We start from the raw sequence: 135,182 nt of genomic DNA on the forward strand, positions 1-135,182 counted from the left end.
CATCCTGGCACTAATTATGTGTTTATCAAAACAGGCACCCTTTTGACATGTCACAACATGTTTGCGGGGAAACGGTCTCTCATCCCCCCCCCCACAGCTCCCCACCTCCACCACCCACCCCTTTCCCCAAATCTTGCTTGGATTATGTTGTCTTGGCTATGAAGAGGGACGGCGGAGGACAGGCGTGATCTGAGTACTGTTCTTTCTGCCTTTGCAGGTAGCGGGGGGGGGGGGGGCGAGCAGAGAAAGGTATGTTTTGTGTGTCTGTAAGTGTACCCCGCGCGATCTCTTACCAAGGTGCACGGACTCTCAGCTGCTCCACAAAACGGGAGGGCAAGTTGTCTCGTCTATAGGGCGATTTATTTCAGTCTTTAAAATACCATTCAGAACTCACCTCTTTCCTTCGTCCCTCGCAATCCTTGCCCCAAATCTGGTCCATTTACAAGTTGCAGAAGGAATACTATACTTTCCCCCCTTTTAAATGAATATTCTCTCTCTCTCTCTCTCTCTCTCTGTCTCTCCTATCTTCAGAGTTGAAAGAGGGAGATTTGGCTACGCCTGGTATCGTTTATTAAACTCGCTTTAATTTAACCCAGATGCGCTGGTTCCTTGATAACCTCACACAACAAACACATTGAATTATACTTTCAGTGTGTGAACACACTGGGATATATTTAGCTACAAATTACAACTCTGCATTTAACAGGGCTTTAAGTAAAGGTTTGGGGGTCGGGAAGGGAGTTCTAAGGACCTCTTTTTTCTATTCTTTTTTCTTTCTTTTTAATCCCTCCCTTTGTGAAGATCTGGAGAACACTGTGGCAGGGGTCCACACTAGGTCCACCGATTCTATCACATACCCCAAACATTTCTTTAAAAAAACACACACACTACGCTATGTTTACGTCCATACATTTGCGCATTTCATCGCGACTGGCGAGGGAACACGGTTGAAGCTAGACTCAGTGTATATAAATATCACGTGTGTGTAATATAGGTGCACTAAAATTCTCGCTGGGTTATAAATGCTCATTACCCCTGAGCAAAGATCGACCCCTTATTTGTTAGAAATCACTCCTTGCAGTGTGCAACACACACGCAATCTGCATTGGAAGCAGCAGAGCTGTCTCTTCTGAAATTAAAAATGTGTTGTAAGCTCCTTGCAATATCAGTCTGTCTATCACTATAAACTTTATCTATGTAAATTTATTTGATTAACCATTTTGTCAGTTTCCCCTTGTATATGCATAAAGAATCGGGTCTAGGATCCCTTCCCGGTGCAGAAAATATCTCGGTTTTGCCTGAGAGAAATAAATAAAACTGCTCCTTTTTTCTTTGAGGGTGTGTGGGTGGTAAGAGAGGAATTGGACCAATTAGATATCTTGACCTGGTTTGATCCGAAGAAAAAACAAAGTTATCTACTTGGTTCCCAGTTTTCTCTCTCTCTCTGTTCTTCTCTTCGGCTGCCCAAGTCATGGGTCCTTCTACTCACCCCTGCAGAATTTGCTTCAGTGGCAACAAGCCTTCTCTTAACCCCCATAGTGAATGCAACCTCCTGAATTCTCCAAAATACAACCACCTACACCCCCCCCCCCCAATAATGCGTCTATGGTTCCTGGGAAGGAGAGCTTCGAAAAATGCTTTGACTTTTCCACTACCTCAACGCTGGACTCGGAAAACCTGGAGGACAAGGATTCGGAGAAGAGTTGTCTTTCATTTCTCTTTGCTCCTGGCCCGTGTCGTTTTACTTTTTGACGGGACCGTTCATTACTATAATGGGGTGAGAACTGTGGGGGCGAGATCAAATAAGATGAGCCAGCATAAAACCTCCAGCCTCTTGGTATCCCGCACTGAGCAGAGGGTTCAATGGGGCCGGGGGGATGGCCTTGTTCGGCCAATGGGGCTCTGGATATCTGGCCCTCAATTGCAGCTCTCCTTTGCACGCAAGGCTTTGTAGCAAAGTGGGACTTTAGGAGGATCGGCGTGGATGCTAAGGACGATTTAAGCCCAGCGAGGGAGTACACCTTTCTTATGACTCAGGATCCCACTGCTAAGAGGTTGTGGCAAGTGTAATTCTGAATGGACGAGTAGCAAAGCTGCTATTAGTCCGCGTGAAAACCACGCGTCTTTCCTAGCGCTGCCACCTCAAAATAATAGTATGGGAGGGGGAGATAAAAGCATTAAAAATCCGTAATTCTCTTATGTATTCTGTGGAATTGACTGGAGTTTTCTGAGCGGGGGGGGGGGAGGGAGGAGAGGTACAAGACGTCTCTATGATACTCCAAGGAAGTATGCTATTTTGTAATGAGGAGAGACCTTTCCAAAAAGGGGGCAGGCACCTAGCAACTCCACCCGCTTCCCAGGAGCTTTCAAACGCATAGCCAAGAGGGTATATCTTCCCTACGAGCCGCGTGTCCAAATACACACACACACACACACACACACACATAGAGGAACAAAACTGTCCTTTTTTGCCCGCGGGTCATATTCTTTCCTGGAAGATGCGCTAGGCCTAGGCTTAACCAAGGGCGGGCGGGCGGAGCGGAGGGACTTCCCTGAACTGGGTCAGTAAGAGATTCGTGTGCAAGGCTAAAGGGTTTGTTTATTTATTTTTTAACTGCCCACCCCCATCCCATCCTAAAGGCGTGGTTCAATAAAAAGGAGCATGAAAGCTCATACACACATACAGGCACGAGCATATCCAGAGCAAATAGAATGCCAGACTACATTGGAATTCTCCCGTCTCCCCTTTGTCCTTGTTAGATAAGGAAAGAGGACAGTTTAAATAATAATAATAATAATAATAATAATAATAATATAAACGCAACAATAACAATAATAATATGTTCCGTGGGACAAGGGATTCGAGTATAAAGCTTGGGGGGAAAGGATCCGGTTGAGATCAAGCCCTGGTCCAGGGAAGGGCAGTCTTAAGCCCCAATCCTAGGCACACCTCCTTGTGCGTAGGCTCCGCTGACCACAACTGGGCTTCCAGAACAAACACGCAGAGCTTCGCCAGGCTCAAATACTAGTTTACACTTTACGCCTAACTTCTCCCACTAAAACGCGTTTTCATTTAACTGATTCGGGAAGCGCATGGTAGGATCCCAGAAGGCGGGTCACTTTTCGTGGGTTTGAATGCAGCTCTATATAGACGTGAACCACACGGGGAACGCGCAGATTATTTTTTCTTCTCCTAGCCCCCCTCCAGAGAAGGCAAAGAACTACAAAACCCAGGGCCTATCTGTCCCAAAAGGGCCTGGAGGTTTTGTGTGTGGGTTCCCTTCTTTCTTTCTTTCTTTCTTTCTTTCTTTCTTTCTTTCTTTCCTCCTTCCTTCCTTCCTTCCTTCCCTTCTCCTTCATTTTCTTTAATCCTCCAGTAGTCTGTTTTTTAACAAGTAATATAAAACAAGGCATGTTCGCGCGGGGCGATCGGCAGCCAAGGCTCAGCACGTGCTCGTCCCCTCCCCCCACCCGGACAAGGTTGGGAAAGGGTGGGGGGCGGTGAGGGATCGCGAGGTGGCTCATGGCTTTAACGAGATCTGTGTTGCCTGTTTGAACAAATATAGCTGGACAGATTTGGAGCCCACACCGGGCTGATACTTTTCAGTTGGACCCGGAGACCAGCGGCCATGCTTGGCTCTGCTTTATGGTTGGCTGGTTTGTAGGTAGACATCAATCATGCTTACTCACGTGTAAGTTTAGGATCGTCGCCATTCATTCTTCCTTCTCTCTTTCTCCAATCCTCCCATCGCCCCGTGATCCAGAAAACTGAAGCCCTTTGGAGAGTTTGCTCAGACGTACTGAATGCGCAGAATCCTCGCTCCGCACGCCACTTCCTCCCGATTTCCCAATGAGCGTTTTGCGTTAGGAAATTAAGAGTAATTCTCCTAGCCAAGAAATTGTTACTAATTTTCTCGTTGACCAAGTAGCACATGGAACAATGCACCAGGCCCAAACAATTGCATTAAGCGAGGCACCCAACATACAATTACACAAATGCAAAGATTTGCGTCTCCCAGCCCTTATTAGGCAATTATTTAGCGTGCTGCGTTAATCCATAATTTTATTTAACATATGGGGTAGTGTCCCCCGCCCTTCCTCCTTCTCTCTCTCTTTTCCAGATGGAAAGATATTAAATTGCGATATTTTAACACATTTCCCCAGAGTGTGAAGGTTAGCTGAGGTCTGAGAATTTAAAATGATCGCATATTCATTTGGACATGAAAAGGAGATGTTTTCATGTTGGCTACTTTGAGCAAAAGAAGGGCGGGGGAGCGAAATCTGCCATTTCCTCCAATGCCAGCATGCTGAGATGCTGAACATGAGGTGAACATTGTTTCGCGCTCTCAGCCTTTCGTAAAAGGGGGGAGATAGAAACTGACCTCACGATAAACATCTACAAAAATGGGAAAGGAGATTGTGAGCTTAGCTGTAAATGAGTTATGTGGAAATCATGATGATGATACATACAGGGTGTTTTGAAGAGTAAAATAAGCAAAACAAGTCAGACAGATATCTGCCCCGAAGAACTTACACAGTGTACAGTTCTAAAGTGAGTAGATTACTGGGGTGGGGAGAGAGAGAGAGAAGGTATCAGGAGATAAATGAGATCTAATGACGTTACACATACTTACAGTGCAATCCTACTACTAAGAAGTAAGTCTCATTGAATTCAGAGCCAATTACTCCCAGGTAAATATGTTTAGGATTGCAGCCTAAGGCTTAATCATTTCGGTTGGGGACAAGGACCAAATGCTGAAAGTCTTCAGGGAAGTGGTGGGTTCTGAAGCATTTAAAGCGGGAAACGGGCTTCTGTTCTTCCAAGCAGCTCGTTCAGGATCAGAATCCTGAATGTATGGATTGCCTGGAAAGTCAGTCTCATTGATGTAAACGGAACTAAAACGAAAGTTGGGCTGCCTGCCTAACCCTGGAGCCTCCCTCCTCATCCTAAACACGTCATGGGGGGGGGGGAGAACTCTACCGATTCAGCTTACTTTCAAGGAAGTGCGCTTCACACTCATCCCACTCCAGATCAGCTTAACTTTTTCCAAATACTTCAGTTTTACTGAATAGCAAACCAAGCCGTGTATTACGCTTAAGAGCAGAACATATTTAGATACACAATGCTTTTTCTCTTGTTTTGCTTTAAACTCGATTCCTCGAGAGGATTCCCCCTCCCCCTTTTTTTCTTTTTTAAACTTACCAGGATTTTGCTGACCAAACATTAGTTCCAGGAACTGCCTTCAAAAGGTGGCGGGGGGGGGGGGGAGTTTGGCTTTTAAACCTGGCCGTGCGAGATGAACCAAATCTCCTTAATGTGTCCCGAGATAAACGAGCTTAATTCTCTGCAAGACACTGGCTATACTAGCTGAGTCCCAAATATGGCTTAATTGCAGCTCCAGCCTACACGAGGCTTCCTTTCGAGTAAGTGCCCTTTGACTGAGCCCAGTCCCACTTGCTCAGGAGGAAGGAGGCGCAAGGCTGATTTCCAGGATGCTGGATGGATCCTTCGATTCTTCCGTGTTTGCCTAGATCTAGTCTCCCTCCACCCACTCCCTCATTAACTACCCTCAGTTCTCCATCCTGAACTTTGATGCTTCTAAACATCCACTCCCTCCCGCAAAACAACAACAACACCCTAAAGATGAGGAAAGGGGGCCTTTGGTCTAATTTACAAATATATAGAGGGGTCGATCTTTCCGAACCTGACTCTAAATATTTATTTCTACGTGCATTACCCTCCATCTGTTATAGAGGAAGTCTGAGAGATACTGATGCTCTGCTCCTGTTAAATTAAAAACATTTGTTAACTCTGGACAGATTTAAAAAAAAAAAAAATGAATGGAGGGGTAAAGAGAAGCTGTAACTTCTGCTGACAATGTACTGCGGCCCATCTAAAAGCTAGATGGAGTCTCCTCCCCCCCCCCACTCTACCCCCGTCTCCCGGTAGCACCATTCTGTTCATGTAGAATACAAAATGATCTCTTAAAAAAATACTCCCTCCCCACCCCCCATATCGTGTAAGTGAGCAGGCAGAATACGAGTGCACTGGTAATTTGCCAACAGACCTCTGGTTTATACACCAGTCCTGTCTAAAGTTATTTGCTGTAACAACTGTTTTGAAACAATAAAAGAACAACAACCCCCCCCCAATCCAACCCCTATTTAAGAAGTGAAGAGAAGGAAGGGGACGTGGGGTGGGCGGGGGGGGGGACGTGGGCTTTGCAGATGTACAAATCGAAAGAGGAACCTTTAACATCCTCTTAAAATTATTATTTTAAAAAAGACTATGGATGGGGCAGGTGGGAGGGACGACTGTTTTTTTCCTATGCGTTTTTAAATGCGATTTTATTTATGGCAAATCCTAAGCTTGTTCTGATCAGAATCCTAGAATGGTTAAAATTACAAGAAATAAATTCAGAAGCCTGGTAATGGGTGATGTATTTATTTATATCAATCCAAGATGAGTTTTGCCAGTTTCATTTCTGATCAATTTCGCTTCATCTTTCCTATGGGCCATTTCTCTGTTTCTCCACTCAGCTTTCCCTCAATTTGGGTTTTTTGTTTTTATTGTCAAACAAGTTTGTTTGTTTGTTTGTTTGTTTAAAGCCTTGCGTTCTATTGGCTGATGAACCATATTCACCTGAAAAATAAAAACAAAAACAAAGCAAACTCCTTGCTAACAGTCTGAGGTTTTGCAACCCTCGGCATAGGCCGGTGAAAAAACACAGCGGTCGGGTCCTTTGCCTTCGGCTCGGAGATGGAAAGGAAAGTGTCAGTCAAGCGACGCTTCAATGACCAAGGACAATCCCCTTTGCTGGACTGGCCTTCTTCAAGAGCAATCAGTCACTTTGCATTAATTACCCTTCCATCCATTCCCTACTGCAGGGCAACTGCTGCTTTCTCGGAGACCTGGCGCATTCATGACAAAACACCACCTGAAAGAATGGGCAGCAACCCTCCCCTAAACACCCCCGCCCCCAAGCCTCAACCCACAACAAAGAGTTACGAAAGGAAAAGAGACTTTAGGACTACTTCACATGGCTTACTTCGAAGTTTTGCAATCTTCCCTTTCTGAATAACAATTATATATATATATATATATATTTAAACCCAAAGGCCCAGAATCGTGGAAACAGCCCACTCCCTTTTCGTTTCCACTGACACTCAACTTCATTAAGGCTTCCCGCCAAAAGTTCCTTCGCGAAGGGCACAATCCCATTTAATTCCCATTTACATCCTATACAACTCAGTGGGACCTGCTTTCGAGTAAACATGCCTAGGAGAGCACTCTAAAAGTTTAAAGAGTTGCGCGATTAACAACTCACCCCGGCAAGCTATCCACATCTACTTGGAAGTACCTTATATGGATTTCAATGGGGCTTTGTTCCGTGTTTCTTAAGATCGCTCCCAGTGTTCCTAAGGGCGCAATCCTATCCATGTTCAGACAGAAAAAAAGGCTACGACTCCCGATATGACCCAGCCAGCCATCCTGGTAGGGAAGAACACTTCCTGGTCTTCAGGATCGGGCTGCCCGGCTGTGATTCTAGATTCAGTTAGATGATGATGATAATTCCAGGCCAACCGGTGACCCTAACTCCCTACTAAGTGTGTTTAGGATCAAGGGGTAAAGTCTTGTTCAGACGTTGGCATTTCGGACAAGCGTCTTAGTGGTACTATTGTACCGTTTGAACCGAGTCATTTCCCTTCATTTATCCGCTGATAATCTGGAGAGGCTATACCAGTAGACGGAGAGCAAACCTTGCGATTGCATTTCCCGTCTCGCCTGCTTTATGGACGGGGAGTTAAAAGCTTTTCTTTGGACCTTAAGACAAAGGCTTAAACCTTCGAAAACAGCCAAGATTTCTTGCACAATGTCCCCAACACTTGGGGTAGGGACGACGCGACGAAGTGTTTCTATCCCTCAAGTGCTGTTGAACTCCTGATCCACGAAAACGGAGGTGGAGGCGGGTGGACGTGGGGTTTATTTCGCTGGGGAGCCACGATTAAACTGAGCCAGAAATTTCTGGTGAGATGAAATGTGAGGGCGGACAGTACGGAAATCCCAGTGAGGGGGATGCAAGGAAGGAAAGAGGGACTGCTAAATGGGAAGGACTCGATTCTTTACAAAAATCCGAGTTCCTCTTTCCTTCTGGTCCTTTCCTTATTTCAGAAGATGTCGTCTGTTAGGCAGACAGACACGCATGTACGCTGGCTCTGGCCCGCAGTAGAAACCGCAGGATTGAAAACTTTCCCCCACAGTTTCTTCCATCCCGAACTCGGTGAGTAAACTCGGAATTATCCTTAGATGGGTGAATATATATCTACACATAACACCGTTAGATTAATTTGGAATAGTGAATCTGTATGTATATAAATACAAACAGGCGGGCATACCATATGTGAGCCCCCCCCCCCCCCCGAATCCTCAGACTTCGGCTTTTTGTTAAGACCCAGTACATATATTGGAGAAGAAGTACAATTGCACTTCTTGTGACACAGATTGCTCCCCCCCCCCAGCACCCCCGCCCACCCGCCGATGTCCTGGCCAAGGGCCTGGGTTGATGGACGAGCAGAACGATTGGTGGATTGAAGCGATCGCGGGCAGCACGCGCGCGCACACACACAACCATCTCGGTATGTTGCGCGTGAATATGTATGTGAGTTTACCCGTATAATTTTAGCATGAAGAATCTGGTGCTAGCATTGCCTCTGCTATTTCCATTCCTCCACTTTAAATCTCTGTGTCCCCTGATAGCGTCTTGTATTCTCCTGGTTTCCAAGTGAAGGGACTAGTTGAAGGTGTATTTGCTTTCAGTTCTTCCTTCTCTCCCCTGTCACTTTTTATAAGAGCAATTCAAGAGCCTCGACTTGAGGAACCGCTCCCTCCCTCTCGCCCCAATAGGTTCCCTTTCATAATCCCATTCCCTCTCCTTAAAAAACAAAACAAAACAAAAACTTGTGTGTCTACGTTTGTAATTTCTGCTTGACATTCATTTTGTATTTGCAGTAGATCTACCTTTCCCATCCTCCCTTATCTATATATTTCGCCCGTAAAGTAACTAGGGCCTCGTGGGCTAAAACCTTCCTCCTTCTTGGGGATTCTCTCTTACTCTGTTTGTGTGCACGCGCGTGCCTACTTGGGTGTCTGTATTGTGTCTACCTGCAACATTTGACCCTTTTACAGGTTAATATTATAAATAACACAGTGTTACTAACCGAAATAATAATGATTTAAAAAAAAAACTTGGAACGGGTATGGTGTTTTACCAGCGCCTCATGGACTGGCAAGTTTGTTTCAAATTGTACAGTTCCTTGGGTTTTATACGCGAGGGCGAGTTCGATATACTCCATTATCATCACCAGGGTGAGAAATGCAGATACACACAAACACACACACACACTCCGCGTGTACACGCACGCTGCTTCTCGGTTCTCTTAATTCAATTTGCCCCTCCGGTTAATGAATAGCTCCATTGTAATCTAATATCTCTTACGGGTTATTTTGATTTATTCTGCATTTTCAAATCAATTACGCTCCTTTTATTTTTTTTTTTTTAAATCGTCTTAATCGCCAGTAAGGGTAAGGGGAGAAAAACTGAGCCTCCCCGCCGCCGCCGCCGCCGCCACCGCACCAGACACACACACGCACACACGTCCTTCAACCTCACTCGATCACTAGCGCTGACATGTCTCCCGGTTAGTTTCGACGCCTATTCCGCTTTCGCAAAAGCAGGACCTTTTCCCCGGAAATATCCCGAGGCGCGCCGTTTTGCGCACTCGGGAGGGACATACATGATGCCTGTTTCCGCGTACTGGGAAGCTCCTGGAACGGGCTGCAAACGCAATGGGTGCAGGATCCAGCCCGTGTCTGCAGATCCGTTGGTTCGGATCTTACACCCGGGACATCACGCCCAGCCCAGCAATACGAGGAACTCCATTCGCCTCGCCTCTCCCCACCCGGTCTCTCGCCTCGTCGTACTGAACCACCCCCCGTTCTGCTCTGCCTCCCCCGCTCCCTTAAAGGCTGTCCATTTCCCGGCTGTTTTGCCCGTCCTACGCAGCGGCACGGTCCCTGCTCCCCAACTCTGCAAAGGGAGGAGAGGCTGGTCTTCACCCCCAGCCCGATCCCCCGGTGCCCGATGCACCAAACCTGCCTTGAATGAATGGCTTTGCTTTCAGAATCGCTAATAGCGACTCAGTCCGTTTCCCCTTTTCTTTGCTCCTTTTGATCCTCTCCACTCTTTGACCTTCTTTTGGCTCAAGGGACAGTAGGCTCTGCCTCGGGGGTGGGGGGTATATTGGGGGGGTGCTGCTGGAAACAGTCCCCAGCTTATCTCCTTTCATCAAACCAGCCCCGGGCCCCCTGCAAACCGCGGGGCCAGTAATTGCTTTTTTCAGGCAGCCCAGTGCGGACTGGCGAGCAGCCAATCAGCGCCTTGTTTACACTGGGTGATGGACAGCGGGCTGGGGGACTGCCAACCAATCAAGGCGTCTCCTGGAAGTGGGGAAGGGAGGGTTGGAAGAAGGCGGGCGGGCGGAGGGGGGGAAGAAACCGAAGGCTATGTGGTTAACCTTTCCATGGCCGGTGCAAAATCGGCTGAGGCTGCGTTTGGTGTGGCTTGTGCGTGCGCATGCAGCATTTACTGATTAAAAATAGATTTTTAGAAGAAGTGTCAGTACAGGTAGGAGAAATGAAAATGAAGTATCCTATTTAGAAATTGAATAGCAACCAATTGAGAGAAGTATATATTGGTGTAAAGGACCATCTAGAGAAGTGTGATCAAAATATGGAGCGGGGGATGCGTTGGAAGGAGCTTTACTTTTACGTTGGCTGGAGGATGGGTTCAATGTGATGTGTAGTGTTGGGGGGAGAGAGGGGAGGCTAAAGAATCACTGTATAAATAGATCTCGATTTATAGCACCCTACCTAGGAGTTTACATGTGCCTTAGTGCAGAAGTCCTAGTGAGAACACAGAAAAGGGACTTTCCTGAATATGCAAGACGGTTAGGGAGTTGGCAAGGCGATTCCCACCCACATCCCAGGGAAATCATGTCCTGGAGTTCTTTAAAGACATACACTCAAGCACTGAGGACTCGATGAAATATAGGACCTATTCGACCGTCAATCTCGTCGTTTTTTAATCTGTATTGGCGAGACCTGTTTGCTAAAAGGTGGGAGAGAGCAGGCAGGCACCGTCGTAAGCAAGGCACTTTCCACATACTGATTTGTACAAGGACTACTCGGTGCTGCGGTTGCAGCGCACCGTCCAGTCTAGCAAAGCGAAAGAAACAACAAGAAACAGCCCCCACACCACCCAGCTGGCGGGTGTGTGTGTGTGGCCCGGAGCAGCGCTCTGGCAGACTCCCTGCCTCCCCATTCCGCAAAGCTTTTTCTTTCTTTCTCCCTCCCTCCTCACATTGCTACGCATCCCCATTCAGCTAAGCAAAGGGAAGCTGCGCGAGGGGCGCTGCGCAACTGTAGGGACTTGAATTAGGCGCCATTGGATTGAGTAGTAGCCCTGCTGCTCTCTGATTGGCAGGTCCCTGGTCCCACGCCAGCCTATTGGGAAGCCTGTTTACGCAGGGAGAGTGGCACGAGCTTATTACCGTAGAGGACCAGGCGTCCAATCAGCGAGCGTGCTCAGCCTGAGTGAGTGGCACGAGCTTATTAGTATGCAGGGAGAGTTGCTTGCAGGACTGAGCTGTGAGGTTGGGGAAGCTGGAGCCCGCGACAGGGTCTTTTTTCCTTTCTGCAAGGAGCAGCAGCCAGTGCATTTACAGTGCAACAGTCAGCACAGTGCAAATACCAATAGGAATACAGCAAAGTCCCACTCACTGATTTAATTGTATTGCGTTCCCTCTGTGCAAAGGAACACCCCTCCCTCCAGTAAGTAAATGAAATTTATTTAGTATTTTTTGAAACGTGCATTATTTGTTTTTAATTATTATTATTATTATTACTATTATTAAAATCAAATACACCCTCCCGGTGGTCAGTTCTGAAATATATATATATATATCAAAAACTATTGCTGGCAGAAATGGTTTTGATCTTATTTTTATTTTTTAAACCAATTCAAGCACCTAGTTATTGAAATATGTAACAAGTGTATCCATTCCTCAACTAAATTAAAAAATACTTTAAAAAACATCCTTGTGGAAAGGAGATGTATTTTGCTTCTAACCAGAAAAACCTGCAAGATATGTGCATGTTTTTTGTTTTGTTTTGATGATTACTATTTCATGGAAATATTGTACCCAGCTCTGGGTAGTACTAACAAAACCCACGATTGTTACCATATTTCTTACTGAAATTCTAGTTGTTGGGTTTGTTTTTTTTAATAGAGCCGTGAATGGCTGCTTTTGCAAAGAAAACAAACAAAGGCATTGTAGCATTTTTTTAAAAAAAGAATGCATGCAAATGTATATGCTCCCCTTTTAAAAATTAAATCACAATAGGTGGTTGAAGGCAAGGTTTCTGTTAAATGCTTGACTTACTACATTTGAAAATGCTCGGTACATTATGGGGTTCTGAATTACAAAAAGAATTAAAAGACTTGGGAAAAGATGTATTTTCATTTATTTATGTACCTCTGTGTGTACATGTGTATGTATACTGATTTTTCGTGGGAGAAAGCCTTTCAGTTTTGCCATCGTGAGAGAGATGCTGCATCTTCCTCATATTGTAAGGAAATGTTTCATTAAGATTCGAGGTAAAATCCGCCTTGGCTTGTTTTGGTTCGGCTTACAAGGCTGAACCACGGAACGGGAACCATTCTTGAAATAGGGCGGCTGGGAGACATGCTTTGTCTCTCGCGGTCTCCCGATTTCTTTCGACGTCTGCGCCTTCGCCCGTTTCGGATCTTTTAAATAACGGCATTTCTAAAGGAACCGAAGGTTTTTGGTGGTGAGGTTGGTGGAACTTCGGCCTGGTTTCTTTAAGTCCCCCTTCTTTTTTTTACTAAAATATCGATTTGCCAAAAAAAACCAAAAAGATGTAAAAAAATAAAATAGTCGGAGGGGTGGCGGTTGGGAGAAAAACAAAGGAATCGAACAACCTCTTAGGGCAGCTGTCTTCGCTTTCTTCCTACGCCGACATTGCCTGGCAGAAGCTTTCTAGGTCTCAACGGCGGGAGATCTTTCCGATCGCTGCCGCTCGAGCGGCCTCTTCGGTGCCTTGGCAGAAAGACCTACCACCGCCGAGGCTTCCTGTCCGCTTCTTCCGGCAAGGCCTGAAAGCCAATGCGCCGAAGCGTTTGAAAACCCGCCGGATCTTCCATTCTTTCTGCCTCGAACTGTCCGAGAGGAGGATATATTTCTAGTAGACGCAAAACCCCGGAGACGTAGCAGAATTGACAAGACCATAAAACTGGATTATTCCATTTTCGCCCAGATCTCTCTCCCTCCCCCAATTAAAAAAGGGGGGAGGGGGCGTAACTCACTGGAACCGAACCGTGCAAATTTGCAACATCCTTTTGTTCCTTTGCAACCTCTGAATTCTCCAATTGATTCTAAACCTTCTCGCTCTCATCAGCGGTTTGTTCTTCTAAAGAATCGCCTTCATTTTGGCTGCGCTGGAGACAAACCGGAGAAGGTCGAAGGCTACTTCAACCCCCCCCCCGCCCTTTTTGTTGTTGTTGTCGATGATGAATGGATCCGGAGGTCCCCGCGTTGCAGATAAGCCGCTGTTTACCGGGCTGGAGGAAACCTGATTTCATCCTTTCCCTTCGGCATTTGCGCTTGCCAAAATGGACACGATCTTGAAACAAACCCTCTCTGCGGTACGTGGTGGCGAGAGCTCCTTCCTGGAACACGAATACTGAAACTTTGCATCGGCCTACAATCGTGATTTCCAATCAGCTGGTTTATTTCAGTCGGCCACAGCAGATATTTTAAAATTCTCTATTTTTCTCCTAGAGAGAAAAGGGTGGTGGTGGGGGAGAGAGAGAAATCCTGCACACGACGTTTCCGTTCACGTTGATGTATGGAACTCCAAACTTGCTGAAGCTGCTAATTCAGCTTTTGTCTTCCAAGCTTCAACTCTCCCCCGCACCCTGCAGCCCATTTATTTTCCTCCTTACTCTTTGAGATGATTTTTGTATATCCTGGAGGGGGGAGATGCCCCCATTGTAAAGACAAATGCCCTTTGTAATAATTCCCTATAACTGCAAAATAAAAAATATTAGTTGTGTTCAGAGATGAAATATAATCTCCAGAGAGGAGAATAAAGACAGAAAACCTGCCCTTTTGTATTTAAGTATTCCATGTATTTACAATGCAAAAGCTGCCCATACATTTATGTATCTCTTTCTCTCTTATACACACACACACACACACACACACACGATTATATATATATATATATATATATATAATCTTATCAGCTGTGTAAATATGTAGTCACTTAATACATTATGTTTTCAGTTATAGATTAAATCAAACACCAAATAGTCCAGGACTATTAAGAGTTGGAAGTACTGAATCTAGCCATTTAAAATGGTATTTAGTAAATTAAAAAATGTTAATTACTCTGTTATGATCAGGGCCCATTAATGTGTGTGTGTGTATGTGTGTGAGAGAGAGAGAGAAATTCTCTTTCCTGTAAGGTTAACAATTAAGTATTTTCAGGATAGTCTTGCCACTTCTTTGGTTTGGAGGTGATATGGATCCTTCAGACAATATAAGAGTTCCAGGAAAGATCAGATGGTAGAATTAACTGTCTAAATGTAGAGGGAGGCTGGGGTATCGAGAATTTGGGTGTTCCCCCATCCCCTCTCTCTATGGCAGAAGCATTAGGTTTTCCCCATTAATAGCTCAATTACTTTGTTTATATGGGGAATGCACATTTTTGTAGTCAGAAGCCAGTGAAAGTCTTCCAGTACAACACATTCCTGCTTGGTAAATCTGAAGGGGGGGGGGGGAGGTCTTTTATCCCATCTTCTCTTCCTCTTGGCTTAATGTTACACACATTGGGCCTAAGCCAAAAAACCCTTACGTGTAAACGGAATGAATGCACAGGAAGGACCTTACATAACTGTTTTGTCTAGGAATACAGTTGTAGGATTTAAACCCCTGTCCTTGGAGGAGGAATGCAGGACTTTGCCACTAAGGTGTCTGCAGTGAAATATTTATTTCTGGGCTTGAGTAATTGAAGTGCAACAAGCCCCTTTCCTTTGGCTGGGGTCCACTGAAGGCTCCTTTTGGATCCCATCAAGAGAATGCGTTCATAATCAAAGTCCATATTCTGGGAGGGGAGCCCGGTTGGAGAAACCTACTCTTCTCTGAAAATCCCCTTACCCACTCCAACCCAATTCAAAGGCAAGGGATCGAACCTTAATAAATCAGAGGGCTTGGAAAAGGCGTTGTCCCCACCTACCCCCCTCTCCGCACCATGAAAATAAAGAGGCATCCGGGCAGAGGTTTAGTTTGCCCATACACTAGAGCAGGAAGGATTGACCACCCCTGGAGAAAATCTCTTAGCGAGTCATCAGATCAAATGCTAAACCCGTTCGACTTCCACAGGCAAATAAAAAGTTAGCAATTCGAAAACAAGGCATAATTTTCTCTCCCTTCCCAGCCCACCCCCGCCCCGCCCCGCCCCCCAGTTATTGGACGCGTTGGTATTTTTTCGCATTCATCCGTGCGGATCTCACGCCTCGATCCATCTCTCTGCCAGGGACCCTCCCGCGGCCGCGCAAGTCGCAAGGGGCCCGGCCGCGCCGAGGGCGCTCGGCCCCTCGAAATCCGCCCGGAGAGGGCTCGCTGTGGCGCTTTGTTCTGAGCCCGCCTCTGGCCTGCCGAGCCACCCGGAGGGCTCGCTCGACTGTGTCAGGGGCGCGGCAGAGGGGGCTGCTTTCGATGGGTCTCGCCTCACGGAGACGCCTCGGCGGGGCTTGCGCTGGTACGGCGCGGCGGCCCCCGCGCCTCGGATCGGCCCCCGGTTTGCTTTTCTCCACCCGCCCCTCGGCCCCGACCGCTTTCTCACACTGTCCCCCTCTCCCTCCTTCCTTCCCCCTTGTCTTGCAGAGAATGAGGCTGGATCCCAGGTGCCAGGAGGAGCGGAGGAGCCTCGGAGGAACATTGTTCGCCTCGTGCTGAGCGCGGCCCTTCCTCCCCCCGCGCCGGGCGCCCGCTGATTTCCCTCCCCGGAGGGGGATCTTCGCCGCCCGCCAGCCCGTCCCGCGCTCGGCCCCCTTCCCTGCCGGGGCTCCGGGTGCAGGAGCGCAGCCCCGGCATGGATGGCCGCGAGTTCGCGCCCCCGCCTCACCTCCTGGCCGAGAGGGGCCACCGCAACAGCTCCAGCCGCCTCGCTTCTGCCGGGCACAACTCGGCGGTGCAGCACGGAGGACACTTCCAGCCGGGGAAATACTTCCCGTCGCCCATCTCCATGGCTACGCACACAGGTCAGTGCGGGGCGCTGGGGTGAGGCGCGAGGCCGGCGAGGATCGGGCCGCAGAGGGCGGGGGGAGGGCCCGGCCGCCTCTCCTCCGGGCTGCGAAGGGAGGGGGTCGCGGTCAGCAGACCAGGGGCCCGCGGGGGTACGGAAGCTTAAGGAAAAAATCCGGCAACGCGATCTTGGAGCTGATCGATCCTTGCTCTGGTTACATCGGTGTGCAGAATTATTCAACGGCTGGAAGGAAGGAAGGAAGGAAGGAAGGAAGGAAGTGCATTGCAATGAACAGAGCCACCAGCAAGAAAGGTGGCTGGCTGCTCTCTGCAACTGCCCTTTCCGCTACGTTATTTTTGAAATTATTATTTTTCCGCCTCTTTCTCTCCCTCTTGCAATGCATTAACATCGCAACAATAACAAAAGCCTTGGAAGGAGGAGAAGAAAACGAACAAGGCCTGAGGAGGCCTTCGGTTACATGGAGGCCACGGCGTCGATTCCGTCGCCTCTGTAAGCAAAGGCAGGCACGTTAGCGAGGGGGAGACAGACAATCGTCCTCATAATTCAGTAGGGTCGGAAGGGGGCGGGGGAGGGAGGCAGGCAGGCACTTTTTTTCTTTTCTCTTTTGGCCGTATCTTTTATATGGGCTCTGCGGAATGGGGTTCTCCAAAGTGAGGGGGAGATGGCCCTCTTGCCCCGGGCTAATAATTCAAAATGATGGGTGCACACGTGCAGTTTGGTTTAGTGTGCGTGTGAGAGGAAGAGGCTGTATATTTTCCAGCAAATCTGGATGTACCGGCCTGATAAGGAGCAAAATATGCCGGCCCCTGTAGCCAATACTCCTCGTGGTGGGGGTCTTTGTTTTGATTTTATTCGGTTTTTTAGTGACAGGGGAGAGGTGGTTAAAGTCAGGGCCGTTCCACCCCACCCCACCCCGTTGCTGGAACTGAAGGAAAATAAATCCCACAGAAGAAAGGGGGGGGGGTAGGGGACCTTTTTTCTGCATTAACATCCTTAAGAAATTCTATTGCATGAACAAGAAGGCACTTTCCGTCTGAACAAAAAAGCTGTTATTTGCCAGGGAAGGGTGACCCAGGAGCCGGCTATGCTCTTTCAGATTAGGGGTAGTTGTATGTGCAGGGTTAGCGTTAATAGCGCGGGTGGTGTAAGACTAGAAAATCCTGTTTCTATATAAAGCCCTGAAGTGTCAGGGTGAGAATGGGTTTGCAGTGCATGTGTTAGCTTTAACAAGTGCTTGTGGTATCCTGCTAAAGACACAAAGTTTGGCAAGAAAAATCGGGGAGGTTGTACATGCCAGATTCTTTTGGAGATTGTCTATGGCATCCTTTTTAATCAATTAATTCGGGGGGGGGGGGCTAAAATAGCAGGTATCAACTAGTCAGATTGCTGGATGTTAGATCAAATGCAAAACTAAGCATCCACGATATGGTCAAGCAACTCAAGATTTCTAGTAACCAGACTTCAAAATGTAGGATTTCATTGGAGGCGAGATCTGTATTGGCGGTCTTCATTAACATCTTTGTATATTGATAGGGAGAGAACAAAACCAAACCCCAAAGAGATTGGAACGCAAAAACTTCCCTTGATGAGAATTTTCCTGAGGCAAGGAATAAGGAAATGCTGAGTAAGGGGATATTGCTTTTAATATTTTGTTTCTGTTTCTGAGTGTTATAGATGTTTTATGTTTTCAGGGATTGGATCTTGCTTAGCTGCATTTATTTTTGGAAATAGGACCAATTAAAAAAATCTGGAATAGATGGTTCAGAGTTAGAAACATTTTATTTCCACTGTGAATGCTTGAATTTGTTTTCAGTGTAACCCAACCAGCCTCTATATTTAACCCAAAGTCGATATATGTATTTTTGTCCTCAAGGATTTTGTCATATGGTTGATTTTCAAATGCCGTGGCAGTCCCTGAATATGTAGTGTGCACCTTCATTTTTTGTGTATGTGATAGATATTTATGGAGGTATGGATTTAATCTTAGATTTACAAAACCACACACAGCCACTTAAGTTTTGTTTATAAGTTACTTTAAACATCAGAGCAAAAAAATGTGTTGTAGTTCTTATTTTTCTCTAAACTCAGCACTAACAGCCATTATTGCTAGCTTGATGAACTGTGAATGCTAATAAAATTATATCTGCTTTAATGGGATTACAATTAGTACATGGATTAAAAAGGATGGCATGAGGTAGACCAGAATGGGTAAAAATTATCAACTGGGAGCGCAAACATTTCTTAAAGAAAAAAAACATAGCAAAATGCAAAATTACTCATAGGCTTTTAGCATTATGAGATGTTAAAAGTGCTAACAAATGCAACAAGCTAGACACACTTGTGCTTTATTTGAAATAACTGATTCATAGATTTGCAGGGGTTTCCCCAGTTATTTTTTTAACCAACCTTCCTTCCTTCCTTTTAAACAAAATAGAAGATGCTCACTGGTGTTAAGTTTACAAAATTATTCGTTTCCAGCAACACCAGGAAGGAATTTTAAAATGCAAATCCAAGCAAATTGGATGAGGAGTATGATTTGTGTCAATCTTTGTGCTTTTCTTCCATAGTCTGGATTCAATACCTCTTTTCCTGCTTCCAAGCCATATGAAATCCTTCTGTTGATCGCTTTTATTTTTCTCTTCTATTGTGTTGTGTATGTGTCTGTGTTTATGAGAACTTTGATTAAGTTCATAATTAGAAATATCATTGGGGGGGAATTCTGTTGATACAGTCTTTTCTTTAGAATGTGTTTTAACATTTTTGGTTGGGTGCATGTTTTTTCCCCCCTCTTTTACGTTCAAGAAGCTGACAATTTCTGCAGAATAAATTATTGATAGAATCTTGACACTGATGTGCAATTATAATACAGGGAAAGGCCTCTCCAAAACCAGAGGTCACAACAGTGAAAATACAGACTAGGCTGTAGTGGATCTTAGCCAGCTTTATTATTATTATTTATTGTTATGTAAAGGACAGTTATGTCTGCCTAACATCTTCTCTTAGTGTTACATTTTGAACAAGCAAGACACAGTGTTACACAGTCCCTGTGTAACGTCCATTCATTTCATGGAGACATGTAGGAGAACTTCCCAGTATATCACATCCATGGCTTATTAAAAGAGTTGAGGCCTACCTGTTAAAAGCAAAAGGTTGGGAGGGGGCACGCTCTGTTTCTAACCTGCATCTTGGACACCTACGACCCTTTTAGGCAGCTATGGCATAAACAAAAAATTAAACGCAGAATTCCAAGAGGCCGGATGCAAAGCAAATCCACCAGGAATTGTCTGGAACATGAAGTGCTCTACAAGAGAGTGCTTAATTTTTACGTCTACTCGGACAAAATTCCACAAGGCATACATTCATTGATCTAGCATGTATTTTAACACTCTCTCCACCCTGGAATTCTTCCCCCATGGAGATATGTTGTACCCTCCTTATTCCTCCCCTCAAACAGTTTCTTTTTTTAAAGCTGGCCACAGAGACCTTGGATTTTTGAAGTTAGCTTTTAACGTTTAGCAAATTGTTTTTCTTAAAGCAGAGTGCTGATAGTTTTATAATCCCGCTGTAGAAATTTTATGGTAAAGCACTGTTATAGTAACCTTGTCACAAAAGGTGCAATTAAAATGTTTTGTCTCATTTTTTGCACAGCATTAGATTTGTGTGTGTGCGTGCGTGCACGTCTCTAATACAGATGGTCCAAAGTCAAAGCTGTGAAAATGTTTTTAAAAAAGGAAGGAAGGAAGAAAAAGGAAAAACAGAGAGAGAGAGAGAGAGAGAGAGAGAGAGAGAGGGAGAAGGATATTAGCAGCATTATTCATCATTACTCCTGCCTGGAGCTGTTTGGATTTTCACATTGCTGTTGACTCTTACTTAGTATGCGAGAGACAGTCTTACCAAGAAGGGTGGGTGGGAGGGAGGCCTAAATGTTATCCCTCCCCACACACCCAAGCAAGGTAGTTGCATCTTGTTCAATTTTTTCTTAAAGGTTGGCTAGAAATAGAAATTTGAAAGAACTTGTGCATATACGTAAATTAAAACATATATGCTTAGCATAAGTAATTAAAAAGGAAAAGAAAAGAATGACAGTCAGCAGGAATGGACATAGCCTTCCAGTAGGAATGGGAAAGGATCTCTAAACAGACACATCTTTTGAAGAGAAACAGTTGCAGGAGTTCTAGGCTTGAATTTTATTTTATTTTTTTGAGTAATAGAGTTTTATGTAGATTTAGTTTGGGGTAATATAGTTTCATGTAGATTTAGTTATTAAATGCAATGAGAGGGAGAGACAACAAATTCCTGGGGAGACAGACCCTGTACAAGGTCCCCACCCCCACCTCTGGTGCCCCCCCTTTAAAGAAAATGCATTTTAGTAAATACCTCATTAACTATATGACACCAGTAGATGTTTCTGCAACACAGTTACTACATTAAATAGGTGCTAAAGGAGTTACTGTTCAAAGGCATGTTCTAAAGACTCTAACCATCTTTACTTATAAATGACAAGTAGCATGAGACATCAAAAGCAATGCAGAGATAACAGCTAGGAACTGCCAACGCTGATCTTTTGCACAAGAACTGCAAGGCGCACATGGTTACACAAGGCAGTTCTGGTTGTACGTGAGCGTGTGTGCGCATGCGTGCACACACACACACATATCTATACGCACACAAATTAAAGTTCAAATTTGAAGTGTACATTATCCCACTGGGAATTCCTCCACTGTCATGTCTAATTATTCATAGAAGGAGCAGACTTTTTTTCCATGGGAGCAACTAGGGTGTGTGTGTGTGTGTGTGCGCACGCACATATGACTATGATGCTAATTTAGAGCCAAGGCAGTATTTCCATGTGCAGGACAAGCGTTCCAATGCAAAATTTACACCATGGTTTCTTCATAACAGGCCTAGCCCTGGAGTAGAGGCTGTTCAACATATGGGAATCCAAATGCAAAGAAGGTTGTTTAAAATAACAGACAGAAGCCTAAAAATATCCCTTCAGAAACTCACACTTTCTTTTATATATATAAAAAAAGGAAGAAAAATGCCAAACTCTAAAAGAGAAAGATCTAAAAATACTCAAGGCTTTGGCAAGGCTCGTGAAGTTAAATAAATTATACAAGAACCATTCATGGGAGAGACTCCACTTTTTCTTACAGGAACATTGTTCAAGCTAATAAAAATTATAATTTACTAGCCACCAAGCTTTTCATGAGTCTAAATTTAATTGGTCAGGCTTCTGGAGTCCATCATTTCCTGCTGGATTAGTAGATTCGTATTGGAGTTTGTGACACAACAGAGAACAAAAAAAGACAGAATCATGAAATAGCAGATATCTGGGCAAACACGGAACAGGGTGGAGTGGGGGGGGGGAGACTGCTTTGCTCCCTCCCCCAGTTCCCCTCTTTTTTTTTTCTTCCCTATAGCCCCCCCTTTTGTATCTGGAGTGCTTGGAAAGGTGGGAGGAGACTAGGAGATGTTGAAATGCAGGGGGTATTAGGAATGCTAGAACACAATTTAGATATTCAGAGCCCTTTGAAACACAGCACAGTTATTTTAATTTGATAAATGATCGGGCACCTTTAAGAGTGTGTTTGAACAATCAAGATACACTTCAGCAAGTTGATAGGATGTATGCTGTCAACTTGCATATGCCATTAGTGCAGACTGCACGCATAAATAATGTGAAAGCACAGCTTCTCTCTCTACCCTTCAATTCTCCATGCGATACCCACTCACAAAAGAGCCCTTTACCCATTAAACCAGAGGTCTTCAGAGCCAAAATTCCCAATATTTCTGGCTTCCTTCTCTTCCTCCTCTTTAAGGACAGACTTTTCTAGCTGAGTGCTTTTAAAACAGGAACATATTAAGAATAATGAATGCACCAAGCACTCCAACTAGTTGCCACTCTGCACGCGCATGTGTGTGTGTGTGTGAGAGAGAGAGACAGAGACGGAGAGAGACCCTGTTAGCTATGAAAACTGCTTCCCTATCATTTCAGTTTTACATTGTAACACAATTGCATTCCCTTCACTGTTTTGCCTCTGGTGTGTAAAATTAGGGAGGAGTGTGGTGTGTGTAGTAATGTGTAGGGGGAACTGACATTTAAAATACGGCATGTAATTAATTAGCCCAAACTAATTAACACCAATCATTCCCAATAAATAATAAAATAAAACTACCAGTTGGTTTTTTACTTACAGGCAAGCATCAGAAAGAGCTTTTATGGTAATTCTCCGTGTGTGTGTGTGTGTGTGTGTGTGAGAGAGAGAGAGAGAGAGAGAGAGAGAGAGAGATAAATTTATAGGAGGTGATACAGAAACTCGTCTGTCTTGGCCAGTTCCTTCTACATTATAATTCATCTCCATTTCTCTAACTTCAGGGTTGAAACTACTGGTCAACTGATGTCTTTACATCAGGATTATGCAAAATAAGCCTTGCCAACCAATGTAAAAAGTAACTATTATTATTATTATTATTATTATTATTATTATTATTGATATCCCGCCTTTTTCCCAATACTGGGACTCAAGGAGGCCTTACAACGTTAAAACTTCTACAATTAAAACCTATTAATAGAAATATAAATACAACTGTACAAAAGTTAAAAATATAATTAAATCATCAATATTAAAATTGTTAAAATATTAAAAGACAACCACAACAACAAAAATAATATCCATATGTCACATTTTCACAGGTCTAGACTAATTATCCCCAGAGGCCTGCTGGAAAAAAAAAGTTTTTGCATGCCTACGAAAACATATCAGGGAGGGTGCCACTCTCGCCTCCTGGGAAGGGAGTTCCAGAGCCTTGGGGCAGCCACCAAGAAGGCCCTCCCCCGCGTTCCCACCAGGCGTGCCTGTGATGATGGCAGGATGGAGAGGAGGGCTTCCCCTGAAGATCTCAGGGCACGTGTAGGCTCATAGGGGAGAATACGGACAAAACTCTTTAAGACTTTTGTCTTTTAAAAAGTCTTCCATATTCCTCTCCTTCTTGCTACTGTATATCTCTCTTGCAAGTATCACCTACAATGGGTTGCATCCAGTGCTGGCCATCTGCCAGCAGAATGGAAATTGTTGGTGGGACCACCCTCCCCTCCCCCCCGCCCTGCCTGAACACACCATGCATGCCCTAAATCTGCTCCCGTACAAAGGGGAGGAGAACAAGGGGACATCCTATCGCACAAGCAGAAGTCTGCTCACATACCACTGGATATAACCCAATATCTCTTATTATAAACAGAAAGTTCTAAGCAACTCTAACCACTTGGACAATGCAGAAAATCCATGTTGCTTTTGGCCTTGTTCATTGCATGTAGCTCAGTGGTTGTCACAAACTCTATAGGTTTTTGCTCCCAAAGTCATAAACAGAAATGCATAAAGTATCATCAGGATCAGAAGTGTATGTGGACATCTAGATTGTAACTCTGGAGTTTTTTGTGTGTAAATCTCCCTATGCCTCAGTTTCCATATCAATGAAATGATAAATAACTGGTTTCTGTCCAGTGATCTGAATATCGAATCAAAGCAGAGGCAGATTTAGCAAGTCAAAATCACACATAAAACATGTTTGTGCTTTTGTAGACAATTATTCACATGCATCTTTTTATACTTTGAGAATATAAGAAAAAAAATGTGGGCATGTCTGAATGGTTCAAAGTATTCTTAATTCCCTAATTTACAACTACTACAACAAAAACAAAACCTCTTGTAATATATTGCTTTAATTTGTGGCTTATTGATTTATGTTATTTCTAAGAAATATCCATTAATTTTGATGTGCTCAGACCACATTACCAGAGACTACATTTCAGTTGATCCAAAAGGTATATAGGGTTGTATCCAAAAGATATACATAGGGTTGATACAAAAGGTATAAAGGGTTGTTTTGAGCTATCCCCCCTCTTCTCTGCTGACCCCCATGCCTGTGGGAGGTGGCGTGGGGGCAGGGGGAAGGGGAATTGTCCCAAATCAGCTCCCTCCCCATTCAGCTGTTGGAAGCTCCTGCTTAATCAATGAACCTTCCATCAGCCAAGGGATACCAAATGGAAACAATCCATAAAGTTCAACATTAAAGAATCCTCCCAGTAAAGTTGTATTTGTAAGGAATAGAAAACAATGACACAAGACCTCTGTTTTGCACATTATAATTACAGAGTTTGTGGGCTGGGTGTGAAATGCAAGATTTGCTTCAACTGTGTGTGCTCCAGCCTTAAACATGCTCAAAATGTTGTGCTTCCTGCATATACCACCTGTACTCCTGAGGACTTTATTACCAGTATATACTTTTTCCTTTTTTTTACACACCACAAATCTGCAAAAATAGCAAACAAGGTACTTTTGTGCTTTCAGACCTACAGGGCCAAGTCTTGGTCATCCTTCTAAAACAGTTGAAATAGCTGAAAAGTCTAATTAGGGTGTCATAATTAATAACATATAGTAGTAAAGCCTTTGAGCAATTAAAATTCTCTCAGGTGACCAGAAAGGCTATTACAACAGGCTGACAATCACCTTGTAGCTGTAAGAATATCATAAAGGGAGAAGCCTTGAGGGTGCTGAATTTTAGACGGGGTAGATTAGTAAAATTTACCCTGGGTTCCCTCTGGTACACTTACCAGTGGAGGTTGTCCCTTTTGTATTTACTCTAGAATGTCATTTCGATGCTCTGGATGAATACATAAAGTGGGAAAGATCAGGATAGGAGTGGAGCACTTAGGACATTTGTGTCCTGCAAACTTAATATTGTGCAATGGGCCTGAATTGCTTTTCTCCCTCTTGGATATTTTTAATAGTGCAATACAGTAGAAACTCCATTTCCCCGAAGCCTCGGTTAGCTAGAGCTCATAATTGTCAAAACTCACGGTGGGTCTTCCGTGTAGCTACATGTTAACACAACTCTGAATGTAAATAGCACACCCATTTATCCAAGCCTCTGATTATCCATACAATTTGGATGTCCTCCAGACCAGGCAGATAAATGAGAACCTACTGTATATAATACAGTGTACGCTTATTCTATGTATGCAGCAATGTTTTCTGTTCAGCATAATACACTAAATAATACTTTTGGATAGTGCAGCAAATTGCTTTGCTGGGAAGGGGTTTGCATAAGAAACAGTGGGAGTTCTGTGCAGGCAATCTCTTGGGTGTAAGCAAATGGCTGGATGTGAAGGAGATGGTGTCAGCTCTCTTTGGGCTAAGTCTTCCTAGTAAATTGTTTGTTTCTTTTGCCTATCAGATGGTTGCATTCAGTGCCAAAGTTGCAATTGTCTCTCCTTCCTTCCCTACAGCTGTCTCAATGGATTAAATTCCAAAGTGGGATCAGAAGCTGTTTTAAAAGATGGGGGGCAGCATGGGGAGGGAGAGCATGGCGTTACTGGGAAAGCGATGGGTCCTAAACAGGTGGGATTGTATACTGCTTTAACATTTTGAGAGAGAGAGGAGGAGAGAGTTGTTGCTTTTAATTTTCCAAGACCTTGAAAAGCAGCCGAGAGCCCACGTCACCCGAGGCTGGTGGCTCAGAGAGGCAGGATCCCTTGATCTCTCTCGCACACTCTTATGCAGCTGTGTCTCCAAGGCGAGTCCATTGAGCATGGCAAAAAGGAACAAAAGCGGCCCTGGGTGGGAGTGAATAGATCTTGAGGCAAGCTGCCTTGAAAATTTTTTAAAAAAAATTACTTTAAGATTTCATCTCCGTCATTAAAGAAGCACAGGTCGAGAACACCCCCCCCCCCCGCCCCAGCTACAGCCAGCCAGTTGCAGTGTGAGATGATAACCCATCATCTTTTATGGAGCAAGCTTGAAGATTTCCCCAAGTTTCATTTACCTATTTATCATCCTGGCAGGAGAACCCCCTACCCTTCACAAGTGCTTCCTCTTGCTCCTATCTACCACCACCCCAGCACCGGCAGACTCCCTAGAACATGAATTGTGTATTTTTTTCCCCTTTAAAAAAAGAGGAAAAATAAAAGTGTGTGTCAAAGTTAAAACAGATTTTGAGATTAACTTGTCTACTCCTTATTAGTGGCACTCCTTCTGAAGATTACAGAGAGGATGGGGAAGGGGAGGTAACGACACATGTGTCAGGCAGAAAGAAAGCAGAATCTTGAGAAACCAAAATCTTGCAGAATTACAGTTGAGCAGTTTCATCTGTTCATTAATTTTATTATGTGGATCTTCCCAGAGATGCCATTTGCATGCTTGCAACTGCAAGAGATGGAGGGGCTTGCATGCTAAGGGGCTCTGGATGTGCCATTACTTCCTTTCAAAATTTGGTAGGAAATAGAGCCAGAGACTTGTGGCACTGGGGCTCTGCTTCAGAAAGGGGGCCTCTGGTTTTGCAACCGATGTCTCTTTGATGTATTGAGGTTTTATTGTACAATTGTGAGTCACCTCAGTGAAAGTCAGAGGTGTAAATTCAAGCAATTGTGTGTGATCTAAAGCTGTGTGTGTGTGTGTGTGTGTGTGTGTGTGTGTTTGGGAGAGAGAGACTGAAGCAGAACAGATAACATGTGATTTGGATTGGGATTTTATGGTAAGCAGTTGTTAATGTAATAATAAGTATTTGCATATTTGTGTATACCTGTTTTCTCAAACACAGTTATCTGCCCAGGTTAAAAAAAAAAAAAGGTGTTGATCAATGTAGGAAGATAGCTTGGTAGCCCAGGTGGGTTTCCTTGAAGTCTTTGTGTTGGTGGGTGGGGGAAAGGAAAGCCATTCACCTTACTCATGGATAATGTCCATGCATTGCTCCAGCTGTGTACACCCCATTCATTTAAGTGGGACAGGTATGGGGTTCTGTGCAGTTGGCTGAAGAAATGTGTAGAAGTTCTGCAGTGGGACTGGAAAATTTGAACATGCAAATTATCGCTCGATCCTAAGCATGGAGGTTAGGATCATATGAATCAACTGCTGTGTTGTGTATGTGCAAAGTCATGACTTGCAGTGCTGGCACTGCAGTTCTTCAGGGATATGCTCTAAGGTAGTCTTCCCCAACCTGTGACCTCTGGATGTTCTGGTCTACAACTCCCATCATCCCTGACCATTTTCCATGCTGGCTGGGGCTAATGGGAGTTGTAGGCCAAAGTATCTGCAGAGACCCAAGTTGGGGAAGGCTGCTCTAGGGATTTATGATAGCCAAATAGAACCTCCATGCTCAGAGGCACTGTACCTTTGACTAACAGATGCAGGGGACAAATAGGGAATGGCTGTCTCCCATGTTGCTCTGTGTGTGAACTTCCCGAGGGCATCTGACTAGCCCCTGTTGGAAACAGAATGCTGGCCCAAATGGATAATTGGTCCAATCCAGCAAGACAGCTCTTATGTTCTTATGACCCAGGTCTGCCCAGCTGCAGTAGATAAGCCACTTACCCTGCAGCAGGCCCAAGATTGCGCTGGAGTCCGTTGGATGTCAAATAGCATTAAAAGGGATGCACTTATTTTTCCCCCTTGTTTTTGAAATCTCATTAATTTTAAGCAAATCTTGTGATTTGGAGGCTGGTTCCTTCATAACGTTTGGGTCCTGAGAAGTTTGCGGACCATGCCGTGTGAATGCCTTGAGACAAGCAAAAGGAAGAATATTTCCCAGAAGTCGTTTATCACTGCTGCTTGCACCATAACAAAGCTTTCCATGAAAATGATCCCTTCGTCCTGACAAACGCCACATCCCTGGGGTGTGCTTGGACATGGAGAAAAGAGGGTAGGGGATTGGAGACTTACTCCTACAGGGCTGTTTCAGGACTCCAGAATGGCGTGGGATGGATGACTGCGCTGGCAGAGAAACATCTGTTTTGCACACTTGCTGGGAATGTCCGCATACCGTCTCGCATGGGCTTCAGGAGTGTCCAGTTTGATATTGTGCATTTTTGTCTGTGTGTTCTGAGAGGGAGAGGGAGAGAAAGAGAAAGAGCCATGTGCAGTGTGATGATAGCCTAATTAAATATTAAAACACCCTGGTATTACAGCATTTTTTAAACGTATTTTTCAGGAGCAGATTTATGATAGCTCATCTCTGTCAGGGCTGACTCAGCTGTCTCCCGGAAAGGGGTGAATTCATCTTTGGCAAGCAGATCTCCCTCGATCCTTTCCTCTGTGTGCGAGACAGTAGTGGGAGAGAGAGAGTTCCTAACATATACTGCCAGTGTCTCTGCTGGATGTCTGGACGGGCTTGCTGCACTAAGGGAGAATGAGAGATTCACGTGCAAAACATGCCGCTTGGGAAGGGCTTGGAATGGACAATGGGAATGGGCTGTTAGCTTCACCCGAGTTTGCAAATCTTTGCCTTGTGCACTGCTGGGAGCCAACGAAGAGGGTGCTCCATTAGTGTCCACAAAAAGGAATGTGTACAAGTGGATCCCATTCTCTTCCTTATGCTCCTATAGCTGCCTTTGGTGGGTAATGCAGTTGAGAACAGGGGATATTCCCATAGCTAGGATGGAGGTAGGTAAACTGAGATCCAGCTCCTGAAATGTTCCCAAACTAATTATAGAGCTGGGAGTATAGGTTGCCTGTTGACCCAGTGTTTTGATACCCATACTGGGGCCTCCATTTTCAACATGCAGCACTTAAAACTGTATTTTTTTTTAGCTGCTCCAGGCATTTGGTGTAGAAAAGCAGGGGTCCAAATATATTGAAATAAATAAATCTTGGCATACAGGAGCTGTGGCAAATTACAGTAGATCCTGTAATTATGGCAGGGGAAGACATTTAGTGGCTGCAGGTATCTTCTCTCTTTTTGTTTAATTGCCAGGATTTAGGGTTCAGTCCTGCACACGCTTACTGGAGAGTAATTTCCACTGAACGTAGTGATGCTTGCTTCAAAGGATCAGGCTGGTAGAGTGGCTCTAAACCAGGGGTAGGCAACCTTTTTGGGCTGAGGGCACATCTGGCAAATTGAGAAACTGTCCCAGCCACCCCCACAAAATGGCTGCCATGGGAGGTATAGCAGCGGACAAGTAACTTGCCCAAAGGACTGATTACAAGGCAGAGGTGGGGTCTGAGCCCCACAAGTCCTTTGAACCCACAGTTTTCAGCACCAACAGAAAGCTATTTCACAGCAATCCCAGGTTCCAGTAAGGGACTGGGTGGTTGTTGTTGTTGTTGTTGTTGTTATTATTATTATTTTTAAGCGGGAGGGGCATGGCACCTTGGTGGGCACCAAGAAAGGTCTCTGGGGGCACATTGGTGCCCATGGACACCATGTTGCCTATCCCTGCTCTAAACAGACAACCGTCTTTTCATTAAATAAATACAAACCGAATCCCACTGCTAATACTACTGAGAAGAACTTTAATGCAGACGTGTAAATAAGCACTCGCTGGTGGTGAGCTAAGGATTATCTGCAAGTGAGTAGAAAGGGGAAGGATTTTGTTAGTTTTTTTTGTAAATTGAGACAGGACATGCAAGTAACAGAGTGGAATTGCAAGTCTGTGGTTTGTTGCCCACGTTCTGCATCCTAGACCCCAACTTTATTTCCTCTTCTCTTTTGTCTAGAAGTAACATGCTGTTTTCTTTTACTCCACCCCACTCCATTCTGCAATATCTGCAGGCATCTACTCTGGTAGCTCAAAGTTTGTGGTCTTCCAAAGGCAGTTATGAATCTTTTAAATAAAGAAAATATCCTATCTGCTTTATGAGGTTCAAGCGAGCTTCCATCTAGCAAAGCATCACAAGTTGCAATGATAGCCAAAGCAATTTAGGCATGTCACAGCATGATGAAACATAATATAATAGCCTGAAAGCTTTTATTGCCTGTGATGCAGTTAACTTGTGGAACTCACTGCAGTAAGAGTGGGTTGAACTTAAGAACGTGCCCTGAAAGGCTAGTTAACACTGGCAAAATTAACCAGGCTAGAAATAGTTGTTTCTCCCAAAAGTGGAGGATATCTAAAAAAGATGAGGGATATCTTAGGAGGGGCAGGAGGTTTTTTTCTTTCTATTTTTACATGGTTATATACCTTTCCTGAAGCATTCAGTGCTTCAGGAAAAAAGAAATGGGATCTTTTCCTGCTGACATGGACGTAGAGATGAGAGTTCCTGGTTTCCTATTCATCTGGTCTGTTTTCTATGTAAGCGATGTTCTCTCCTGAGACATTGTTGCCTCTGTATCCTTTCCCAATTAAACCTCACAATTCGAAATTTGGTTACATTTTATTCACTTATTTTGCTTTTCACTCCTCTACCTGCATGTAATCAAATAAGAGAGCAACGAAGAAGCCCTCCTCTTGAAGCTGAAGTGGGATTCACAGAATAAAACCAATATTTATCTTACTGGTGGTTGGACGGCACACACCTATAAATTTTTCTTTATTGCATACAGCCTGTTTTGGTAATTTCTTTTCCCCCTCCCCTTTTTTCTCCTCATGTGAGGCATCGATTAAAAAAAAAAAAGCCAACATCCCACTAGACTTAAGTAGCTCTTTTCAGTTGTCTTATTTCTTTGAAACCCTTCCACAGAAGTTAAATTTTAGTCATTAGAAGTGTCTCAGTTCCTGCCTTCAGAGAGACCCTTATTTATTTGTGGGTGGGGGGCAGGGGGCAAAGGCCAGTCGCAAACCTTGGACAAAGTGTTTCTTTTGCCTTAAAAAAAGTATTTGGTAGCTTGTTTAAATACAGGATGCCGTGTGACTGCACCACTTTCAGTCCTTTCTCCTATGCTTCCCAGAGAGTTGATTGGGATCCCAATTTAGGTCACCGAGTGAGAAGCTTGCATTAGAATTCTGAGGGAATTGGCTTTCATTTAAAAAGTGAGTTCCTGGGCTTTATGGTGGGTGAGCAAATCACAAAAATCCAATTAACAACAACAACAACAACAATGTATTAAAAAGAGTTTCATTTTGCTGTGTGTGTGTGTGTGTGTGATATGCACACACACATGCTTATTTTGCATAAGTTATTCTGATTCTGCTCCACCCTATACTCAGACCCACATCTGGTTCTTCAAGTTTTATGGGGCTCTTTCTCAGATACTTTCAAGCTTCACATAAGGGCTGGAAATTTGGGGCCCAATCCAAAAGAGTCTTTACAGCCTTCAGCCCATTAGTATTTAATAGGATTAAGCATGCCTACCCGTCTTGTGTTGTATGGTTGCCCTTGCTTTTCTAGAAGCAAAAAAGCTTGTATCTAATGTAAGTTTTACTTGTCCCATTCATTTCAGTGTTCCTACTCCAAGTAAAGCTAACATTGCGTACCACCTGAGGCAAGCAACATTTCTCAGAATACTGAATTCTGCAGCCCAAGTATAGCATCGGTACAGTGAATTCCACTTTGCTTATGAACAAACATCTCCCTCTCTGCGCTTCTCTTCAGATAACTTTCTTTCCTCTTGGTTCTTAATTCTTCCAGATCTGTCCTTTTGGTCGACATCTATAGAGGAGTCTTCTTGCCATCTTGCTTTGCTTTGAGCTCTAAAGGGGAGGGTGTGGGGATTTTTATCCCTCTAGGACAGTCCTGCTCAACTTCTGACCCACCAAGCTGAACACATCTGCTCAGCCAAGTATGATGCTGCCTGCCAAGATACCCTTGCCCCTATTTTTGCTGACTCTGAAATGCAGCAAAAGCAGTAGTTTTATGAAGTCCTTGGTGAGCTGCCATAAATGGCTGGTGGGCTGAGTTGGGCCTGATGAGTTGTCCCTTGATCAGACCTGATCTAGGAGCAGGCATGATGTGGTACTGTGTTTTACTATGTTTTTATAGTGTTCTTCACCCAATGAGCTCAAAGTGCTGCATGTAACATGTCTCCCCATTCCCTGTGAAGTCGGGGAGGCAGCAGCTCCATGAGGTAGGATGAGAGAAAATGACTGGTCCAAGGTCAGCTAGTTGGGCTTCAACGCTAACAAGGATCTGATCTGAACCCAGGTCTCCCCAGTCCAGCACTGTATCCGCACTTGCTAGAACTTTGGGCAAATATGGCTCCTGTCCCTTCTCAGACTATACCAGGTGAAGTTGTCCAGGACAGATGGGTCCAGCTCCAACATGGGCTGTGAGACATTTCAGCACAGACAGCAATAGTCAAATGTGCATCCAGCCAGCTACGTTCACCATTCCACTTGGTGAACATAGTGAACATGTTCCACATGGTGAACCTATGTAGGCATACCTCTTGTGGAAATGTACCTCTCTTGGCACTTGCACCTGCCTGTTTTTCCTTTTATTCAGGGGATAGTATGTGTATGTTTAAAGAGAGGTATTGTGGGATTTAAACTTGAGGCATCTGATTCACTTCTTTTGTATCAGAGACCTGGGCATGTGCTTTAGGGTCAGGGGCTCAGTGGCAGACTGTATTTATTTGCTTGTTTTGTTTTTATTTCTGCCGACTGCTTTTATTGTGATGTTTTGCAGGGCAATCCTATCCACTAATTATGTGGGTGAGGAGGAGAGAGGCAGTGCTGTTACATGCTGCTGCACCATCCATATATATACTGTGTGCCTCACTACATTTATATTCTGCCTTTTTTCTTCTTGCAAGCAACCCAAAGCAGCATACATGCTCTGTCTCCTCTCACATTTTATCCCCATAACAACCCTGTGAAGTAGGCTGAGAGTCAATGACTGGCCCAAAGTCACCCAGTGAGCTTCATGGCCGAGTGGGGACTAGAACCCGGGTCTCCCGGGTCCTACTCCAACACTCTAACCACTGCACCACGTTGGCTGTCATCATGGAGATGTGTCTTTGCCCTGCCCCCAGCATAGATACCGGAATCACAGGGGCTGCAGGAGGATCCCTAGCTTTGTGGATCTGTTTATGTGCAGGGGTTCCAGGTGTGCAAACAGGGTAAGGGAGGAGGGCCGTGCTCATTCTGACACAACTAAGCCAGTCAGGAGGACTGCTGAGAGCCCGACTCCTGCATGGGCCAACCAAACGTTTTGTCCTCCCCTCCCTTGGTAAAGCTACTGGTTTTGCTGCACTTCAGGGTCAGCAAAAATACGGGTGAGGGTATCACGGCAGGCAGCATCATACTCGGCTGAGGGGATGTGTTCAGCGTGGTGGGTCATAAGTTGTGCAGGGCTGTCCTAGAGGGACAAAAAAGGGGTTGGATCTTGTTCTTTTATGTGCACCTTCACACTGCTGCTAAGGAGGTGTGAAACTTACCAGCATCACAGTAACGGTGATTTTCTGGAGCGTGAATTACACCACCCAGGGTGAAGAAGGAACAATCACAAGCTGAAGCTGGAATGAGAAAGTACATAGCTGTAGTAGGAACATGCTCAGTTTTCTGATTTCATTGGGTATGAAGATCCCACTGCAAGGCAAAGTTAAGGACGATTGGTCTGCGTTATTGTTTATAATATTCTGCAATATAAAAGGCTAATGTTAGCCTTAACTAAGAAAACAGACCACCCCATGTCTGTTGGAGGGCAGGCTCTGTTCATGGCATATATAGAACTGTTCCTGGAATCCTGCACTCTGTTCTGGTATCTACATTTGAAAATAAAATGTTGGGGGGGGGGTGTACAAAGAAGGGTTGTAAGAATGATCCAGAGTCTGGAAGGATGGGCCTGACTGAAAACATCTCTAAGGGTGCAATCGTAGCATGGCTGGCTGGGGGATGCTGGGAGTTGTAGGACTTACTTCTGTCTAAACACACATAGGATTGTACTCTAAGGAGCATAAGGATTACCTTTCAGTGAAAGGAAGTTGATGGTCATGGAGCTTTCATTATTTATTTTTCATTTCATTTCTATTCCGCCCAATAGCCAAAACTCTCTGACAAGCAAATTTTGATCTCCTTGATCTAGTTCAGTAGTTCTCAAACTAGTCTTTAGCTGTGGTTGCCATTGAGCACACAGAACATGCATGGAAGCCACAGCTGGGGTTCAGCACAGTCATATCCTAAATAAGTCAAAAGATCACTCTAGTACGTCAGTGGCTGCATCAAAATTCTCTGGTGGCCACGTGTGAGAAACCATGTAGATTGATGCAGAACACCAGTAACGAGCCAAACATAAAAGTCAACATAATGGTGACTAACCAGGGTTGGATTCCCCGTTACTTCATATGAAATGTAGGGACTCTTTGAAAACCTTGGCCTAAAACAAGAGGGCTTAGAGGAGGTTATTTCGTCGGCTTCTGCAAGTCTCAGGAGTATCATCCTCACTGTGACATCTTGGACCTTTTGAGCTAGTTCACCTTTTTTTTTTTTAAGAGTACATAGGCAGCCTTCTCCAACCTGGTACCCTCCAGATTGGGGGGGGGGGGGCTACAACTCCCAGCATTTCTGACCATTGGCCATGTTGGCTCGGACTGATGGGAGTTGAAGTCCAAAACATCTAAAGGTCACCAGCTGGGGAAGGCTGAGTCTTGCGAGGTCCTTATCTGCATAAATTAACTCTCCCATTTCCTGACTTTCAACAGTAGTGGTTCCCAAACTTTCTGTAAGTGAAGATCTTCTATTCAAAATGCACTGGTGGGTCTCAGCCCTCGATCCATGAATCACCAGCCTTCTTTCCATGTAACACATTTCAGAGCACCAATTGCTGGGAGCTCTGAAATCTAGCCTCGGACCTTCCAAAACCCATTGGCAGGTGACATTTTGCATTTTACTCTTCTAAAGTGTAACATTTAGCAATTTGCATAGTTGCAATATCTCTCTTGAATGTTTTCTTTGCCCAACAACTGCCTTCACCCTTCAATAGATTTTCTAAAAATCTTTTTTATTACAGAAAAAAAGAAAGATGCATCCATACAATTGAAATGCAAAGTATATATTCAAAATATATCAATAATATAAGCACATGCGACACCAACTAATGAATTTGGTAGGAGGAATATATATATATATATATATATATATATATATATATATATATATAGCGAGAGAGAGAGAGTTGTGTATTGTCTTGAGAATTCATATTCCAATAATCAATAAATGTGTCTGTTAATCTATTTGGTGTGTGTCCTTCTTTACCACCACCAGCCACTCACACAACAGAAAGTGAGCAGATCAAACAGCCACCCCAGAAACGAGTGGAAACGCTTGTTTCCAGACTGGGACAGGTCAGCGGAGCTTCCTTCTGCAAGCTCCGCTGACCTGCCCCGTTCCAGAAACAAGTGTTTCCGCTCTTTTCGGGATGCTTTTAGAACTTCTAGCTCCCCATTGCGCTAGTGGTAGGTCCTGTTGGCATGCAGGCAGGTTTAGATACTGCTCCAAACCAGCTCTCACTAACTCAAAATAGAGGGAGGATGAGGGGACTTCCAACCAAAAGCGATCTCTTGTCTCGTCACTGTGAATGAACGTGTTGATCATTCTAAATCTTCCAAATTGACTGTATCTTTAATATAACCTAAAAGTGCGACCTTTGGAGATGAAACTATTTCATACCCTGTTATATCACCCCTTAAATACATTTTAATGTAATTAGTGTGACTTCTCAGATGGAGGTGTAGTTTAAAGGCAGCTCCTGTTTCCTGTTTATTCTGAGAAGTCTTTAGGACAGTAAGGCATCATGCCACCAACATAAGGATTACCATATATTGTCTACAGCAGTGCTATAGTGAGACTACTTTCCCTGCTCATGGCATAGGTTGCAAATAGGGCCAGCCCTACCATGAGGAAGAGTGAGGTGGCTGCCTCAGGAAGCAGATGCTGAGAGACATGGAATGAATAGAACTGTATGTGCCATACTGAGCGCTCTGCATCCCCTAAGCTACTCTGCTGCCCTTCGGTGTGGTGGAAGATGCTATCTTGTCACCAGCATTGAAATAATATTCAACTGCCAGTCTGGGTCAGCTTTTGTACATGGAATGGTTGGCAGGGAAGTACTACCATCTTGCCTTTTGTCTCAGGCAGAAAAATGTTTTGAGCCAACTCTGGTTGCAAAATTTCCACTGTGTATTCATTGTCTTTTATGTTTTGCAAGGCCAGTATGAATCAGAAGCTATCCATCCTCCCATCTAATCAGACCAGGTGGAGATAAATGGAAGGAAATAAAGCTCCTGGGTTCTTGGTATCCTATCATAACTAATAGTATTGGTGGTAAAGGTGTAGGAAAAGCACTGCTGGTCTTACCACTCATTGCCCTCTGAAAACAGCCCTCAGTAATCTTCAGTAACACAAACTCTGGGCGTGCAAGTTAGCATGACAGGAGGACTTTCTTCTTGTGGTTTTTGCAATGTCTCGTGATTGCAGTAACCGTTAAATGCCAGTGCTGTAAACTAGGCTTTATCTCTGTGCTTTTGTAAGGATGCCACATAAGTGTCGTAAGGAATCTGTGTGTATCGGGAGAATAGTCTTGTTTTGTGCCCAGGCAGGTGGTGAGTGGATCTGGTCGGAGGTGCCAGTGCTTGGGTTTCTTCTGCTTCCTTTCAAGCTGCTTATTTTCTACTGGAGAAGTGAAAGTTGTTTTGGGATATCTATATTATGGATCCCTATTGTCCTGAAAGAACTCTTCATTATATACATTAGCAATGAATAATATCCATGCATGAGAAATTATGGTCAAGTTGCTTAAGGTACTGGACTACACTACTAAAGACTATGGCTTCTCCTCTCACCATGCAGCTGCCACTAGTCCATTCAGCTGTAAATGGGTCCATGATCCATCAAGATGGGGTCATTTTGGTATGACATCACTCCCACGTATACCGTAAACTAGCATACCTTAGTCATGCTTCGGACGTTCTTGGAGGAAACTGATTGTCTGGACCCATTTCAGTCTGGTTTCAGGCCAGGGTATGGCACTGAAATGGCCTTGGCTGCTCTGACTGACGACCTACTCCAGGTGAAAGACAGGGGGAGCGCTACCCTGTTGATCTTCCTGGATCTCTCAGTGGCTTTTGACACCATTGATCATGGTGTGTTACTGGATCCGCTCTGCGAGATGGGAGTTGCGGGCACTGTGCTACAGTGGTTCCGCTCCTACCTGCAGGGCCGATTCCAGAGGGTGGTATTGGGGGATTCCTGTTCTACCCCATGGCTATTAAGCTGTGGGGTGCCACAGGGTTCTATTCTATCCCCCATTCTGTTCACCATCTATATGAAGCCGTTGGGAGAGGTCATTAGGAGTTTTCGGGTGGGGTGTCACCAGTACGCTGATGATGCTCAGCTCTGTTTCTCCTTGTCATTGGAGTCGGCTGAGGTGGTGAAGGTGCTGGACCAGTGCCTGGAGGCTATAATGGGCTGGATGAGGGCCAATAAACTGGTGCTAAATCCTGACAAGATGGAAGATCTGTGGTTTGGTGGTTCCCGAGTCTGGGAATTGGGTAAGCGACCTGTCCTGGATGGGTTGCACTCCCCCTGAAGGAGCAGGTGCACCGCTTGGGAGTATTCCTAGATCCATCCCTGTCACTGCAGCCCCAGGTGGACTCTGTGGCCCAGAGTACTTGGGGCTAGCTTCGGCTGATCCGCCAACTATGGCCTTTCCTGGACAGGGATAACCTAGCCACAGTAATAGATGCCCTGGTAACTTCCCGATTAGACTACTGCAATTCTCTTTGTGTGCAGCTGCCCTTGAAGACAACTCAGAAGTTGCAGCTAGTGCAAAATGCAGCAGCTAAAATGCTGACCGGGACAGCTCATATAAATCATATAACACCAGTTTTAAAGGAATTGTACTGGCTGCCAATATGCTTCCAGTCGGAATTCAAGGTTTTGGTGATGACATTTAAAGCCCTAAATGGCTTGGGACCTTGATATTTGAGGGTGTGCCCCTCCCTATATATGCCTGCCCGAGGACTGAGATCTGTAGGAGGGGCCGTCCTCTGTGTCCCACCAGTGCGAGACATACACTATGGCATGACGTGGGAGAGGGCCTTCTCTGCTGTGGCACCCCAGTTGTGGAATGCCTTAGAGATCCAATTGGCGCAGACATTGATTTCATTTCAGTGCCAAGTAAAAGCATGGCTTTTTACAAAAGCCTTTGAGGGCTAAATGTATTCCCTAAAGTAGCACACTGTTCTAACTGTTTTATTGTTTTAGATTTTAGTTGATATTAGCGTGTTTAATGGTTTAATATGTTTTTAGATGTTACATTATTTATTGTTTTATATTGTTTAAACTACTTTTATCTGTATGCTGCCCTGAGATGATATAGGGTGGGATACAAATGTTTTAAATAAATAAATAAAGCCTGTTGAAGTGTTTGGGATGAACTTCTCACTTTGAATATAGCTGAACATGTTCTCATCCACCTGTAAATTTCCAGTTGATCTCCTGGGATATATTTTGCTTTCCTGGTGGGCTACAGGATGAAATGGGAAGTCTCTCCACAAAGTTCGCCATTTCTGTCCACTTCTTGCTGGTCACTTGGAGGACTGAAAATGGAAAATGCCATTTAAAAATGCTCTCAGGCACACTTGGTGGCAAGCTAGCCTGGTGTAACAAGACACATGACCACAATCAGATATTTTCTCATTATATAAGTAGGTGCAATAGGTTGATGATTCTGTGCAAGATATTGGCAATGAAGACCAATTGATTCTCCACTCCTGTTGCACATTCTCACGCTCTGTACGTCAATGTGAAATAAGTTGGGAGATTCTCAGTCTAATTCCTACCAAGTAGACCAGGCCTCTTGGGCTGGGATATAGGTAAAGATAGATAGAGTATTTAATCTTATATCTACATATCTGTCTGTCTGTCTATCTACACACACACACACACACGTACGTGTGTGTGTGTGTGTGTGTGTGTAATTTTCTTTTTAAACAGGTTTTTGAAACCACACAGAAGTGTGCATGAAGCAATAGAGGGATGCATCTCTTTCGTTCCACCTTCAGCACATGGAAGAAACCTATTGTCTGATTCTAGCACTAGTGGGTAGCTTGTCAGAATCCAAATTCAGTACATCCTGCTTTTAATATCCCTCCCCCCAGACTCCTAAGAAGATGTTATAGTTTGGTTGCCAAAGGAGTCCAGGATCTACTTTGGGCTTTTAACCATTGGCATTGATCAGGATATCTATTCTGCATTCTGTGACTCTCTCTTTCTCCCACTCTGTCAAAAGGCGACAGATTGCGAGTGGCACTTATAACGTACAGACTAGGTTGTGATTACCCATTGGATAACATTTTAATTGTGCTTCTGGCACTCTGTCAAGCTAATTTGAACTGCATTTCAATATTACAGCATTTATTTAGGGCCATAACAATATGGATTAATCTTAAATTATAATACAGGGAGAATTCTGGTACACTTATTTCCTATTTGCAAAATATTTAAAAAAGAGGTCCTGACAGGAAACAAAAACAAAACCCCTTTCCAACTGCTCTGTAAAGCATGGATGAGACTGAAAAGAACATGAGCAGAGGAACTTGCATCTATTAAAGATGCAGGCAGACTTCTGATTACAAAACAAAAAGGAAGTAAAGGGAAGCTTTCTTGATGCCATTTCACTTTCTTGGTCTGCCTTTTGAATTTGCAGTGGAGGGCAAGGCAGTACCCAGGCTGTACGGTGGCCAGTTTCACTTTGCAGTGAAATTAACTGCTGGTTCACACAGTGAATTGTATGTCTAAGCCAGCAGTTTGGAACATCTGTTGGTAAACAAACACAAACACTCACATAAACATAAACATAATGTTCCAGGTAGCCATGGATATAGGCCTGCAGCAATCCCTGTGATTGTCCCAGCTATAGAACATGCTGTCACAGTCAAAGAATTGCTGTGGACCTATGGCCACGATCCCCTGCTTTACACATTGCACTACTGCAGCATCCCAACTGTAGTCACCCCTGAGCAGATAGAAAATGTAGTGTGTGTGATGTAGCTCTGAGAAATGTATTTTTGCCCATACAGCTCAGTCTCTTAGTCAATGAACTTCACTTGTTTTCTGGTTTCATTGTGCTCCTTCGGGTGGCCAGATGCAAAAGAGAACAAGGTTCCTGCACATTTAATAGTTGAGCAGCTGAGGGTATGACGCGCTACACTTGCTGTTCTTCTTCAGCTATAAACGGTGCAGGAGCTCTGTCCTCTTTTGCAGTGCTCACCCCCACCAACATATATCAGCTAAAAAAAATGTGACATTTATTGAAGCATTGTAGATAATCTGAATCCTTTGTGACTTTATTTTGGATGAAACTAAGGCTATTCATTTATTTGTTACTTCATTTATTAATATTTTAATAACACATTTTGGCCAGTAAGCTTGTGAGATGCTTACCACTGAACCATGCTGGATTTTGACCAATGGTTCATACATAACCCAGTATCGACTTCTCAACAGTGGCCAGTGCTGGGAACTTCAGAGAATCACAGACATTAATTCTATTCCCTTTGTTCACTCTCATCATTCAACAGAGATTAACAGCATGTCTACTCAGAAATTTGTCTGCTGAAGGTGGGTCTGGCCATCATGATATTGAATTGGTGTTGAAGAAGATGCCTTTCTAGGAATTCATGGCTGCATTTGGATATCATGCTAAACTATGGTTTCATGTGATGAGAAAAAGCTGTAGCAAACCTCAGGATCGTGTGCTCCTTCCTCCCCTCTCCTCCTCTGGTGTGGCTGCTTAGTAGTTTAGAAGCTTTAACTTCCAGTTTCAACTGATTAGCACAGCCTTCCCCAACTGGTAGCCTTTAGCTGCTTTGGGCTTCAAGTCCCATCAGCCCCAGCCAGCAGGCAAATGGTCAGAATGCTGGGAGTTCTTGTACAAAATATGTAGAGGGCCCCAGGTTGGGGAAGGCTGGTTTAACAAGTTTTCCAAACCCAACATTCTGGCTAATGTTAACTGGTTTGTTTGTTTTTAAACCAGCTTCATAACCTATGATTTGAAGTTGGCTTGTTTTAAACAAACCTGAGTTAAGATAAACCATAGCGTGTTGGGTTCAGATGACACAATAATGCAGTTAATCCAAACGAGAAGCGAGAGCTTCCAAACTCCTCCTTGTGGCTGTGCTGGAGATGGGAGTGGGATGTGTGCCCTACAATTCATTCTTGGTACACTAAACCAGTCTTCCCCAACTTAGTGCCGTCTGGATGTTTTGGACTTCAACTCCCCTCAGCCCCTGCCAGTGTGGCAAATGGTCAGGAATGCTGGGAGTCATAGTCCAAAACATCTGGAGGGCACCAGGTTTGGAGGAGGCTGCGCTAAATTATTGTTTATTGTGCCCTCCAAACAGCCTGGTTAACTATGTTGTTTAAACCATGCGTAGTTGTGACTGCATGGGAGCGAGTGAGCATGCCAGCTCGCAGCTGCTTAACTACTTCTACTCTGTTTCTGCTTTGCTAAACAACCCAGAAATGCCCCATTCCTGGGCTGTGCTCTATGACATCCAAACCTGGCACTCTGGATTGCTGAGAGAAAAACAACCCAGAGTTTTAACCAAACAACAAACCATGGGTTAAAACTCTGGGTTGTTTCTCCTTCAACAGTCCAGTTTGGGTTTGGACATCACAGTGAATAACCCAGGAACAGGGCATTCCTGGGTTATTTAGCAAAGCAGAAACAGTGGACATGGTCAAGTGGTTGGGAGGCAGCATGTTGCTCCTGCGCGTGCATGACTACCCATGGTTTAAACCACCCATGGGTAGTCCTGATATGTGAACTGGGTCTTGATGTTTTAATGAAAGAAGTTTCTGTTCTCTCCTTACAGAGGTTTGGGACCCTGCCATTAGCCATGCTGGCTGGGAATTATGGGAGTTGCAGTCCCACATATCTGGAGGGCAGCAGATTGGGGAAGGCTGTTATAGGCAGCAGATGATTGAGATGTCTCTGGTATAATTAATTGGTTGATTCCTCATGTCCTTAAAAATCCCACTTTATTTTCCCTGGTCCCGGCAACATTGAGAGGATGACAAAGCTTTGGAAACATGCAGTGATAACAGGGGGTATTCTGGATCTCGGATAGTATCTGGCATGAGTGCATATTTTAAGGGAACTCTCCTGGCCAGTGATACAAGCTGGTGTTTCCTCTGTCACTTTCTTCCCCTGGGTTCCAAAGGAGTAGCAACATGGCACCAGAGGAGACCAGGACTGCAGGGACTACGGCTGCATTTCCACATCTCCCAAATCCTCTCTGGGAGTTTATTTTAGGAAGAGAGGCATTGGCTGAGGGCACTGTGCTCCCTTTTTGGCCAGCAGCCAAGGCAGACCCCATGTAATTATAGTGAAAATCAGAACAACTCTCTGCGGCCAAAATCTTTAAATCTATATAGAGAGTGCAATCTCTGGTAAGAAGAGGGTCACAAGCAATTCCCTCCTGAAGTGGCTAGCGCCAACTTCGGAGTCAGGGGTGGCAGAAACTGGCCTTTGAGGAGGCGGCAGCAGTCCCATGTGCCGTCTCATTGTCTGAATGAGTCCGGTGATTGTCACCGGAAGGGACCAGAAACCGATTGGGAGAGCAGGGAGCAGGAGCTGCCCATGTATCTTGCCAATGGGTCACTGGGATGATAGCAATCCCAACTCGCTCCTACTTGTAACAGCCCATTCGTTAAAGGAGCTGGTATGGTAAGCTTGCTCCTCGCTGAGCGGGGTGCATGTGTTCGGGACAAGAACCCCTGTTGTCAAGATGTTCTTGGGGGCTGCACTAAATTGGTCCCTGCACTGCAAATGAAGTGCTAGGTCAAGTGACTGGTCAGGTACCTCCCTTCTTTGCTCTGTGATGCATGGGGATTTCTGTGTCCTGTCACTGCCTTGACGTGGCAATGTGTCTGTATGCTCAAGAGTAGCTGTATTCAGGCCCTGTAGCCTGCGCGCTGCATTATGTTTAGTGCGAGAGTTACCAAACTGTCGCACAAGCTTTCTTTGTGTGTGAGGTTGCTGAGCTTTCCTTTAGAGAAGGGGTAGGCCACCCTTGGCCCATGTCCCCAAGCCTCCCAAACTGCCACACAATGAGAAAGTGGTGGTGGCAACAAATAGCAGCAATTTTGGAGCAAAACAGGGTGCATGGGGAGCACATGCCTTGTTTCCAAGCAGATTTGTTCTCTCGGAAGCCTCGCGGAGGTTCAGACACCTAGGCCCACAGCAGGGCCTATGCTGGGCTGGGATTCAGTTCCAGGGCTCAGTGGAACAAGCAAAGAAATAAGAGAGTGCCTTTGAGCATGTGCAATATGTTTTCTCCTTAGCCCTGGAGAAGCACAACCAGCAGCCACGGTTTGGGGATTAGGGACAAGGGTTTCCATGGTGGAGGAGGCCATGCCTTCAAGACAGGCTTGAGCCCCACCACACTTCAGTTTAAAATTTGAAGCATGGGATGCGAAGCATCCATCCAGTTGCTGCCTGGGAGGTATGGAACCCCACCACTATATATACTGCAGTGTACTCTGTCCATCAAGCCAGTCTTTGTTCAAGGCTCCTGCCTTTGATCTCCACTATTTTCTCAGGTTTTTGTTTGGGTGCCTTCAGTGTCGGCTCCAGGTTTTTGTGGGCCCTTGGGGAAGACACCCACAATGGGCCTCCTCTCTCAGCGAGCCTTCTCACTGCCGTTGTCACCTGCTGCTCTGGCTCCTCATTCTCTTTCTCATCATGTCTTCCACTTGCTTGCTTGATAGGCAGAGAGCCGGGGAGCAAATAGGCAGGGGCATCTACTGCTCCTCCTTCTCACCACCACCATTGTCTGGGCCAGACAGGGAGGAAGGTGAACAAGCAGGTTGGAATGTTGAAGAGGAGGAGCAATTCCAGGGGGCTTTTGTCAATGGGTCCCAATCATGCCTACCCTTGACGCTGGCCTGGGTGCCTGTGTCTGCAGTTTCCTCCAATCTGTCCTTGCCTTCCCCTTCCTGTTCCTCTCCCAGGCTTTCTCCTTCCCAAGGATTCCGTGAGGAAGGCGATGAGCTGCCAAAAACTGGAGAGGTTGCTGTGGATGAGCCAGAGCTAGAAGGACTAAACCAGCCTTCCCCAGCTGGGGGTTCTCCAGATCTTTTGAGCTACAACTCCCATCATCCATAACCATTGGTCATGGTGGCTGGGGCTAGTAGGAGTTGTAGGCCAAAATGTCTAGAGGGCCCCCTGTTGGAGAAGGCTGGACTAAACTGTGCAGAAGGCTGAAGAGCAGACCAGTTTCCCTTCGGAAAAGAGAGAAACAGACAAAGAGAGCCATGGCCCACCAACGCTGGAAGGCAGCCATGGTCTGAATCATCAAGAGACAGGCTTGGCCCTCCCCCTCAGCCTCTTTTGGAGCTCTGCCACAGAATTCGGTCCAAGCCTCAACTTTTAATGAGATCCAAAAATGGATTTAACAAGAATGTTCTAAGCTGGGAGGGCTAAATCCTCTTTGCAATGGTAGATCCTCTCTAGGGGATGCATACTCTATATTTAACAAGTGGATTAATATTTTTATTTTGGCTATTTGTTTATTATATCTTTTGGGCTGCTTTGAGCATCTCCATTGGAGGGGGAATGTGGGATAGAAATGTTAGCATAAACAAATAAATTGCTTCCCCATCATGAGGTGTGTCTGCAACCTTTCCTTGTGGCATGGAGTATTGCCACAGCTGGAAATGGGGTGCTGGCTTAGAAGGGTTGAAGGACTGCTGATTTCATCCAACAAAGCATCTGCAGTGACTTCATTCGCTATGATAGTCACTCCTTTGAAAGAAGCCTCCAGCTATTGCCATCAAGATTTCAGAACTTGTGCCCCAAGTTCAGTTCGTGAGACTAGAGGGAATGCCCATCTTTCCATGCTAGGAAAGACACCGTGCAAAGCTTGTCTTCCCATGGCTGTCCATTTTTCTGACACAGGCAGTGATATCCAGGTTTGGAATAAGCCAAGGCTCCTAGTGACTCAGGCTCCGAGAAAGATGATCTTAAGCCATGTTCAGGGTGAATGCTTGGCAGTTGCTTCCCACATTTTAGGGATGGCACTCGAAATATTTTCCCACCCTTGACTATGCCAACTTGGGGAGGGACCATAGCTCAGTGGCCCACATGCTTTGTACACAGATTTGGTCCCTGGCATCGCCACTTCAAAGGATCCAGTAGCAGGTGCCAGGAAAGACGTCCGGCTTGAGACCCTGGGGAGCCGTTGCCAGTCAGAGTAGACAATCCTGGTCTAGAGGATGGATAAGTCATCTGACCTGATAGAAGCCAGTTCCCTAAGTTCCTAACTGTGGGTCCTTGCCACACAAATTTCCATCGTACTGATCCTCTCCAGTATTCATGTAACTCTTTGACCCGCCACATGGGATCACTAGGGAATTCTAATGAGGCATTGCCACACAATGTGATAGGTAGGTGAGCTAGAGTTCCAGTGGTATCTCTCATCACCTTGACATGGTATTCTCTGAGGTTATGGTAAGATATGTGCCTTCCAGTCCACTGTGAGACACAGGAAGTTGCTGAGGCAAGATGGAGATACCATCCAAACTGGGCTTTGACACAACTCCACAATGTTCCCTGGTGACATTCTGAACAGGTTAGAATCTTGGAGGGTGCTACAGTTTGGGTCGACTTGGAGAGTTTCCTTCTTTTCATGAGCACAGTTTTCTCTGCTCTGTTTCTCTAGGAATACACTCCAGCAGTCCCTGGGAACAGTGCTATAACCCAGATAGAGGTGCCCAGATGGAGGGCTAACCAAGAGCATAACATATCTTCTTTTTTAAAGAGAGAGAATAGATAGCATGGCCAATGGTCAAGGATTATGGGAATTGTAGTCCAAACCATTTGGACGGCACCAGGTTGTCTACTCCTTGTCTAGGTTCTACATATTTGAACCCATTTACTCCAGAGCTTTTCCCAAATAGATCTCTCACTATTTGGGGAACTAGATTCATCTACCTTTCATGGTGGGTAAATCTAAAATATAGAGATAGAGAGGGAGGGAAATACCTTGAATAGTAGATGCCCTAAGAATACAGCACAAGAGACCCAGCTTCCATCTCCTCCCCTTCTGTACTTGCCTAAACTTCACTTCCTTCCCAGAGTCTGGAACTGTGCCTGGGCATCCTGGTCCTCAGTCTTCAACCCTAATATTCTCTCTCTCTCTCTCTCTCTCTGAGGGATCTGAGGGATGGGTGTCTTGCTGATGAACATGTGTTGTGATGAACATTGACTAGCACAAGTCCTGACTCTTCACAGACTAAGTTTTAGGTGTATACCAGCCTCCACGAAGGCTGGTGTACACCTAAAACTGCCCTCCAGAAACTGTCCTCCAGAAGTTTGGGACTCCAACTCCTGGTATTCCTGACCATTAGCCATACTGGCTGGGGCTGATGGGACTTGCAGCCCAAAACATCTGGAGGGCAGCAGGTTAGGGGAGGCTGGTGTATGCTTAAGACTTTAACAAAGTGGTACCTGAAAATATAGTTAATTTGACAATGTGCTGCAAACACATGTATCATACATATAGGCACACGCATCTGTAAACATTTCCTCTCCTTGCACCCCTTCCCTACATTTATTTGTTTATTTATTGATTTGATTTATATCCCACCTTTCCACCAAAAAATGGCACTCAAGGCAGGATATAAACTTACATGAATTTACAATGTACCTTGTGACAGATTTTCATAGTACCCTCTTTGGGGAGTCTATGTTGGCTGAAAAGCAAGGGATATGCATCATAAACACATTATCAGTCGGTCAGGGAGTTGTGATTGGCTGTAGCCCCCTGTCCAGTGTAGCTTTGGTGGCAAACTTGGGTTTGCTGCTGTGCAGTATGTGAAACAGTCTTTAATCGTGGTGGCCAGCCAGAAGGACCAACCAAGAGAAGAGGCTTCCTCTTCCAAGGGGGAGTCTTTATCTTGCCAGGTTGGGTGGGTGGAATAAAGATCTCTCTGTAAGACAGAGTCAATATCTCTGTAAGACAGAGAGAGATCTTCCCCAACCGGGTGCCCGCCAGATGTGTTGGACTACAACCCTCAGCATTCCCTGTAACTCCCTGTTCAATGTATCTCTGGCGGCGATCTTGGGTTTGTTGCTGTGCAGTATTTGAGACAGCCTTCTGTCATGGTGGGGGATGCTGGGAGTTGTAGTCCAACACATCTGGAGAGCACCAGTAGGGGAAGACTGCTGTAAAAGATTCCAGCTTCCCCTCCCTCCTTCGATCCTTCTGTGTCTCTAGCTTGTCATCCCTCATTTACCACAAAACATTCACCACATTTTCCATGTTGGTTGCAATTTATTTTTCAGTCACCACCAGCTGCTTTCCCAATCTCATTCTCTCCCTCATACACACAGAGACACCCTCACTCCTTGTTCCTCCCATGCCACCCACGCCACTCCCAACTTTTATTTTTTATTATTATTGTAATCATCAGCATCATTATTATTTTGCTATAAATTAGGAAGCATAATCAATATTTGGAGAAGCCTGGTGAGCTTTGTTCTATTTGCATAAACTGATGAAGTGGATGTTTCTCTGATATTTCAGTGTGTCAGAGGGCTTTATGGGGCAGATTGATTGATGAGCAAAGCAGGCTAAGATTATGTCGGGTGAAGGCAATTCTTATAGGGGAATACTTGAAAAGACTCAACTAAGTGAAGTGTGTGGGGGGGTAGTTCTTAGCCTGTCTTGCAATGCTACTTGGGTGCTAATTTGTAACCGTTGGCTTTTCCATCCCTATTATTGCACCTGCTAAACTGTTCGCAAAGGGAGCTGCCAGATTGCTGGTTTCGCCGCAGGCCATTTCACACTTTTAGGGCCAAAACTTTAAAGATATTGACTCAATAAAATACAACATTATCATCTCCGAATGCTGTGGAAATGAGCCACTTTCCCTAACACCGGGGCCGTGATCTCCCACCCCCAGACAAAGAGCAGTTAAGTGTGTGTGTATGTGTATAATTTCCAGTGTAACCTACCCTCCATTTTATTTGCAGAGATATATCTCTAGATTAGATCACTTTTCTTAACAGGAAACTGAGCCAGTGGCATTTTCATTTAGTTCATTCTCTCTCTCTCTCTACACACACACACACACACACACACACTTACTTTTGACCATAAAGCAACATACAGGACTTGTGTGAGACAGGGAAACAGGACTTTTAAGCATCCATTGGAAATGGATTCAAGTTCACTGTTAATGAGTCAGCATAATCTGGCATTAGACTTTAGCCCTGTTCAGGTGTTCAACCCCCACCCCCACCCCCATGCAGTGGTGTAGTGGTACATTTTGAGGTGCAGGCACTCATCATGACAGTCCTCATGGCCACGCCCCCAAGGAGAGTCCAAAATTGCAGGCAGCTGTGTTGATCTACATCAACAAACCAATTCTAGGATGTTTTCAACTGCTAGAAGTTAATGAGTCTTAATTGCCCATTCTAGACGCAGCCATCCCAAAACACTTTACATTACAACAAGGAACGATGTATTGTTGCTGGTAAAATTCATTTTTCCGCAGCTAATGTGAGGATTGCAGCTAAGCTCAGAGGGAACAGGGAATTCTGGGAAGGGGGCAGATGATGTCAGTGCCCTGCTAATAAAAAAGTGTCGGTGCAGTGCTGTGTCCCTGGAAGCCCTGGCTCCATTATGCCACTGCCGCCATGTGCATATTGGCTCCACACACACCCCCGTCGCATTCCTGTCACTCCATTCCCAATCATCCATGCATTGGAGAGGTGACTTCTGCGGTGGGGAGCCTGCTCTGCTTGTGGATGTTCCCCATGCCCTTCATTATCATGCAGGGGGCGGGGGGGGGAGGGGGATGAATGCCGGAACAGGACTTTTGACTTGGGAAGATCTGGGTTCAAATGGAATGGGCTGGGGAGTCACTGGGTCAGCTCGAAGCAGGCCTCAGTTTCTCTGTCTGTAAAACTGGAATATGGGGATCTACATTTTTATAAAGCTGCTGTAAGGATGACTGAAATTAGGCAATGTCACTGCCTATGTATTCCTTTAAACAATAACACTTGAGTGCAACACACTACTGAGTGTAGATCTAAGCTTGCCCTTCCTTGAGCTTGTGCTTGAGAAATGAAATTGCTTTTTCAGCTAAGCACCTCCCCAAGGCACATTTAATGTGATTTTACAGATGGGAAATTGAGGCATGGAGACTAGGGGTCGCTTCTCACATTACAGTTTTTAAAAAGAAGAAGTCTCCTGTGACTTTGAAAAGACAGGCAAATGTCTGGACACAACAGGCACCGTACATGTGATTCTGGGAAGGGTTTGTAGCAGTTCACAGGTCTAGGGACCTAGGTAGGTTTATCCATTTTGACAAGATGTTTGCTTGCCTTTTCCCCAGACATGGGAAGCTTCTGGAGACTTTAAATTGTCACAGTGAGAATGTAGCCTTGAATGATTTGCCTCAAACCCTATAGGGCAGCCTTCCCAAACTGGTGCCCTCCAGCTGTGTTGAACTGCAACCCCCAGTCAGCTATGCTGGCTGGGGATGCTGGGAGTTGTAGCCCAACACATCTGGAAGGCACCACGTCGGGGAAGGCTGACACAGTGAATCTGTGGCAGAAGAGGAACTTGAAAACTGTCTGAAATCCCAGGCTAGCATCCTAAGTCTTAAACCATCCTGATCTAGCAATGCAGGTTGTTATCAGGAGCAGGAACTCCTAAATTCTGAAATGAAAATTTAAATATCTAGTTCATGCAATCAGAATTAAATATGCAATTGTGGCTTTTCACTTGTTTGTTGCAAAAACTGGGCTTATGCAGGGCATCATTTGCCAGTGACTAGAATGGAGGAAAAGAAAAGATGCATGAGCCATTGTAGGGGGATATACATGCTTTGGGGTCAGAGGTGGTATAGGGTACATATATTCTTTCCGTCCTTGGAAGCTTTCTGAGTGTTGAATAGCCCTTTATATCACATTCTCAGTCCCCCGCCACCACCTTGAGAATGATAAGCTTTCACTTAAAAGTTTCACTCACTGATGGATCCTGCATACACCACCTGGGTTCCGTAGCAGACAAACATTTGCTGTGTTGCAAAGCATAGCTATTTACGATGCAGATTTTGATCAAGCTGGCTATCACTACATGGAAGATAAGTGAGCTAAGACACATCTGTAGTTTGCTATTTTGTACTCGTGAGTTACAGTCTGTGTTCATTATTTCCTACTACAATAGACTTGGCGGCAGTTACACCCAAGGCTGTGTACCCCAGGGGTGCGGGAAGCTGCAGCCCTCCAGATTTTGTTGGACTACAATTCTCATATCCCTAATGGTTGGCCATGCTTGCTGGGGATGATGGGAGTTTGAGGCCAGCAACATCAGGGGGGCCACAGGTCCCGTCACCCCCCCTTCCCACTCGTATTATGGCTAAAAACTGAGGGGAAGGAAGTGGAGAGAAATCCTACGGCTTTTGATTCTTGCTTGAGGCCAAATTCCTTGCTTCCACAGAATCACAGAATACACTGCCCTGGTTATTGCAAAATGGTACCAGCAAAGTCAATTCCACAGGAGGGTTTTGTGAAAATGCTGTAATTGGGACCTTGGGAAGAATATGATGTAGTCAGATGGAGAGAAAGGAGATGGAAAGATTAAGAGTCTGATGAGGTCTACCTCTTCTTTCTTTGCTATAGAAACAACTAACTGTCTCCCAACTAACTTGGCAACCTGTTCCTTTTATTGCTATAAAGATTGAAGATGGTTGATGTCAGATCAAGAGTGGTTTGGTGGAATACTACACTGAGGCCTAGTTCTCACTGAGGTGGTGAACCTGGGTCTGGGATGGATTATCACCTCAACCTGCAGGTGGAAAGATTCTAGCCCACCCTGTTCTCTCTAACTTGCTAATTTTCTAAGTGCAGGGATTGATTGATTGATTGATTGATTGATTTAGTACAGAAGTGTATTCCATCATGTGAGCCCCCCACCTAGAGTCTGAAGTGGTACAGCCCAGATGCAGGTTCACTATCTCAATGACAAGTAGGGCAGCGTTGCATATTTTCAGGGTGGGAGTTATGCAGCGTCTTGCGTTTCCTACAGGATTAAGTGCAGCAACAATGCCCCATATATTATCTCCCAAAGGCAGGAAGGTGCAAGCGTTCAGGTTCTCTGGCTGGTGCTTGACGCATCCCTGGAGGACATTTAATTATACTTGCATAAAATGAACTTTTCCCAGTCCTTTCTAGGAAGGGGTGAGGCACTATGGTGTGGACAAAGGCAGGAGAACTCCTCCATATAAATAGTGAAAAATTAAAATTGAGAATATTTCCCCTTTTTCACAACCTGAAAAAGAAATGTTAAAAATAATTATACTTCTCTCTGATGGCATGTCTCTTAAATATTACTGCATGTCCTCTAGCTAAAAAAGCCAGGAATCCAAGGAAAGAGCTAAAATACAAATGCTCAGGTTTCTCTAGGGGCAATGAAGATCTTGCCAATAGTAAGCATCTTGAGTCTATGGAGAACCTAAAATATTGGTTTAGTTCAGCTTTCCCCAACCTGGTTTCCTCCAGATGTATTGGACTACATCTCCCAGAATTCCAAGCCAGCACACTATTCACATGACCGTGTGTATGCTGCAGTTCTGTGGACAGTGGGCACAGAATTCTGCTTCTTTAGGATCTTGGCTTTCAGTTTTTAAAAAAGCAAGTTTCTAGTCCTTATGATTGCAAACATGATTGAATATATGTGGACAGTGCCTGCTGAATGAAATCTCAAGTCTGAGAGGTGGCTCAATCAGATTTTCAGTGGCTGGGAGTAGAGTTTCAATTGTCCTTGCCCCTCACATGACTAGTAAAATAAATTATGCAAAAATTAGAGAGGAAATGAGAACAAAGTATGAAGAAAGTGAAAGTATGCAATTTTGCTCTATTTGCATATTGTATACAGATTGAAGAATTCAGCTTGTCTTGGCACAGAGTTTGGACAGTGCAGAATACAGATGACTCAGACTATACATTTCCTTATTATTTTTGAAAAACAGGGCTTTGCTGATACAATTTCCCCACAAAGCTACATATGCTCCTATACATTGATGAGAGAGACAGGTGGTGCAGGAGGCTCCTCTGTCACAGTTTATTTCTGTGCAAGTCCCATTGAAATGAATGTAAGCTATGCAAGTACACGACTAGGTTCTTGCACAGCCCCCATTTAGCTCAGTGGGATGTGCATAGGAGAACATCCAAGCTTATATCTATAACTTCCACAGTACTTATCGCTTTTTAAAATGCTCTGCAATTCCTGTCTCGCTTTGAGCTACTATTTCAAATGCTGTGATTGTAACAGGTACATGTTACAGCCTCACATTGTGTACTTGCTAAAACCATGATGTTTGGAGCACATACACATATTCTTTTTTTTGGTTGAAAAAAATAAAAACAACCTGCAAGAAACCTTCATGTACACCACAAAGCAAGAGCCGGAGCCATCCAGACATTACTGTTTTCTGCCAGCATACAAAGGAGTGCTTTCCTGTTAAAAAATAATTTGTGTGAAATGGCCCCTAACCACAAAGTAACCAAGAGAGAAAGCTACCTGCCCAGGACTACAGAGAAAGCTTTATGACCAAACCGGGATTTGAACCTGGATCTCTCCCATGCGCACACTTTATCCACTGCCCCGTGCTGGCCCTCTGTGAAATGCCTCACATTCCGGCAAACGTGGTTTATTTTCCAGCAAGCTACTCAAGGCCTTGGCCTCTGCCACCACCGCCGCCAAGTATAACGGTGAGGAGTCTGTCACACCTCAGCCCATTCCGGGCAAAGCCAAGAGACGTCAGATTTTTTTTGGTCAGTAACATAGAACATCTGTATTGGATGCACATCCAACCTTTACCCAGATAGCAAGGTCCCATGTGAGCCTGCTAAGAATCTTGCTGCTGGCTTCAATCTTGCATCCATGATGAAATCTGGGAAAAGCAAGAATGACCCCAGCCAAAGAAAGTCTCGATGTTCTGCTGTTGCTCCCCTGCCCCACCCTTGTGCATACATTTGCACAATGTTCTTTCTGCCTTTTCTCCTCATAGTTTGTCACCTCTCCCCCACTGTTTGTTACCCATCCGTTTCCCCCATAACAGAATTACTCATCCAGGGAACATGATGTTTGTGAGGGAGGAACCTGCTCTAGGGATCACTGGACTGGCGAGGAGTAGAGCCTTTTCTGGCTGTGTGAACATGGGAGCCAATGACAATGTGGGGAAATGCCAGGATGGCGATAGGGTGGAGGCTCTCATAGAGGTGTATTTTTGCATTAGTGCCTAGTGCCAGTCTTTGCAGTGCACTGAGGACAGATGGTAGAATTCATACCTACTGATTAAAGAAATGGGAAGTTGCTGAGGAAAGGAGGAAGTGGAAGAAGAACTGAGATGTTTGTGTCATGTGAGGGAGGCAGATCTTTGGTGTATCTGTGATTGTAGGGTGAGGCAGAGAAGGGGGAAGGGGAAAAGGTCTGGTTTATTTCTATGGCTGTGGTGTAGAACCGAGGGCCCAGGGGCCAAATCCAGCCCTCTGGGGATCCTACTCTGGCCCTCTGGCCACACACCCTTCCACTGCACCTCACCCCTTTTGTCCAACCACTGACCATTTGGTGGTTTCCCAGCTTTTGTGCAGTTTTTCCCTGCATTCTAAAAGCTTGAAATGCCTCTCCTAAGGCTTAGTTACTGGCAGTGAGAGCTTTAAGCTTAAATATGCTCATATTTTTGTGTTGTAGTCCCACCCACCACTGGAATGTGGCCTGCAAAAGCTTCTCAGAAATGGAATTCAGCCCTCAGGCTGAAAGAGGTTCTGCATCCCTGTTCTTAGACCTGTGGAAGAGGCTGATTTGGTGCTAGACTTGCCAAGTCACCCCCCCACCCCCCGCCCGGCAGAGCTCCTGTGCCTTCAACACCTGCATGATAAGCAGAAAGAAATCTGGTAGATGTTAGTTCCCCCAACAGTGTATCTACACACAGGGAAAACAGCCAAGTGCAGAATGTTTTGCCTCTCATGTGACTGTGAAAGGCACAGGAGCTCTGCCTGCCCACCTCTGGAAGCTGGCTGGCTGGCAGCCCTGTTTGGTACTGAGAACAGGTAGCAGCAGCGGGTGGGAGGGTCATGCCTGGTGAAGTTGCAGAAAGCAAAGGAGCTGCAGGACAAATAAGAACATAACGTAAGAACATAAGAACCCTGCTGGATCAGACCAAGGGTCCATCTCGTCCAGCATTCTGTTCACACAGTTGCCAAACAGCTGTCGACCAGGAACCCACAAACAGGGCATGAGCACAACAGCACCCTCCCACCCATGTTCCCCAGCAACTGGTGTACATAGGGTCACTGCCTATGGTACTGGAGGTAGCACATAGCCATCAGGACTAGTAGCCATTGGTAGCCTTTTCCTCCAGGAATTTGTCCAACCCCCTTTAAAAGCCATCCAAATTGGTGGCCATCATTACCTCCTGTGGTAGCAAATCCCATAGTTTAACTATGCACCGTGTGAAGAAGTACTTCCTTTTATCTGTCCTGAAATAAACAAGCGATGGAGCATGTAGGCTTCACACAGCACTCTGTCCCTTTCCCAAAGTAACTTTATTGTTGTTCCCCTGATCTTGCTAACCACCTGTTCCCAGTTTTTCCTTCTTTCTTTTGCCCACCCTGGTTTTTATGGAACAATGTGAACTTTGGAAGAAGAATCAATTGGCTGGTGAGCATATTCAGATTGGCTTACTCTTAATTCAGATTGCAGAATTTGAGTTCCTTATTGCAGAATTTTGAGCTGAGCTCAGCATACAGATAGTGCTGACTACAAGCAGAGACCACTGAAGGGGAGAAGAGGGAAGCAATGGTGTAAAGACAGATCACAATGTTGGTTAGGAGCACACACACACACACACACACACACCGCAATTCATGTTCTGATTTGCTAAAAGACTGGAGACCCCTGATGTCATGGAAGGAGCTGCTGGGCCCAGCTCAGCACACCACGCCTCTGAGCTTAAGGCTGCCTTCGCACGCCTTGATGTGGCCAGGAAGAATTTTGAAATGTACACATCATGCTTCCACGCCAACCTGTGTACAGTCTGAAAAGACCCAGTGAGAGCTCATATCCGATTACAGTTAATTACCTGTAATTCAGGCCAGTTTGAGGCTATTTTTCTCCGGTGTTTGCCACTACTGGCTATTAAGACCAGGCCTTGATTATGGGCCTCACTCAGGCACCCTCTCTGATGAGATTCACAGGCTGGGGAGATGGGGAATGGGAGGTTTCAGGGCAGAGGGAAGCCCCAAGCAGCAGAAGAAAAGTGGATATAATTGGACAGTGCATGTTTGTATTGCATTCAGGTGCTATCTTGTACCACCACCTGTATACACACACCGAGGTCCTAGTGGGAACTGTCAGAATAGGGAGGGTGCCCAGGGAATCTTTATGGCTTGTTTGTTTTGGAAGGGTGAAGGCTTTTCACGTGCCCTTGGACACAGGGGGCTGGCTGCCTAATCTAGAGCTGGGCACAGCACAGCTAGCTGTGCATCTGTGCAGAGAACCTGGGCAGCCTGGCATCAAGCTACGCCAGGGGTACATAATTTAAATTATTAGATGGGTTGCTAACAAGCCTTGTTCACCAACAGACCAGGCCCACAGCTATGCCTCACTTCATATGGCTGGTTTTCTGGGGCAGTCGCTCCCAAATACTGTAGTGCGGAAAGTCAACCAGTCTAATTTGGTTTCCATTTGGGACTTGCCCATTAGTTCCAGCTGGTAGCTTGGAAGTGATGCACCCATAGCTCTTTGTAACATATTGTCACTAGCACTTACTAGTCTGTTACCAGTCTGAATCTGGCAACTTTTCAAAGGCCACCAACAATCCACTTCTGGGTTCCAGGCCCTTCTCCGCTTAGGAATCGTTAGTCTGCATCTGTAGAATTCAGAGGTGAAACCTGAAATGTCTCGACATGACCTGCTTGATCATGTGGGTAATATAAGAGGACTTGTCAAAGGACTAACACTTTGAGTCAAGGTAAGCTCCTGCAGGGCTCAGGCGGTTGCTTGGCTGTGTGTAAATAAGATAGTACCTTGGTCCCAGAAAGTCCAATTAATCACCCCCAAATATTTATATGTCCTATGTCAAGCCCCTAAAATCACAAGTAGCTAAAAGTTGTGAGATTTTAAAAAGTTGATAATTACATATTTCCTTTTTTATTTGCATTTTAAGCCTTTGGGGCAAATGTGTCACTCATTTTTAGACAGTTCTCTGTGGGGGCTAGAACATTCCTTTGATAGTTTTTTTTAATGTTTGTTTTAAAATAAAGCTTCTGTTCTCAAATCACTGATTTGATCATCACTGATCTCGTCTGATCGCGTCAGCTAAGCAGGGTCAGCCCTGCTTAGTACTTGGATGGGAGACCGGCTAGGAATCAGGCTTCCTGCATTGAGCAGGGGGCTGGACTTGATGGTCTTGTAGGCCCCTTCCAACCCTATGATTCTATGACTTCACCTCAAAAAGAACTGCCTTATGGATAAGGTGACCAACTAGCCAGAATTGGCTTCCACCTCCTTAAAAGAGGTATTCAGAATGGCTAGGAGCATTTTCCACCATGCAGTCTTAGGTTTTTGTGTACCTGTGTGTATACTAGTCTCCCAAACTCTGCATATGCTCAGAGGCACTGTCTCCTTAGGTCCATTATAAAAAGAAAAGTGAATCTGGGTGCCTTCACAAAGGAAAATAAATATACTCTACATACGGTTAGAGGCACTTAGCCTGAAGTGCCAGATTTTTTGTAAACCAAAGCAAACAACTGTGTGCAAGGACTGTGTGATGGGTGGTGTATGAAAGCTGCTATTTGGGTTACGCAGTGTATTGGGTATCATGATAGTTCCTGGGTTTGCTAGGGTTTGGGCTCACTGTCCCACCAGATCCTTCTTGATACCAGAATGGGCCAAAACCTTGGGCTGTTCCTGCAGACCTCTTCCATTCTCAGAATGTTCTCAGCTCAAAATAATTGAGCAACTGTAGCCCTAGAGCCAGGTTTTGCCTTCCTCATGCCCACTGGCACAGCCTGCTATAGCCAGTCCCGGACTCATGCTGCGGTATGTCTTAGGGACCAAAGAGTTTGCTTTGAGAGAGACAAACAGCTTCTGCTTGGGCTGAGCATCAAGATGGGCCCAGAAGTTACTGAGCTGCCTTGCTTCTGCTACTAACTCATTAAGGTTCCCTTGGGCCAGCTTTTCCCTTGTTCCGAGCCTTTCTTTCCTTTGCTTCTCGAAAGAAATGGAGAGGAAATACTTTCTATCTACAAAAGGCCGAGAAACTCCCATGTGGTGGTGCACTTTTTGCAGTTGGTGGTTAGGTGACTCGTGCAGGTGGGTCACTTTCCCAGTCTCCCACTTTGTGTAAAAATAGGTTAGCAAAATAGTAGATGCAAAAAATGTTATGTCTTCCTGCCTCACAATGCCATGTGTATACATGGTTGTGGGCAGTGCTTTGAGGATCCTTGAATGTACCTTGATGGGTAGCCCCATCGAGAGCATCTGGGTTAAAATAAATGGAGCAAAGAATAAAAGGAACATGGTGGTCGGAGTCTACTATCGGCCACCCAATCAAGGAGAAGATGAGGATGAAACTTTTGAAAAGCAAATAGCCAAGGTTTCAAGAAAGCATCATGTAGTAGTAATGGGGGACTTCAATTTCCCCAATATTTGTTGGGAGACAAATTCTGCAAAACATGGCCCCTCCAAGAGATTCCTGACTTGTGTTGCTGATAATTTCCTCCTACAGAAAACTGAGGAAGAAACTAGAGGACTGGCTATCCTTGACTTGATCCTAACCAACAGAGATGACTTAGTGGATAAAGTAGCAGTTATAGGAACTCTGGGGGAAAGTGACCATGTTATACTTGAGTTCTTGGTTCTAAAGGAAGCAAAAGCTGAGTGTAGCCAAACGCGTACCCTGGATTTTAGGAAAGCTGATTTTAATAAACTCAGAACAATTATAAGTAAGGTCCCATGGCAAGCGACTCTAACAAGAAAAGGAGTCCAAGGTGGGAGTTTTTAAAAAAGGAAATTCTCAAGGCACAATTACAAACAGTTCCAACAAGAAAAAAGGTGGAACACAATGGAAGAAGCCAATGTGGCTTCACAGAAAGAGATGACTTGAAAACAAAAAAGGACGCATACAGGAAGTGGAAAGAAGGCCAAGCTACAAAGGAAGAGTACAGGCAGGTAGCACAGAATTGCAGGGATGGCATCAGGAAGGCTAAAGCTGAGAACGAGTTGAGGTTAGCGAGGGATGGTAAAAGCAACAAAAAGGCTTTCTTCAGATACATGCATAGTAAAAGACAGAGGAAAGAAATGGTGGTTCAACTATTAAATAAGGATGGCAAAATGATAACAGATGACAAGGAAAAGGCAGAAGTGCTCAATTCCTATTTCGGCTCAGTCTTCTTCCAAAAGAGGGTCTATGACCCCCCTGGCAAAGGCAAAGTGCAGGCTGAAGGGGCAGGATTGCAGCTTGAGATCGATAGGCATATGGTCAAGGAACACCTAATTACTTTGAATGAGTTCCCATCTCCAGGGCCAGATGAACTGCATCCTAGAATAATAAAGGAACTGGCAGAAGAACTCTCAGAACCGCTGTCTGTTCTCTTTGAGAAATCATGGAGGATGGGTGAAGTGCCAGATGACTGGAGGAAGGCTAATGTTGTCCCTATCTTCAAAAAGGGTAAAAAGGAGGAACCTGGGAACTACAGACCAGTCAGTCTGACATCAATCCCTGGGAAAATTCTGGAGCAGATGATAAAGCAATCCATCTGGAAGCAGCTTGAAAACAATGCAGTGATTACTCGAAGCCAACATGGATTTGTCAAGAACAAGTCCTGCCAGACAAATCTGATCTCATTTTTTGATCAGGTAACCTCCCTTGTGGACTGTGGGAATGCTGTGGACATCATATACCTTGACTTCAGCAAAGCTTTCGACAAAGTGCCCCATGATATCCTGATTAACAAACTAGCTCAAAGTGGGCTAGATTAAACAACGATCCGGTGGATCCACAGTTGGCTACAGAATCGGACTCAAAGAGGACTTATCAATGGGACCTTCTCAAACTGGGGAGAGGTAATGAGCAGGGTACCGCAGGGCTCAGTCCTGGGCCCAGTGCTCTTCAACACTGTTATTAATGACTTGCAGGGAATGCTGATCAAATTTGCAGATGACACAATATTGGGCAGGATAGCTAATACCCTGGAAGACAGAAACAAAATTCAAAGTGATCTTGATAGGCTGGAGTGCTGGGCAGAAAACAACAGAATGACATTTAACAGGGATAAATGCCAAGTTCTGCACCTAGGAAAAAGAAACCAAATGCACAGTTACAAGATGGGGGATACATGGCTCAACAACACTACAAGCGAGAAGGATCTTGGAATTGTTGTAGATGAATATGAGCCGAATATGAGCCAACAATGTGATGTGGCTGCAAAAAAGGCAACTGCTATTTTGGGCTGCATGAATAGAAGTATAGCTTCCAAATCCCAGGAAGTACTAGTTCCCCTCTACTCGGCACTGCTTAGGCCTCATCTGGAGTACTGTGTCCAGTTGTGGGCACCGCACTTTAAGAAGGATGCAGACAAACTGGACAGGGTTCAGAGGAGGGCAACAAAGATTATCAGAGGACTGAAAATAAAGCCCAATGAAGAGAGACTGAAAGAACTGGGCATGTTTAGCCTTGAGAAGAGAAGACTGAGGGGAAATATGATAGCACTCTTCAAGTACTTGAAAGGTTGTCACAGAGAAGAAGGCCAGGATCTCTTCTTGATCATCCCAGAGTGCAGGACACGGAATAATGGGCTCAAATGACAGGAAGCCAGATTCCGGCTGAACAGGAGGAAAAACTTCCTGACTGTTAGAGCAATACGACAATGGAACCAATTCCCTAGGGCGGTGGTGGGCTCTCCCACACTGGAGGCATTCAAGATGAAGCTGGACAGCCATCTGTCAGGGATGCTCTGACTTGGATTCCTGCATTGAGCAGGAGGTTGGACTCGACGGCCTTATAGGCCCCTTCCAACCCTACTGTTCTATGATTCTATGATACCTAAGCATGAGTGTATGCCATGCATAAATGGGATGTATTTTGTTTTATATCTTTGTGTTTCTGGGTTTGTGCTTCTTATCTATGGCTATGTTCAGTTCTTACCTGTTTAGCAGCATGCATCTGAACGTAGTCTCCATATCCTTCTTGCCAGTGTTGTATGTACATTCGCACAGGTGGCTGGCTATGCTCCTGGTTTTGCATTCATGGACATGGTTTTGGGGTGTGTATGTTCATTGTGAAGGTGCAGCAGGAAATATGCATGAATGCACCATGTCTTTGAGCCAGGAAATGTGCACTGAATAATCTGTGAAGGGTTTAATCTGGGCCAGGCTATGCCAGGGTCTAGCTCCACAAACTATTTTCAGTGCTGGAGCTCAGCACTAACATGTGAAACAATAGTGCGTCTGAAGATGTGCAGAGTGCCTACAACCTCTAAACACAGCACACACCTGGGATTAATGAGAAAAGTTTCCATCACTCAGAGGGTGCAGTTTCCAGGCAGGCATGAGCCTCAACAAGTCTCATGTCAGAAATGAAGTACTCAATTTATGTAGGTGTGTGTGTGTGGGGAAAGTATGCATGAATCTTCTTCCTCTGAGCTTGATCTATAAGAGTGTCTGTGAATCTGTTGCAGCTCTAGTCATGGAACGTCTCTCTCTCGAACTGCCAGAAATCCTGTTGTTAAGGTCGGAAGAGCTTTGGCTTAATCTCTAGGTGAGGGCAAGGATGGTGATGGCCATTGCATTTGCAGTTCATTGAGCCTGGAGCTGAGGGTTATTTTTGAGCCAGTTCTAGCTGCCGAAGCTTTTCCCAGCAAAGCTGGTCTGGGCCAGGCCTCTCCCACAAAACTTGGCTTCCTCCTCCAGCCACTGAAATCTGACTGGGAGCTGCACAGATGTTTGTCTGAGTATTTCCCGCATCGCCTCTAGGGCTGGGGCTGGGTGAGGCCTCCTCCACATGCCTGTTCTGGCTCAGCCTGTGTGACCTGCATCCTGGGCTCTGCTACAGCTTTCCAGCCACCAGAATAGCTCATTCCCTTTCCGGTATTGGAGCATGAGCCTGAAACAGAAGCGGGAAAGCCACAGGTGGTTGTGGGTTTCAGCTCTACCAGTTCCAGTCCATCATAGTGTGGCTGAGTGTGCACGGGTGCACGTGCACACATTTGCACAATGTTCGATGTGGGCTTCCGCAGTTCAATCCATATCCCTCTTTCTCCTTGCTCTCATTTCCACTCCCCGCTGTTCTGCTCAGGCATGCCTCCCTGCTTCTGCCTCACTTCTAGATTTCCCCCATCTCCAGCTCTTTCCAGGCCCAGGTCAAGGCCCATCTGCTCTCCAAGCCTCATATACTTTTGCCACATCCCTCAGGATCAACCTGTAGATTCACTGCCTGCTACCTCTCAACACAATTCAAGTGGTTTTTGAAACGGAGCTGGATAATACTTAATAGTATTATGACTATTATTAAAACTACCCTTTTGAATATGGATGGAGCTCAGGCACCTACTCTGTCACCTACTAGTACTTTTCAAGTTTAAACAAATAAAACAAAACCTTTCCTTCCTCCTGGTGTTTGATTAGGTTAGAGGCATATGAGTTGCGTGGAATGTGTGTATGTGCTGTATGCTGCAAAGTGATGCTTTATATATTTGTGGATGAACTGCCATTTCAATGGTCTGAAATCAGCAATTGCATTTATAACCAATTTTGCTCCCTGTATACCCAGGAGGCAGAATTACTCATTCTTTCATTTCTTCTTCTGCCAGAATTGTTGTTTTGTAATGGAAAAGCTTGGTCTAGTGAAAGATGGGCGTTACCTGTTTTATATTTCCATTTGGCAATACCTTTGTCAATGTGTAAGAGAGGGGTGGGCAACTTGTGGCCCTCCAGATGATGTTGGACTGCAACTCCCATCAGCCGTTGTCCAGTACAGCCAATAGTGAGAGATGACTGAGGAACACAGGAAGCTGCCTTATCCTGAGTCAGACCCTTGGTCCATCTAGCCCAGTATTGTCAATGCTGACTAGCAACGGCTCTCCAGGGTTTCAGGCAGGAGTTTTTTCCAGCCTTACCTGGAGATGCTGGTGATCGAATCCAGGACCTTCTGCATGCAAAGCATGTGCCCTGTCACACTGAGCCATGGCCCTTCCCTCAATGGAGCAATGAGGTAGATGCACCTTGAGGCTCGCAGAAAGCAGATGGGGGCTGGCTGAGTTCTTGGGCACTAGTCAGTACCTTGCCGATACCCACGGCAACAGGGCAGGAATGAATGGCTGCTGTTTACTGCAATAATGGCAATCAAGGCAGCTGCCTGTGTAAGCCAGGCCAGCTCCATGGAGAATGTCTGTGCGTGTTTGAATGGATGCTTCTGGGACTGATGCAGTTGCCTGGGTAACATGGAGCAAATGGGGCCAACCTGGGCTTAGTCTCCTGTTCACTAACGATCTGGCCACAGTGGTGGTGTCCCTTCCCTTTTTGGCAGAAGCCTCATTAGGGCTGCCAAACTGGAGTTACAAAATAAGGAACGTTCTGGAGCAATGGTGTCTGAAATGATGGATATCTGGGGGGCAGGGTTGCGACAGGATGGTGGGGGAGATGGTTGTGGTGATGAAGGGTATTTCCTCTAAAATAAAGGGCATCTGGCACCCATAGGATTCAACAGCTCGTAGCCTATTAGATAACTTTATCTGAGCCTTGATGCAAATTAGCTGCTGCCCTTTCATACACAGTGCAGAAGCTGAGTTGTTTGTTAGATCTTGAAGCCAAGACGTCCTAATATCTCTTTCTTGCACCAAAGTTATGGCAGCCTCCTCCTCTCACCTGCTATGTGATCTTCACTCAAGTTCTTCACACAGCAGAGACAGGACAGCAGAAAGGCCACAGCTGGACTGAGAGGCACCGACTCAGGGTGTAGCAGCCATGTGGTTTGGGAGCAGAAGAACAGGGCATTGTAGACTCCTGCCCTGAAAAGATGAGAAGCCAGGAGGGATGGGGTCCAGTGACATCTGGGCAGTTTTAACTCGGAGGCACCAATGGGATTAAATCTTTGGGGTCAAAGTTGAAGGGTGTTAGCATAGCTGTGAATAATGAGAAGGAACCGAGGGGGCACGGATGCAGTGAAGGGTGGGTCAGGCTAAGGAGCTGGCACTAAGGGACACTAGCCTTGGCTTGACATCTTGCTGTTACCCAGTCTGGAATTGATGGCTTTGGATTCAATATGATTCACTGGAGGCTCCACTGATTCACAACGGCAGATTCTTAGGTGTGGTTAGCATAATGTATCCATTACAAACCAGCTGAAAAGGGTGGGCAGGGCTTGTCAGAACACTATACCCACCTCAGAGGAAGCTCCCTTCCTTGGTCTAGCTACAGAAGATGGCTGGTTGCCTGTCCTGAAACACCTTCTGCTTAGGGAGAGGGAGTGTTGCTCCCTCGCTTGGATGGGATTGGCAGGTCTCTGCCGCCAAGCAGTGCACACCCAGCAGGCACTTTTCCACTGGGCTGCGCACAGCTTAACTAGTGAACCGGCACTTGGTGGCATTCTCTTGGCTGCACACCTTTCCATTCAGCAGAAATGTCAAGAATCTCCAGGATCAAAAGAGTCTGCAACAATTTGTGGTTAGTAAAGGCCTGTCTGCCCTGGAAGAGAAGCCACCAGCACATGTCTGTGAACTTAATTCCACATGGGAATGGGGGTGTGGGCACCATTTTCCAGCCCTAAAAAAAAAAAGGTACTTTCTGCTCCTTGCAAGTAGAAATTGGTCACATGCATGTCAAAATCAGGCAACTGTGCTGAGATCCTTTCTGAGCCTTCCAAACAAAAGTTGAACTTCCTCTCCCACAGCTGAGCTGAGTGTCACATCCACTATTATTTGGCCACTTTTGGATGGGGCGGGGGGGGGGGGCGCGACACACCCTGTCCACATTATGCAGTTTGAGGGCCTTTCAGCACTGCCTTTCAGAGGAGTGGCACTACAATTCAGGGTCTCCCCAGTAAGATAGAGGGGCAAGGAGAGGAAGAGTTGCTGATTGTCTTTGTGCATTTGAAAGTTGGCTTTGAGCTAAGTTGTTGATGATTGCCAGGATGAGTGCTTAATTTCCAGGACCTATTTTCAGTGTTAGGACTCAGCTCTAGAACATCTGAAGTCTAGAAAAGTGTGCCACAGATGAGGCCCAGTGAATGGGCTGGGAACACCAGATAACGAGGTTGCATTCTGAAGCTAGCAAGTGTAAACTTGATCAGCAATCTGGATGGGAGATCACTGGAAGCCTCATATAACAGCAGGGCACATATGATACATAAATATATGTAATGTGTGCATCTAATAAATAACTAAAGAAGAAGAAAAGAGTGCCGCTGAATTTGTGCAAAGTGGTTTTTCCTCCTCATCAACAAAACACATCCAATAACCATACATCTAGGTTATTGCAGCAATGTCTTTTTTTCTTCTTTTTTTCATAGAAGAAAGCTCAGCGATCCAGACTGGGACACTAATGGGAGGGTTGGGGTCTTTAACCCTTTGCCCGCCCCCCACACACAGTCCCAATCAAAATCAGGGGACCTGCAACTGCAATTTACATTGCCCCAAAACTATATAATGGCCCGTTGGATTGGGTGCTGTTTTATTCGGTAATTTTTGGTGTGTTTTTGTGTGTTTTAATGTATTTTTATTATTGTTTTAAACTACTTTTTAAAGAGTAATGTTTTTTATGATTGATAGCTGCCTTGAGTGCCATTTTCTTGGTGGAAAGGCGGGATATAAATCGAATACATAAACAATAAAATTACACATTCAAATAAATGGATAAGTTCGGGGCAATGTAAATTGCAGGCCGCTTCCCTGCATCCAGAACGGGACTACAGCAGGGGGCAAGGGTTTAAACCCCACTACCACACCACGGGGCCCGCGGTGGCTTAGTGGTTAAGACGCTGAACTGCAGACCGGAAGGTCGGCAGGACAGCAGTTCAAGACCCAAGTGCCGCATGACGGAGTGAGCTCCCGTCTTCAGTCCCAGCTCCTGCCAACCTAGCAGTTCAAAAGCAAGAAATTGCAAGTAGATAAATAGGTACCGCTTTGGCGGGAAAGGGAACAGCGTTCCGTGCACCTCGGTGTTCAGTCATGCCAGCCACATGACCATGGAAGCATCTTTGGACAGCACTGGCTCTTCAGCTTAGAACTGGAGATGAGCACCACCCCCTAGAGTCGGACACCACCAGCTGGGGAGACCTTTTTTTTTTACCACACCACACTAGGATCCTAATCCAGATCGGGTTCCCTGTCCTTACTTTTGAATAAAGAAGGGAAGAAGTGTACTTCCTTCCAAGATGCTCTTGGCTAAAGAACTCTGTTGCCCCCCTAACAGCTGCTCCAGCCTGCATACACACTCACTGGGGGAAGGGCAATAGTCCCCTTTTCCCTCCCTTGTCTCCTTACTCTGACATCATGAATGAATTTATGGTAATTCTTGCCCAGTGGTAAAAGGGGGAAAGGTTTTTGGTTTTTCTTTCTTAAGGTGGAAATTCCCATTTCCTGCCACTCATTGAACGGCTGGGAAAACAGCACAGCCCAATTTTTCCACATACAGTGTTGGATGGCATTCCTCCCAGTCCTAATGGTTTGCTTGCTAAGACATTTGGATCCCATCTGCTTCTATAAGGATTTTATTAGGATTCAGATTATTAGTTTTCCTGGCTTCCAATGGTCAGAGAGGAGTGAAAAACCCCTATGGAGGGGAACTCGGAGCATGCTGGTCTATTGAAACCACAAGAGAGCTTGAAGCAATGGAAAAACATGGGAAAAGGTTGCTCTCTCAGCCTTTCTTGTGTTGTTAAGTGAATGTTCCTCTCCTAGACATGTCTTTTTCTGCCTCTCTTGTCCACGTCTTGTAATGAACCCATTATGTAAAGCAAACTGAATTTCAAGAATTTAGTGGGATTGGATCTGGAATTCTATTCAATACTGGCAAACTTTACAGTCAACGATTTCTGTATGTGAAACTTCCTACTTTATTAGTTGACTGATGCAGCACTTCTTAAAGTATTGAATTCCAGGGCAGTTGTGGATGGGTCAGTGGGTGGGTGGGATGCAGGAAAAAGGAGCAAATCTATTCAGGCCTCAAGCACAACAGGCCCCCCAATCAAGATTTCCCCCCTCTTTGGAAAACTGTATACTGTGAGCTCAGGAGAGGAACTTGACCCCTCTCAGACCCACTCACTCACTCAGACATGCATACATACATACATACATACCTATGTATGTTGTAGTATTGTTAGGATCACTGCACTGAGCAGGAGAAGACCCCACTTGGCTTGCTTTTGTGTCTTCAGCAGCAACTTGACCTGCAGAAATCAGCAGGTGAAGGCAAGGCTCTTGTGGAAATGAGCATTCGCACTTGTTAATTAATGTTTGTGGATCAAGAAGTTAAAAGCACAGGAGTAGAAGCTAGCAAAACACTTGGAAACCCTCTGTATCAGTAGTGTTGCCAGGTCCCCCCAGCCCCTGTAACATAAAGTTGCATAGAAAGGAGGATTTTATCAGATGTGGCTTTTCCCCGTTACAGTAACTGTAATAGGAGCAACAAACCTGTGAATTACTGATCATTTGAGTTAGTAAACCAGGAAAACAGAATCAGAACCACAGGTGAGCTGAAGAGGAGGTGGAGTCTCAAAATGCTTGAGGCATGAATATAAAAAGCCCAACATAGTTTGGATTATACCTTCTTCAGGGGTAAAGAATACCTTGCCACAGCCTTTCCTTAGGGCAACTTTCCCCAACTTGGTGCCTTCCAGATGTGCTGGGCTCCACCTCCCAGTGTTCCCCCAGCTGGCCATGGGGGAATGCTGGGAGATGTAGTCCAACACATCTAGAAGGCACCAAGTTGGGAGAGGCTGCCTTAGGGCATCACATCTCGGAAGTTGTGTTTGACTTTCTTTCTTTCTTTCTGTTTGTTTATTTATTTATTTAGGCTCAGATTAATTGGGAGGAGGGAGTTGCCTGGTGCTGGACTTCTAGTTCATGGGAGCCAGGGGCTCCAAAGAGAGTGTGAGAGGTTTGGCTGGGGATGCTGTTTGGGGAGGGGGTGGGAAGCTGGCGAGGGGCTGATCAGCTGCAGAGTCAGGGGAGCAGAGCCTGCCAGCAGTTTGTGACTCACAGGCTGGGAAATGCTGGCAAGCGTGAGAGAGCCGAGGCAGGGGGCCCTGTTCTCAGGGAGATGAGAGCCAAGAGCCTGCATTATGGCTTCTCAAATCAGCCTGCTCTGGAAACGGCAACTGCCCCCATGCCAGGCCCAACTGTTCCTCTCCTTCCTATTTATCTGGTTTCCTTGGAGCTCGACCTGAAAGGGCAACTGTTTTGCCCCAAGATGGCATCAGGTTTTCAGGGTCTGATGCAAGGGGGAGGTTTATTTTCAGTAATGCAACCCGGGCTGTCTGAGGCCTGGAAGTACAACCCATATACTACACAGCTGGAGGCAGGGAGCAGCAGAGAGAAAAGTAGCAGCTGCAGCTGTCTGAAATGGCACTGACCAGTTAAATGGGGAGCTGTGAGACATGGAGCGCTGTGTGGTCTGAGACGGTGGTGGGGCCAAGTGGGTGGAGCCGCTGGGACTACATCACTATGAGCTCCCTGATTTGAAGCTATGAGTACAGATAGGGCAGCTTTTTGAAGAGGATGACTGCGCAGCATAACACCAGAGCCGGGGCTAGTGTTGATCTTTGCATACTCATTGTATCGCTAGATGCTTGATAGGATAGCAAGGAAGGAGGACCTGGGCTAGGTATAGGAGCCTCCTACAAACAAGCTATTTGTAACTCCCTGTCCTACAGTTTTGCCTGAAGTCCATATAAAGTAGGCATGTATATATGGATGTTCCTATTGCCATTAGGCTCTCACCGTTCTGTGAGCGCCAAGATTGAAAGAAGAAAGGCTGGTGTTGATGGCTTGACTTATGGGCTGTTTTAAGGGCGCTTCCAGACTAGGTGTTCACTCTGGAATAGCCATGCTTTGTTCATGACCATTGCATTACGTCATCAATGTAAAATCATTGTTCTCCTGTGTTTCCTCTGTAGTTCTTCCATCTCTCTTAAGAATGCAATCCACCCCACAACTTTTTTGGGAAGAGGAGTGTAATCTCCACAGGTGTAGATTGCCGTAGTGATACTTCCTTGTCTTTTGAAATAAGTGTGGTTTTGACATGGGCAGTAATGTATCAGGCAGGTGAACCTGTTGCATATCTGCACAGTATTGCTTAAATTAAAAGGCATGTTAGCACATACTTTAAAACTGATTGTTAAAAACCCCATGCTACTTTTCTGCTCTGTGCCATTTTAAATCTTTGTTAATCTGAAGGGCAGGGGGCAATATTTTAACAAGTGCTAGATCACTTTTTACAGTGCAGTCCTATACTTGTTTATTTGGAACTATGGCCTATTGAGTTCAGTGGGATTTATTCCCTCTCTACTTGTAAAAAACAACCCAACCACTATGAAAGTGATCACACACTAGTGCCTAAATATAAAAAAGGCACTTTAGTACAAATTAAAGAATGGCTTTAATAAACTGATAGAGAAAGGTGATTTTAACAATGCCATGCTTAGAATTGTCCCTTCTCCACCTACACTGATATGTCATGCCTACACATGTGGATGAAACATAACAGGATGGATAGACACACCAAAAATGCTATACCTCCCCTTCCAAAGCGTGGAAAGCAAACTGCGATTCCGCATGTAGCTTACTACAAAACCACAGAAACAAACTAGGCAGCCCTCTAGGGTGCCAAAATTCTAGGATCACTTCCTTATCAGCTGGCTTGATATCTTCTACATTCTAGGGCGCACTATCGAGAGCTGTCAGGGGGCATATACACACAGTTGTAAAGGGGAGGAAGTAAAGAAGTTACAGGTATTAAAATAAAAATAAACAAATAGTATCTCAGTCATTAAATGTTATTGTCATGCTGCTCAACATATCAATAATAAGGTACAAGGTAGGGCAGCAAAACTTTAATTTGGCTAGTATTGCAAATAAAATTTGGTTTGGCTCTGGATTGTTTCAAAGACTGGAGGACTGTATCCTTTGAAGGCATGCAAAGATAGAGTGTGGGTCCTTTCAGCAGCACAGCCACTCATAGATTCTGAGCAGCTTCAGATGTTCCAACAAGGGGTGTGTGTGTGTATGTGTGTCTGTGGGGTGGGGAGAGGGTAGGCATAGCTGGGCACCTGCCAAGAGCCCACACTCCAGGAGGGCCCACTGATAAAAGTCCCCTGGATATGCTCCTTCTCTTTACCATTGCAACCTGCTCGTTCACCTGCCTCTTGCTCTGGCCCAGACAACAGCGGTGGTGAGAAGAAGGAACAGTTGATGCCACTGCCTCCTTGCTCACTGGCTCAGTGCCTGCCTAGCAAGCAAGCGATAGCAAAGATGAGAAAGAGGATGAGGAGCAATAGCAGCTGGTGACAATGGCACTCAGAAGGTAGACTCACAATGGGAGGGGTCCATTGAGGATGTCTTGCCCAAGAGCCCTGCAAAATCTGGAGCCGGTGCTGTTTGCAGGGCATGATAAATGGTGTGGGGGTCACCCTGGCATGGATGCAAAAGCCAGTGAGACTGCTTTATAAAGCAATTTAATTTTGGAGCTGTGGGGTGGATAATAAAATTGATAGAGGTGGGGAATTCTGGCAACAAATGATCCAAGTGTCCTGAGAAGGAGGGAGTTCTGTTTGCTTCCTTCTGAGCATTCTAAAGGCCTCAAAACTAGATGCCCTTAGAGGAAGGAAGCCTGGGTTCCTGGTTAGCAGTCCTAAATCCATTCTGAGATTCAACAACTCCACAGGGATCTCTTTAGTCCTCACTAGTGCATATGTGGCCTATAGGAGAGCCTGCAGCTCTGGGTTCTCAGAGCCCCCTTTGGATACTTTCCCCACACCCTGAGATCAGACTTAGCCCCTTCACAATGTCCAGAAAGGGACTTCCGTTGCTAGTGCCCAAACTCCCACCCTGTCCCCAGCTGTGGGGAGTGGCCTTGGCCCTGCCCTTGTAACCACATCCCCACACTCATCGCTGAGGCATCCCAATGGGATTAGCCAGAGAGCGTGGGCTGGCTTAAAGTGAGGAGCACTTCCTGCTTCTTGGCTGGATGCCTCTCCAGGCACTCACCCACGTCAAATACCTAGGGGTAATGACTAAAATGTCCAGGCCCATTGCCCATAGATAGCACACAGCACTATTTGCAGACCTAGCCAGATCCCTCACATAGCCATTTTCCCCTCCTGGTAGGATTGTATACCTTTAACAACTGTGTGATAGACTTTTAGCGGGTGAAGCTTTTCCCAGAATGGAGATAGTGCTGAATATCTGTTTGTTGTGTCACTGCTAAAGGCATAAAGGCCCTGCCAGTAAAGGGGTAACAGTCTACTCATTCATAGCGGGATGTTTTGGCAGAAGTAGGCCTTGCTAGGCTCTAACCTCATATAGTGACTTGGAAGTGGGGAAAATGCAAGGTGGGAGACCAGGTGTACTTGCAACAAGGAATGTCCTGCCCCCAGCAGGAGCTAGCACAGCAGCCACTGCTTTAACAGCCAAACATCTTCCAAAGCTGCCATTGTATAATATAGTCACTTGCCATCACACAAGGTAGATACCCTAGTGATCAATAGATACAGGAGACCCAGATGGCAACTCTACATTAGGGGTATTTCCTAGAGACACTGTTCTGTAGTAACCCAGAGTTGGTTCCGACAATAAATTGGAGGCTCACATAAGTAGTCTGCTTGTATGAGTAATGTAATATGGGAGTGCATTAAATCTCCTGCTCCTTTCCATGAACTGCATTCTTTTCACTGAAGGGACTAGACAATCTCACATGAGTTCACTGTACCCATGTCGCACTGCGCGTATGTGTACAGACTGCTTGCATGAGCAGTGCCGGTGCATACACCGACCTCCGCTGTCTGCTCAGAAGCAACTCTCATATGTCTAGTTAGTGTGACAAAACATAGGAGCTGCATTAAGGTTTGCTGCACTGGGGAAGTGGGTTCAGGATGAGTAGGTGACTGCAACAGGGAGACCCAAAGCACTGCAGAATCAGGCAGGGGCTGCTTGCCAAATTTGCAGGCCCAATTGTCTGTGAGTTAAGCAAGAAACTTCATTACCAGAGATTCACGGATTCAGAATATTGAAAGGGGATCCTTCCCCACCCCGTTTTTCTAATGCATGTGTGCAGTGTAGTGTTTCTATATTATGGCTTCACAGTTTCTGTGTTTAGGTTTACACTGTATTTGTAATTTCTGAATATATCTTTGCTTTGCCTCAATTCTGTTAATCTCTGGATGGTTGGTACTGGACATGGAAACAGAGCAGTTCAATACGCTGCATGTGGGTTGCTCTTGTTTGTTCACCCCCCAGGGCTTGCACTGGTTTTGAGCTGATGCACGAGTGCTGACAAGGCCACAGACATATATACCAAAGGGTTCTGTATGTGTGCCAGCTACCACCCAGGTTTCAAGGCCCAGTGACACATATACCCACAATCATTTGTTTCCTCATCAGCTTGGGTATGTACATTGCTATATTAATAGCAAAGGGTAATCTCAGACTGTGCTTACATGTAGGTGCCACTCTCAGAAGACATATCCAGGTGTGATTCCCAAAGGTCATCCATAGATGTTCCCATTAATACCAACTCCTTCCCTGATGTAGACAGCAGGCAGATAATAAGTGCCCATCAGAGCTGGCACATCGAGTAGGAAACTGTTTATGCATCTAGACACTGTGTGTGAAGGCACGTAGGTGGGCCCATACATCTGCTGAAAGTGTTTTCTTCTCTCTGCAAGCCTGGTGTCTGGGACAAACATTCCAATGAATCAGGATTTTTAGTAGATTGGGTTTAGGTAGGATTTTAAACAAAACTTCTATGTGGTGTTATACAAATTTTGCTTCTAGATTTATTTGTATGGATTTTATTGGCAAAGGAATGCCATGGGCACGGTAACCAATCAAAATGAATGAATTAAATGCTCACCATTGTGGGGAGGCTGCTGAGCTTCACACTGTCCTGACACGCTTTTCTCTCTCTCTCTCTCTCTGTTTTGTGCACCCAGCAGGAAGCGGGTTGATGGGAAACTCCCCTGCCTCATCCTTTATGGGCAGCTTTCTGAGCAGCAGCTTGGGCTCAGCAGCACCGCCGCACCCCACAGGCCCTGCATCATCCCCATCAGAACAGGCCTTCCGTGGCCCCCACTCCGGCACCTCCCAGATTTGGTTCTCACATTCCCATGAAGGTAAAGAGGATTGGTGGAGGCACTCAACCTGCCTCAGTGGGGCGGTGCAACTGCTGAATGTACAGAGCATTCCATGGAAAAGAGGGGGCAGATGTCCTGCGAGCCTATCAGGCCTGTTTGTGTTCACCTCTCCTCCACAATCCAAATAAGAAGCCTAAGGAGCTAAAATTCTGTGCTTTGACTATTCACATTCTGCTAACAGAATATATTCTGAGAATTCATACCTCTAAATGTGCTATGTGCCTGTGTAATTTTCGAAAATACAAGTCTTGTAATGACAAGACATAATGTATGGCAGGGGTGGGCAACTTGTGGCTGTAGATTTTAGGTCTACAATTTCCATCATCCTTCACCATTGGCTATGATGGCTAAGGCTGTTGGGAGTTGTAGGCCAAAAGTCTGGAGAGCCACACGTTTACATCCCTTGATGAATGGGTACAGGTCAGCAGGGATTTTTGACTAGGGAGAACATAACTGCAGGCTGTTAAGGGAGGCATGGGTAGACATGCAGGGTATAAAAGGTCCACCTCTCATGACACTGGAGCTTCTTGCAGATAATGCCCGACCATCTTCATACTCATTGTCTAAACCATGAGGACTAGAAAAATGCTTTCTAAAAAGTCAGCCGAGATTCTGTGCCAGGCACCAGAATCCATGCAATATTCTGTACATGTAGAATTAGAGAAGACAAATAGCCCTGACTGAGGAGATCCCTTTACTTGTGAAAGAAGATAAAGGGCCAAGAAAACCAGCCTCATTAGTGTTGAGCTCAATTTCATATTGCTGTACCCTTATTCCCAGGAAGAAGGGTGGGGGGAGGTGCCAGAGAGGGAAGTTCTAGCATAGGGGACAGGGATAACAAGTCCCAAATGCTTGAAACTGGTTGCCCTCGATGGGGGCGTTGGATAGCAGGGAGACATTCCAGTGGGTCTCTACAATGCTGGCTCTCCCCCATCACCATCCTCTGGCCACAAAACATGACACTGCTCCTGTTTAAACTGTTTTAACATTCCCCTTTTAGCTTCAGGAATTCCCCCAAAATGTTCCAAACAGCCTCCCTGCTTTTGCTTTTTTAAAAAGAGACCTTTGGGCAAAGAGTTTGGATAAGGGAAGTTTGCCACACGCCTGACCCAGTCTAGAAAACTGGGTGCTTCCCCTTCCGCAGCTCCGTCACTGCCCCTCCCTCCTTCCCGTCCCCAAACCTCCCGCTGTTGCAGTCCTGAATTCCACTCCCATCCAATGGCCTTCAGCCTCTCAAAGGCAGTTGCTCGGATCATCCCACTCTGAGCTTGGCAGTGGACATGCAAGGTCTGTCCGTGGGTTTCGTCGTGGCCCCGGGAGCGCCTAGGCCCCAGCCTGCGGGCTCCCAAACCGCAGCTCTCCCTGACCCCTGCTATCCCATTGCAGCTGTGCTGGGAGGCTGGCTGTGCAGCCTGGTCGTCCCCTCCCGCCCCGGCCCAGCTGTTCTTGCGCTGCATCGTGCGTGCGCGCTCTCTCGCTGTCCTGTGGCGACTGGCTCTCGCTGTGCCTTTCCCCGACTGCCTTCCTCCCCTCCCTGCGAGATGCAGAAAGTTAAAGTGTGAGCGGCAAGGTGCTGCTGGCACCGAGCCCTGGCAACCAGCCCGACTGCTAGCTTGAGCGGCTGCCAGCTGGCTTCCGGCATGCCGGGGCTGTTGGGGGCGGGGGGCGGGCGACGCTGCCGGCCGGCATCATGCTGACGGGCGGCCTGTCCGGGGGGTGGGGGTGGGAGTGGGGGTGGGGCAGCAGGGCTGAAAGTGCTGGTGTGCGGCTGACTGGGGAGATTAGCTGGGCAGACGCAGGCAGGGCTGGCTCTTCCTCCTCCTGCAAAGAGCCATCGAGAGGAATCAAACGGACAATAGGAAAGTCGGACAAGGGAGCGAGGGAGTTTTGTGAGTTGGCCGGAGGCTTCGGTGCTTTTTGCCACCCCTCCGGTCCTGGCCTTGGGAACATCTGAGTCATAAACGCGAGGAGCTTGGAAAATCTTTTCTTTGGATTCAGCTATGTGCCCTGTCTGAGGAGATGTCACTCAGGATTATTTAGGCTAGCTCTAACTATTAGTCCTTCATACAGTGGCATATATTTATATATTTGTTTTTAATACGCAAAGTATTTTCCTTTCCTATTTTTAGGCCTTGCACTATATTAAGAAGGCAGCCATGTACTTATCAATATAGTTCAACATCCCTTAAAAATGTTACTATCCTGTCTCTCTCAATGCATGCAATCCCCAAATCAAATATAATTCTCTTGGGGAAATTACCTTTTAATTTTTGAAAAAAATCTTGCTTGTTAAATTGTACCAATATTATCCTATCTTCTTAGCAAACCCTAGTTTGGTGTCTTTCTTTGAGTTCTACAAGAGGCAATTCGGTTTTTTAAGTGGTATAGCAGCAAGCATTTCTATTTTTATTTAGCTTTAGTTTAGTCGTCCCCCCCCTTTTAAATGCATATGGCTTTTACAGTGTTTAGAATATTAGGTAGGTGAGTCAGTCATTTTACAAAGGACAAAGCTGAGGCTGACTTGCATTTATGGTTGAGATACTTATCTGACTCAGGCAGGAAGTCTGTGCATGGAAGAGCTGAAATTGGACTTAGGTCCCCTCAGCCTTAGGATCCAAAACAAAAACCCAGAGCTAGCACTTATTGAGACCACACTTGGCAGTGTCGATAATGCTCACCTTGGCACAGCTATCAAAATGCTTGATTCTCCCTGCCTTTCTCCCAGTAAAATCCTCAGTGGCAGCATTTGATACTTGACCCAGACACAGACTGGCAGGAAGCCAGGAGGATACAATCCTAGTAAAGGTTGTAAAGTCAATGGCTGTGTAGATTTCATGTCTATTTGGTAGTGTTGCACAGGCATGGAATCAGGTATATGGTAGCACCAGGTTATTCAGAATCTTGGTTTTTCGTTTTTATTCTTCAAAGAAACCATGTTTCTAGCCAGTATGGCTGCAGAGAACATCAGAGTAGAACTGAGAGAAGTACTTGCAGTGGTCAGCGTCTGGTTCTTTGGTGACTTCTACAGTTCTTTGTTCTTCCCTCATGGTACTATTAATTGCCCACATGCATTTCCTTTGGGGCATGGTCTCTGTGATGTAGCAAGCAGACGTTTTTCTTTTTCCACCAAACGGTGGGAATAATATTCAAGACATCCTTGCTAGGTTTTATGAAGTATCCAGCAATCCATGTCCATTAGAATTCTCTTGTGTTCATGGAGTAGTAGGGTGTTTTGTTTCTCCTGATCTCCCCCTCCCCACACATACACCTTACCTCTGTCTCTTGCCATCTTCCTTTGGGAGTTTATTCTGCCAAGCTGGCACCAGAGGAGTTTTCTGCTGTAGTGCCAACAATTTTGGACTACCTCCTCGCCTCCTGATCCCCTGCTGCATGAAACCTGGTAATTCCCCCAAAGTGGGCATATCAGTACAGCCAGGGCTGGCCCTACCATTAGGCAGAGTGAGGCAGTTGCCTGAGGCAGCAGATGCTGGGAGGCAGCAGCAAGGTGTTGGAGGAGAGAGCTGTGTGCCAAGCAACTTGCCCTGTGTCCCCTAAGCTAACCTGCGCCTTCAGGTGCAGTGGAAGATGCTGTTCCATTGTCAGTGTTGAAGAAACAGCTCAGTCGGCTTTTGTACATGGAACGGGAGAGGGTGCCATCTTGTTCTTCGCCTCAGGCAGCAAAAAGTCTTGGGCTAGCCCTGAGTATGGCCATAACAAAAATCTGACCTAACAAAGGACTTTGAATCCACCCCGGCAAACTTATTTCGACATATGCAAACTTTTTTCGACATACGCATCTTTCGACCAATTGGACTAAGGGCCCAGCCAGTGACTTGGCTTCATGGCCGCCACTTTGTTGTTGTGACCCTGGCATATCATTCTTCACTGCCTTTTGTTTTAGCTCCAGGTTACCCGAGGTTCTCTGGGAGCTTAGCATCCACTTTTCTTCCCATGAGCCACTTGGATCACCATGGAAACAGCAATGTCCTGTATGGCCAGCATCGTTTCTATGAAAGCCAGAAAGGCAAGTGTTGGAGCTTGGTCAAAATGTGTGGCCTGTGCGTGGGTGTGCCCTCAAAGGGTAGGAGAAACTGTTTGGAAGTATCATCTTACCAAGGGCACAGATTCAGTGGGCAGTTGTACAGAGGGGAGGGGAAAGAGGAAGAGCAAGCCGATTACTCTGTGATTGGAGTGTATCTGATAGTTCTGTCTTCCTACTATGTCTTCCAAGTGGCCCCTGGGCACTTGTCCATTTCAGCCTCTGCTTGACAAGTAGATCTAGGAGGCAGGGGGGCGGATATTTCAGCATGCAGGCAGAGAAGGTTTTATCCTCAGTTTTGGGCCACAGTTTTTCCTGAAAATTTTGAATTGGGAAATTTTCCAGAAGAATTTCCTATGCAAATTAGGCTTATTTGCATAGGGTAGCTTGAATTGGATTTTTTTCTGTTTGCATTGGAAAATGTTCTGATGCCCAAGAAAGTGATTTAGGGAGCAATCCTATGGCTGCTAGTCAGTGGCTAGACAGCCATAGGATATGTGGGTTTCCAGGAACCAACCTCAGAGCCCACACTCCGAGGTCGGTTCCTGAAGAACCAGCCTTTCCCCCCTTCTGCGCTGCCTTGCAGGCAGTGTGGAACAGCCCCACGCACTGCGCTTGGAAGAGGAGTGCAGAGCAGCCAAAACGGGGCGTTCCAGCGCAGGGAAGGCGGAAATACTGGTACGACACATCCTCCTCCCCAGCTCCACCTTCCCATGGCTAGACAACCAGAATCAGCTGTCTAAGCTACAAATGCAGGGCAGGAGAAGCGCGGAGGGGACGATCTCCTCTGCGCTTCTCCTGTCCTGTATTGGATAGGCAGTCACCTCTGAGTTTGGAGGCGGCCACCTATCCCCATAGGATTGTGCCTTTAATGTAGTGTTTTACTTTACCTGTATTTAGTAAACAACAAAGTTTTTTAAAAAGTGCCCCATGCTAATTTTTTTGCCCCAGTTTTCCACAGGTATTTGCCCTGAAATATTTAACAGGGGTGGGGGTGGGGGGAATTAAAGCATACTTAGTGTGATTTAAATGTTATATTATGTAGACATTTTTATTGGAATACTTGTAAAAATTAAAAGACAATAGCATGCACTTCCCTTCCATTGTTTAAATTTAAGAAAAAACAAAGAATTTGTTCAAGGAATGTTTAAGAAAACAATTAACACACTAATAAATTTTAGCAGCCTAAAGGACTATGCATGATATGCTGACAACCACTCATCTGTTTCAACAGAGTTCAGCTCTCTTCCACTGATGTTGTTGGGGCAGCCTCAGTTTTGCTCTCAGTACTTATTAGTTCCATTTCGCAGATATATATGTATTTCAGTGTCATATACGTATTCTCTCTCATACTTACTACTAGGAATAATCACCTGAAGAACATTAATTATAACCTTGAAATTGCCAGCCTTGCCCAGTATTGTATTTGCAACTGGCATCCATTCATAGTTATTAAAGAACCTATGAAATGGGAAATGTTCTCTCACAGGCATGGGCAATGATATTGGCTGGGCTATTAGGGCTGCAACAAAGGGTGTTGTTGTCTGGGTCATCTTTGCCTCCCTAACCACTTGCCTCTTTCTCCAGACAATTTCTATCTGCGAAACCTTCCGGCTCAGCCCACCCTGCTGTCAGCCAATCACAACTTCCCCAGCATTGCCCGGGCAGCACCTGGTCACCCGATTGGCTCCTGCAGCCGGGACCGGGAGGCTGGCCATGGGCAAAAGTGCCACAAGGACTATGAACGCTTTGTGTTGTCCAAGGACAAAGGGGCCAAGGGGGAGGGCAAGGAGCGAGCAGCTGACGATGATGCCAAGGAGCGGCACAAGCTGGTCATGCCTATGACATCAGAGGGGACCTGCAAGGAAGGGGCTCCCCAGCGAGGCTCTTGTGACAACCGGCCCAAGCACCTGCCCTCATGCCTGCTGAGCTCCAAGGTCTTGAATGGTGACTCAGGCAAAGCTGTTCTCCCAAGCTGTGGTGGAGGAATCCTACCACGCCATGCTGGTGCCCAGAGCCGCTGCGCCAAGGAACTCGGCCACCACGAGCCTCCGCAGTCCTACAGCGAGTGCCTGGAGCGACGGCAAATGCTGCACCACTCGGTCTCCTACACTGTCCCATCTAGCCTGCCCGCTGGGCCCCCCGCCCTGAGCACAACAACAGGCAGCTTCCCCTGCCTGCAGCTTCATTCCAGCCCCGACGGGATGTGTCCTCTGCAGGATAAGGCCGGCCGGGAGCTACGAATCAGCGGGGCCACGTTTGTGCCTTCTGTAGGCCACTTGACTGACAAGAGCCGCTCCTTCCAGGTGCCCTCTGAGCCCTGTGAGGGCAAGGAGCGCCCCCACGACGTGGGCCCAGAGCACCCGCCCACCTATGGAAACCACCCATTCTCTCACCTGAAAGCAGAGGGCAAAGCTGAGCGGCGGCTGGATTGGCCACAGAATTCCAGCACCCGCCTCAAAGGCCTGGAGTACCTGAACAGCACTGGCTCTGATGGTCATTTTGGCAGCTTGTCCCACCAGCCTAAGAGTGGGCACTTTGAGATGGTGCCACCTCAGGACTGTGCCCGGCCCAGCCCTCAAGAGACACTGTGTAAACTCAGCCAGTCCTGCTGCACTTTAGACAAGGCCCCCAAGGAGCCACCGACACCCAACACCCAGAAGGTGGCTCGCATCCGCCACCAGCAGCACTTGCAGACAGAGATGGAGCAGGCGGGTGCCCACGCAGAGTCGAAGCGCAAATCCATGGAGCTCAGCTCTTTGGGCTACAATGGGCCACACTTGCCCCCATGGCCGGTGCAGGGCCAGGGCCCTCCTTTGTCCATGGCAGAGGAAAGGAAAGGCTCCTACCTGGACCCTTTCAGCAGCAGCCTTCAGCAGGCCGCCCTCATGACCCAGGGCTCTGTGCTCACCCAGGAGATGCAGACACCCCCAGATGAGGTGTCGGCCATGAAAAACCTGCTGAAATACAGCAACCAAGCACTTATTGTGGGCCAGAAAGCTCCTTTTGTGGGGCTGGGCAGCCTCAAGGGCAGCTGCGCCCACCAGGATGGGGGCAAGTTCCTGGGGGCCAAAGGACAGCAGGAGCTGGAACGTCCAGACTGTGCCCGCAGCAGGGACCACGAGCTGGGCCACGGTGATGGTGAGGTGCGTCAGCCACCAGTGGGCATCGCTGTGGCTGTGGCTCGGCAAAAGGATACACTGAGTCGGCCTGAACCAGCCTATGGATCTAGTTCCAATCGGCAGGGCCGGGCTGCCATGGGCCTCAAAGGTAATGAGCCAAAGAGTGTGAGGCAGTAGGCAGTAGGGGAGCCCATAGTCCTGTAAGGTGCCTTACCCAACCCCGTGCCCTCCAGATGTCTTGGACCACAACTCCCAGCATTCCTGATCATTGGCCATGCTGGCTGGGGCTGGTGGGAGTTGTAGTCCAAAACGTCTGGAGGGCACCAGGTTGGGGGAGGCTGCCATAAGGCTTTAGAAATATCACTCTCTGCCCAGCATCTTCTTTCTGCTCTAATAATTATGTCCCACAGGAGCCCCTCTTTCAGATCTCAAGCCCCCTCCACCCCTTACCCACAGGAAGGGGCTTCAAATGTTAAGGGGCAGGGGGGTAGCATGTGGATGTTGTGGGGTGGGATGCCATGTTGGGGGAGCCATGGGGGGGCTTCTTTGATACATGGAGCCCCTTTCACAGTGACCTGCAGCCACCTGCTAATCAAACCCTGGCTTCCCTCCCCGTTATCCAAGGCCTCTCATTCGAGACTTTTAGCTCCTGACACCCAAGCCAAAGTGGGCCCTGGGCCCCTTTCCTTCCTCCAGGTTCAAATCCCACCTAGCTGCACAGAATGGGAGATGAAAGTAGGAGTGTTATGCTGTGACCTGGTTTCTAGGGCCTCTTCCTCCTCCGCCTCTTCCCCCACTCTCTTCCCCTCCTTGTGTCCCCAGAAGAAAGGCCAGTTCTTGGGGGTGTCCTCCTGTACGTGCTGCCAAAAGGTGTTATTAATCTTGCCTTCACTCTTGCTTTCCCCCATTTCGTTTCTTGCAGCTGGTGCGGCGCGGCCTGTGCATGTCATTGACCTGGATGCTGAGGAGGAACGGAGCCGGCTGTGTGAGGAGCGCCTGGGCCTGGCAGGGAGAGATCTCCTACTCCAGTAAGGGCCCACCCCAACTACAAGGATGGGGTGGGGAGCATAAAAGAATATTGAGCTTGTAATAGTACTTTATGGTTAGGCTGGGCAAGCCTCTTGAAGGCGCGGAACAAAGCCCATCTGTGTGTCGGAAGGGCAGCTGTCACCTGGTGCCATACGTCTTCAAATGGCATTGGTTGTGGGGGGCGGCAGTAGAGGATTCTTCCATCACTGGTCAGGCAGTGGCCCCAGGATGGACCTGTTCTTATGAGAGCCAGGCTTCTTGTTCCAATGGGATCCTACTGCTTCCTGACTGTGAGCACTGATATAGTCCAGGGTGGGCAACTTGTAGCCCCTCCACATGTTTTGGCCTACAACTCCCATCAGCCCTAGCCAGCATAGCCAATGATGGGAATGGCAGGCCAAAGCACCTGAAGGGCCGGAAGGTGCCTGCCCTTGCTTTAGTCCTTTGGCCAGGCCTGGGGGATCACTCTGTCCCAGCTCACCTGCCTTTTGTTTCTCTAATATCTTTTGACCTGTCAGGGATAACAAGGACCTTGTGGAGTTTGCCCGCATCCACCCATCAAGCAGCTGCCCTGGAGACCTTACCCCACACCTGATGATTGCAGGCAGTTCCTCGTTGCAGGCCAGCCAGTTAGGAGGAGACCCCGCAGCCCACACCCATCCCGCTCATGCGCACTGGTTGCCCCGGACACGCAGCCCTTCGCTTTGGATGGGTGGACACTCATACGGTCAGTACGATCGCTCAGTGTGTACTTTACAGCCTGCGCCTCAAGTTGAACTCTCATCTGGGCCAGGGCCACATGCAGCTCCTCTCTTTTTTACCCCGATCTATCCCTGATGAGCTTCACTCCTGATCTACAGCAGTTGACCCTGGTCTCACGGCAACTTCAGTTTCCTTCAGTTCTTCCCTGCTATTCCTGCTATGTGTTGTTTTTAGCCCTCGCTTGTTGTTGTCCCACCGATCACACTTTGCAACCCCCTCTAGTCTTGCTTCCTGCCCATTCTTTAAGTGGGTGATGACGAGAGATGTGGGGCTCACCTTAACCTCCAGCTTTAATTGCTATGAGGGCCAAAGGCAACCCAATGTAATCCGAGAGACTGGCACTCAAGGCTGCTTCACATGTTATGAAATTCCTACATGGAAAGCATTCTGAGATAATGTGTAGATTGCCATGTGACTAAGAACATGTTCATGCAGCAAAAATTTCCATGCATAAGCATGATTTCCTACATAGAATTTTATAATGTGTGCAGTCGTCCTCCAGAATGGGCAAAACTGGATTCTTGCCTGTCCTGTCCTGTCCTGTCCTGTCCTGCAGACCTGGAACAGAATGTCCTACCAGGGCCACCATTGGATTGCCAGGTAGAGACAGGTAGAGGTGACCGCACCACCCAATCCTCCTTAATTTCTAAGGGCTGCATGACACGTGATAATTTTCCGTTTATGACCTCAGTGTGGTACAATCACATACGTGATGCAAGCACTGCCCCATGTGATGAATGCTCACTGGCCTACTTTGCCACATATACATGCGATGAGAAGCCGCAAACGGGTGATATGTGGAGAGCCCCCTTACAGGAGGGAACATAAAGAAGCCAAAGCTCATCATGCATTCGCCAAAGAGGACTTTCCTGTATGTGTGGAGGGAGCTGGGGATGTAGGCTTTGGCCCTGCCTCCTCCATTCCCGACTCCCCCATGTTGATGGGAAGGTCTGCAAACGGTGCTCTAACTGTGGCTGAATGTGGTTACTGAGGCCCACGCAACTGGGAACCCTGATAAGCCTGAATTCCCAGTTGTGTGAGCAGCATAAATGCACTCAGCCGAACGTGCTTACGCTGCCCTCGCAGGCCTCCCCCATCAACAGAGAGAGTTCGGGTGTGGAGGGGCCAGGGCTGCATCATGCATCCCTGGCTCACTCCACACTTACAGGAAAGCCCTCTTTGGCATATACCTGAAGAGGGTTAAAGTCTTGCCCTGTAATCCCATCTCCTTTCCCTGGGGAACATGGGACTACTCTGTGTGGACTGGGTTGGGCTTTCTCTCTCTCTCTCAAGTGAGTTTTCCTCCCTACCCCTCCAGGCATTGGGCACCCTGCCCTACATCAAAACCTACCACCTGGCTTCCCAGCCTCTATGCCCAGCGCCATGCAACCCGTCTTCCCCCTGTCGCAGGAACCACCTGCCCAGCTAGTCATCCTGCCTTCTGAGCCACCAGCCCATGGTGCCCCCCACACACTGGGTAAGTAGCAGCAGAAAGAGCTGGAACACCCCACCTCTGCAGCATACTAACTGGGATGAGGGGTAGGGGACTTGCCTCTCTGATGAGAGAAGATGGGTGTGTTCTTCCATTTCCGGGATCAGGGAGGCCTCTCTCAGATGCATTGGTTTTGTTTACCTCTCTGATTAACTGTCCTCTCTCTCAGCAGCTGAGGTGATGGATCAGGCTTCTATTTGGCCACCCATGTATCCTAGCCGGGGGCCTGGCTCACACCTGCAGCACACAGGGCAACTCCCTGTCTACTCCCGCTCCCAGTTCCTGCGTCAGCAAGAACTCTATGCCCTGCAGCAGCAGCAGCAGCAGCAGCAGCAGCAGCAACGTGCAGCACAGGCACTGGAAGTGCAGCGGCACACACACAGCCAGGTGGGCCCGCGAAGAGATGGCATCACCACCGTGAGCCCTCCTGGAACCCTCTCATCTCGTAGAGGGAGACTGGGGAAAAAACCCGAGACTCTGTTACTGAGAAAAGAGCCCCAGAACTGCCTCCATTTGGAGAACAGGGATAATCAGTTGTAGGGGAAAATATAATCTCTTTCCTTCTGCATACAAGAAAGGCTGGACCACCCACACAGTTGATTTAACACAGATCAGCTTATACAGTCCAGACCACAAGCTGACACACATGCAAAGCAAAAGTGCATTGCAGAAAGGTGACTGCACAGCTGCAGATGACACCCAAGGAAGCCTGTAGGGGAAGGCACACGCTCATGCACGCATGCACACTCACTCTGTAGGTTCTCCAGCCAATCTGACCTGGTGAGAAATCCCACCCTGGCTCAGAATGTGGTGCTTGGCCAGGCCCCGAGTGAGAGTGAAAGTTATCTCCTGATTCATCTCAAAGGAAGTGATATTGGCTAAGATCCATACTAGTCAACATCCTGCTTCTAGCTGTGTGATGGTGGTGATGGAAACCAATATCCTATGTGGAGGAAGAACACTCTTCCTGACTCCAGAGGGTCACGATCAGGGCTGTGTGTGCGCGTGTTGATGTGCATACAGAAAGCAAGCAAGCATGGAATATTTTGTAGGGCCCAGGATTCAACTCCCTTTGATGTTCAGCTTCCCCAAAAGCTCCAAAGATGTTCTTGGAAAAGTGTGGGGCTGATTCTTGGTGAACCCTTGAAAAGTAAGAGGAAATGGCTGGATAAAATTTCCAGTGGTCACAGAATTGGGGTTTCTACAGTCTACATAGGTCCTTGTCTCTCCACCACAAGCAGCAGAAGCTGAAAATATTACGTAAAATCAAATGGTGTTTGTTGGCTGAACTTGCATCATTTATATAAGTTGCAGAACTTAGGTTTTCTTGGTGCAGAATTTGAGTTGCTTTAGGTCAGAATTCTGATGGCTTAATTTTTAAGCAGAGTGCACACAGCCCAGAGTGATATGGAGCCCTGGGGTAGGAAATGCACGATAGCTTTCATCTCAAGTGCGCCCACTGAGGTTCTTCTTCCCATCTGACCTCTGGAGGGATGCAACAGAAATAAATGGCCACCAACTCAGTCTGATCATGGCATCAAGAAGGGAGTGGGAGGTCAGAGCTGGTGGGCTGATAAGGACACATCAGGAGGAAGTGAGGAGGTGGAAGGGGCACACAGGCATGCTTTGTGACTGCTCGGTCAGCCCCTTAAGCTCTGAAGTCTCAGGAGCACACGGTCAGTGAAGATGCAAATGCTGGCAGTATCGCCACTGTGGACATTCTGTGAGACGGTTTATGTGTGGTTCAACCACTCACTGACCATCCATCTCTTTCCCCCTTTCAGCGGAAGCCTGAGGAGCCGCCCCCTGAGCTGGAGATACCAGGCCCCGAGAAGCCACTCAAACCATCTCACAAAGCTGTTGCCTTAAACGCCGCCCCAAAGGGCTTGTCGCCGGCAGCCACCTGCTCAGCCAAGCTCTCTCCATGCTGCCACCCGCCCAAATGCCCAGCCCCCTGCACTTTACCTGTCTGCCCTGCTGTGGTGCCACGCTCACCTGCTGTGAGCCCAGTGCCCCCGCAGAACTCTACGGGTCCAGAGGCTGAGGACAAGCAGCCAGAGGGGCGGCCAGCCCAGGACTACCCCAAATCACTGGAACCAGGTAGTGATCCATGGCAGACTGAGCATGGGACACGGGGGCACTGGCAAATGCATGGTACAGTTGCACAAGAACACAGCTATGTGCCTTGCTAAGGCAATCCAGTATCGCTATAGCAGCCTTCCCCAGCTTGGTGCCCTCCAGATGTTTTAGACTACATCTCCTGGCATTCCTCACCATTGGCCATTCTGGCTGGGTCTGATGGGTATTGAAGTCCAAAACATCTGGAGGGCACCAGGTTGAGGAAGGCTGTGATGTAGGGTAGTGTTATGGTACATGTCCTGTAGGCAAGGGTCTAGACATCAGTAAAGCCACCATGTAATTTGGAGTCTAGTTGTGTTGTGCATTCCAAATCCCATTAATCTCCAGCATCCCAGGTTTCTAGTCCTTGTGGTTGTAGAGAAAAGTTTTGAGACTGTATGGGAAGTGCCTGTTAAAGACTCGGGGATTGGAAGGGCTTCTAACATCAGTGTAGGATTTCCACTCTTCAGGGTGAGGGCCTCGGCATCTCTTGGTTCCTATGCATGGCTCTCCCTCCTGCAGCCGTTGTACCCCAGCCCTCCGTGCCATTCTTTCCAGGGAATTTGCAGAAGATCTCATTGTGCAAACCATTGGCAAGGGAGTGCATTGGTTTTAATTTGCATAAGGTATTATTGTCCCAGAATTTGGAAGCATTCACATGCTGTCCATAGAGAGAGCTGATGAATTTGGGGTCAGGTTATGCGGTTCATGGGTGCCCTTTATCTGAGATATAAATACTCCCTGTGGTCTGGAGAGCCCAAGATTACCTGGAGAGGCTATGTGGCCTGTCCTTTTGCCATGGCTTAGCTTGGTGCTCTTTTTCTCCCTCTAGATCTCCCCCCTGGTTATTCCTACCCTGTGGCTGGCCTGGGCTATGCATCGCCATTACCCCTGGACCCAGCAGATCCTGATACTATGCAAACTGTTTCCACGGCAGCTGAGCCCGAACAGTCACGCACCTTCCCACCAGAGCAGGCACCGCGCTGCGAGGCAGAAGCTAGCCCACCCAGTGGGGCTGGGGCCACGGAAGCGGAGCCCTCCCACCCTCGCCCTCCCCATCTCCTGGTGCGTCCCCAGAGGCCAAGCTCCACGGAGCTGGCTAAGGAAACCTCGTGTTGCCCCCTGCTGGTCGGGGACAGCCCGGATGGCTTGGACTCTGCCCCACAAGAACATCGGGAGGAGCCTAGGCCAGGGGCTGCCCTTCCAGGACCTTCCCCAGAGGTGATGGCTGTGGAGGACAGCCCAGCTGTAGCACCGGAAGACGGCTGCCAAGTAGACGAGAGCGACACGGGCTCCCCGGATGTCCCACCAGCATATACCGATGCACAGACGGCACCGTGTGGCCTGGACGCCCTCATTGCTGCCAGCATCGACCTGGGCGAACTTCCGGCCTTGGAGTCTCCACCTCCTGCAGCTCCCCTTCCCTTGCCCTCTCCGTGCAGCTCAGGGATTCCTGGCATTGCCCTGCTCAGCGAGCTGGCTGAACTGGAACGCCGTCGGCAGCACTGTGATACTGCCACCCAGGGTACGGAAGCCAGGGGCCATCTTGCTACTCATGTCACGTTATTTATTTATTTAGAGTATTTTTACCTGACTCCTCAGTCAAAAAGGCTCCCAGAGCGGCTTACATATCATCAGTAAATCAAGTCAGTCCCTGTCCTGCGGGCTTACAGTATAAAAAGACATGACACACAAGGAAAAAGGAATGGGGAGGGAGGAGGGGGGAAAAGTCTTTCATCAGAGCTGGCGGAATGGTCCTGCTTCCCCCTCTCAATACAGCCTGCTGGAACGGCTGCTGGTGGCGGCGGTTGAGGGAGGAGGAGCTTCACTCTCTCTGAGGCAGTGAGTAGCAAGGTGGGAAATCCCATGACTCTACATTTGTACTGGGGCCCTTGTTGTCCATGCTGTGGATGGTGGAAAGGGATTGCTTGCCTCTTCAGTTCAGGCCCTGTGGAGGGCTTGCTGCTCCCGTCCAAGTCAGCGGTGGGGCTAAACTTCCAGTGTCAATGGAGGAATGAGGAGCTTCGACTCTCTTATACTGGTCCTGCTTCCTGCCTGGCCAACAGCGAGTTGATCACCACTCCTGCACTTCTCATAGGGGCTGGGATATGAAGAAATGGTGACCAACTGAAGTTTGAAAGTTTGTTCAGGATGGGAAGATGGTCCTGGGACTGGACTCTTTTCCCAGACCTTGGAGAAATGTGTGTGAAGTCTGTACCTTTGAGATGTACAACAGATGTACTTGCATCCGTGCCAGGGCCTACTCCCCTACTGTCTTTTGTTAGCGATCTTCCGTCAGCGTTGCGTTGAACGGCTGGTGATCAAAGGCCAAATCCACATTGCTCTCATGAATGCGGTGCTGCTCTCCCCTCCCTCATTGCCCTGCTCAGACGGTCCTGTCCAGAGTCATAGAATCATTGTGTTGGAAGGGACCTCAGAGGTCAACTAGTCTAACCCTCTGCTAATGCAGGAAAGCTACTACTACAGCAATAACCTCCACTAGGCAACCAAAGGTCACAGATCACCAGTAAGCCTAACTACTTACCCCACACGCACACCTACTTCTTCACCAGGTATGCAGCTGGTTAGAAAGGTTCTTGCTCTGCTACTTCATCTGTTACTCTCCTCTCTGTGGATAGATGCATGAGAGCCAAAACAGAGACTGCCCATCCCGACAAACATGTCTAGTAAATTGAAAGTATGTCCCCGTTGGAATGGTTTGGGAGATGAATGGGACTGCTGGATTCTTTTCCGCCAGGAGCCTGTGTATTCCCCCACATTTAACTTACAGATGCACATAGTGCCCTGTGCACCTGTAAGTTAAACGATCCCCCTCTAAGCGCCTGACCCTGCCTGGGTTCCCAAAACAGAGTTTGCACGTACAGAGACCACCCTGTAGGACAGCAGTCTGCCTCTGCAGTGGATTCCTTGTAGGCTTTGCTGTGCACTGTGGGGTGCGTAAGATGCAAATCAAGCAGGAAAAGGGTGCTGCATTCAACCAAACCATACTATGGCTATGGGCACCTGGAAGTTGAGACTGATCTCTTTTAACCAAGTCAATCTACAGAGTGACATACAAGCTGCTAATTTCCCACCTAAGTCATTACACTAGATCAGCCTTCCCCAACCTGATGTCATCCAGGTGTGTTGGACTACAACCCCCATCATGTTTGTTTGTTTATTTATTTATTTACAATATTTCTATTCCGCTCCACATCAGAAGATTTCAGAGCGGTGAACAACAAGGTAAAATCCCTGGGGATGATGGAGGTGTAGTCCAACACACCTGGACAGTGCTATGTTGGGGAATACTGCTCTAGATGCTCTGTGTTATTAAGTATGAACTCTGTGTCAGGCCTTGAGAGCCCTAATATAGTGTGAGCTATAAGCTCTCCCACGTCCTGGCGGTTAGCGATGGAAAATTTGTATGTGTGTGTGTTGCAGAATTGTCACTAAGGAGAGAGCTGATCATAAAGTTGCCTATTCCTGGCCCTGGGAATCTGAGTTATTTTCCCCTTAGAGACGTGGCATCTGGAGTATTGCTAAACAGCTGAGTGAAATCGGGGATCAGACCATAGTTAGGGGCCTTGCCTTGTAACTGCTGTTGGGGCCAAGAGCAGCACAGCTCTTGATTTCAGTTCTAAGAAGAGGAGACTTAACTCTTTCTGAGTCTGGGAAGCAGGAAGCTTTGAGTCATGGAGAAAGCAATGTGAGGAGGGAGATTCTCCGTTCTGGACCCCAAATTGTGGCAGAGTGGAGATTTGGGATGGGCCTCTTATTAGAAGCACCTTGTAGCCCTGGAAGAATACTTGCTGTGTTCAGCTGTGTTACCCATTGAGAGCTACCAAATGGGAACACCTTTCCCTGAGGGAGGGCTGCCAGGCTCTTATTCTGATGTCTCCTGCTTCAGGATCTCTTAGCTCTAGAAAACAAATGTGTCACAGTGCTTGAGCATCCCAGGCTTGCAAAAGAAAATTAGTCAAGTGAAAGTAGTGAAAGTCCTCTTTTTTTAGTCCCAACACCTTTCTGCTGCCGTTTTAAGCCTCCCCATTTCCCACCTCCCCAGTTGAGAGGTCTACACCAACCCACATGTGCAGATGGTTATCACCCCCTGTGGCTTAGCAAAGTCTGTGCTTTTCATCTGTACACAAACCGTTACTGCTTACGCACCAGAACCGTTCTTTGCCCGCGGCGGAACGGAAACCACATACAAGGACTCCCTGCATTCTTTCTTGCACATGTGTGGAGGCACACTTGCAGGCAGACATTTTTGTACGCAAACACAGAGCAGTAACCCACCAGGGAGAGGTGTGTGTGCAGATATATATATATATGGGGGGGGAGATGTGTGTGTGTGTGCGCGCGCGCGCAGATATAGATATATATATAGAGAGAGGGGGTGTGTGTGTGTGTGTGTGAAAAATAGAAAGACTAACAACAGAGTATTCAAAAAGAATTTAAGCTAAACATTTCAGCTTCCGCCCTCATCAGTAGCTGTGCTGTGTGTGTATGTATGTGTGTGTGTGTATATATATATATATACACACACATACACATATATATATATATATACACACACTCACACACACACTCACACACACACTGGGCAAATTTTATCTGTGCCTCTTCATTCCCCTTTCTCCATCTGCATGTAATTTCCAGGCACTCTTAAATGCAAAGCCAGGTAACTGCATTGCCCCCCAAACCATCCCTCTTGGAGCATGGCTTGGCTTCTCCCTGGAGCCTCCTTCCAAGAGTGATGTTCTCTTGTGAGGCCCCTCTTTCCTTTAAGCTCAGACAATGCTGCCTCCTGCTTGCTGCCCCTTGGCCTGCCCCATCTCAGGCCCCCTGCTGAAGTATGTGGCATCCCAATAACTTCCCCTTTGGCTGGCTGGACATGTGGTATGTGCCTGATATAAACATGACCGTGTGTCTGATGGCTTCAAGCAGTGGTGTGTGGAGAGAAGGGTAGAAGCAAGGTAGGACTAGGCCTTGCTTGCGAACTGTCCAGCTCCAGAGCTTGCTGGTCTAATGATGACAGTGCCCCAGCTAACCTCTTCTGCCACACTGCATTTTCCAACCTTTGGCAGCAGATGTGGAGGCCAGGCATGTCTGAGAAGGGGGCAGAGCTGGGGTCTTGCCAGAAAAGGTAGATCAATAAGACACAGCCACTAGGACAAACAGGCACAAGACCCATGCCTGCACTCAGTCACTGGGGGTTGCTTTTGAGTCAAAGAGGGACACAATGGGCACAATCCACTCCATAGAACGCTGGGAGCTCTGATGGGGGCCGGCTCCTTTAGGTACCTGGATCTACCCTGTAAGACAGCCTTTCTCAACCTGGTGCCCTCCAGATGTGTTGGCCTGCAACTCCCATCATTCCCAGCCAGGATGTCCAATGGAGGGGAAGGGCGGGAGTTTCAGTGCAACACATCTGGAGGACACCAGGTCAAGGAAGGCTGTTTAAGATCTAATGACCACGGTGGGCCGTGTGACATTTTAACCTATAGACCTTACCCTGTGTCTGAGAACTCTCTCCGAGAATAACTTTTCTGTTTCCCACAGTGCTGGATGAAGACCTGGCGGCATTCAATCTGCAAAGTCTGGCCACCCTTGCCGCGGCCTGGGCCCTTGTCGAGGCCACTGGCCTGGAGAGCAGCCCCCCCGACCTCCTCAGCCTGGCGGATGCTGTGCCGTGTGTGGATCTGCGCCCCCGTATGCGAGTCTCCCGCCGCAAATACATTTGGACCGCTAAAACCAAGCCTGTAAGTATCTTGCAGCCGGGGTGCTTCAGAGGGACCTGGTGGAGTACAGCAGTGGATGTAACGTCCACCATGCCAGCCTGACACTGATGTACTGCTGACCAGACTGCATCAGACGTGTTGCTCTTTCAAGCCATCTTGTCTGATGGAGTCTCTCTTCTCATGAAAGCTCTCAGCTGCCAGAGGGGAGTAACTGGGACCGTGCATTTCTCAAAAACAAAACCAACCCCTGACAATATGTCACGGGTTGCTTTTTCCTCTTTAGGGGCCCACATTTCTTCTCCTGAGGCTAAGTGACATGAGGCAGTAGAACTGGACTGTGATGAGGTAAACCATCCTCCTCATCCTAGTGCCCCTCTCCAGATGCATTGGACTACAATTCCCACCACCTGGGGATGCTGGAGATTGTAGTCCAAGACATCTGGGGGCGGGGAGGGCACCAGGATGGGGAATGTTGGGGAAGACCCTTTCATGTTGGCACCTGAAGGTCAGCTTTCCAGCACGTCTGTGGAGCCAGTAAGGCTTCTGTACCACTTTCTCACCTCAGGAGTGCACCTGGTCCTCAGGTTTGATACACAAAGGAAAAGAGAAGCCCTACAACAGCCCAGGAATACAAGAATTGGTTTAACATGGTATGTACACTACAGTCTCTTGTTTTCCACCATGACTAAGAAGTCTTCTCCCTCTTTCCCCACCTCCCCGCCCCCCAGGTTTGCCCTCTGAAAGCAGCCATTGAGAATTTGGACACACAAGAGGTAGAGATGCGCATGCGTCTAGCAGAACTGCAGCGACGCTACAAGGAGAAACAGCGGGAACTGGCCAAGCTGCAGAGGCGGCATGACCACGAGTGAGTGTCAGCCTCTTCCCTAGCTTTCACAACAGGTGCCTAGTGAGGGGTGCCCAGCCTACTTGCCTGATGGCCTGTGAGTAAGGCAACATGGTAATGAGAGCAGGAGAAGGACAAGGGTGTGAAAGAACATCAGATCCGTGGGTTGGCCTCTCTGTTGCAACTGAAGGCCGAGCAAGCGAACAACTCACTTGCACAAAGAATTCAAAGCCTTTTCCAGCCTTGTAAGCTAGGCATGCGCCTACACCCACTGAAAGCCTACACAGGCCCTGCCAGATGGGAGCTTCAAAGTTCTCACCCTTTTCCATTTTATTGTGGTTGTTGCCTGTAGGCGAGATGAGAGCTCTCGGAGTCCAGCTCGACGGGGACCAGGGCGACCGAGAAAACGCAAGCACTCCAGCACACTCAGCTCCCTGCGGCAGGGCACCATTGGCAAGAGTGACAGCAGGAAGGTCAAGTGAGTGATCTGGCATGACTTGTGGAGTGGCGGGGCAGGGGTACCATAGCACTGTGTGTGCAAAACATCGTGCATCTCTCTGAAAGCGTAAGGGAGCATGTGTATGCATTAATGAGTGTGTGCATGTACGTAACTCTGTGGGTATTATGATGAGTGAAAGTGATGCCGTATGCATCCATGTAAGGACAAAACAGCATATGACACTGGCAGACTTGTGCAGTCAAATGTGAGTTGCTTCCAAGCACCTGTAAAGCAGTGAGCAAGAGTGTGGGCGGGACGGAACTTTTCCTCCATTTGCTGCACCCTGCCCCCCACCCCATCCAGCCAAGCTCATTTCCAGCAAAAGGGGGGGGGGGGCAATGCATTTGCTGCTGCAAGGAAAACTGAGAAGTATAGGAAAGTTTAAATATCCTGTCCCTACCCTCCACTTTTCTGCTTGAAATCTCCCCCCCCCCCCGAGTTTACAGGGTATTTACTCTACTTATGTTTACTAGGATGGGTGTTGTGAATTAGGCAAAGTATGAGTGTATGTGCAAGAGCGTGGGAGCCTGTGTTTGCATAAATATGTCACTGAAGGTGTGTAATTATACTTTGGGGAAGTGTGTGTGTGCGTGTGTGACCAAATGAGCATTTCAGACATTGGGGCTTGTCTCTTTTTTTTTTTAGGCCAGGAAGTAGTACGATTTTTCACATCAAACAATATGTAACATTTGGTCCATCCATACTTGTTTTCTGTTGCACTGTTGTGTATTTGTATATTGCAAAAGCCAGTAGAATTATCAAGGAAGAGAGAGAGAGACCCCGCCATTCCCTGTGATTGTAGTGTAATTATTATACAGCGCTCTGTGTGTGTGTGTGTGTGTGTGTGTGTGTGTGTGTGTTAGTGGTGGTGCACCTTTGTATCCTGAGGTCAAACTATCTTGTTGTTCATGGCTGTTACTGTTCCCTCCACCCCAGAAGTGGTTGCAATTCAGCAGCAAGTGCAATGATACCCTTGCATGTCCTGAGGACCCGAGAGAATAACAGGGCTGGAGAGATGCCTATTTTTCTGTGTTACCCTGCCTCATGTCTGCCTTGCCTCCTGCACTGCTCTGGGGGGAAGAACTGCCCCTCTTTGAAGAGGAAGGCAGCGTTGCATAAAAGCCTCTTTATCTGTGCTGTATAAAGTCATTGGTCACGCTGCAGTGGTGTTCATTGCTGCTGGCGCTTTATGATTATCCATTAGCCGCCCGGCACAGTCATTCCCGCACTCACGGGCCCTGTATAATTGTCCTTCTCTGCTACAAATTGCCTCTCCCGGCAGGCCCATTTGCATAAATCCTCCAAGCTAGTCCAAACATGATTGGAGCACGCGTGTGTGCGCTGCATCAATCCTGATGATTTGGTAATAATAGTTAAATCTGTACTAAATGGTTCCTTCAATTAAGACAGAAGAAAAAAAATTAATCTCTAGGTTTTATGTCACAAAACATTAGCAAATGTAGTGAAGGTTACAGAGAAAAAAAAGCAGTTAGTGTTGGCTTTGGGTTGCAACATGGCTGTGCCATATGGCTCATGGAAACCTTCCAGGGCTCATTGGAGAACTTGGTTGCCTACCCCCATTCCTCCCTGCCCCCCAGCCCTTTATGTGGATTTGTCCTGGGGGAAAGTCAAATTTCTATTCCCTCCCCAAACCTTGCAAAGCTGTGCAGATTCATGCAAAATCAAATTCAAATGGGAATTCATTCGTACCTGATTTGGAAGACAGTCCCTGCTTTGGCACTACTAAACTACCCTGTAACATGAGAGGAACAGAGGAGAGGAGTTCAAATGAAGGCTACAAACAGGACCCCTAAATGCTGATATTCTCCTTCCCCCACTTGCATTTTAAGACTACATTTGCAAGATTCCAGAAGTCACTCTACCAGTGTGTGTGTGTGTGTGTGTGTGTACACAAGGGCAATTTATAACAGTGAGGTTTTTATTTTGAAATACGGGATTCTATTCTTTAAGTTCTATGACTTCCCAAATGGGGCACAATGGCATTCCAAGTTCCTTATTGCTTGGCAATGGAGAATACTGGGACATAAAACTCTTCTACTTAAAGAGAGGAGCTGATATCGATGACCAGTTTCAAAGCAGTAAAACAAACAAACAAACAAACATGATTTGAAGGGGAGGGGAATTGATAAAGCCATCGTTGCTCATGGCATAGACCAGCAGTGGGCAACTTGTAGGCCAAAACATTTGGAGAGCCACAACTCCCATCAGCCCTAGCCAGTGTAGCCAATGGTGAGGGATCATGTCCAACAACATCTGGAGGGCTACATGTTCCTCACCCCTGGGTTTGACATTCTGTCCTGCTATGGTCTCTGCTATAAAAAGCTGTACAATAGCGGGCTGGGGGCCGGGGGATGACTTTCTGTAATGTGGTCAACAGCAGTTCTACCATACCGCCTTCATGTTTCTAAAAAGCTATCATTTTCTATACATAGCCCCGCTTGGCAATAGTGTCACCACATTCTACCAATGGTCTTGCCGCTGGTGACCAGATTTGGGGAGCAGGGCTGAGTGTGTTTGTGCGACACAACTTCTTCGCTCTCTGTTGCCTAATCCTTGTACTTACGGAGTATTATTGCATTTATGATTTGCAAGTTAAGTAATGCTTCCAAGAGGTATGACCTGCTCTGTCCACTTCTGTGGTGCCTGATTCTTTTCTGTGATGTAACAAAATGGCCACAATATGACCATTCTAAAACATTATAAACACAGCAAAATCCAACTGTACCATCAGGCAGCCCTCCCCATGAACACTCACGTGCGAGCGCACATCAAACCAATCCTTTACCATGCATTCAACTACCAGTAGGCGTCAAACCATACAGGCTCCCAGGCAGAGATTGGCTTGCATGCCCAGGATGCTTGAGCACACACTTGAATGGTGGCTTGTACTACTTCGTGCTGGGCTCTTTTGCATGCTGACATATGCGTCTGGGTTGCAAACCTGTCCCAGCAAGCAGCCATGGCACAGGATCCCCTTATAATGTGCCAGGCCAAGGCTCCTAGCCATAGCGGCATCCCTTTCCCTGTGTATCGGGGGAGGCTTTTGGCCTCACTGAAGCAACACTTGCTCCTACAGCAGCTGCAGGCCCAGCCCCTTGGCCTTCTTCCTATCGGGAACATTCCTGTTCCTTGAGCTTCCCACACTGAGCAGAGGTTCCTGCCAAGCTTCCCTCCTGCCCACCACTCGCCGGAACTGAGCAGTGGCCTTGAGCCATGGTAATTCCCTGTCAGAATGTGCTGAGGTGCAAAGGTTGGTTTTTGGTGCCTTGTGTTAATCACCGTCCCTAAGCCAGCGTGTTCTTCCTCCTGTCTATGGCCCTTTGCCTGCCTCGGGGTGCTGTGCTCCCTCCCTGTCCCCCTGCTCAACCAGGGAATCCCCTCCTTCCTTTCCTGTCGCAGCCGCCAGAATGGAATTTGGCACCAGCTCCAGGGTCGAGGCTGGGTCAAAAGGTTGAGGGGCAGGGGCAAGGCCCGAGAGAGGAGTGTGAACAGAAGCTGCCTTGGGAAGACTTTGCATGGCCTCAACCCCTGGGCTGCATTCCCAGGGCGGAGCAAACAAGAGGCGGCTTCTCTGGAGCCTGGGTGCTGGAGTGGAGCAATTAGAGCTAACGAGCATCGGAGATCAGAGTGGGCAGCCAGCCAGCCGTGGGGGATGGGAGAATGCCTTCAGGGAGCTAATTCATTTCATATTTACTATGCTAGGAGGACAAGCTGTGAGAGCATTGCTTAAGCATTGTGGAGCAGATCCTTTAGAAGGTGTCAAAAGGTGACCCACCCCAGATAAGCCCAGACCAAATTCTTTGTTTGGGGGGGGGGGGAATACTCCTCTCTCCATTTTTCTATTGTTGAGCTGGGCTGCCTGAAACATAGTATGCTGCTGCCTTTGCCATTCTATTTTCTCCCAGCATCAAGCAACACATCTCTTCACTGCTCCTTTAATGTGCCAGATGGAATCAATCCTACTCCTCTCCTCTCCACTAGGCTGGTCTAAACTGGCTGCAGTTTAAGGGGACAGGAAGAGTTTGGAAGGGAGCAGTACCTGAATGCTAGTAGTAGGGATCTTGGAGGTCTCTGATAACTTTTACTTCGCCATGGTACGGAAGCCTGTGGAGCAACTCCCTCTAAGAAATGGGCTTTGCGAGTGCTGTGATTGTATGAGAGTAAAAGAAGAAGGGCAGAATGTGGTACTGGGCATACAGTCCAGCTTTCTTGTTGTTTTTGTTTGTTAAAAGAGCAAGTTTCTAGCCCTTGTGGCAAGAAAGATGTGTTTGAAACTGTATGGACTATGCCTGCTGAAATCCCAGAAGCCAGAGAGGTTCTTAAATGAGATTCACAGTGGTTAGGAGCTGGGCTTCAGTGCCCTATATAGCTCCTTTACCCCTCTTCATGTCTAGCAGAAGCAGAATAAACGATGCAAAAAAGCAAACATTTCAGAATAAATTATGCAGAATAAGAGAAATCACACAAACATGCTCAATTTACATAGTTTATATAGGTCACAGAATTTTGATTCCATGGTGCAGAATTTTAATTTTGTTAATGCGGAAGGCACTTTGTGTAGGAATTCATGTGATGACCATTCATTCACCTGGGTTTTCTGATGGCCATACATGTGGCAGATATGTGCTGGGAAGCTGTGACCACTCCTAGCTTCTCACTGCATGGATGTGCAGAAAAATCGCACATGCTGGAACTATGTGGATGTTTCACTGCAACCCTGAGAAAATGGACAGGGCTCAGGACTTCCATTGGTCAAGGGGGTGAGATAACTTAACAGTCTTTCCCCATTACTGCCAGTCCCTCCCCTTCTTCCCTTAGACCCCATATTTTTCCATGATTTCCTGTAGTTCTTTCCTACCACCCTGCCCCCACCCCAAGTAGAACAAACATCCACACTTTTGAAAAGAGAAGAAAATCACAATAGCACAATGTATATCATTTCCTTATTCAGCAAATATTGGGGTTTAGCATTATGGAATCGGGGAAGTTTTAATCCAGAATCCAGACCTAATCATAGCATGCATGAATTTAGGCATGCAGCTTTGATGCCTCTCCTAGCTTCTTGGTTCCTCTGAGTCCAATATCCACCCATACTGCCCATTAAACCTTCAGAGCACACCATAAGGATAGGACTGTGGCCACTTACACAACTCACGTTGCCCCCAATATTGCTATCCTTCTGGTGCTGAGGGAGTTAAGCTGCCTGGGCAGGCATTGCACTGTAGTTCCTCTGGCAATCCCCTTGCACATAAAACCTTCTGACAAGCTCAGCTGAAAGAGGTGATTGTCCCAAAGCCCCTACTGTAGCTGGTGAATTAATGAGCTGCAGCAGAAGTGGCAGCCACTCCGGAATGTTGCTGGAAGGCATGAGAAGTCCAGGAATGTCTCCTCCCTTTCCTAGAGCAGCCACAGGACATGTGGGAGGGATACATTCTGCCATCTTTTCCTCTGCCCCCCTCCCCGAAACATGCAGAGGAATGTGCATCCAGTGCTCTGATATCAGTGTAGCCTCTTCTATGCAAGGGGCTCCAGCTGCTTTACCATGTTACTGTTTGACTAGGCCCCCTAGAAGCACCTCCTGCTCCTCCTAAACTCCCCATATGAACCCTCATGTCCTTTAGGATCTATTGGAGAGGCCCTGCTTCAAGTTCCCTCTGTGAAGGTGGTTAAATTTGCCAGAGTGTGGAGCAAGGCCTTTTCAGTAATGATCTCTACACTTTGCAGCGCATTGCTGAAAGAGGTCCACGTCCATCTGAGTCTCTTTGCCCCTTAGGAAGGAACGTAAATTTTCCCTACTTTGGAAAGTATTTGGTAACTGATTGGGCTGCATATTAAGAAATTTAATTTTGTCCGATTTATGCATTTCATTTAAGCTTTAAAAGTTGCATTCTGATTTTATGGAACATTTTCCATGAAAGTGAATGTGTAAGCTGCCTGGTATCAGATCCTGATCAAGCAAAGTATGCATTGTATCTGTGCCTACAGAATGCCCCCCCCCCTCCAGCAACATATAAGTTGTCTCCCCACTCTACATATCCCCTCGCCTGTCACAGTGGCAGACATTTTTCTAGTAATACAAACGAGCCCGTCTGTGTATTGGGAAAGATTTGGTCCCTCCTGTTTTACACAGTTACCACAATTCAGTCTTCATCCAAGCTGCTTCCTGAGGAAACAGTGGAGTTCAATAGAACTCAGATGTCCTGGTACCTAGTTCCTGCTGTGCCCTCCTGCTCTGGAGAGATGGGAGGAGGAGGAGGAGGAGGTAATAGTCTCCAGCTCTGTTGTCTGAAGGCAGAAGGAATGCTCTGAGCCACTTAAGAACCTTCGTGAGCATCCAGCGCTAAGGCAGCACCATCAGGGAAAGAGACCAGCCACTTAAAAGCTACATTTGCCCAGCCCTATCCATTCATGTATTGCAACCTTGGGAATATAATGGTTATAATGAGGCATGTTGATAACTCCTTACGAAAATGGAGCTCCCAGCTCCTGTGGACCAAGGCATTACCAACTTTCCGCTCAGGATAAATTGTGCAAAGCTGATATCGTTTTAAAAAATGTAAATGGGCTTCTTTTGTATAAACTTGTAAAGTTGCATGTTGTCCTTCTGACCCAAGATATTTGAACCTTTGTGGTACTATATGGAAGACTCATATGGATAAGTGGAAAGTAGCTGGGCGGTTTATATGGAAAACAAGGAGGGAAGGGCCAAGTGGACATACAGGCCACAAGCATTGTCACCCTGAAAAACAAGAGTCGTTTGCTAGCACATTTTCACATACAGCCATGAAGTCTCATACCAATTTTGTAAATTACATTTTGTGCTAATTGATGCTGTGTAGAATTGCTGAAAACAGAAAGAACGGACTATAGTGTGCATGAGTGGGCATGCTCAGTCCATGCCAAACACACATGTAAGAATTCTTGCCTCCCAAAGGAAGCTGTGCACAGGGCCCAAGCATGGGGCAGAGGGCGGGGGTGAGGTGAAGCATGGCAGGGAGATACACTTCAATAGGACCTGGATATCCTGGAGGCCCTGGCCCAGGCAGCAACCCCATTACCATAAGGAGGAAACACTGAGGCTAAATTGTAGCTCATGCTTGAGAATTTTTATAGAAACCTATTTCGTTGTATCTGTGTATGTACCTATTATCCAGAACTTGTGAGATAATAGGTGTTAGGGCAGAAGAGTCAACATTCTGAACAATGAGTTGCTGTCCCAGGCCTTTCTCTAGAAAAGAGAGGAGACAATTGTGCAGTTAAACTAGGATTTCTTATCTGAGAAAGTTGTGCTTCCCTCTGTGACATGGTCTCTCAAGAACTACCAGTTCCAAGATTCCTTCTGCATATGCAGGAAGGAGGAGCATTGGTGAGAGGGACAAATCACCATAATCATCAGGGACATTGATCCGAGGAACAGTGGGAGCCAGTGCTGCTGATTTATATGCCCAAATTATATATGAGTAAACATGTGCGTGCACACACACGCAGATATACATACGTACATATACATACTGCGATTCTGGCTATAAATGCCAACCAGGCAGCCAGGAACATAAGAAGCTGAAACAAAGGGAACTCAAAGAAGCAAAAGACACCAATCAATCCTCCAGTTTTCCAATACAGACAAGGCTTTTCTGCAATCTGGCTCAGGCAATACACTAACTAGGGAAGTTGATGAACAAAGATGGGATGGGACAGGTACATGAGATGTGTCGTGGAGGGGCCTATGCTACAAATTTGTACTTGGCTCAAAACAATGATGCTTGTGCCCTGTCTCTGCATGGTGCTCCACCTCTATATCTCATCAGCCCATAGCTTCCATCTTTTATAGATGAGACAGTGAACTGAATATCTTTCCACTGGGCTTTCTCCAAACTGAGCATTTTTCCCCATTCACAGGTCAGTAAAGGCCAGCTTATCTCTCCTGTGTGCAGAGCTGCGGGCTGAGGATGAGCCCAAGAAGAAAAAAAGGAAAATATCTGAGACAGCTTATGGTGGCATCAAGAGCTCCCAGGTGAGTCCAGCTCTGCCAGCCTCTTTATCCTTTTGCCTACCTTTTAGTTGAATAAGAAGTAGCCCCTTAGCTCTGTGAACAACTTGGGCCTGATGGAAACTAAGGACAGCCATCTTCTGTTGCTGCTTTGATAGCCAATCAGATGGTGATCCTCACCACTTCATCCATGCTTTCGGCTCCAAGGACCAACTTAGCAGGATCAGTAGATGTTATATCAGCATATGTGAGATGAACATTCACATCTGCTGTATTCTACTATATATTGCTCCCCTCTCCCCAAAAGTAGCAGAATAAATTATGCAAAATAAGCAAATATGTGCACAATTGTACCTTTTGGGTATTTTGTTTTACAGATCACTGAAACTGGGTTGTCTTGGTACAGGATTTTTATGACTTCTAAAAGCAAAGCAAAACACAGAGTGTGCAGAGCCCAATGTTATTTTTATACTATATATTTAATCTATTTGATCTTCTTAAGAGGCTTAAAGAGGCCAGGGGATTTCTGGTAACCATCTTCCAATATGTAAAAAATTGCCATAAAAGAAAACGGATGGCGGGTATTTGTTAGCACAAAAAAATAGAGGCCCTGGGTTTGCAGGACAGTATGTATAGATAAGATAGTGGGGGTGAAACGTCCTTGCCAGCAGAGCAGTTGGCATAAGGTGCAATCCCCTTCCTTGGAGCATTAGGCAGAAGGTTTGGATGTAGGGAATCCAGGTTCAGCACTGGTGGTGGTAGAGCCGGGCGAGACCTTTGAGCCTTTTCCAACTTCCTGTTCTGACATGGGCCTCACAGCTGAGCAGGAGGGAGAGGGAGATGCCAGAGAGTGAGAATGCTGTGCAGCTTCTGGCAGTAGTAACATGTCTGCTTCTACACTGCACCTGGTTCTGCAGGAGAAGGTGCGTTGCAAGAAGAGCAGTGCCCAAAGCAAGCTGGCGTCCAATGTGGTACACAAGGTTTCCCATCTCAAGCAGAAAGTCAAGAGCAAAGGCTTGCCTGCAAGCATTGGCCCGTTCCGCCGAAAAGAGCCTACCCCCGGGGCCCAGATCCAAAAGAAACTCTCTCGGCCCAAGAGTTCCAAAGCGATGCCTTCTGCCAAATACCCACAGCAGGACTTCACTGCCTTGGAGGCCAAGCCAAGCACAGGGAATGCTGATACAGGTATTGACGGGGGTGGAAGGGCAGGCCCCATTGGGGCTTGAGAAGCAAAGACGGTGGTGGTGGGAGATCTGAGGACAATGTTAGTAACATTGTAGCTGTTAGCTTGTTCTGCCCATTGCTGCTAAAAGATCACTCAGGCCTTGGGACAGCTGATGACCTCCACCTGCACATTGGAAAGGAGTGTGTAGGCTGTTTGCTGGGCCCCTGAGATGCAAAATCTCTACCTGCCCTTCCACCTTACCCCTGAGGAAAGCAAACACAATTAGTTTCCCCCAGGCCATTTGTGGGCAAGTCCATCCTCCTGCAAGCAAAGCTCTTATCTTCAGCTCTGGCCTGGAGCTTGCTGCACAGCATATTTCCTGCTGGCAAGCAGAGGAAGCTATGGAGTTTAAAAATAGTTGCACGTGATGACCTCTGCTGGGGCCAGTGTCCGCTCCCATTTGCCTGCAGCCTTACGGGTTTCCCCTGGAGCTCCTGGGGCATCTTATCAGGAAGCCAAGACTGAGACAGGAATCCTGCTTCCACTCCCCAAAGCCCAAAGAACAAAGGCACATTGTCAAAGGGGCAAGAGCCAGGATGTAGGAACTAAGATCGGAAGGGGGGTGCACAGCCAGCTCTACAGTGGGGCTGACACAGAGTGGCTCAGCCAGAACACATTCCAAGTCATTGGTTTGTTTGCTTGCCTATTTGTTCATTTTCTTTAAAAGCTTTTACCCCACCATTCTACCCATTATGAGCATGTCAAGACAGCTTTACCAGGTGCTCATACCTCAGGCCCTCACTGCAGTACTCAAAGCCAGTTGAGTTGTGCAGTGATTCCCAAACGGAGGGATCATGCTGCCAGTAATGAATGAAAAAAAGGCAGTGCAATACAAGGGCTCAAACTAGAACTGTAAAGCCACCATCGTGAAATGGTTTGTGAACCACTGTCTCTAAAGCAGGAGTGCAGAACCTCAGGCATGGGGGCTAAATCTGGCCCTCCGGGGATCCCAATCCAGCCCTCAAGGTCCCCAGAAGACCCCCAACCACTGATCATTTGGTGGTTTCCCAGCTTTTGTGAAGTTTTTTCCCCATTCTAAAAGGCCAAAATGCCTCTCCTAAGGCTTAGTTTCTGGCAGTAAGAGCTTTAAGCTAAAATACGCTGGTATTTTTGTATTTTGCCCCACCTCTTTTGCCTTCGGCCCTCTCCACCACTGGAATGCAGTCGCCGAGAACTTCTCTACAATGGGATTTGGCTCTCGGACTGAAAGAGGTTCTGCACTCCTGCTCTAAACCCTCCTCAATTCATGTTGAGATGTGGGCCACAAAAACAATGTGGTGATTGTCTTGGATGTGCTTTGATGGCAGAAGACGTTTGGACATTATGAAGTTGTGGGGGCCACAAAGAACGTCCAGGTCCCCTCCTTGAACTGAGGTGGTCTTCTCCTGCCATTTAATTTCTCCTCATTCTCCTCTCCATCCATAGATGACAATCGCCACAGAGACTATGAAAGTGATGATGATGGTGGTGGTGATGACTTGACCAGTGACACCAGCTCCACCCTTCATGTGACAGTAAACCCTGCTGTGATTGGCCCCTCTCCTTCCTCGGTGGTGAAAATGGAAGCCAATCAGAAGGCAAAGAAGAAAAAGGAGAGGCAGGGGTTGCTAGGTAATGGGGATGCTTTAGTAAGATGTTGAATCCATCTCAGCTGGTGAGAGCAGGGCACTGATGCTTGGTGGGGAAATGACTAGGATCGTGTCTGGTCCTCCTAGTCACTCCATCCTGTCAAATCATAATGTCTGACTCATACCAAAGAATGGATGTAAGGTGGCCATGAAAGATGCATGTGGGGCCAACTCTTATGTTACAGGGAATCCATAGGGGTCCATCTTATAAACTACAGGTGGAACTGTGACCAGGTCCTGCCATTACATGCTAAGCCACAGCCCCTAAATAGGTGGGTGATGGTGTGCCCAAAATAACAAATTTGCACAGGTTATTCCTGTTATACTTATCTGAGAGTGAGTCTGTAAGCCAAGAGAAGTACTGGCCAAATCATGATCTGTGGGCTTGACTTGTTCCCTTTCTTTATTGTTATACTCTTCTGGATCCACACAGGGCCTTGCCGAATCCCCAGTCCTGAGGGCCAAGTCAAAATTAAGCAGCGTCCAGTGAAGGCTGGTGTAGGGAGGCTGGAAAAGGTGCCAGTGTGCCGTGCTGGATCTTGTGATGGTTCCAGCAAGAAGAAGTTAAAGAGCAAGGGCAAGGAACTTCAGTGTGGACCCAGCACCTCCACAACCAACGAGGGGCTCTTCTCTGGCAGCCAGGCCCGATCATTCACAACTCGGGATGATGCAGGAAAGCTCAGCAGTGAACGCCTCAAGAAAGCCACACGCAAGAGCAAAGTGCTGCAGTCGGCCCTCAGGGTGAGCAGGGGCAGAAGGAGAAAGGGCTGGAGATACTCCTCGGGGAAGTGGGATGGCAGGTGTCATGTTCTTGGAATGAAGAAGGGATAGGATGGGTAGGGGCAGGGCTGTTGGAACAGAACAGTGTCACTGCCAAGCAGACTGGCCCTTGTGGCTGCTGCTGGGCATTAGGAAGAGGTAGATCTTTCCAGCCATGGGTGTCAAGTTAGGTACTCTGTAGTACACAGCTCCTTTTGTATGGGCTGACTTTCTCCATACCTCCTCTTGGCAGAGAAAGAATGGGGCGCTGGCACGCTCTCCCCGCAATGCCAAGGCCATCCTCAGCAAGGGCAAGAAGCTGTCCAAGGTCAAGAACAAAGTGGTCAGCAAGCAGGTAGGAAACAACAGTCCATCTCCTACAATACAGGGTTTGGGTAAGTCAGCACTGTCCACCATCCTCAAGAAGGAAGAAGGCCTATGGCCCTGCAGCCACCACCAGAGTATTCCCATGGAGGCTTGAGGGCTGGCAACTGCCAGGTTATCTTCTGGATGAGGCAGAGAGGAACTTGGGATATCTAGTGAGGAATAAAGGAGGCAGGCAGATGACCCCGCAGGTCTTCATTCCAGGCCAAGTTCCTCTGAGTGCCCTTCTGTGAGTGATGAGCTAGGGCCAGGGCAATGCTGTGAATGAAGTCTTCATTCAGGAGGCGGAAGACTCTGGTTCCATCCATTCTCGCTTTGGGCAAGTTGCTCTTTGTCACGTGCATGTGGGGCATGCTGGCATGCAGCCAGAGGACAGATGTTGCTTTTTTTTTTCCCCCAGTGCAAAGGCCGGGCAGTCAGCCGACTGATGGAGAGCTTTGCCATCGAGGATCACTTTGAGTTTGATGATAACAGCAGCTTCTCTGAAGAGGAGGAGATGCCACCCACTGGTACGGAGCAAGACCTGACCCCTGGTGAGTCTTGACACATACTCAAGGCCATCATTTGGCATTTGCGGGGTGGGGGGGAGCAGGGGCCAGCAAGGTTTAGGGAGAAAAAAGTGCTACCAGCCACATCGAATGATGGTCAAGAGCAAAGAGAGACAGACCAGAAGGATAATGATGTGGGGTAGCACCAGAGGTGGAGTGCATTTGGGGCAGAGGATGCTGCCACTGAAGCTAAAACTGAGGTTGTGGGCAGTTCTGGGCTGCATGGCTGGCAGGGCAAGAGAGCTCAGAAGAGTGGAAAGGGTTGTTCAGGTAAAATCTGGGACAATGGAGTGTGGTAGAGCCCATACTCCAGAGTTCAATTCCAGCTAAGCTCCAGAGGCTGAGGAAACCTCTCAGAACTGAAATAATGGCATATCTTAACCAATCAGCAAGCCCATTCTGAAAGTGTTACAAGTCTAAAGCTGCAATCCAGATGATGGTGCTTGCCGGCTAGCTGGCTGGGCAGCCAGATTTCTTCTAAGAGCTTATGTCAATGTCCTGGAGCCAATTCCCAACCCATCCATGTCCGAGATGTTTACTGATGTAAGGAAATGAGGAACAGACTGAGCTGGTGGTTCATGCCTTGCTTTGCGGTTGCAGCCCAGTCGTGCACCATCCACAAGGAGGATCTCCAGGATGGACTGCGTGTGCTCATCCCCAAAGAAGACAGCCTGCTCTACGCTGGTAGTGTGAAGAGTCTGCAGCCACCGGACATGTAAGGCTCTTGCCTCCCAGGCACAAGCATGGGCAAAGGATGTAGGGAGTTTGTTCCAAAGATCAAATGGCATTAAATGGCAGCATTTAAGAGGCTGGCCAGTTCCTTTCCTCTGCTCTGCAGGACTTTCCTTCCCAGGCTTTTCTCTCCCTCCTTTCGACCCACTACTTGCAGACAATTGCAGCCCCTGCTAACAGGAGACCCTCTCCTTAAACTAACCAGCCCAGAGGTCACCAACTGCAGTGTTCACTTGACCTCAGTTCAATGTGGGGGCCCATCTTCCACACCTGCATATGGAGTGGCAGATGACCCCTACCGTATCCTCACCCTAACAGTTTTCAATGCCTCCCCGCCCACACACACACAATCTGAAAAAAGCACCCTGTGTCAAGAGTCCATGTGGTTCAGAGGACCAAGAGTTTCAGCTGGGAGATCTTGCATTCAGAGTTACCGTCTGACAGGTTTTTGTATGGTCTAAGCCAGTATCGTTCACCCATCCAGAAAATTGGAATAATGGTGACCTACCTTGCATTAAAATAAAGCATTTTGGTAATTTTAAAATGTGCTCCATGACAAGAAGCATTAGGACTACATGCTTACGTGTGAGTAAACCCCACTAAGCACATTGAGACTTACTTTTAAGTAAATACACATGGAACTGTGCTGTTAATCACTGTAGCATCTTTCCCTCCATTCCCAAACAACGTGTTAAGCACACTTTCTGCCCACAAATTGAGCATGTAGTGCTCTTTGCTTCATACTCTTCTGGACCTATGAAGTAAATGGTGAGCACCTTGTGCTCCCAGTGCGTAGAGCTGGGCCAAAAGGCAAATGCTCCGTTCCCTCTTCTGCAAACCAAGGGTTGAACATCCCATTTCACATCTATCACAATTAGCCAAGCTGAGTTCTCTTCCAGCCTTACACATCTTCAGCTGTGTAAATCCCTGTCATTCACTTATCCCTCCTGTAGTTACAGCATCGTCATTGAGGGAGAGCGAGGGAACCGGCAGAGGATCTATTCCCAGGAGCAGCTGCTACAGGAGGCGGTGAGTCCCAGTAGATCTTGGCCTGGGATTAATCAGGCCTGCTTAGGCAACTGGGGGCGGAGAAGCTGGGAACAATACCTATGGGACGTACCTGTGTGAAGAAGCAAAAAGTGCTCCTCCCTTGTGCAAATGTGCACTCACAAGCTGGCACTGGATAAAGAGAGAAGCGTGTTTGATGAGAGGAGCAAGGTACAGTCGGAATACTGGGGCTTGAGGGTTAGCATGGCTCCAGGGCAAAAGTGGCAAGGCGCATTCAGGCAAGAGTACACCTGCATGATGATAACTCGGGGGGATCTAATGCACTTGCACAGTGCATCTGATCGCCATAGTCAACCTGGCTTTCAGTATTGGTCCTCCACTAACCACACAGTTGATGGGAACTATTGCAGGTCCTGTATGGGTTTTGTAGTCACAGCTGTCTTCTTGCTTTTCAGTGTTGCAGTATACTGGCCTTTCCTAGAAAAAACTCCCATGTGTCCAGTTGCACATCGTAGTGCAGTTGCCCAACTGGGCACATGGAGAGCTGCTGTATGTTTTGGCAGCACAGTGCTCCTATTTTCCTGATGCAAATGAGCCCTGTGAGGAGGCAGCCTTAGCTGATGCTTGTGCTTTAGTCAGACTTAATCATCATACTCAGTGCAGAATTCCAAAGACGAAGAGATTCCTGCACAAAGGAAACATCAACTTTTTGCCCAAAACAAATCATGCAAATCAACTCAATTAAATATATGCAGCATTTTTTATTTTGGGATTCAATATTGCTATTAGCAATTTTGGTTTATTCCAAAGCAAATCTTTGGAGTGCTTGCAATATTTGAAGTTTGCACAGCTGGTTGTGTTCAGTGGTGTCCAGGCGGAATGCAAGGGTAAGGAAATGTGACTGGTGACCATAAGAAAAGGGCAGATAACCATGTAAGGCACGATCGTGCTGCCATCTAGATCCCAGAGACTTTCTCACCAGGTTCTGCTGGATGGTGTTCATACTTAACTTTGACCACCTGTCATTGTATGATGACATAAAATACGCCCACACTGGGCTAGGCAACTGTGTCAGCAATGTTTCAGTGCCTGGCTAAGAGCATGGTGGGCCATCTGCCAACCAGGGCCTTTTGTTTCTTTCCAGGTTCTGGATGTGCAGCCCCAGTCGAGCCACAGCCTCCCACCTGGCACCCGGGTCTGTGCTTATTGGAGCCAGAAATCTCGCTGCCTCTACCCGGGGAGTGTCATTCGAGGTGAGAGGGGCTTCCAATCCCAAGATGGGGAGGAATCAAGAATGCAGCCAGCAGCCAAGTCAGTGGGCCAGAATTTCTCCCATGCCAACCATGGAGCTGGCCTGAGAGGTGTCTCTCTGTCCCCAAGGTTATCACAACTTCTGCCCTACAGGTTCTTCGAGTGATGAAGAGGATGATGCAGACTCAGTGCTGGTAGAGTTCGACGATGGGGACACAGGCCACATTGCAGTGTCCAATATCCGCATGCTGCCACCAGACTTCAAAATCCAGTGTGAGCATCCATGGATGATGGGATTTGCACCTGCCATGCATCATGTTTTATTTTGCTTTGGCAGGTCAAAATTTACTATTGCATTGAACACTGTAGTGCAGAGAGTTATCCATACTGGAGCCTCTGCTAGGGAGCAAAAGCCTGTAGCAATCCATGTCTTGGGTGTGTCTGTCTACCCTGCACCTTGAACTGAGATCCTTTTGAAACTCCCCGCAGCTCAGATCATGGTGGCCATTCCTTTGGCACAAAAGAATGCCGTGCTTTCTGTAGTACAGTGTGAGAATGCCATGCTTTCTGTAGTACAGTGTGAGTGTAGTACTGCCTGTCTATGGGGGCGGGGGGAACAGACATACATTTTGGCAGAAGAAAAAGCAGATGAAGCAAAGACCACCAAACTGATTCAGCAGACATTGTTAATCTGGATCAGTCCATAAGACTTCTGACTCGGCATTTCTACTGCTGTAGGCACAGAGCCTTCTCCTGCACTGTTGGTTTCCACCTCCTGCCGTCGTAACAAGAGGTCTTCCAGTGATGTTCCCCATTCCAGTGAATCGGCACCAAGCCTATGTGCTGAGGGGCGTGACAGCTCCGAGTCAACAAAAAACACTGGCAAGAAGGCTACCAACAAAGAAAAGGCTGGTAAGGCGCTCTATGTCTCTCTCTGTCTCTCTCATCTTTCCTTCACAGTGCTCAAGAGTTTAGCCCATTTTATTCTTACATCAACCCTATGAAGTACGTTAGAATTATTTAATTTTACATTACTCAATTTAAATTATTTTTATAGTCATACTTTTCATTATGACCTATTTTCATTGGATTGGATTGTGATAGGATGTGAAGATATGTATTTTAATTAATTAATTAATTACATTTATATCCCAGCTTTTTTCCTCTTGCAAGGAACTCAAGGCAGTCTACATGCTCCGCCTCCTCTCCATTTTATGCTCATAACAATCCTGTGAGGTAGATTAGGCTGAGAGTCAGTGACTGGCCTAAAGTCACCGAATGAGCTTCATGGCCCAAGTGGGGACTAGAACCCGGATCTCCCGCATCCCAGTCCAACACTCTATCCACTGCACCATACTGGCTTTCTAGGATAGAACTAGGATGTGTATATTTTATTGCTTCTATGAGCTGTAAACTGCCTTGAGTATGGCAACGCAGAAAGGCAGTATACAGATTGAGAGTGTGACTTGCCTAGGGCCTCTCTGCAAGCTTTGTGGCTGGACAGGGACTTCATTTCATTTTCATTTCATTTTTAATTTGTATACCGCCTTTCTATGTTGCTGTACTCAAGGCAGTTTACAGCCCATAGAAACAGCAAAATATACACATCCTAGAGCTATGTGTGTCATCACATACATCCCATCACAATCCAACCAATGAAAATAAGTCATCATGAAAAGTATGACTATAAAAATAACTTGAATCAAGAAATACAAAATTCAGTCATCCATTTCATAACAAAATATCAGCAAATAATAATTAAGCACAAAATCATTTCCAAAAATTACAATGTGATTAATTATAAGCAACCAAAATAATAACAAAGGTACAGTGCATAAAATGACCACACACAAAAGTAGCAAGGTCACACAACTAATAAAAGTAGAAAATGCACAAACATACCTGGTCCCCTGGTCCAGATCCAACACCCTACTCACTATGCCACAAGTACTTGATAGAAAAAGGTTATTCTCATAATTGCACTAGCAGTGCTGAAATCCTCAAGCTAAAAAGATCCCATAGAAGGTGGGCTGAAAAAAAGCTTTAATGGCGAAATTGGGGATAGAACAGCAGGAGGCCTGGATCAGGTTTGAGGGACAATAGTAAAGTAGGGCAAGGGGGATAGACCTAGATATAAAGTAGAATAGATTTTTAAACAAGTCTCTGTGAACTCTGCACCAAATGTTTTACTTTATCTCAGATGGCAGTTGCCCTGGATCCAGACCTTTCCATAGCTATTCAAAGCCACTTCCCCTCCCCCTTTGCTGCTGCTTCAGTGGCCATTTTTTCCTGTTACATTCCTTCTCAGGTGATCTCAGCCAGTCAGGGATCATATACTGGATGTGATGACATCATGTTGCAAATCTGAATCCAATCAGAATTGGCTGTTTGCTGGTGTCACTAAAGGCAAATGAAGCCCATTTAGTGTGAGGGCAATGCTTCCTATACTTGCCACATGAGAAATCCTAGCCAATCATGGATCATTCTCACAAAATGACACTTGTACAGCTCTTTTGCAATTATCCATGAAAAAACACTTTTGATTTTGATGAAGATTTTCACAAAATAAAGCCTTCCTTTTGGCTGAAACCTATTTGAACATGTTAGTTTTGCCATGTAATGGGTATGGGAACTATTTGCAAGTCTTGAGATGCAGGTGAGCTTGCCATTAAATCCTGGATGGTGGGAGCGGGGCTGGGGGGGTGTTAATTGATAGTGTTTCATCTTAACACACGGTAGCTGCTACTTCCTGGCCTTTCCCATTCTGTGGCTATTGGCAGGATTCTGCAGAAATCGTTCATTAATGAGTGCAGATACTTGCAGAATACACAGTACATGGTTTAAGTATGGTTGCTATCAAATTAATATCTACTTTTTAATATATACCTACTATACTTACTCCAGACATGTAACATCTTTAGCTTCAAAAAAGAGCTGAAAGGTTTAGAGAAGCCTGGGGCCAGGCAGGAAAAAAACTGAATTAATGAAATGGAGGGAGCCAGTTGAAATTGCAGAAGAGGGATGCTGGATGATCAGTGTAATACGTTTGACCATTTGTTAAGTTCTTTACCACAAAAAAATGAAAACAGTTGCTTAGGGATGGACATAGCCTTATCCTCTATGATCTGCCTATCAATGGCTACTAGTCACGATGGGCATGTATTATCTTCAGCATCTGAAGCAGTATGCCTCTGTATACCAATTCCTGGGGAACATGAGTGGGAGGTGCTGTTGCACTCATGTCCTGCCTGTGGGCTTCCCATTGGGGCAACTGGTTGTCCACTGTGGGAACACAATGCTGGACTATAGAGGCCATTGGTCTGATCCAGCATGGCTCTTGTTATGTAGATCCAGTTCCTTAGCCCAGTTGACAGTCCCCACCAGTATTTCTCTGACCCTGTCCTTTCCCTCTAGGTAAATCTGATGTGCTGCACTCGAGTACGAAAGCCCTGCCTGCAGATCACTTCCTGGGCCGTCGTGCCAGTCCCCTGTTGAGTTGGTCAGCTGTGGCTCAGAACAAACGCAAGGCATCCAGCAAGAGCACAGCTATTCGACAGAACCTCTTCCAGATCAATGGCACCAGCAAGAAGCTGCGGGCCAAAGAGGTGCTCTTCCCTGTGCACAGTGTAGCTGCCCCCATTTTTGGCAATGGCTTTGGCTCAGACTCATTCAGCCGCATTGCCAACTCCTACTCAGCTTTTGGAAATGCTGGCCTGGTTTTGCCATGTGCCCAGAAGCTCTTGCGTGCCAAGAAGGCCGAGCGGCTGGATGCTGAGGTGGGCAAGGGAGGGCGTCGGAAAATGGGCGGTGAGTACTTGGTCAAGCTGGATCATGAGGGCGTGACATCACCCAAGAACAAGAACTGCAAGGCCCTGCTGATGAGCGACAAAGACTTTGGGGCATTGCCTGGCCATGGCTACACTCACCCGGCCTTGGGGATCAAGGAGAAGAAGAGTGCGCTGCCCATGGGGTTGACGCTACGCAAGTACACGGGTCAGACAGAATATGGGCTGCACTGCGACAGTGACTGTCACAGCTCCTACTCGGACATGGATGAAGATGAGGTGGATGATCTGAGAGGCAGTGTCCCCTCTCGCTTCCTGACACGCCTTTCTGTCTCTTCATCTTCTTCTGGATCGTCCACCTCTTCCAGCTCTGGCTCTGGCTCCACCTCTAGCCTCTGCTCATCGGACAATGAGGACTCGTCCTATAGCTCCGACGATGAGGACCCCACCTTGCTTGTGCAGACCTGCCTCACGCACCCGGTCCCAGCCCTGCTGGCTCAGTCCGAAGCCCTGCGCTCAAAGAGCAGCACCCTGCAGAGGTGCTTTGGCGCTGGTGCCAAGGGCAAGCTCAGGCGCAAGGAGGCCCTGAGCTTCTCCAAAGCCAAAGAGTTCTCCCGCCGGCAGCGGCTGCCCTCGGTAGAAAACCGGCCAAAGATCTCTGCTTTCTTGCCAGCACGCCAGCTCTGGAAATGGTCTGGGAATCCCACTCAGGTATGGGAAAGGAATGGAAGTCGACCAGAGCTCTCAAGATTTTACTCAGGAAAAAAATGGTGCAGGTTTAATAAGAAAAAAATGGTTTGAAGTTGCCTTGTCTGCTTGCTAAAAATATATTGCTGAAGGTGGCTTTGGAAGTTTTTTGGCATGAGCTATTGTGACAGAGCTAGAAGGAAATGCTGGAAGGAAGGGATTCATATGAATGGTTATTGATCCCAGACATTCTGTGACTTTGACAGGAGGACAGGCTAAACTTGGGAAGTTTCCTCCCCTCTTCAGACTATCTTCCTGTCACTGACCAGTTTGGAAAGACCACCTTTCCCTTTTTCTAGTTTGTGACCAAAGAACCGTGAATTCCTTTTTCACACCATTCTGAGGTCAACTAGACAGAATGTTAATGCTGCAGTCTTGGTGACACTTGCTCAAGGGAATGGGACTTGCTGAGTACATAAATGGCTTCAGAATTGGGCTGCAAAACAGCTGCAGGGACTACCTGAGCATCACAAAGTTTGGTCTGAAGCCTGCTGCAATGCATGGTAGTCACTGAAGCCACAGGCTGGCAGGGGCCGCTATGGCCATGTTGGAAAGATCATATCTCAAGCTAGTAAGCTGACATATGAATGAGTCTTGTGTCCCTGCATGCAGCCACATTGCTCCTATCTATGTGCAAGCCAGGAAATAAATAGGAAGTTTTCCATTAACTATAGTTTCCCATTATGTCTGACCTAGAAAACTATGCTTAATGGCTTTGGAACAAGCCACAATATGCAGCCGACATCAAATCATGGCTTCGTGTCCTGGCTTGTTCTGAAGCCATGGCTTGTTCTGGTTTGGACATAATGGGAAACTATGGTTAACTGAGGACTGTGGCAGATTCACTCACTCACATGAAGGGAGGAGCAAAGTGGCTGTGTGTGGGGGCACAGGGCTCATCTGCATTTTGGTTTCCTAAGCCAAGATATGATTGACCAAACATGGCCTGCGTCTTACTGACTGGCATTCAGCAGTCCCAGATTCTGTAAACATTTCTACAATTGTGGCATGCTAGAAGTGGTTTCATAACTAGTAGTCTCCCATGCATCAGTTTTCCCTGGAGTAGAGACAGTAGGAATGGGGGCTATATCTAGCTCTCATGGATACAGCAGACCCAGCTCTTACACTTTGGCGCACCCAGAGTTCTATTGTTGCCTGTGAGGCGCCAGCCAGGTTCTGTGTGTCTTATTCCTAGACTGCAGCCCATATCAATAAACCCCTTGTGGACGCTAGGACCTTGCAGAAGATAGAAAAGGCATTTGGTAACCCCATTTGTTTTTTATTGGTTATCCTCTCTCAGGCCTCCTCAAGCAAAAACATCAGAGAATTCTCTCCAGAGCAGAGCTTACTTTTGCTACAGAGTGGCCCCCATTTAAGCTCAGTTGCTATAAGCTCTGGAGGGCATAATCCACTGTTGACACTTGGAGAGCTTTGTTTCCATAGCAACAATCAGAATCCCTTGGGTAACATCCAGGGGCCTTGCAATCAGGAGGAAGGGGGTCCCTCTATGTGTTTACTTTGCTTTAGTATGCCCTGTCCCTTCCCTACAGCGCCGTGGCATGAAGGGGAAAGCACGGAAATTGTTCTACAAGGCAATTGTACGAGGCAAGGAGACTCTGCGCATCGGCGACTGTGCTGTTTTCCTGTCAGCTGGCCGACCACATCTGCCGTACATCGGCCGCATTGAGAGCATGTGGGAATCCTGGGGCAGCAACATGGTCGTCAAAGTGAAATGGTTCTACCATCCCGAGGAGACCAAGCTGGGCAAGCGACATAGTGATGGCAAGGTGAGTGCAAAGGCCCAAAAGTAAGTGAGACAAGGTTAGGAGCCTGGTTAGAGTTAGGTGGTAGAGAGTGAGGCTAACAAGGGTCAGGCTGGACCAAAGTAGTGAGCTAGAGCAAGGGTGAGCACAAGGTGGGTTGGGGTCTACTGGTAGATTGCTGGATGGTTTGAAGTAGAGTGGCAAAGGTTTCTGACTCCCAGTTGTTTAACAGCACATGAAAAACAACAACAAAACTCCCCATTCCTTAAATTAGGCTATTAGAACCCCCGATTTACAATAACTCAAATGTAGATTTGTGCTTGTATGTGCAAGTCATCCCTGTATCATGCTCATGGGGTGCAGCAGGTAATTTGGCTCTGCCACCATTTTGCTCTGCTCCCAGCATCACTAGTTTGCACCTGACTCCAGTAAAAAAGGAAGTAGATCCCGTAAACCCACCCATGCCTCAGCTCCAGGACCGTGGAAGGGAGCGATGGCGGGGTAGCATTTGTTATCCATCCCTCATTTAAGAATGAGCCTAAAATATTCTCCTCAGCAGTGGCCTCAGAAGCCGCATTAAGGCAGCAATCCTGTACACATTTACCTGGGACTTAAGTCCTGAACTCAGTGGGACTTGCTTCTGAGTTGACACTCATATGATTTAACTGTATGTCTGCCGAGTGTAGGTACCCAGCACTCCCAGGCCAACGTTTCCATCTTCACATGGCGCTTCCTTCATCTGCTGCGGCATGTGCAGTATCATAAGGAAAACAGGGCCGCTGGGAGAAGGGGGCCAACAGTCACCAGGAGCAGCAATCTCTGGGAAATCCAGTTGCGCTTCCCAGGGATTTGGACATCCCAGCCTCTTCCACACTGCTGTGCAACTCCCATATGAGGAAAGGGTACAACATTTGGGGCGTTTCAGCTTAGGAAAAAAAGAGGAGGGTATGTGGCAGAGGTGTATCAAGTTATGTATAGTGTGGAGAAAGTGGATAGGGAGTCACTTTTCTCCTTCCCTGTTATAATGCTAGAACCCCCAGGGTCATCCAATGAAGCCAAATGGTGGTAGACTCGGGACAGATAACAGGAACTGCTTCTTCACACAGCATAGAGTTAAACTAAAGAATTCGCTATCACAGGATGTGGTGATGGCCACCAACTTGGATGGCTTTGAAAAGGGGTTAGACAAATTCATGGAGGATAAAGCTATCCATGGCTAGAAGGTCTGATGACTATATGCTGCCTCCAGTATCAAAGGCAGTATACTCTCACAGCTAGTTGCTGGGGAACATGAATGGGAGAGTGCTATTTTGCTCCTGTCCTGCTTATGGGCCTCTCACAGGCTGCTCCCTGTGGAAATGCTGGACTAAAGAGGCCTTTGGTCTGATCCAGCACAGCTGCTGTTATGTGGAATGTGGATGAACTTTCCACTATGCTGGGCATTTTCAGGCAGACACTAGTTTTTGTGGAGGATTTTTGTCCACCAGTACTGGACTCCAGTTACCATCTTGACACTTTTGTTCTTTAAACACAATGCCATGTGCCATCGTCTGACCTCTGACCTTCCCACAGAATGCGCTGTACCAGTCATGCCATGAGGATGAGAATGATGTCCAGACCATCTCGCACAAATGCCAGGTGGTTGAACGTGAACACTATGAGCAGCTGACCCGCAGCAAGAAATACCAGGACCGGCAAGACCTCTACTACCTGGCAGGGAGTTACGACCCCACCACAGGCCGGCTTGTGACTGCAGATGGTGTGCCCATCCTGTGCTGAGACTGCGGGACACAACCACTGCTCCAGGGCCAGAAATGGCAGCGGGAGGGGCAGGAGGGCCAAGGGACAGTGGAGGGGGCCAGTCTCCTCGCACCACTTCCTGGCAATTGGATGCAAGGCCCTGAAATATGCAAGGTGCCCGGCTTTGCCATGCCCGGGGTTGCAGGCTGATCCCGGCTCCTCTCACGGCTCTGTACAGATTTGAATCCAAGCCATACTTTCCCTAGTACCTCTGACTGTTTGCCGCAGGCCAAACACAAATCAGGTTACCGCTCTATTTATTTCGTGTGTAAATAATGTATTTCTGATGGGAAGTTTTATGGAAAAGGAACAAACAAGACAAAAAGGCAGGTTTGGGGGGGTGGGCGGGAGGGTTATTTGATGGGTTTTATTTTGTGTTCAATGCACTGTTTTCCCTCCAGCTTAGCTGGGGGTGTGGACGCCAGGCAAGTGTGTAAATACGGAAGGGGGCACTTGAACGATGTGGCAGCACAGACTCCAAAAGGCTATGCTGACCTCCTCAAAGGACTGTGTACTATAGACGCGCCTCACCCGTCCCCTCCTACCTTTTTTATTATTATTGTTATTATTATTAATTATTATTATTATTATTGTTATTCTAATGATAATTATTCTGACAATGTCTGCGGATGTTAATATGCTCCTGTTAAAGAGAAGATTATATATATTATTATAAAATCAGGATCTTGCATTCTGGTCTCCATCTGGGGGTGGGGGATAACTTTAGCTTTGATGTAGGGCTTTAGCTCAGTGGTAGAGTACAAGCATTGTATATAGAAGGTCCCAGGTCCAATCCTGGTATCTCCAGGTAGGGCTGGGGAAAAAACCCTGGCTAAAACCCTGAAGAGTCACTGCCAACCAGTGTAGAAAATACCGAGCTGGATGGACCAATGGTCTGTCTCTGTATTAGGCAGCTTCCTATGACTTCTAAGGACAGAAACCACTTGGCCTGTCACGTAAGATATCAAGGGACTTTAAAGGAACCTCTTCTATGCAAGCCCCATTGGAATGGCTGAATGGGATGGGCACAAGATCATATCCATCCACATGTGGGCAACTCTTAATTCATTTCAATGGGACTTGTACAAGAGATGTTTCTAGTAGCTTTGGCCTATTATGCACATTTAGCTGCCTCCCTGGTGCGTGTTGAATGTACCTGGTTGTGCCTAGACTGTGTGCACAGATATATAAATGCTATAGTTGATGTGTCCCGCTGTGAGTAGTCCTTCAGCAGACACTTTTGAGTAGTCACTTTTCAGCAGACAGTAGCAAATGCATGGCACGTGATCTTTTAAAACTTTTACATGACAAAGAAATGTTACCATTACACCACAAAGAATTTGCAAGGACCCCTCCAACTGAGGTAGCTGGAGAATATAACAGCAGATGAAGTTTATAGGTCAGATGTGCAAAGCAATGCACATAGAAAGAACTGTTTTGGGGGGATGCTTCTAGCAATGTGGCATGGGTTGGATCTGAACAACTTGTGACTTCCCAAGCTGAATGCATCCTACCAGCTCTGTACTGTGACTTGACGTGCTTGACAATCCTGTGTTTTTGCAGTCTCAGGCAGGCTGCAAAAGAAGAAGACAACGACTTTGATGAGCTCCTGGGGGACCACCCTATACAGTCAATGGATCATTTCCCACCTATAAGGATCCATGCCAGAAGCAGGATGTGAAATACAGAAGACAAAGCTTGTCTATGATACATATATCTTCCACTTAACTTTTAAGTATTCTGTTCTTCTGCAAATGACCCTAGTCAGTCATCCCCACAGGTAGATATACTGGAGCCTGCACCAATCCTAGCCTTTGAACAAGCCATGCATGTGAAATAGAAAGTCCACCCAGTAGCAAACAGGTGAGGTTTGCTGGAGCAGGGTTTCTTTATATTCACCTCTTCTGTTTTTATTTATTTCTGGTTAAGGTGAGGGGCCATCCTCAGAGCAATTCTGCCTTTCTGAAGAGCACAGACGGGCATTTCCCCCTTTCTGAATAATCCTGGCTGCGTCAGAATCTCCATTGTCTGGCCCTGAGTCTTCCAGCTGGGCTTGAAATTGATCCAAACCCATTCTATTCAGTGCTTCTGAAGGAGTTGATTCTTAGCTCCTATTGACTCTGCAGGTAGAGCAGTCTATCCCAGCCTGGTGCCCTCAAGATGTTTTGGATGTCAATTCCCATCAGCCTCAGCCTGGCCAATTGTCAGGAATGCTGGGAGTTGTAGTCCAAAATATCTGGACTGCACCAGATTGGGGAAAGTTTGTAGAACGGGGGGGGGGGGCAGAATGTAGTTCTCCAGATGTTTAGGACTTCAACTCCCAGAAGCCCCTGCCAGTATACCCAATGCTCAGGAATGCTGGGAGTTGAGGTCCAAAACATCTGGAGACCTACTTTCTGCCCACCCCTGATGTAGAGTTTCTGAGCAAGAATCCTCCTCTGGTATGTCTCCTAAGGATTCATCTGTTGAATTTCTGCCTGCCATACAGCCGTTAAAAGGCGAGGAGCCTCTTAACAACTATATAGTGTAGGACTGAGAGCTTTCTTCTCTACCACACTAGGTGCTTCTACAACTGCATCCACCCGTTTTAGGTATAGAGTTCATTTTTCCTATGAGGTGAATTTATGCTTGATTAAAATTCACAGTCATTGCCGATGAGTTGATGCTGCTGCTCCTGGGGATTATGGGGCTAGTGGTACCTCCCCTTCAAGTGAGGTCAGCAACTCAAGCCCTGCCTCTGAAAGAGGCACTTACCCCTGCAGACTGCCTTTTTCTTCCTACACAAAATGGAGACATAAAGGGAAACCAAAGTTTCCTGTGCTGTGGCTCCCCTATTCCTTCAATCTTTGATTGTCATTTCAATAAATAATGGATTCACATGAACAATTTTCCCAGCACACAATGATTTGATGTGCATTCACATGCATTGGGACATCCCTGAAATGGTTGTATGAACGGAGTCTACAGGCCGTTTGGACCTCTGACCACAGCTTGCTGAAAACATCACAGCCTGAGAGGAGTTTTTAAGTCTTCATATAACACAGTTCCAGGTGGGTCCTGTCCTGAAGGCCAGATTCCAAATTATGGAGAACCTATTATAATCATCATTTTGGGATCCCTCTAGAAAATGACCTACTTTACTATGCAGTTACATTTTTCTACTCTAGGCACTTACATTATTCTACTTTGATACATGGTCCTGGCTTTGATTTGCTTTCAGCCTTAGGTGACCTGCCTCATGCAGATTCTTGAATCAGAACCTCAATTCTGATGCCGTTCAAGTGGTGATGTTCCCCTGCTTTCAGCCTAACATTCCATTCCAGTTCTGAAATATCCCCTTTCTCCAGCTCTCCTAGCACCTCTCATTTTGAACATGTAGCCCTAAAGTCTTGCTTGATGACACGAAAGAAGGGGCGGGTGGAGGGGAGAAGGGCCATCAGATAAGGGACAATTTCAGTAACATGAAAATGCAATCTTTGGGATGGCCCCATAACGTGGCTACCAAGTCCAGACCCTAAGAATGCACCCATCTTTCCTGCTGGTAAGTTGAGAGAAAAGAGTGAGCCTCTGCTAGATTCATCAGGCCGAGCACAAGGACACAGATGTGTATACCTAGACTTGCCAGATCACAACCCAGAGAAATTTCCTAAATATTAAAGAAAACTTTCAAGCCAGTGAGAGACTGTGCATCCACCATGCCCCCTGCTTTGATCCTCCAACAGCCCTCTTGAGTAACCACTTTCCCTGTCCAGCCTACTGTAGAAAGCAGGACTCCAATTTTATCCCAAATCAGACTGACGAGAAAAGCAGGCAAGAGAAGCTGTAAAGGACCACAGTGGGGAAGCACAGTGGCTGCATGTTTTCCCACTGCTCCGAAATTCCTTTGGCCATGCTGGCTGGGTATAACAGGAGTTGCGGTCCAAGGCATCTGGAGGCATCTTTTTATTTATTTATTTGATTTATTAGCCGCCCATCTGGCGGGCTACTCAGCCACTCTAGGCGTACAATACTAATAACAAATTTACATAATTAACTGAACAACAACAAAATAACAAAACAACACTGCTCTAAAAAAAAACCCTAACCCACCCCAAATGCCCACCAGAACAGCCAGGATTTTAAAGCCTCATCAAAGGAAGCTCATCAAAGGTTGGGGAAGGCAGCCTTAAAGGATGGCGCAGAGATTCTTCGGTGATCCTATTTGCACAGCAGCGATGGCTGCTGAGGCTAGGAAACCTCCCTCACTGTAATTCCCTGTGAGTGAAAAGTGATTAAGTTTTCAGTCCTCTGCATACCTATGAGCAAGTCCCATTGAATACAGTAGTAGCACATAGTATTCTGAGTAAACATGCATAGGACTGGGCTGGAAGGAGGAGGAAACATCCTGACTGGGTTTGCCAACACTGGGGGCAGTGGGGAAGGGCTCCAAATGTCTGTAGCTTGTGGAACAAGCAGATATTCCGCAGATAAAAGTTCTCTTGGCTAGATTTCTGCTTGGCATCACCACCACTATCTTTTCTGAAAAGGCACAAGAGTCCTGCAATACGCACACACGAGGGGGGGGGGAGGCAATTCTGTGTCTTGATAGAGGAATTGGGTACTGTAGTTGGTGACCTCAGGTCCAATTATGTTAGGTAACACCATGCTGGTTGCCAGACCGCAATCCAGGAATTTGCATGTTTGCTTTCTAACTTTGCATGCAGAAAATGGAACTGTTCCAGGTTCTCCTTCCTCTTCCTTCCCCAGTCTTTCTGTCTTCATCCCTTCCCTACCTTCTGTGTGGCACCTCTGCTTGCTATAGCATGTGGAGAACAGAGGATGACAAAAGGATCAGGCAGGAGAAGCTGGGGCTGGCATGTCTATAGCTAAATTGATCATTTTAGCACCATCCTGTGAATGTCCAGGCTGCAGCCTGGCACTGCAATACTGTAATTCCTCTATTTCGTGGGCAAAGGCAGCCACAATAAATGCACAAGTTGCAGGATCCTTCTCAATGAGGCTGTTCACGCAACACACTAACCCACACTCAAGAGGTTGAGTCTGAGTTTGCTGTTGAAGTATGGGTTGTTTGTTGAACTGTGGGTTAGCATGTTGTCTGAACCCAGGATATTTTCTGCGGGGTAGATTGTTAACCATGCATTGTGGCTTGTTAACCACTCTGAACAACCCAACAACAAACCGTGGGTTCTCTAGGTGGCTTGTTCGAGAAAAGCCACACTGCATGGTTAACAAGCCACCCTATGGAAAATGTCCTGGGTTCAGACAACACGCTAACCCACAGTTCAACAATCAACCCACACTCAACCACTGAGTGTGGGTTAGCGTGTTGGGTGAACCCAGCCATTGTCTTTTGCATCTGACAACTAGGAGTGCCACGTGTGTGTGCTTTTGTGAGTGTGTGATGGGGCTTCTGCACCCTTTAACTGCTCCATGAAAAGCAGAAATCCAACAGCAGACATTTCTCCCACTTCTGCATGACCATGGTGTGGACAGTTTTTCCTGTTGAATTTCTGTCATGCAGCTGTTAAAATGCACAAGAGCCCTGCTGAGGGTGGAATGGGAGAAGCTGGCAATCTTAACCATCACTGCAGTGGGAAAGGTGGCTAATGGTAGACAGACACAGAGCTGGTTGCTTCCTCTGGCAACCATTTCCCTCTTGCAGATGGGAGAGAGGTGGCAGACACCAAACCTGGAGTTTCTGTACCTCCGATCTTATCAAACCCTGGGAGATGAGGCTACTCTTTCCTTGCAGATTTGGGTAAGTAGAGACTGTTCCCAGCAGGCAAAAACTACACAATTGGCTCCGTGATCAAGACAAACGAGGCCTCCTGTAAGCTGTTGGAGGCAGCTGAATAATGGCAGTTGCGAGCAACTCTGATCAATAAAAGGGACATTTCATCAGGTAGCAGTGACAAGAGGGGCTGGTGGCAATTAGTTTTTAATATTGCAAAGCAATCGGGAACTAGGCAGGCTTAATTATTCATGCAAGAAACACTGGCATCTGCCCCTAACAAGGCAAGGAGAGCGTGACACCGAGAACTTCATTGGTTGTCCCCCAGTGCCCCTGGCTGAGTTGGGAGAAAAGAGTATAGTGCACATGAGCAGGGGCATCATATCCAGAAAGTGAGTCTATTTAAGAGATCATGCTACAGATGCAATTCTCTCCCCCCACAGTGCCTTATGCGAAGTGGCTGATGAGGACAAGCTATAGAATGGGGGAGACAGGCGAGAGCGTTGAGGTCATGGGAATGGGCTGTAGCCGAGATCATTGCTTTTAGGTGAGAGGATGCTGAAGGAGATACACTGTAGGGGGGCTCAGAATCCTTTAGGTCTACGTGTATGTCTTCTGTACTAGGCTCCACTTGGTGGATCTGGGGGTTCTAGTAAATAAAGTAGATTCTGCTATCTTGCAGTCTCCCCACCACTCTTCTAGGGAGTTATATGGCATTGGACAATGAAGGATGTGGAGGGTAATATAAATATCACCTGCATAACTTTCCAAAAGGCTACGTTAGGCTGCAGTCCTAACTGTGGAGTAAGCCCCATTGATTACAGTGGAACTTACTCCTGATTGCACTGTTAGCATTACATCCTATTTTTAAAAGGGGGACTTTTAAATAGGAATAAATAGGAAGCATCACAATGAGGAATTCTTTTCTAAGAACACAAATGAAAAATGGAATGTTGGAATTCACTTGGATGTTAAGAAAGATCTGGGAGTTGGACAAGGAAGAATTTGATTCACTCCAGCTCTTGTTTAAATTTTCCCTATCAAATCTATGATATTTTGAACGCTTCCAAGTGTTAGGGCTAAAAAATTGTATTTCTGTTCTCTCTCATTTAGAGAACAGCATTGAGAAGCCCATTGGGATGAAGGAGGGGAAACAATTGTGCAGGGTTGGTGAGGGAAGAAGCAAGGAACTTAAATATACAAGTTGGATCTGCAACAAAATGCAACCATGTAGAATGCTGCTGTTTAGGATTTCAGCCACCCCATTCCATTCCATTCCGGTGTAGTTGTCAGAGTGTTGGACTGGGCCTCAGGAGACCCAGGTTAAAGTTCCCACTTGGTCTTGAAGCTCACTGGGTGACTTTGGGCTGGTCATTTGACTCTCAACTTAACCTACCTCACAGAGTTGTTGTGAGGATAAAATTGAGAGGAGGAGGACCATGTAAGCCATCTTGCAAGAGGAAGAAAGGTGGGATATACATGTAAGAATAAATAAATAATGCCTCCTTTCCACCCCTATTTTGCTTCCCCTTCCAAAAATCAATCAGAATTCTGTGGCCACTGAACACATTCAGTCTGCATTGGGCTAGTTTTAGCACCCCCCCCCCCTTTGAGGGCTTTTTTCCCCAAAAGGTTTTTTGTACTTCTGAAAACCTTGGGTTTTCCCCAAGGCTGCTGACCTCTTGGTGTCTGGGTGTTGACGTTTTGGCTACACAAGCAACAGCACTCTCAGCATGAAAACTGGAAATAGAGGGAATGATTCCAGGGTGAGCAAAAAAGTTATCGTTCCTTTATTCCTGAGTGAGGGTTGCCTGTCAACTCCCCAGCCTATTGTAAGTTTGGAACTATCTATGAGAGGATGTGTGCACACATGCAGGCATGCACGCAAACATGCACGCAGAAAAGAATTGAGGGACCTGCTGATCTTGAGATGCAAGAACTTGAGTGGCACCTGGAGGGAATTAGGCAGAAATGGCCCACCTCCTTGCAGACCTTTTGTAGAATAAATTCTTGTGGTTAGCCGGCGCAATTGCTGCAAATTATACAAGCGGCATGGAGTTTGTTCCAGTGGGAGTGTGCAGTTGGCTCACGCAGAGCTAATCTGACACAGCATAGCTCTGTGTGTGTGTGTGTGTGTGTGAGTGTGTGCGCGTGCGCGTGTGCACACACAAACTGTTCATCTAGATTTTCTCTCATGGCCAGAGGATAAAAGCAAAGCAGAGAAACCTGTTTTCTTGAGTCCTGGGAAGTACTAGGCTCTTCTTGGCACAAACAACATGCTTCTGTGCATTCTGTAGGGTGGCCACTTAGGCACTGCTAAAAATAGGAAATGGGTCATCAAAAAGGTAGGACATGGGTTTGTATAACATTTGCATATGCTAATTTGCCTGTATAGATGCAAATTTAGAAATAATTACTATAATTTCAATAAGAACACAATGCATCACACCATAGTGGGGGCAGGGGGAAGACTGGGACCAGGTGACCTACGGGCCTGCCTGCTCACTGTGATAACTGTGGATAGGCACCTTCAAGGCTCAGCTCTCCCTTCTTGGGGTTCTTTATTTTTCAATTGGACTTGGACAGCCCTTCAAACAGAGGACTGTCCTTGGTCAAGTAGAACACATGGCCACCCTAGCACATGGCCACAGTTAAAGCAGCAAGCAGAGGACTTGAAGAGCTCAACACATTGTGAGAAGGCTTGACTGCACGGATTTCATCTGAGAGGATGAAGGCAGTGGGAGAGGCATTGCTCCCCTGCAGGCCCAGGAGAAACCCATCATCGCTTATGAGTTGTTTCACAGGGTAGCAGCCCAAATTAAGAGTCCAAATGGTCAGGACCTAGAAAGCTTCTCAGCTTCAGTACACTACTCCATGGCAGGGCATAGAGAACCCCAGCCTTTTTCCACCTCATAGCAATGATATTCAGTCGATAAAATCACTCCAACCAGAGATGAGATTATGAAAATTAATAACAATAACAGGAAAACAAAAGCAGGAGAAGATCATCATGATTAAAGTTCCATGACCCAGGCTTGCTACCATGCATTCTTTAATGGCCACTTCAGGAAAGAGGCATCAACAGTGTTAAATATAATGGTGTTTATTAACAGCAGTTGTGCTTTTCTGCTACTGCCTGGCCTACTGAGAGCTGGCTTCGACAAACATAAAAGCAAGGGTGGGAACATGTGGCCCTCCAGATGCTGTGGTACTGCAACTCCCATTAGCCCCAGTCAGCAGAGCCAGTTATGAGGGATGATGGGAGTTGTAGTACAGCATCTGGAGATAAATACTTTCCCTACCCCTGCTGAAAGGGAAGTGACCTGGAGCCCTCCAAATGTTTTAGACTACAACTTGCAGCATTCCTGACCATTGGCCATGCTGGCTGGGGTTGATGAGAGTTGAAGTCCAAAACATCTAATGTGCACCAGGTTGAAGAAAGCTGCCTTAAAGCAGGGGTGGGGAACTGAGGACCCAAAGGCCACATTCAGCCCTCTTAAGGTTCCCATCCAGTCTTTGTGGGTTCTCCAGATGGCCGCACCCCTTCCGCTGGCCCCAACCCTTCTTCCCAATCACTGATCATTTCATGGTTTCCTGCCTTTGTACATTTTTCCTTCCTTTTCCTAAAATGTTCAAATGCCTCTCCTCAGGCTCACTTACTGGCAGTAAGAGCTTTATGCTAAAATACGCTGTCATTTTTGGTATATTTGGCCTCATCGCTTTTGCCGGTGGCCCTGCCCACCATTGGAAAGTGCCCCCCCCAACTGAATTCTGCCCCCTGGACTGAAAGAGGTTTTCCGCCCATGCATTAAAGGTATAGTCACAAATTCAACTAAATCCTAGTTTCCTAATTCCCAAGGCAGAAGCTTAAGCAGAAGCCTAAGCAAGTCTTCGTCCATAGCCAGTGTGGGTATTACTGTTCCCCCAAATGAAGTAGGCAATGACAACTGCCATTTCTAAGGACTATGTGAACATTTTGATCAGATGTGATGTATGGGACTCTGTGGACAAGTTGTTAGGATGCTTCACTACGTCTCTGACCAGGGCCGGCCCAAGGCATTTCGCTGCCTGAGGCAAACAACAAGATGATGCCCCCTCCCCAGTCCATGTACTGAAGCCGACTGAATTGGCAGTTGAATCCTACTTTAACACTGGCAGTGGAATAGCGCCCTCTATCACAGGCTATGTTTAGGGGCTCCAAGAAAGGTTGTCTCTCATACAGCGCTCTGTCCTCTGGCAGGGGTGAGCAACCAGAGTTCACAAGAACAGCCGGGAGGCTGCCACTGCCTAATGGTAGGGCCGGCCTGATCTCTGATGGTTGTGTTTTTATGATTCACGAGAGATGGCCTCTTCTAGCTCACCCCAGGTGTACACGGCAGTCAATTGACTGGGGTGGAAGGTGATGCTAATTGCACTACTATCTTAAGTATAGGGGTCACAGAAAGCGGTCTGCTGTGCCAAACTAGCAAGATGGCCTAGAATGAACTTTGATCAGTAGCCCAGTCCCAAGCACCCACATGAAGCAAGACATCGTGTACATCAAATGGTAATGGAGATTTTTGTGGCAGGCCTGGCTATTGACCCTAACTCCTCTAAGAGCCAACACAGTACTTTCCCACCCAATGCTCTTTATTCAAACATCTTCAAGTGCTAGACAATTACTGCAAATTATATATCTGAGAGCAAATGTCGCAAAAATGAGCATTTATTATCACAACCATCAACTTCAATCTACAGTAAGTAGAGGAAATGTTAGCCCAAGCAGAGTTAGGATTGCATTAGCCCGTGCTATGGTGGTCATGTGAATTTGCCAGCAAGTCACCATTAGCCTTGGGATATGCCTTTCATACACCTCCGCAGTTCTCCCCCTTAATATGGACCAGCAGTGAGGGATGGGTGTGGGGAAGCTATATTTGAACTGAATTCTGCATGTCCTGGTGGATTCTCATGACTTCAACGCAATATGCTGCATCTGATGTGAATAGAAGCCAGTATGGGCTGATTGATACAATCTGAGATGGTTGCAAGAATAGATAAAGAAAACACCATACAACCCTGCTCATTTTTGGATCTAGAGGTTGTTCTGGGAACAGCGTAACTCAGTTTGGTTGGGGAAAGGGCTTTCTTAGATTCAGTCAGGTGATCCAAGCTGGGATCTAGGCACTGAGCTCATGCACACAATGGAAATGACATTTAAAATGCAATCTTATACATGTCTACTCAAAAGTAAACCCCACTGATTTACTCCCAGGAAATGAGTATAGGATTGGAACCCCAATGAAGTAAATATTAACATGTTCTTTGACCACTGTTCCCATTACTATACCTCCAGCCACTTACAAAGACTCTGTGATGTTAGTGCTGTCATGTGACGTGCTTGTTAGTTGAGACATAAAGATAACAACCTCCATTTTGTAAATGAGCAATAAATACAAGCCCCTATGTGGCAATGCCCCAAAACGAGCTGTCAGTTACAGGACCTGGGACAGGGCCAGCAAGCAAGTGTGGGCGGATTTCCAAGTGTGTTAATTTCAGCTGTACTTCATTAGGAGCCCGGTGCTGTTGGCTTTTGGCCTAGGCCTTGGGACGGGAATATGCCATACTGTGCTGTGTGGAAGGTAGTCCTGTTTCAAGGACCGGGGAATAACCTGACTTGGGGTAATGGTTGAGAGGAAACAAGGGTATTTCTGAATTGCCAAGGTAATTTCAGCCATTCCACAGCAGGGAAAGCTGTACTGGAGAACTGACAGCTTGAGGCTGCATTGTTGGGGTAGGGTGGCCAAGTGTCATACTTCACAAATGACAGTCCTCTATTTCAAGGGCTGTCCAGTCCAAGTCCGGTTTAAAGATAAAGAACCATCAGAAAGGAGAGCAGCAGGAGCCTTGGAGTTGTCCATCAACAGTTAGCACCTGGACAGCAGACTGAGCAGGCCCACAGGTCACCTGGACACAGCCTTCCCCGGTATGGTGACATGTACTGTATGTCTATTCAAATTATATTTGTTCTAAATGTGCATCTATACATATAAATTAGCATATGCACATTTTATGTAAAGCTGTGCTCTCCTTTGCCATCTTTTTTTGGTCGTGCGTGTCCTCTTTCTTGGCAACTGTGTAAGGGGCCATTCCATGCTGGAGCAAGGGTAGCCATGTTTATCCAAACTGTTTCTGTGTGATTGCTGGCCCTACCACACAGAAGACATTGACATGCTTCAAAGAATAGGAGGAAACATACGATGGCAGCAATAACATTTGGTTGCTGTACATGGTTACTAAAAATCCAGAGGGGGAAACCCCTCCCTGTAAGGAATAATCAGTCCATGAGGATGAGGAAGTGGCCTTTTAAAAAAAACAACACCATCATCCAGAGTCACTCTAGAAGCCACATATACTAGCCTTCTAGAATAAATTCTGGACTATTGTTAAGCACCCTTTCTACTTTCCTGTTTTAAAAAGAGCAGGTCTCTAGATCTCATGGTTCTTTCCCACCATGACAAAATGCCTTTTTAAAAAAGCACCAAAGAGCAAAATACCCCTGAGCATGTGCAGAATGCTTTTCATTTGTGAAGGGAATACTTCATTTACTGTGCAGACAGTCCACCTGTGCTCTGGAATCTGGTGTCCTGCACCTAGCTCACGCTCACCCTGCCTATCTTAGTTTGGCCGTAGCCCATAAACGCTGTGCTGCCTGTAAGGTAGCTAGCTAGGACTGACTGAGGAGGAGTTCTTCTGGTTTTCCTCTGGGAGACCAATACACCAGCATGCAGTCTTAGGAAATGCATACCGCAACAGGTACCACGAAGTTCCATGTGACAGCACAGTGTATGCACGCTTCCATTCAGCACACACATGCCCAGGATTCATGGCATATGCCACATGTTTTAGACCACAAATTAAGCTACCACCCTCATGCAACATCTTTATCTACAGGTATATATCAGCACATGTATGCAACCTAACGGTGAAAATTCCTTGACTCAAACTTTTTCTGATTTTGCATTCTCCAGTTCTGGCAACTGGCCAAGAGCATACAATTCTGGTGAGACCAGTAATTATTTTGGCTGGTGACAACCCTACTAGGTCAGCAACTGGATTGCTGCATGGACCCAACTCCAATTCTCATGCCAGCAATGATAGGTGCATAATTGATTCTTGACGCAGTGCAGTGGCTCACTGGCTAAGGCTATTTTTTTTTAAATCCAGGGTGCTTCCAGTCAGAGGCTTCCTAGGACTAGCAATCAGACGGCACTGTGCAGCTGTTCCATCATTTCCTTTTTAATGGATTTTCTGCATTAAGGAAAAAGCAGAATAAACAGTAAGAAAACACAGGAGGATCATGAGCAGAAGATGACAATGTCTGGACCTTCTGTCCATGAGGCACGGTGATGGTGCCATAAAAGCCTCATCTGGAAGCCCCACCAGTCACTTGAATGGGTGACTATACCAGTGATCTACAAAAGAAAGTTATTGCTTTTTTATGATTGTCTTTGAAAAGCTCAAACTGGGTGTGTTGCTGTTGTTTGTGCTGCCCTTGGTACAAATCTGACAGCAAGGGCAAACACATATGCGTGCACAAACACGCCCACGGCCCTTCCTCACATCAGAGAGAAGACTGCCTGTTCTCGGTGTCAAAACTCTGCCTTGGAATATGTAAAGTAATAATACAAGTTGAAATGCCTCTGAGCATGGACAGTGGGCCCTTTCCTCAGGCTAACCACAACCAGCCACCACACTTCTGAAACGAGGGGGGCTGTCTTCTAGGCTAGAGGGAGGAACTCCCAGGCAGGCTGGATCTTTAGCATTCCAAACCGGCACAGTGTTACACATGGCCCCAATGCTCCGTGTGGTGACAATTCCCAAGGGTGCAGCACTTACCTAGGTTTTCTTTCCTTGCTGAAAAGAAGCCACTGGAGGCTTGTGCAATTTGTAATGTCTGCATTTATTTACAAATATACAGGTTGAACATAGATGGAGGGCACAGCTTAAAGCTTCAACCATCACCCAAAGTCCACTGCTCCCACATGAGGTCTTCCAGGGAAACAACCTGTACCCCAAGATGCTCCCAATCCCAAGTTCCGTTTTGAGCCTTCCTACACGAGCTGAGGCTTCTATTGTGTGCTCGATTCCTTACTCATGGTAGTTTGCTGGTCCTTTACATGATGCCGTAATCCTCCAGAGCCTCTTCTGTGCTTTGCAACCATTATCGCGATTTTTTTCCTAACGGAAAGTCTGGGTTAAAAGCTTCATTTAGAAAAGCCCAAAGTCTCTGTCCTCACTCTGCTTCCTCTACCCCAAACTATATCTTTTAACACTTGGATTACCACATTCCTTGGCTCATGGGGGTGGGGGTGGGGAGGCATCCTATTCAGATATTTGCTGGCCATTGATAAGACCAGCCCTTAAGAGGCAGCAGCATGCTATTTAGTTTCCATGGCACGTATCGCCTCTAATTTACCTGATGATGTCTGGCAGGTTTAGGTCTATTCACCTTTATTTTTATAACAGGATCCCAGGAGGTCATTTAGTCTAACTCCCAATCTTATAACAAATATATATATATATATATATATATACACACACACACACACACACACACACAAACATATATATGTGTGTGTGTGTGTGTGTGTGTATATATATATATATATATATATATATATTCACTTCCACACAAACATATACATTAAGCATCAAGTAGCTGAAATGGGCAGCCATTATACAGAGCTCTGGACATAGTCTTTGTATAGTTTAAGGGGCCAAATGTCCTTAATCCTGCTTTCTTTCCCCCACCTCCCTGTTCCCTCTGAAAACCAAGCTTGTCCGGTTTTGTCTGCTATTAGTAACCAACTCACTGACCAGACTGGATGCTTCTTCTACTCTTCCCCTCAGCCCATTGGAAAGATAATTGTCTGCACCTCTCTGTTTAGAATGGGAGGGGTATGTGCCATGCTGAGCTTCAAAGGGCCATAGCTTAGTGAAAGAGCACATGCTTTGCATGCAAAAGATCCCAGTTCAATTGCAGACATCTCCAGGTAGGGCTAAGGAAAAAAAAACCTGTCTGAAGCCCCAGAGATGTTACGGTGTCTATAATCAAGGTTTTATTTTTAATCTGGATTTTGGTAGCCATCTTGACTGCCATTTGGGGGTAGGGGCAGCAAGATGGGAAATAAAATAGAGATCCACTACCAGTCCAATGGCTGTGCTGGGTGGGGATGGTTGGTGTTGTAGTCCAACATGGGGGGGCACCAGGTTAGAGGAGGTACTTAGACAGTACTAAGCCAGAAGGGCCAATGAGCTGACATAAGGCAGCTTTCCTGTGCTTCTGGTTATACTCTCTCCTGTGTTCTTGAATGGCCGGACGCATGGACAAACCTTGCCTATTCTATGGCTCCACAGAAGCCCAGAATGCATTATTGTATGTGGAATGTCGCATCCAATAATATAATTTAAAAACAAGACGATAATCCTTGTGATTGTGAAGATAAATTTTAGAGTGTATTGGTAATGTCTGGTGAGATCTCTAAAGCTCAGAAGGATTTCCAGGGGACAAGACTTCCTTGCCTTTCCCCATGACTAGCAGAAAAAATGTGTAATTTATGTGTAAATTTGGCTGACTTGCACAATTCTACAGGTAGCAGAATTCAGTTTCTCTTGGCACAGAATATGGAGTACCTTGGTGAAAAATTTTATTTTGTGTGTGCATGGAGTACGCAGCTCTGACAGACCTCCCGTCTGCATCCATTACACAAGGCCATGAAGTGTGCACCATGGTCCAGGCCAGATTCCTTAGCATCCTTTGTCATGCCAAACAATACAAAGGGTGGGGGACCCACCTGTCCTTGTGAGACTCCTCCTCATTACCAAATGGCTTGATCAGAGAGCTCCCTGGACTTTGCATGTGCTACTCTGTCATTTGGGACTCCAGGTTTAACCTTAACCATCAGTCCTGGGACAGCATCCATGGAATTTCATTTTAGCATATAATCTAATTGAGAAGTCCCAGGCTACAGCCCATCTGCGGTTTTATAGGGGCTGCTGGCGGTAAATTAGATCCATCCCCTTCTATTGGATGTGTTGTCATTTTTATGACTTTGGGGGTTATATAAATAGGAGAGTGGGGAAGACGGGAAGGAGGCAGGCAGGCTCAGGACTAGCCTACAATTGCCAAACTCCCTTCTCTCCCTTTTACTGTTTGAAAATTCTGGCTAGTTTATAAAAATCTCACTCAATGTCAGTCCCTGGCTGGAACACAAGCCTTGTTGATGTGGAGAACAAGAGGCAACTTCAAACAGCTGTTGGCATGTGTCGGAAACAGATAAAGTGAAAAAACAGAATAGAGTTCAGGGTGGGGTTCCTAGATCGCAAGCCAGAGCAGAGAAGGGGAAGCAGAATGTTTTAAATTATAATTGTGTGTGTGTACGTGCATGTGCATTTTCGTATGCTTACAGATCTGCATATGGGTTCTAGTGAAGATCAAGTTTTAATCCTCTGCTCTCCACTAGGCTCCTTCTACTCAATGCAAAGTATCTAAAGACTTCACCATTCATTTCAATGGAGGAAACAGCTCCACATGAACCCCTTTGCACAGGTGGATCTGCCCTCTGTTGAAGAGAATGGGGAAGCCCTTGGGGTGGAGGAGATCTGTTGGAGCACTGAAGCCACAGAGAGGGTCCCTGGATTTAATTTTTTGTGTAATACCGGGCAAGTCTTCCTGTCCACCACTCAGCAAGAGTATAATGAATGCAACAGCCCTGGCTTTCCGTGCAGGGACCTAAATGTGGCTGGAATGTGTGGTCAACCTGGCATAAGATTGAGAGCCAGTGTGGTGTAGTAGCTAGAGTGTCGGACTGGGAGTCAGGAGATCCGGGTTCTAGTCCCCACTCGGCCATGGAAGTTCGCTGGGTGACTTTGGGCCAGTCACAGACTCTCAACCCAACCTACCTCACAGGGTTGTTGTTGTGAGGCGAAAATGGAGATGGGGAGGATTATGTACAACCCCTTGGGTTCCTTAAGGAGGAAAAAAGGCAGGATATAAATGTAATAAATAATAACTGAAGTCAACATAGCTTAGGTGTGCTGTCATTGTAAAATTAGCTAAACTAGCAATAAACCAGATCAAGCAGTAGGCACACACGTGAATCATAGAATCAACATAGTAGTGATAGCTATGGATAAAGCTCTTGGACTGGATGGCAGCACAAAACTCTATAAGCTGGAACTCCTTAGTACAAGACTAGATTAATAATTAACTCTAGATTTGTGTTCTTGTTTCCGAACAATTTCCCTTATCTCCACAAAATAAATTTTGGAATTGGTAGAGGTAATGGCATGCATATGCTTCCTCTTTACAACTAGGCTCTCCATTCTAGGTTTGGAAAACCCTAGTTTCAAAAAGTCTGTGTTCCAGTACTGGCACAGCCAAGCAATTAATGGGAGCAGTAACATAGCACCTTAAGCCATTTCTGATTTTGGAGAAGCATTAGAACCAGGACCTTCATCTTAGCTGTATGCTCTCCTGCATATTGCTCCAAGGTGCAATCACTGGAGGAGCATATAGATTCTTATGATGCTAATCCAAAGTCACAGACTCTCTTCAGTGTTCATCACATGGAGTATCATGGAATAACTGCTATCCATTGTTATAAATGGTGCTAGAACCAACCAACCTGGGGAATACAAGAATGCCTGTCTGCATCAGGAGGGCTAGCCTGAAACATTTCGGTAGTTGAGGCAACTACCTTCCTTATGCTAATTAGAAAGAGAGCTAATCTTGCAGGAAGTTCTACTGTAAAGACTAATTGAAATGAATGGGAGTTGCACATCATCAGAATCAAACTGAAACACTTTTCTTGGATTGTACCACTTCAGAATACAGGTGAGGCTCTATGTTTGAATGATTGCTGGTGGGAAGGGGGACCCTGCATGTGAAAAACTGGCATGTCAAGGAAAAGGGTTCAACTTGGCTTTCTCCCTGATTGCTTGTTTGCTAAATTCAGGGTTCCTCCAATGAGGCTCCCCCTCACTGGTGAGCATTCAAGTATGACCCTCTCACCTGCCACTTGAAATAGTATACTGAAGTAACAGCCTTACTACCTGATTGATGACTGTATAAACTTAACGGGCCTGTGGATCCCTACATACTCTGCAACAGGTACTGGGGACTTCAAGGATGAAAGGCTTCTCTATATGCAGAGGTCGCTGTCATAATGTAAAAAAGTCTGGAGTTGGCTCAGGGTTCTTGGGGCATGAGTGGATACCCTTCGCCCTTCTGATTAGTTCCATAACCCTGAGCTCAGGTGCCTGGAAAAAGCTACACAGTCTCCACTGTCCTTTCATTCTTTTAAAGGCTCCCTGGCCAATTTTGTCCGATTCCCAAGGGTATGTGTTGGTAAGACTTCAACAAATCATAAATGATAATTTGGCTGGGAGAAAATATTTTGCTTGTGAGTTAGTGCAGCTAGCCTCATTTCACAAAGATTGAATCCACAGGATTGCTCCTCTTCCTCCTGACTCTTCTATCCTTATTACGATATGCTCCTAGCTGTAGCCTCAGGCCACAATCATATGCATACCTGCTTAAAAGTAAATTAATAGAAATCAATTGGGCTTACTTCCCCCAAAATATATTTAGAACTGGAGTATATTAATGGAGTAAAATTAATCCTTTGCTGTGGACTGTAACTTTGTAGCGTGGTGTCATCTTGTCAAAAGGTCAACTTTTGAGGAAAGGTATCACCAATCAGGACCACTGTATGAGATAGCATTACTCTAGTACATCTACAGTAGGGGAGGGCAGACTTCAGACATGTAGGATCGACTTTGTTTTTTATTTGAACCCCTGAGGTCCACCAATTGGAGCCAGATGCAAAATGGTGGCCCAGGGGGCAGAGCCAGTTGCTTACTGAACCCCATGAGCCACACACTGGGATGACCTACATACAGAAATCCAAATCTACATACACCTGAGTTACTACAGATCAGGGATTTTGTCTAATTTAAACCTAAAATTGCTACTGTTAAACAGTTGGGAATTGGAAACCTTTACTGATTAGTAGATCAGCAAAGGTCTCAAATTCTTTTAACTGCAAATCACCCAGAGATTTACCAGTAGATCTTAATCTACATTTTGCTCACTGCTGATCTACAATACATATGCAGCCCCCATTTCCTGTGCCTTGGTATGGTTTTGCCTCTTGTATAACTGAACTGGGGTAGTATCATAGCATGAGAAGGGCAGGCTGAGTCAAGAATGTAGGCCTGACTCTTTGCTATAGCCAGGCCACAGTCCCTCCTTCTCTAGACCATGGGTTATATACAGAATCTGCCTACTGCGGGAGGACGGAAGCTTCCGCATGGGGAAGGTCCTTCCACCTGATTTTTGGGGATCTCTCCATTCAGCAGGATTTCTTTGTGTGGCATTTTCAGGGGGCTGGAGGGGCTGCTGTGGGAAGGAGGGGGATCAATTTTTAACAGTGCAGTTGATGCAGAACTTCCTGCCTGTGCCACTCATGGTGTTCATGCCACAGATTAGTCATGTATGCCCTATCACAGCTACATACTGCCTTCTTGCTCCAGAGAATCACCCTCTCTATTACGGTAATAAGGAGTCTTGCGTGATACCATTAAAACCAGAAAATGTATTATGGCATAAGCTTTTTTGGATGAGAGCCCAC

At 46.6% G+C, this 135,182-nt stretch overlaps 1 protein-coding gene and 1 long non-coding RNA gene across 7 annotated transcripts; one reads left to right on the top strand and one right to left on the bottom strand.

Moving 5' to 3' along the window:
* Window positions 1–11,491: 11,491 nt before the first annotated feature.
* BAHCC1 (BAH domain and coiled-coil containing 1) lies at window positions 11,492–120,182 on the top strand. Of its 6 annotated transcripts, none has more exons than XM_084837607.1 (28): window positions 11,492–11,890; window positions 16,030–16,406; window positions 72,288–72,467; window positions 76,390–76,512; window positions 78,115–79,797; window positions 80,572–80,677; window positions 81,197–81,405; window positions 82,759–82,917; window positions 83,102–83,319; window positions 84,717–85,032; window positions 85,883–86,575; window positions 90,616–90,815; window positions 91,523–91,659; window positions 91,991–92,116; window positions 100,058–100,172; window positions 101,066–101,333; window positions 102,799–102,984; window positions 103,435–103,742; window positions 104,014–104,115; window positions 104,545–104,677; window positions 105,293–105,407; window positions 106,378–106,453; window positions 107,577–107,685; window positions 107,837–107,956; window positions 108,422–108,595; window positions 111,098–112,179; window positions 113,766–114,002; window positions 115,551–120,182. In XM_084837607.1, the coding sequence occupies exons 2-28, from the start codon at window positions 16,238–16,240 to the stop codon at window positions 115,755–115,757; spliced, it is 7,551 nt and encodes a 2,516-aa protein (XP_084693733.1). In that variant the 5' UTR covers window positions 11,492–11,890; window positions 16,030–16,237; the 3' UTR covers window positions 115,758–120,182. The 6 variants fall into 6 exon arrangements, with proteins under 6 accessions (XP_084693733.1, XP_084693732.1, XP_084693734.1 ...); XM_084837606.1 differs by lacking the exon at window positions 11,492–11,890 and adding an exon at window positions 14,160–15,904; XM_084837608.1 differs by lacking the exon at window positions 11,492–11,890 and having other exon boundaries at window positions 14,160–16,406; window positions 83,105–83,319.
* Window positions 12,567–16,318, bottom strand: LOC146353909 (uncharacterized). Its single transcript, XR_014788212.1, has 2 exons — window positions 16,271–16,318; window positions 12,567–14,168 (listed from the first exon to the last, which is right to left on the bottom strand). It is a non-coding gene; the product is annotated as an uncharacterized LOC146353909 (long non-coding RNA).
* Window positions 120,183–135,182: the final 15,000 nt, after the last annotated feature.

This window comes from Heloderma suspectum, chromosome 2 (genome assembly GCF_057233095.1).
Source record: "Heloderma suspectum isolate Gila_16-S chromosome 2, 16-S_ref, whole genome shotgun sequence".
Lineage (NCBI taxonomy): Eukaryota > Metazoa > Chordata > Lepidosauria > Squamata > Helodermatidae > Heloderma > Heloderma suspectum.

What these genes read in the sequence shown, in the direction of transcription:
- BAHCC1 (XM_084837605.1), top strand. Translation starts at nt 16,678, where the DNA reads ATGAACAGAGCCACCAGCAAGAAAGGTGGCTGGCTGCTCTCTGCAACT. An exon ending in CCCCAAATCACTGGAACCAG is followed by an intron (nt 85,033 to 85,882) that starts GTAGTGATCCAT and finishes TTCTCCCTCTAG; the next exon opens with ATCTCCCCCCTGGTTATTCC. An exon ending in TACCAACAAAGAAAAGGCTG is followed by an intron (nt 108,596 to 111,097) that starts GTAAGGCGCTCT and finishes CTTTCCCTCTAG; the next exon opens with GTAAATCTGATGTGCTGCAC.